The sequence below is a fragment of the Leuresthes tenuis genome, unplaced genomic scaffold (genome assembly GCF_036924035.1).
Source record: "Leuresthes tenuis unplaced genomic scaffold, fLeuTen1.0.hap1 SCAF_20, whole genome shotgun sequence".
In the NCBI taxonomy this organism is placed as follows: Eukaryota; Metazoa; Chordata; class Actinopteri; order Atheriniformes; family Atherinopsidae; genus Leuresthes; species Leuresthes tenuis.
The window spans coordinates 20,081,917-20,226,095 of NW_027325374.1; the positions used below are offsets into that span (position 1 = coordinate 20,081,917).

The 144,179-nt window shown below is 40.8% G+C and overlaps 5 protein-coding genes and 3 non-coding genes across 12 annotated transcripts; 6 read left to right on the forward strand and 2 right to left on the reverse strand.

Annotated features, from left to right (window-relative positions):
• Positions 1 to 4,053: 4,053 nt before the first annotated feature.
• LOC140278566 (cerebellar degeneration-related protein 2-like) lies at positions 4,054 to 21,779 on the forward strand. The gene is made up of 6 exons (XM_072373604.1): positions 4,054 to 4,502; positions 13,522 to 13,634; positions 15,215 to 15,363; positions 15,453 to 15,617; positions 15,720 to 15,927; positions 16,497 to 21,779. Exons 1-6 carry the CDS (start codon positions 4,424 to 4,426, stop codon positions 17,259 to 17,261), a joined length of 1,479 nt encoding a protein of 492 aa, XP_072229705.1. The 5' UTR covers positions 4,054 to 4,423; the 3' UTR covers positions 17,262 to 21,779.
• An 836-nt stretch (positions 21,780 to 22,615) lies between these two features.
• trnar-ucg (transfer RNA arginine (anticodon UCG)) lies at positions 22,616 to 22,688 on the forward strand. Its single transcript has one exon. It is a non-coding gene; the product is annotated as a tRNA-Arg (tRNA).
• Positions 22,689 to 23,157: 469 nt separating this feature from the next.
• trnam-cau (transfer RNA methionine (anticodon CAU)) lies at positions 23,158 to 23,229 on the forward strand. Its single transcript has one exon. It is a non-coding gene; the product is annotated as a tRNA-Met (tRNA).
• A 386-nt stretch (positions 23,230 to 23,615) lies between these two features.
• On the reverse strand, positions 23,616 to 28,949 carry mrpl58 (mitochondrial ribosomal protein L58). The gene is made up of 6 exons (XM_072373121.1): positions 28,780 to 28,949; positions 28,654 to 28,678; positions 28,484 to 28,543; positions 24,184 to 24,266; positions 23,878 to 24,047; positions 23,616 to 23,798 (listed from the first exon to the last, which is right to left on the reverse strand). The coding sequence occupies exons 1-6, from the start codon at positions 28,933 to 28,935 to the stop codon at positions 23,714 to 23,716; spliced, it is 579 nt and encodes a 192-aa protein (XP_072229222.1). The 5' UTR covers positions 28,936 to 28,949; the 3' UTR covers positions 23,616 to 23,713.
• A 129-nt stretch (positions 28,950 to 29,078) lies between these two features.
• trnaq-cug (transfer RNA glutamine (anticodon CUG)) lies at positions 29,079 to 29,150 on the reverse strand. Its single transcript has one exon. It is a non-coding gene; the product is annotated as a tRNA-Gln (tRNA).
• A 277-nt stretch (positions 29,151 to 29,427) lies between these two features.
• daglb (diacylglycerol lipase, beta) lies at positions 29,428 to 39,663 on the forward strand. Its single transcript, XM_072373059.1, has 15 exons — positions 29,428 to 30,160; positions 30,266 to 30,417; positions 31,744 to 31,918; positions 32,003 to 32,270; positions 32,362 to 32,484; positions 32,575 to 32,702; positions 32,822 to 32,948; positions 33,039 to 33,122; positions 33,545 to 33,622; positions 33,710 to 33,790; positions 34,032 to 34,159; positions 34,438 to 34,506; positions 34,824 to 34,896; positions 34,987 to 35,240; positions 38,534 to 39,663. The coding sequence occupies exons 1-15, from the start codon at positions 30,066 to 30,068 to the stop codon at positions 38,727 to 38,729; spliced, it is 2,031 nt and encodes a 676-aa protein (XP_072229160.1). The 5' UTR covers positions 29,428 to 30,065; the 3' UTR covers positions 38,730 to 39,663.
• Positions 39,664 to 40,330: 667 nt separating this feature from the next.
• Positions 40,331 to 71,466, forward strand: spag9b (sperm associated antigen 9b). Of its 5 annotated transcripts, none has more exons than XM_072374198.1 (30): positions 40,331 to 40,987; positions 49,023 to 49,143; positions 50,917 to 50,987; positions 52,316 to 52,413; positions 56,990 to 57,137; positions 58,514 to 58,594; positions 59,335 to 59,746; positions 59,856 to 59,949; positions 60,248 to 60,372; positions 60,867 to 60,924; positions 61,444 to 61,596; positions 61,689 to 61,746; positions 61,881 to 62,011; positions 62,235 to 62,291; positions 63,292 to 63,471; positions 64,151 to 64,277; positions 64,421 to 64,510; positions 64,668 to 64,829; positions 64,945 to 65,116; positions 65,209 to 65,400; positions 65,496 to 65,652; positions 66,085 to 66,213; positions 66,296 to 66,376; positions 66,462 to 66,529; positions 66,628 to 66,776; positions 66,880 to 67,051; positions 67,195 to 67,308; positions 67,598 to 67,777; positions 67,924 to 68,055; positions 68,128 to 71,466. In XM_072374198.1, the coding sequence occupies exons 1-30, from the start codon at positions 40,688 to 40,690 to the stop codon at positions 68,241 to 68,243; spliced, it is 4,128 nt and encodes a 1,375-aa protein (XP_072230299.1). In that variant the 5' UTR covers positions 40,331 to 40,687; the 3' UTR covers positions 68,244 to 71,466. The 5 variants fall into 5 exon arrangements, with proteins under 5 accessions (XP_072230299.1, XP_072230300.1, XP_072230301.1 ...); XM_072374199.1 differs by having other exon boundaries at positions 63,298 to 63,471; XM_072374200.1 differs by lacking the exon at positions 58,514 to 58,594 and having other exon boundaries at positions 40,332 to 40,987.
• A 69,249-nt stretch (positions 71,467 to 140,715) lies between these two features.
• Positions 140,716 to 144,116, forward strand: tob1b (transducer of ERBB2, 1b). Its single transcript, XM_072373007.1, has 2 exons — positions 140,716 to 140,954; positions 141,976 to 144,116. The coding sequence occupies exon 2, from the start codon at positions 142,130 to 142,132 to the stop codon at positions 143,126 to 143,128; it is 999 nt and encodes a 332-aa protein (XP_072229108.1). The 5' UTR covers positions 140,716 to 140,954; positions 141,976 to 142,129; the 3' UTR covers positions 143,129 to 144,116.
• The last annotated feature ends 63 nt before the right edge of the window (positions 144,117 to 144,179 follow it).

Below are 144,179 nucleotides of genomic sequence, written 5' to 3' on the forward strand. Positions count from 1 at the left end.
TTTTCTAATATCAATGTTCTGAGCTGGACAGTTGGTCAATGGTTGCTTTTTGTGTTTGTTATGCTCTTTATGTTCTGGTTTGTAGTGGTCTAAATCCACCCATGTCTCTCATCTTATCGGTGTTGTTTATGTTTACTGCACTCATCCTTCACCACAGCTTGGCCATTAGCAGAGAAAGACTCATCCATTTACTCGTGCAGTCAGGCTGATGATATTTAAGCATTGGGGTAAACGGCACGCACTGATTTCACAATACAAAACATCCTATATGAAGCAAAGCTGGTCATTTCCCCTCTGCTTTCAACGACCACAAAGCTGCTCAGAATGTAGAGGAGATGCCTGTTTGAAATCACCTCTGCATCTTTTCCAGTCCCTCTAACCAAACTTTTTCCATTAAATGTAACCAGAGCTTGATGACTGTTCATGCGTGCGTGTAGATGATGATGACACCTCCATAAAATCTGACGTGTTGTCATAGCAGAGTAGTGGCTGCAGGTCAGATCGCCCCCGGCTGTACCCTCAAAATGTCTCATTACTAATCACAACAACAGCTGATCTAGATAAGCCAATAATTTTAGCATGTGTACATGAGAACTGCTTTGTCAAGCAAGTTATTAAACCGGAACATGTTTGCCAACGCTCATCAGTCCTTCCAGCTCAGCAAGCTGTCATCCTATCAGAAAGAGTAAAAACAGCTCCTCTGACTGGATCTCTTGTCTGAGTCTGTCACCATCTGTTGCTTCAGTAACTCATCAAGGCTGTGTACAGTATATCATTATGTGAGTTTAAAAAAGATAACTAAATTGCTCTGAACACTTTTGGGGCAGCACATGCCACATACATCCAAGTGTATGTCCTTTTATTATTTCTGAAACAAGCATAGGTTCCTGTATTACTGGCCCGGAGGCTGTATGGCTCCTTCTCAGTCCTCCCTGGAGACTTTAGAATTCACCAAATAAACTATTTAATGCATTCGTGAAAAGAACTAGTGAGCTCAGCAGCATCTGAAATCCTAGGAGATCTGCACAGAACACTAATAAAATGGATTTTAGATCTAAGTACTGCTTGTGATACAACTGCCTCAAACAGCTTATTCAACTTATCATCAGGATCACGGGTACTTTTTTAGTCTGGTTTAAGTCATATTTATCTGGTAGAATTTAGTTTGTATGGTGTTCCACATGGTTCTATTCTTGGACTTGACGTCTGTCAATCTGTAGTTTTTCTTTGGTCACAGTTTTTTTCATCAGGTAAGTAGATGCAACAAGGCACACAGTAAGTTGGGAGGGCGGAAGAAACAAGGATCGGACAGGTTAGAGGGAGTTCAGGGCTGCTGCCACAAAATAAAATCTCATGCCTGGGACGTTTAAATGTGGTGACAAGTGGAAAACAGTTGCAGGAGAAAATGAACAACTGCAGAGTTTTGATGAGAGGATAAAGCTCAAAATGGAATTTTCAGCCTTAGCAGGAACATGATGAAGGTACTTTATGGACACTGGTCCATAGTTTTAGCCGAAGAGTGGAAAGAATAGAATAAGACTTGGCTCACTCTGATAATGTTACTCAGAGTTTCTTCACTTTTCTCCAGGTCACCACGTGTTAGAATGCTGCTCGTCATTCACACTGAAACAACCTGTAAGTCAGCTGCAGAACCTGTACTCGAGAGGAAGGTGACAAAGTTTGCTACAAGGCAAGAGGATTAGAAATCAGGGACTACAGTGACAGGACAGGACAGGACTCTGGAACGTACAGACAGATTTACAACTGAAAGGTTTGTGATTAGAGTCTGCAGCACAAGAGGGAAAATAATATGTAGTTAGGGCTCTAGAGTGGAGCCCTGACTACACCTGCGACCTAATTTCTCAACGGTGCGACTAAAAAAAAAAATAGATCAGCAGGTCAACAGGTGCGACCAGCCGTTCAAGGGAAAACAAAGTCTTGTGACTCTGAGGGCCTCCCTTTGGTTCAACAACATTAGGCCCATATCATGGTCTAAACCAATCAGAGATAGTCAGAGATAGTCAAGGACGGGACCCCCCTCTGATTGGCCATGGTCCAGACAATGATAATAATAATAATAATATAATGCTCGGGCCCTAATAATAATATTCATGCGACCCGTCCAACTGGCCAGCCCAACGAGGAGGGGGGTGTTGTTGATTTTTTCATTCAATTTATCTTGAGATGTTTTAAGTTTAAATTTCATCTCAGTGAAGCACTTTAAGCACCAACACTTTTCAGTTAGTTCCGTGTGCTTCAAATAAAGAACTTTATGTTGACCATATTGTTAGTTAATCATTTACCAGTCAATATTGCCTAAAAAAAAACAGGTAGCTAATTTTTTAAAAAAGAGTGAACCTGTGAAACTGTGGTGTTGAATGCGATGCGGTCGAAAATTTGGGTGCTCCTAACTTAAGAAAAAAAAGTTGGGCGCACCAGTACAACCAGTGCAGAAAGTTATTCTTGAGAGCCGTGTAGCCAGGTACAGTGTTGTTGTTATCATAGAGAATTTACTTTTGATGAAATACTGGAAGAAGCATGCCTTTGGGAGTGACTTCTCGTCTAAATGACTGCAGTTTGGAGGAAAAGCTCTCCCTCTAGTGGTACAAAATGTTCAGCACTTCTTGTGACAGACTTAATGGTGATCAGCAGCAATCACTCACTTGGAGATGGACATTAGACCTCTATTTTTGTACCAGCCAAAATGAATTCGGATCACAGAAACAAACAGATAATCTGCTCTTTAGTTTCAATGCCACAGGTTTTCAGAACACCCAAAATCAGCAGACAGCACATCAAGTGGTAGACAGAAAGACTCATTAATGCAGACTGTAAGGAACCTGTAATGAGTTGAAGTGCATAAAAAATCCACCCAGTAAAAGTTAGCTGTGTTGCACCATGATCCCTCGCTCCCTTCCCACTCATAAATACTGCCTCCTGAAAGGGCTAAGTAAGTGTGACCTTTTTACACCAAAACCTACACATATATTAAGAGTTTTCAAATGCAAGTAAACAAGACGACAGCCGATTTTCGCATTGTCAAGAGCTGTGATTGCTTCTATTGACGATCTCATAGACTAATACAATAGATAAGTGTGGCATTTGACCCTTCTTTAGGCTATGATGGACCGCAACTGATGCACATGATTTTCTGAGAAAATTTGTTTTTTCATCTTTTCCACAGGTTCTCCAGTCAGTTTTAGTGTAATGCTCAGAGAAACTGTGAAAAACCCAAGAGCTACATGTCAAACTCCACAGGCCTCGGTTAGCATGTTAAATGTTAAAGTGCATGAGAGTACAATCAGAGAAAGACTGAACAAGAATGACTTGTTTGGAAGGGTTGTAGGAAAAAAGAGCATAGCTTCGGTTTGCACAGTTGCATCTGAACAAATCACAAGACTTCTGGAACAATGTCCTTTGGACAGACGAGACCAAAGTGGAGATGTTTGGTCATAATGCACAGCAGCACGTTTGGAGGAAACCAAACACAGCATATCAGCACAAACACCTCATACCAGCTGTCAAGCACGGTGGTGGAGGGATGATGATTTGTGCTGGTTCTGCAGCCACAGGACCTGGACACCTTGCAGTCATTGAGTCCGTCATGAACTCCTTTGTGTACCAAAGTATCCTAAAGTCAGATGTGAGGCCATCTGTCCGACAGATAAAGCTTAGCTGAAACTGGGCCATCAACAGGACAATGATCCCAAACACAGCAGCAGATCTACAGAATGTCTGAAAAAGAAAAGAATCAAGGTGTGGCAATGGTCCAGTTAAAGTTCAGACCTGAACCTGATTGAAATGCTGTGGTTGGGCCTTAATAGAGCTGTTGGTAAATTAATGTCCACAAACTCGAAAGAATGTTTAGGAAGCAACGTTGCAAAGTTTCGCCACAAGACGTGAGACTAATAACATCACATATAAAATGATTATTCCAAATGATTGCTGCTAAAAGTGCTTCAACAGGCTACTGAATCACGGAGTGTAGTTAGAGCTTCACTCATTTACACAGTTGACCATAAGCGGCGACAAAATCAAAGCTTACGAGCCGCACATGAAGGCATCGCGAGTGTGCGGCTGAAAACCGCAGAAAGGAAGTGCTGTTATTGCAACATCGCTGCCACGTCTGTCTGTCGTGTGCAGCTGCAGCAGCGGCTGGTCGGAGCACCGGGATGGGTTGGTGCCGGGTGATGGTGGGGGGATGAGAGGGAGAGGCTGAGGAAACCCGGAGCGGAAGGAGAGAGGAAACACGTAGCGCCACACGGCACATCACAACACTCGAAGGGCCAGAGCGCAGCTCCCACTTTAAGGAGCGACCGCTGCTTTCTGGAGGATCCTGCCTGCTGGAGGTCTTTTGTTCAGACTGAGGCGTCGGAGGGTGTACTCCTGTCGTTTTCCTGGGTTCAGACGGTGGGGGACACCCATGCTAAGCTCAGCGAGAATGGAGGAATTCGTAACCGAAGAGGAAGAGCCGTGGTACGACCAGCAGGACCTGGAGCAGGGTAAGATAAGGCACCATCCTCCCTGGCCGTGCCCGCAGCATCCCCTCTGTCAGCTGCTGGCACCGGCCGGTCAGCTGGCCCTCTGAACAAAGGCTCTCTGTGGTGGTGGGAGACGTCATTCGGAGTTTTTAATGCTCACTTCTACTGATTTCACTCCATAAACTGATAAATGAAGGAGTTGGTTAGGAGCAGATCGTGTTTCTTTTAAAACAATACATTGAAAGCATGCCAAGGCCTTTGCATCGTTGGAAACTGTCAACATGAAAACTGTGATTCGTTGTCGATGGAAGATGTAACGCTTCTTCCTTTAGGTAAAGGCATAGTACCATCACTGATTGGTTGATTTTATTGGAAAAAAATCTCTCTTGTATTATTGTATGAAATTACTTTTTTCTTTTTTTATATATAGGATACATTAATTGGCAGAGGCTCCTGTGCACTTCATTCAGTATTCCTGGAGGCTTTTGCCAATCATTTTAGGCTAACCCAAATCTCCAATATATTATGATAATTATTGGTGAAACAGTGCAACAACGTAATGATTTGATTTTGGAAAAGGAAGTACTGCTGCTTCTTTGAACAAACAAGGTTAATGATCCATAGAAACTTCAATATCATATCTTGGTATAAGCAGAAGAAAGATGCTTTTATAATGTGGTCACTAAAATTGTAAGACTAGTTTACATATTGGAATAATGTGTGTTGAAACCATCAGGCTGTGGAGCTGCACCTTACTGTACTTTAAGGGTAGCGACATGAGCTGATGATTAATCTACATGATCTCATAGGTCTAATATGAATGAAAATTTGGCAATTAAGGCAAGATGTAAGCAATCTATATGCCTTTTTGAAATTCCTGTTCCACCTATGGGGCCTTTAAAAGACGAGATAACAAAATTTTCAACCTTGTCTGGGTCTGTTTACGTGGGTGATCCAATCGCCAACAAGTGGACAGTGTAGAATACTGGTGTGAAAATCAGACTCAGCTGCTGGCTAAATGATGCAACAGCTTTAAAACTATTTTTTTGTTCTAGAAGTTTTATTGGAGTGGATTCTTGTGACCCCTGTCAATGAAAAATGATTGATTTAGTGGATTATCAGGCAGCTTTATAGGTGATATTCCCTGATCATTCAACTGTTGTTTTGATTGATTGTACCCTCTGTGTTCCCTGTATTTTAAAAGAATCTTATCTTTTCAGAGTTCTAAAGGATGTGAACCTACTTATACACAGCACTCGTGCACAAAATAAAGTTATCTCGAAAATAACATGAATGATAACATGAAGTCTAGTAAAGCACCTGTCAGACCAGAACTGTAAAAGAGGCTTTATAGCTGGAATGTGATGAAAATTAAGCAAATATGTTGCTTACTTTCCATGTCAATTTTTTTTTTGAAAATGGTTGAGGGGAAAGTGAAAGTTTGAGGCTTTTCTTCAATCAGAAGTCGTTTTCTTGTGCTTAAATTGGATTGGAGCAGAGTGCAGGGGCCTGAGGATTGAGGGCCGTAGGGCTGCGGTTGGATCACGTTGATTTAGGCCATCTGCTTTACACGTTGACATAATAACTGAATCTATCCCAGCTGCACAAGAGAAGTTATTTGATCTACGTTATCATGGTCTTTTTAGTTTCATATTGATAACATTGTTTGAAAGGTTTTAAGTATGAACAGAACATGTAAAAAGCCTTTAGAAGGTTCGCATATGTATGTCAGTGCTGATCCTATATGCAATTTATGTGATGACAGACAGATTAAATAAGATAGTTTCCATGTAGACGAGAAGAGGATTTTCCGTTCTAGTTCTTGGGAGCAATTATTTTGTGGATATTGCTGTGGATTAAACATATCAAAGGCATTCATCAGCCAGTTTATAATCAAATTTAACCCTCATTCATCTTAAAGTATGTGCAATATGGCCTATAATCCAAAGTTCTATCATATCTTCTGCCTAAATGACTGCCTCCTCCAGGCAGTTTTACATTGTAGAAGTGAATCATGAGTCATCGTGTTCTCTGCACCATTCACTTCATTTCCTGTTTCCCTTCATCTCTCAATCACCTGCTCTCGGGACAGCTAATTGCATTTCCTCCAACTGGGGTGAAATGGTGCTGATGCTGTGATTTGACTTGACTGGAAACACACACGATTGCCATCACGATGTGGATTTCTGAAGCCCACTTGTTTCTTGTGCACAAAGCACATGAGTAAAAATAGCTGTTCATTCGTCTTTGTTTTGGGAGGCGGTGAAGAAGAAAGATGGAGTCGAATAGAGCCGCAGCAAAAGAGAAGGCTGAAAATTAAGATGACAGTAAAAATGGCTGGTCTCAGAAAAATGCAAGCTGTGTCTACATGCGTGCTTCCATGCGACTCTGCAACACTGTTTGATGGAGCAGAGAGGATGTCAGAGCTCACAGAGCAGCGCTGGGCTTCAAAGTGCTGACTGCCCGAGCTGGTCTTTTGTCGGATGACATTTCTCGATGCTATGAAGCCATCAGACAGGGGCACCGTTGACATTGTATTACCTTGTTGTCATGCAGGTATTGCGGGGAAGCTATTGTTCTTTAGAACAAGTCTGATCAAGGTTTGTGTTCTTTTTGTGTTCAGGCTTCCATAGTAGGAGACAGTTTTGGACTAACGACGATATTGTTACTCAAAAGGCCGTATATCATCAAGCTTTGGAATAAAGATGCTCAAATTATATTAAAAGATCATCAAACTCATGTATCAATGGTCTATCAGACCCCTTGCATATCAGCTGTCATATAAAACCTTTAAACAGACAAAATAAGTTGGAAAACCAACTTTTAATTCTAAGAAAGAAATCCATAAAACTTCTCCATTTAGAAAATATATAAGAAACAGCTACTCAGTAATACTAATTAAAAAAAGTAAATCTGAGTACTCAAAACTTTAAAAAAAAGTATAGAAGTTGCCGATCCAGCTACAACATAAGTACATATTAAATTCAAGTATATCTGGATCTCCAAGAGATCTTTTAGGATTTGAGGACATCATTGAAGCTAATAGCCATCATTATCAATGAAGCTAATAGGCAACAGCTTTTTTACGTGTCCTTGTTAAGCTTGTCTTGGTTTTGTGGTTATTTGCATTTGTTTTCATGTTCTGTAGCCTTGTTTTTCTCAGTAAGTCTTGCTTTCTGGCCCCCCCACACACCTGGTCCTAGTTTAGTAACAACCGCACCTGCGTTGTGTCAGTCGTTATCCTCCATCAGTATGTATTTCCAGGCTCTCCTTTGTTCTGTGCGTGCTCACTGTGTTTCACATTGTGAGATTGTGTTCTTATGCCAGGCTAGTATTTCCTTGCCATCCTCTGCCTTGTGTTTTGTGACCTTTTGTGTTCTGGATTTCCTGCCATTGTTACAGTTTTAGTTTTGCTCATAAATTTTTATTTATTTCCTCAACCTGTCTGCCCTTAGGGTTCAGGTCAGAATTTGGATCTTTACCACAACTGCTACACACAACTGCATCATTAATCCATCAAACTCCTCACTTTCTTACACGTACAGTAGCTGAGATTGGGTCGATAGCATCAGGCTAACTGGATTATTTCATTTGTCCCTTTCCCCCCTGCTACATTTTTCGTCTCTTTTTGGGGAATCTGAGTCATCCTTGGCCATATATGGTCCATCCTGCAGGTTCTATTTTTCACCTACAAAGGAAGGTGCCTAGGAGACCAAACCAATTATGTTCTTGTGCATTAAGTTATAAACAGGAACCTAAATTAGTTATTCTATTTTTCTCCCAGGAGTATTGTCGAGATCCTGGAAAGCATTTATCTTATATTGAGATAAATATAGTTGTATTGTATCGTCATATCATCAGATTGCTCTGCTTTACCATTAAAGAAAGCCAAGCAAATTGTGTTCCTCAATTCCTCGTCTAGTCAGTTAAATGTCTATTTATAGTGTATACAGCACAGCAGCCCTTTTTCCCTATTTAGACTGATAAGGTGAACAGCAATCACACATCACTTTGTTAAAGTACCTGTATCTAGTGTTAAGGTAAAACAATCTAATCATTGGGACTGTATTACTTTTAAAAATTAGGAATTTAGATCAAAAGATATCATTAGTGCCCATCCCTGCTGCTCTGCCATGTTACTACCGTGGCCCAGAAGGGACAAACCAAACACTGGGTCTAAAACAGGCATTTTGTGTTATTTGCAGAGTTTGGTATGTCTTTTGCAATTCATAGTGCTAGATATCACTATGTCCTAGTGCCCCACATCCGGTCCTCGAGGGCCACTGTCCTGCAGGTTTTCGACGTTTCCCTGCTTCAACACGCCTGATTCAGATCAATGCATCATGAGCAATCTTTTGAAGATATAAGATAGAAATCTAAATGCTGGCTATGATGCAGGTCACATGTCAAGCCTTAAAAGCAGAAAAAAACAGGAGGAATGCCGACATATGATTAAGATTTTTGTTTGAGCCTGTTGTGTGTTAGCCAGAGCCTCTCCTGGCTCAGGAGCAAGAGGTCCATATGGGGCTGTGTTAGCTGAGAGAACAGAACTGGTTGACTTTGCTTCCTTCCTGAACTATGTCAATTCTCCTGTTATTTCTTGACTATCGTAAGTATTAAAGAAATAGAGTCTGAGGGTGGATCCCAAAAATCTTTCGAGATATTGCGTATTTGGACTATATAGGCCAGTGAGTTTTTCTAGAGCCTTTCATGTAAAGTGTGTGCAGTGGAGGAAAAAAAGGAAATGGAGAAGTCTTATTAGTTTCCACATTCCAGTGAATCTCATGGGTTATCTGCACCTACCAAAACAAAACAGCTGTGGAAGACATCACCACACTCTTTTCTCATTGCAGCTGGTTGAAAATACCAGTCGCCAGATTATGTGTATGAGATAAACTTATAGGTCACGTCCTGAGCAAACAGACAGCTGTCGATCGAGTCTTGACATGCAAAGTCGTTTTCTTGTGGAGTGAGTTCTATCGATTGACTCTCTTGTCCTTTAATTCTATTGTTTTCCTTTCCCTCTTCTTCCCTCCCCCTCCTCCCCCTCTTTCTCCTCTTCTTGCTCTGTTATTCTCATGTCACTGTGGCTGTGTTGTGTTCACTGGGCAGCTAAAGAGAATTAAATATTTGACAGTGGCGCTCAAACAGTATTTGATTTGTTTTACTTGGTGGTTTTTGAACTTTGGTTTCAAACAGCTGTAGCTACCAGTTCAGTTTTGGGTTTTGGGAATGAATGCTGGTTCAGGCTAGCATTACAGTGACTGTAAAAAAATTGCATAATTTATTTATTTTAGAAACAAGGTTTAGAAACAAGGTACTCGGAATAATTTTATTGCGTTCAGCTGTTGAATTATTGCTGCTAATACAAACTACCCAGTTCATCTCAGCTCAAGCAAATGATTTTGTGTGTGCCAAAAGTTTTTGGAATTGATGAAACCTTTCAGCAAATAAAAATCTTATACCTGTTTTTCAGCCACTTGTGAACAGAGTACGAATAGTTAATGCTGACATCATATGAATATAGTTTATATAGCTAACATGTTAGCAAACCACACCGAGTAGCATTAGCTTTCATTTCGTGTCGATCTCTGAAAGAGTGAACATGGAATGTTTTTTTGAAAGACCAACGCTATGGAGATATCACCAAATTGCATATGCACTTTCTGGTTACGATTTAAAAGAAGCTTTCTAATTTAGTTCGTAATACCTTAAAGAAACATTGCGTACAATATGTTTTGATCAGTCCATCTTATTCACTGCATGTGTGCCAGAGCTAGCAGTTACTCAAATCTTAAAATTCGAGAAGAATACATTTTCACTGTTCTTTGGCTCTACCAACAAAACGTGGACATTTGAATGAACGTTAAAGTTCCTTCTTGATTTTGGAAAAGAATTGGAGGCTTTAGGTCCACTTACAAGACTGCACAGTGGTGTGCTGGTTAACACTGTCGCCCTACAGAAACAGGGTTTCTAGTTCGAGTTTTAGAGGTTTTTTTCAATATGAAGTCCCCACTTATGCAGGGGTACTCCGGCGTCTTCCCATCAAAAACTTGTATTGTAGCCTAATTGGTGATTCTAAATTGACCTTAGGAGTGAGAGCAAGTGTGCATGGTTATTTGTCTCGTTTTTCTCTGTGTTGGCCCTGCAACAGACTGGCAACCTATTCAGGGTTTTACCCTGGCAGCTGGGATAGGCACCAGCCCCTCATGACCCTCATTTGGATTAAGTGGGTATTAAAAATGTATGGATGATCAATTTACAAACTTTTACCCTGAGTCCAGTCTTTTCAACTGGACTGAGCTTGTCATCCAAACAAAATCTTATTGTATAATCTGAAATAGACAGGAAATAAAAAAACAGTTGAAAATCATTTCCATTTTTCTCCAGCACAACTTATACAGTAATGTAAACCAGAAAGTTTTCTGGTCTCGTCACCTGGTAACCCTGAATAAGGACATTTTCTAACTTTAATTATAAGTTGTGAGAGGGTGTATACTACAGCAAGCCATTTTGTTTGCTTAACCCTAACCAAGTGGTTGTTTTAACCTAAACAGTGAATGAAAGACAAAGTAAGCAGTGACTGAAAATAAAGTTAGAAACAAAAGGAAAATGGAGAAATTGTTGATACGAACGGGAAACTCCACGTCTTCCAGCCTGCAAGTATGCTTTTCTTTGCCTTTTAAAACAGGTAATCACTCTTTTTGTGTAGGTTTCATGTACCTGGATATTCCGTGGGCCGTATTATTGGTAGCTAAGAAAATTTGTTGTATGAAAGCTCTGACACATCTTCATACAGTGTAATTAAGAGGGTAATTTGTTCTCATATTATTACTATTATGGGCTGCTCAAGTTTCGCATAATAGATGTTAAATCCAACTTTTAAGTTGTGTTTCTAGTTACTCATGCTAACAAAAAGAGGCCTGGGTGGCCATCCACTCACTCGAGGAAGGATTCATTCAGTGGTACCTGAGCCGCTGAGGCCGGGGCCCCACAGGAATTCATTAAGCTATCAGCAGCGTGTGAATTGCTCCATGTGGAGCTGCTGGCATCAGCACGCTTTGCTTGCTGCTCATTATTTTAGCCGAACAAGGTGAGAAGAGGCGAAGGAGGAATGTGGTGCCAGAAAATGCTGTGTTGAAAATACAGCTGTCGAATTAAATGCCAGCTTTTCTAAATGATGATAGTAAAGAACAGGCCATTGATTGTAAATTAACCAAAATCTTTTGCATTTCTGTGCTGCAATTTCTTATTATTTAGCAACTGACATATTCTGCATGGTGCTAATGATAATAATGTATTATTGGATGTGACATGTGATATCATGAGTTATTAGTTTGACTACTGAAAAGTCTGTAATGTGTAGCCACTTCAAGAAAGCAGAAAAAAATCTTTTAGCAACAATAACTGTTAGCATATATGTATTTTTTTTATTAGGGATTCACGGATGTGTCGGTCTAACATCAGCATCAGTCGATACTCAGCTCATTGACTGCTATCAGCCTATCGGTAAATAGGAGAACATTAACCGATGGCAGTGGTTGATGCGTCTTTGGTGTGTCCTGGTTGTGTTTGCCCTGAAACTGACTGATTTATTTAAATTCAATTTTGTTAGACACACACAAAAAAAGAAAAAAAGTTTGATCGTGTTAGCACGGAGTAGTTTAAAAATTATTTTGACAGTTATTTTATTTGTTTTTTTACACAAAGAATCTTCTTATATGAAGGTCTCTGATAAAGGTTTTTGATACACTTCTGTTAATGAAGTTGTACTCATTCAAATATAGTGTGACAGGCTGAAATACTTTAACACTGTTCGGTATTTTATGATGTATATTTCATTGTTTCCCTGGTATTAAAGGGAAAATGAATGACTAAAACAATTGGTATCGGCTATCGGACAAATGATTACCTTTCATATCAGTAACAACCCAGAATTTCACACTGTGCTACTATTTATACGTTGATATTCTTTTGGAAATATGTATCTGCCCTTAAGCACACAGTAATTCTGCTTTTTGCTCTTCATTTGGTCTCCACCAACTGTACAGCAGGCTGGACTAAAACAGCCAATCAAAACAATGAGCTAAAAGGAACAAAAATACTTCATATAGCTTTGAGGAACTCCAGAGTATGACAACAATCATCTTTGAGTTCTGTTGATAATTAGCTAAAATAGAAAAATAAATCATTAAAGATAACAACAAGATCATTCAATTTGCTCCTTTGTAACGGGGCACTTGCAGCTCAGGATTAGTGTTGGCCTGGCATCTTTCCCACTGATCGCTATGCATTATTAAGGCAGGAGCCGGGACTGTGTGAGCTGCTGTTCAGCTTGCTCCACCTTTTCTCTGAGGTTGCGAGCCACATCTTGCTGACATGCAGCAGTGCAGGCCGTCGGTGCTGCTGAGTCAGAGCACAGCCAGAACTGAGAATGATGACGGTGACTCATCTTACTTTGATGGTGCATTAGCAGTGTGGAAACGCAAATAAGAACGGTGTTGCAGTGACTGCCAAAAGAGCACTTGTATTTGATACTTTAGATATGAATCTGCCAGCTTGCTTGGTAAAATATAGCCTGAATCTTAGTGGAAAGCTGTCTGTTCAAATAATTTTGGCATCAGTCTCTGACCTTTTAGTCAGCAGAGAGTGGAGGACCTGCAGGGGGACATGCTGCAGGGAGGAGTTCTGCCTCTCTGTCCTCCAGCTGTCCTCCTTCTATAATACAACTGGTGCAGACTGGGTGATGTGATGACCTATTTGATTATTCCAAACCCTATTATAACCTTGCTTGAAATAGAGCAATGTGCCCTATTAATGGTGACAGTAGTGTTATGAATTATGCAGCTGCAATTTCTTTTTTCCTTGAGACTAAATTCTTCCTTTTTTTTAAAGTCCCACCCCAATTTTTCATTCATTAGCATAAATCCGTAAATCTTCCTTTCCACATTTTCTTCATTTTCCATGCTCTTCCTTTTTTGTCCTATTTGAATCTAATTTGTCCTTTTAATATTTCTGTCTGTATCCCTCTGATGTCTAGACCTCCACTTGGCAGCAGAGCTTGGGAAGACTCTGTTAGAGAGGAACAAAGAGCTGGAGGACTCTCTGCAGCAGATGTACATCACTAATGAGGAGCAAGTGCAAGAGATTGAGGTACGAAGCACAGAGCCCTGCCAAAGATGTCAAGATTCAGTTGAATTTTCTTTGGAATAGAGCCCCAAACATAAAAATGCCATCTTCCAAAAACAGCTTGCAGAGTGCTAATAGCTTGCACATATTTATGTCAGTGTTGCAAACTATTTCCAATGTAATGTAGTTAAATCTTCGAAGAAAAATATCAATAAATGTCACTAGATGACATCATCTGTTAATGAGCATTTCAGTGATGGCACCTTTTTTCCCCCTATAACCCTTTACATGTTTTTGCATCTCTCATTTTCTCTGTGCTCACATATATTATCAAATGTTAGTACTTAAAATTCCAAGTAAAGCTGTTGTGTTTCCAACTGAAGCCAAGACCCTCTTAGAAAGCTCAGTTTGCTCTGATTGGTCAGCTCCAGGTGCCCTGATCAGGCCCCTCCCACCATTCTACATCAGTTGAGCCATTATTTTTGATATTTGGAACTGAAATTCACTGGACTCCTGAGTACTAAGCAACTAATCACCATTTCTTTTTCCAGGACATGTCATGAAGAATACCTCCACAGCTTTTTTTATTATTATTTTTTATTTTTAGTTATTGTAGGGGTAGATACTGGTGTATAAGTGAGGTATATTGCAACACAAGTGGAAGCACAGGTAAAAGAATAGATATATTAATGCCTGTCGTACTTCCGACAGTAGCTGCAGGTTCATCAGCCGGGAGCCACCCTTCAGTGATGCTTTGCTCCTTTAATCCCAGAACATCTAACGGTGGTGGAGCAACAGTAGGGACCTCTCCCTACCGACCCCTGCAGCTAACACATATTGAATTAAATTATTTAGATGTCATATCTGATTTCATGGGCACTTTGGTACTTTACAGAATGATTCCAGAGTCTGTAAAGTGCCATTTTTGATTAAAGGAACTACACTCATTGGATTCTAATTAACTTGACGGATTCTATTTAATTTCTGTTAATGACAACATCTTTGAACACACAAAAAGCTCATCGTGGGATTCAGTGGCTGATTATGGTAGGACAGATACTTTTCTTGCGATACAGGCAATATTTTTCAGGGAACATTATCAGCCACCACTGTATAAATGTACATTGCCATACTGTATTTTGTCTTATATTACCATAGACCTCCTAACTACATAGTTTCTCTGTATGGCATCCAGTAATACAATGAGGAACTTTGGAATTACAATTGACCTGAATATGTTTTTTTTAACTCTCAAATAAAACAAGTCTCTCTGGCACCTCTCTGCTGTAAAGGTTAGTCCTAAAACATTTTTTAGATAAAGTTTTTTTAGTCTGTGTTTTCCTGGATGACCCAGACCCATTACTTTGGAATGTATTTGTAGGCTGAGGCTTCACTGAATTGAGTACAGGGCTATAGATCCATCACTTATGAAAAGAAAAGTTCTATTTGTGATCAGATTTGTTTGATAACTGGCAAGCTCCACCTGCAGATGAAGATCATGTGATATAAGTGCCAGAGCAGCAACAAAATCTCTCTCAGGATGTGACTGCTTTATTAGAAATTTTAGTGTCCCTACTAAACATATGTATGTGTTTGCGATTTAGTACCTAACAAAGCAACTGGAGGTTCTTCGGGACATGAACGAGCAGCATGCCAAAGTGTACGAGCAGCTGGACGGCACAGCCAGAGAACTGGAACGCACCAACCACACTCTGGTGACGGACAGCAAAGCCTCGCAGCAAAAGATCGAGAGGTGCGATGGACTGGGAGCTCTTTTTCTTCTGTTTTGTGCCTTCTTTTATTCTATCCATAAGCTTTGCCTTTTTGCTCTCTATACACCAGGTTGACAGGGACTATTGAGGCTTTGCAGAACCAGGTGGAGTCTCTGTCAGGGCAGGTGGAGCAGCTTCGCTCGATGGAGCAGCTCCGAGTCAAAAGGGAGAAGAGGGAGCGACGCAAGACCATCCACTCATTTCCATGCCTGAGGGAGCTTTGCACAGCACCCAGGTGAGTGTTATTTCCAGTGTGAAAGAGTTCAGAGGGATTTCACTCATTTGCATTTGTGAAAAACTTACAACGGAGCGAGCTAAGTACGTCTCTCTTTGTCAGGTATGAGGATGAGTTTGTGGTGGGCAGGGCCGAGAGCTTCACCGTGGATGCCAAGCGTCCGCCTTTTGAGGAAGAGAACCAGCACCTGAGGGAGGCGGTGTCGGCTCTGCGAGCGGCTGTCCGGACTGAGAGGGGGAGAAGGGAAGGAGTGGAGAGGGAGTGCAACCTCCTGATTGCAGAGTTCTCCCGGCTGCAGACACGGGTGCAGGTACCCTGCAAAACAGAAATACAGCAAAGACTTAGAATCTTGTGTTATTATCATTCCCAAATCATTGTGGATGAACTTAGTTCTACTCCTCTTTGCAGCTTTGCTTCAGTTCATTGCAATTTGGGGACATTTGTTTATGCACAGAACTCTTAAGAACCCCAAAGCATTTCCATGAGGTTATAACCCTTCCAGATTAATGGCAGCAACAACTGCTTCTCTAAGATAATAGCTGATGTCTTTCCTCCTTTGCATTTTATTAACACACCCCTTAATGCTCAATTTCTTCACGCACTACTTATGTTTATAAATAATGATGCGGCCTGATATGTCGCATGTTGCTTTCATATGAAGTTGTATTCATCTTATTTTAGGACATGATATGGAACAGAAGGCTTTTTCTTATGTCCTGAATTGTAAAACTAGAGAACTTAAGGAGGGTGTTCTTTCTTTTACTCATGACTGTAAGTGGAAGAAAGTTCTGTTCTTGTTTAAACTCATATTCTCTCAACACACCAACAGACCTTTGTAGATTTACTGTAAGTTAAAACTGAAGTTGCTTTCCCCCCCAGGATGCTGAGAGCTGCCAGGCGAGGGTCCGTGAATTGGAAGTGGAGCTGCAGGAGCTGCAGCAGCTACGTCGTGCTCGGACTTACCTGCTGAGCAGCGAGGATGACGGCGTGGCCCTTACCCAGACTGTCCTCAATATTACCCCCGAAACTGACACTTTCCTGGAGGAGGAGGTCGGAGAGACTGGAGGTGGCGTCAGGGAGGAGGCTGAGGGTGGAGGAGGTGTTGGAGGTGAGGCGTTACCTGAGTCCAGCCCTGTAAGGAAGAGCTGCAGTGACACGGCGCTCAATGCCATCGTGGCCCGCGATGCGTCCGGCCGCAGGAGAGGCAGCTACGCCCTGCACGCCAACAGCGTCCGGAAGAGAGGGATGTCCATCCTCAGGGAGGTGGACGAGCAGTACCACGCCTTACTGGAAAAATACGAGGAGTTGTTGGGAAAGTGCAGGCGCCATGAGGAGAGCTTGTGTCACGCCGGTGTCCAGACTTCCCGGCCCGTCTCCAGAGACCCATCCATGAAAGACTGCGCAATGGGCCCCACCTCGGCACCTCCCCCATCACCCACCCAGTCACCTTCCACCCCTGAAGCCATTGAGAGCATCAGCAAACAGGTGGAGGCGGTGGACAAGCGCCTGGGGCAGAACACTCCAGAGTACAAGGCACTTTTTAAGGAGATTTTCTCACGCATTCAGAAGACCAAGATGGACATCAAAACTACCAAAACCAAAACTAGCAAATCTGGCAAATCTGGCAAATCCAGTAAACACTAAATTTATACCAGTCGGCTCGACCGAAGATGAGTTTGTTGCTATTAAAGTGTTAAATGCTTCAGTTTGTGAACAGGTACCGGTGTTAACATTCTTATAGAGGGTGCTACTCTAAAAAAGAGCTAAGTTCAAGTTCAGATCAGGTAAAGTTGAGGTCAGATCAGACTGCGCGGTTTTCATCCAACTGTCAACCAGACAAACGGAATCTGATTTGCATGCATACAACATATTCTTAGATCCATCGTTCAGACTAAATATATACCGACTTCACTGCTTTACTTAGCTGACACACTACTATTACAATAACACAGCTGAAGCAGTATGCCTGCCATGAGCCTAAAAAATAAAGTAAAGATCCTAGTTTCACAAAAAAACTGAGAGGAAATTTCATCTTTGAGGCGTGGAAACCTAAATGTAATATCAACTAGAAGTATATCTGTTGTGTTCATAATAAAGGACTTTACTAACATTTGTATAATCACGATAAGACTAGATGATCTCTCACCTCTCACGCAACAGTGCTCTCTGCGTTTAAAATGACTTTGAGGTGCTAATAATTCTCCTCCCACATTTGGCCCTGACTCTTGCTTAATGAAGTTCATGAGATGTCACCCTCGGAGGGCTGTTTTCACAGTTTTTAGAAACGTGATAGTTTTATGAAAAGATCCATACCACTGTGGGTTGCTGGGTTCACACCTAGCAAGAGCTTACTCAGCTTATTCAGTTGACAAAGATTAAAATGAGTTGAATCATTCACAGTTTAAAGTTTTGAACAAGCAAACAACCATAAAAACGAACTACTGGTAGTTCAAATTTATTTCTCGCTTTCTTTTAAATGAGCTGCTGAGCTTGTTTCTTACAGCAGAGTCTAATTCTGTTCATCTATACAGCCCACAATCATTGTCCCATTTAGATGAATCACTGAATACTACCTGTAAAAGCCAAGAAAAAAACATGCCTTTACATATTTTACAATTGAAACCAAAATAGATAATTGCTTAAAGATTCAATTTACTTCAGAGCTTTTTAGTTGTCTCATGATCTTACCTTTTCCTAATGATTTCTTATCCTCACATACCCATATTCCCAAGACTGGGAATCACTGTGTCATTTCAAATGGTTGCAGATTTGGCTGATACTTTAACTTTTCTTCTTAAATCTTTTTCATTTGTAATGTGTACTGATTTAATGGTACAACTCCTTTAATATCAGCGGTGATGGTGAAGTTGCTCCGAGTCGCCACTTTCAGCCATACTGTAAATGGAGATTATTGTTTTGTGCATGTTATGGCTCCTCATTTGTGAGGACTGCTGTTGTTATGGGGTAAGGTGCTCAGAGAACAACATTCCTGTACAGGTCTCAGTTCACTGGATACTCTATCCACATTCATATCTCTGTTCCATTCCACAATGTACATGGACTGTACTCCCTGTCCTCTGTCCCCTTCTCAGGGAATGTCAGCTAAAGGAACTCCCCTTGATAAAATTCCTCTATGTGGAACACCCTCTAACATCACCAGCAGCACTCCTTCTATGCATTGCTCTGAGAGATTACACACATGCTTATTTACACGAGACACCTTTTACTGCAGCTGTAGTAATTTAGCATGGTTGGCTACTATTAGCTTGTTGTGAGCTAACTAAGCCAAATCAGCATTGGTTTACCTTGCTAGGTTGGTTCTTCACTTCACAGTAGATTGACTGTCAAGATTAATCTTGATATTCAATTACCCATCAAAGAGAGAACATGCTAAATGACAGGATACAATAACATTTTATTAATGCCCAAAAGGCATATCAAAGTTTAGATTATGATATGAAAATATACATTTATGAAGTTTGCACACCTATTGTTAATTAATGATGTCATTGTTGAAGTGATTTAAGAGGTTATGTGATATAAATAACAACCATTAAAACTAAAAACGAAATACTATTCGGGAAACAAGCCATAACTACTATTAAAACTGGCCTATTAACAAGCTAAGCTAACGTTTACTGGCTAGCATAGCTGTGTAACTTACAACAAGCTTAATGTTAAACATCTGTGCTAAAAAAAAAAAACACAAATAACAGACATTTGAGATTCTTGTATTAACAGAACAGTGAGTAGCGGGAGGGCTGCCTTCATTAGTTATAGAGTGTAGGTTGTTTCAAGTAGAAGATTTTTTTTTCAGGGAAGTTCCCTTAGCAGGAAGACTGGGTTTGTTTATGCTCCCTTTGCTCCTTGCTTTAACATGGCTGAATAGCCTGTGAAGTCCATTTCACAGGGAACAACGGGGCATTGGGAAAACACCAGACACCGGTCCACTGTGTACACTCCCTAATTATGTAGTTGCGTGAAGCCTTACTGGTGCACAGTTCATAGCTAGTAATATCGCTATTTGTCTACCATTACCGTAGTCATTTTTACTGCTTTATTTTAATTCAAAGGGGAGCGTGGCCATAATGGAAACCACCATCACATAACTACTAGCAGTGGTGAATTGTGATCGAAATTAAATTTTTCAAATACTGTCCTGCAGTGACTGCAGTCTATTCTGAAAAACTAGACCAGTTCTTTCATTAACCTTGCTTCTTATGTAAAGTACTGTGCAAAAATCTTGAGCAACCTCACATTTTGTATACATGTGTGTATATTTATATATATATATATACACAAGGAATATGTACACAAGGAAAAAAAAAGGCAATGCTGAGATATACTAAATTATCAACTGGTAGCTCTTTAGGAATCATCTCTTCGGTACAAAAATACGATTTTAAGCCTGTGAAACAGTATCCTCCGTGGCATTTTCTGTAAATGCAACTAAAGGATTGGGAGCAAATTATGTATCTTTGTGACAGGCTACAAATAATTAAGATCATAGAGATTAAAAAAAAAATTACATTCATGTCAAGTTTTTTTGTTATGTGTAGACACAACACTGGATTATCCCTTGAGTTGGATGCCTTTTTCAGCTTGATTGACTCACAGTTCAGTGTTAAGTGGCATAACAAACAAACAAAACAGATTATTCTGAATATGGTCGGGTCAGAGGACTGGGCTAAAAATGAAAGAGCAGCCAGTGTGCATGGAAAAGCTAACAATCTGTGGCTGTGGCGCCATATATAGCATTTAAACTGTAAAAGTATTACCCAAACAGTTTTCTCATCTCTTAAACCATCTTTTCATTTGCAGTGTGGATTGGAGATCAAGTGAAATGATCGTAGCTGTATAATGTTAGGAAATTAGCTCGATTTGGAAACTTGGTACTACTATTTCTCCACTTTGTTCCCATCACCTCGACTCCTGTGTGGAGTGCCGAAAAGCCTTTCCTGTGGATATTAGACATAAAGAGATTGTTCATTAAGTGGGATTGGTTTTGATTATGCTGATGATATGATTCCAGTAAATGCTATGAAGCTGCTGTCATAGAGAGCCGTTGCAAAGTACAATCTCTGCTGATAGCTGTTTTCGCAATTTCAAGGAATTATAAACACTCGTCATAAAGAATATGGTGTGAACACTCCTGTGTAAGCATGCAAAGTTGTTGAGGAGCCAACAGATCAACTGGAGGGGAAGAGCAAAATAAGAGACTTTACTGTCATTTTTTTTTTAAAAGGCCACTGAATGAAGACAGCTTGATTGCTTTTTAGACCCTTTTTAAGTATTCTGTAGAGCCTTTTTAAATAAGAGTTCTCTTTATTTATACAACATAACAGACACACTGTGTAGTCACTCTGTAACCAGTAGAAAGCTTCACCATATAGGGCTTTCTCTGACACCTATCAGTCTTGCCAAACTATAAAGCTAACTTGCAACATATTGCACCTTTTTCACAATCTACAATAACTATGCCTTTTTCTGGGTGATCTTCTACATGTAAAGCTTTGTTATACTGAATCGTAATACAGCTGATATTTTATACCCAATTCTTCCCTAATGCTGACGACATAACCGAGCCTGAAACCTCTCACTTGTGACACATTAGGGGTCATCTTAATGTTGAAGATAAATGAATAGATAAAAGGCTCCATTTACAGTTGCAGCAATCTAGTTATATGGGAGAACTGTGGCGTATTAAATGCATTTGAGGTAATAGCTTGTGTCTTTTTAAAATGGTTTGAGCGTAAGCAGAGGGAAAATATGAGTTGGCAAAGATAAACCAACATTAAACCAGAGCCTGTAATTATTTTCAAAAGGCTTGTGGGGTTTCTGTACTGTAAGGCCTTTTCTATTGCACTTGAAAGGTCTCATCTTTTGCATATTTAGCTCATCTAAAACTCTACCTGTGTATTTATGTGTGTGACTGTCTTACTTTATTTTGAACTTTTTCAGTGCCTAAATGTGAATGTCAATAACATATTGCCAGAATATTAGTATCTATTTTGCATTGCTTTTATTACTTTATTTTTTATTAAATGTGTGCATTATTAGTTCCTAGGTTATTACCATTAAGGTTTTGTCTGGTCTGTCATTTGTTCATACCATAACTGAACGAAACTTACTTTATCCTGCTAATAAAGCATTCAGACAGTATATTTTACATGTGGTATTTATTGTGTGTTAGTGTTTATTGAATATGGGAGAAATGCGGAATTAAGTTCCAGAGGAGAGTAGACAGTTCGCATGAGATAAAACCACAGAATGTAAAACTAGTCACAGCCAGTGAATAATACGAAAAACAATTGAAAATGTATATCAAAACGTATCATAACCTCTTTTTAACCGACATGAGCCCAGTGAGCTTGGGTGAGTTTGCATACACGGAGATTGTCATCAGAAGAGCGTCGTCACTGTAATTGCTAAACTCGTCGAAATGAAAGCGACAAACATTGTTTATTTTATCTGTTTAGTTTTGTGCTGAAAATAATGAAGATTTAACTAAATTTTGGATTAACTATAGCCCCGTAAGCGGCAGGTATATACTCTCGTTAAACTAAGCTAGCATTTTGAGCATTTTGTCAACGGTCAGCGAGAATTTACAACGTGTAAGCGTCAAAACCGAATCAAAATTCATACTTGTAACTTTAAAGTTTAGTTTAGTTTGTAACTAAACTTGTAATTTCAGGGTCACACTTGAAGGTGGGAAATTTGTGTGTTCATCGGATTTAGTTTTACACATGCACAAAACATTTCCACAGATACAAATATGTTTTACACATACAGATACACATTTTTACAACTTCAAAACTTTGTTACACATGCACAAATTATTTTTACATAAACATTTGTTCCACGTTGGTTGTTCCTATATTGGTAGGGGTATACACTGGGTTGCAACAGAAATTTAAATCAAAAATCAAAAATGTAAATACTACCCCCTACCTCCTACCTTTTATTTGTATTAGACACTGCCCGTCCATTAGTACTCAGACCGCGTGGCCTAATGGATAAGGCGTCTGACTTCGGATCAGAAGATTGAGGGTTCGAGTCCCTTCGTGGTCGCTTTTTTCCTTTTGTCTTTTACATTTAACTTGTGTTTTGGTAAGTTTTGTGATCAGGTAAAATCGTGCTTGACAACAAGCTGTTATTGTCAAATCACCTTCCAATAAATCGCTAAAAAAGAAGAAGAATAATAAAAAAAAACTCGCCCTCTAAGATTATGATCCCCTAACTATAAGTTACGTAGCTTGCTAGCTTGAGCAAAAAGTAGCTGCACGTATTTCATACGAAATACGATTTTTTCCTTTTAGAACTTAATTAAGGCTACCTTTAAGACAGACCGCAAGTTTCAGTTGTACACACACAAAACGGAGTAATTACAACAAACCGTTGAAGTTCAAGGATCACATTCTGGCATGAAAACGTATGGAACGAAAACCCAATACATAATCGACGTTACATAAATCGTAATTGTGGCCATCGTTATGTGATTTCATCTTGAAATTTCCAACAATGTTGAAATTACGATGTGAGCAGAGTGGCGCAGCGGAAGCGTGCTGGGCCCATAACCCAGAGGTCGATGGATCGAAACCATCCTCTGCTATTTTTTATTTTTCCTTCTCGCGAAATGTTCTTCCTCTTTTGGCTAATCTCACTGTTCAGAATTTAAAATAAGACACATTCGATTTTCGATATTTCTGTTTCACTATCTGTAGTTTTTGCTCTTCCTGTCAGCAATTCATGTTTAAAAGTAGCACTACCTGAAAAACACATGATGTTTTGTATGACAGTTGAAAGTGTGAACTGGTGGGGTTGGAGTAGTGCTTGAGGGATTGTAAAAGAGTGCAATGACTGGCACAGGATGAAATAACAGTGATGATTTCATCTTCTTCACTCCATAAAATACATGGCTTTGTTTCTTTTCATATTTATTGTTCATATAATACTTTTTTGTATGGTTCAACAGCATAAAAGGTGAGCTTCAAAATATGTTCTGCTTTATTTTATTCAACGGAGCATTAGAGGCAATAAATAAACAAGTCATGCGTCACCACAGATATGAAAATCATGAAACCTGGAAACATTTGTCAGTCAAAATCCACTCGTCTGCTGTGCTTGGTAGCTGAATGGATTTTCTTCTGTTTGAGTCGCTCCTTGTCCCTCTTCTCTAACCTGCACGACACATTTCACATTAGACTTACTCATGATACATAATGATCACGCTGGACCGATAAACGGCGTGTGCTTCTACCTGGCTTCCCTCAGAGCTATGTCTTCGGCTGTTGGCTCATGGGGCTTCTCACTGGCCTCGGCTATGATGGCAGAAATCTTCTGTATGCAGTCGGAGAGGTTTCGCTGCTGACTCCTGCTCATCTCTGAGGTCACCAGCAGCTCCCCGGCCTTATTGATGCGGGTTTTGTTCTGTGCCGTTTGTTTTATAGAGTACAGGGAAAAAAAGATGTACAAGCACATAACTAAAAAATGTTCTATCAACTGTGATGTGTGAGTTCAATTTTTATTTATTTATTTTAAATCGTCATCGACAAGTCAGACTGACCTTTTGAAGGATTTTTTGTCGAACATCCTCAGGGATCCAGTCTGCCGTGTGCAGATGGAATCGGACTTCTGCTTTTGTGCTAACTGTGGATGGAGAATCAGAGATTTAAGATGCAATTTCAGCAGATCGACAACCCCTGCCATAAAGATATTTAATCTTCACTCTCAGAAAATGGTTAGTCAGCTGTTTTAGTTTAGTTTTTTTTTTTAAATCACATGATGACTATTTTATTTAACAGCAGAACATGTCAGCTTTGTAAAACATACCGCAAGGAAATTAAATGCAGTTGAAGGTAATATGTGTTTGGGTCTAAAAGAAGTCTAAAAATGCAAATTAATGAGAGTGCTTGTAGACCTTGAGGAGCTGTTGCACCTGGAAACATGGTCCATGGTACTAAGAGAGCAGTCAATGGAAACAAGGGAGGGGACTATAAACCTCCTTCAAAATTAAATCAAATGAAAAAATACATTATTCACCCCAAAGGGGAATTACCGGTACATGTATCATATTTATTGAATCTGCAAAAACTGTGTCTAAAATTTGGAGCAAGTACAAACAAAATGGGAAGGTTGTAAAAGGGAGACATGCAGAAAGATTGAAATAGAGTTTACGAGCAAACTGTGAGAATTTACGTCCACAGCTAACACCTAAACAGGAGAAAACAAGGTCACAGTGGGCTGAAGAGAAGCTGTCACGGACTGAGGCGGACTGGACGGAAGCGACATTCAGAGATGAATCACCAATCTGCATCGAAGAGGGAGATTATGCTGGAACTTTAGTTTGGTGCAGGTCCAGTGAAACATGGAAAGATGACTGCCTGAAGAAAACTAGCACATTTCCACCATTGTTGACAATATGGGGTTGATGTCAGGTAAAGGACCAGCGGAGACGGCAGCCATGACCTCTGAAATAGATGTACAATAAAACTCTGGACACCTTAATCATTCAATCTATCAAAAGGTTTGTTGATGCTGAGGAAATACTTAAATCAAACTGAAAATTAAAAAACAAAGCGGTCTATGACAAGGCTCCATGCAAAACACCTCTTGTGTTTGTTGTTGTGTATCGTCCACCTGGCCGTTATTCTGAGTTTCTGTCTGAATTCTCAGAGTTTTTATCCCAGTTAGTGCTGAGTACAGATAAAGTCATTGTAGTGGGTGACTTTAATATTCATGTAGATGTTGAAAATGACAGCCTAAATATTAACTTTAATTCTATATTAGACTCTATTGGATTTTCTCAAAGTGTTCACAGACCTACTCACTGCCTTAATCATACCATTGCCCTTGCATTATGGCATTGAGAGTGAACAGTTAACAGTGTTCCCTCATAACCCTGTCTTGTCTGACCATTTTTTAATAACTTTTGAATTTACATTACTTGACTACACGGTTTCTGAGAAGAATTCTACATATAGAAGGTGTCTGTCAGAGAATGCTGTAACCAGATTTAAAGAGTTGATTTCATCATCCTTTTCTTCACTGCCATGTGCAGATATGACAGAGGACGGCAACCTAAATTTTACTCCTGTAGAACTTGACTCTCTTGTTGACAGCACTACAGCTTCAATGCATACAACACTGGACAATGTTGCCCCTCTGAAAAGGAAGGTAATCAGTCAGAAGAGGATGGCTCCTTGGTATAATTCACAGCTGCGTGCGTTAAAGCAGACTGCAAGAAAGCTGGAGAGACAGTGGCGTTCCTCTAATTTAGAAGAGTCTCAATTAGTCTGGAAAGATAGTTTAATAACGTATAAGAAAGCACTTCGTAAAGCTAGAATTGCTTATTATTCATTATTGATAGAACAGAATAAGAATAATCCCAGGTTTCTTTTCAGCACTGTTGCCAGGCTGACAAAGAGTCCGAGCTCTGTTGAGCCATGTATTCCTTTAACTCTCAGCAGTGATGATTTCATGAGATTCTTCATCAATAAAATTGTTTCTATCAGAGAGAAGATTAATGGAATCCTTCCCATTATTATGACTGATGTATCATCAAGTAGAGCAGCTTTAGAAGTATCTTTCGAACCTGAATTATATCTAGACAGCTTCTGTCCAGTTGATCTTTCTGAGCTAACAACAGCAATAGTCTCTTCTAAACCATCAACTTGTATGTTAGACCCAATCCCAACCAGACTGTTCAAGGAGGTTTTCCCCTTAATTGACACTTCCATATTGGATTTGATCAATCAGTCTTTGTTGATAGGATATGTACCTCAGACTTTTAAGGTTGCTGTAATTAAACCTTTACTTAAAAAACCTACTCTTGATTCAGAAGTGTTGGCTAATTATCGACCTATATCCAATCTCCCTTTTTTGTCCAAAGTTCTTGAAGAAATAGTTGCAGTTCAACTTTGTGATCATTTACATAGAAATAATCTGTTTGAAGAGTTTCAGTCAGGATTCAGAGTGCATCATAGCACAGAAACAGCACTGGTGAAAGTTACCAATGATCTCCTGTTAGCCTTTGATAGCGGACTTGTTTCTGTGCTTGTCCTGTTGGATCTCAGTGCTGCATTTGATACGATCGATCACAGCATTCTGTTACAGAGACTTGAACATGTTATTGGGATTAAAGGAACTGCATTAGGCTGGTTTAAGTCATATTTATCTGGTAGATTCCAGTTTGTTCTTGTAAATGAAGAATCTTCCTCACACGTTGAAGTAAGTCATGGAGTTCCTCAGGGTTCTGTGCTTGGACCGATTCTTTTTACTTTATACATGCTTCCATTAGGTAACATTATCAGACAGCATGGCATAAATTTCCATTGTTATGCTGATGATACTCAGCTGTACTTATCTATGAAACCAGATGAAACCAACAGGTTGGTCAGACTACAAGCCTGTCTTAAAGACATAAAGACCTGGATGACTCAGAACTGTCTGCTTTTAAATTCAGACAAAACTGAAGTTGTTCTCTTTGGACCTGAGCGCTTCAGGGAGAAATTGTCTAGTTATATAGTTACTCTAGATGGTATTTCCTTGGCTTCTAGTTCTACAGTGAAGAACCTTGGAGTTATTTTTGACCAGAATTTATCATTTGACGCACATATAAAACTGGTTTCTAGGACTGCCTTCTTTCACCTTCGTAATATTGCTAAAATCAGGAACATCCTGTCCCAGGGTGATGCAGAGAAACTAGTTCATGCATTTGTTACTTCAAGATTGGACAACTGTAATTCCTTATTATTGGGCTGTCCCACATATTCTCTGAAAAGCCTCCAGCTGATCCAAAATGCTGCAGCCAGAGTTCTGATGAGAACTAACAGGAGAGATCATGTTTCTCCAGTTTTAGCTTCTCTTCATTGGCTCCCTGTTAAATTCAGAATAGAATTTAAGATTCTTCTCCTCACATATAAAGCTCTTAATGACCGAGCTCCATCATATCTTAAAGATCTCATTGTAAGATATTTTCCTAACAGAGCACTTCGCTCCCAAACTGCAGGTTTACTTGTTGTTCCCAGAGTTTCTAAAAGTAGAATGGGAGGCAGAGCCTTCAGTTATCAGGCCCCTCTCTTGTGGAATAAGCTGCCAGTAAATGTCCGGGAAGCAGACACCCTTTCCACTTTTAAGATTAGGCTTAAAACTTTCCTTTTCGATAAAGCTTATAGTTAGGGATGGCTCAGGTAATCCTGAAACATCCCATAGTTAAGCTGCTATAGGCTTAGACTGCTGGGGGACGTCATCTGTCACACCTTTGCTCACTTTGCTCTCTTTTTCCCCCTGTTTAATTTCACAATTGATTTTATGTACATGTGACATTATTGTGGTTATTAACGTATGTTTCCCTGTTCCAACAGATATCCTTTGAATGGCGTTATGGTGTGTCCCCCCCCCCCCTTTCCCTCTTTTCTAGACAAGTTTCGGTGCAATCTGTTGGTTTCCTTAGCTAGGATATTAATTTTTTGAATTGGCTCTATATGAATTAATTGGTTTATGATTACAATGAATTGAATTCCAATTGGCTTGACTTGGACTATACTACTTAAGTGCCTTGAGATGACAATTGTTGTAATCTGGCGCTATATAAATAAAATTGAATTGAATTGAATTGAATTGAAAGCTGATCTGTCAACGATGATACAAAAAAAGAAGAAAAGAATGGAGAATGTTGATTTTCGTTAGCGAAGTCTGTTCCTGAAGAGATTAAAGTTGTCATAAAAATGCCATGTTAACTAAAAACTGTGTTGTGTCGCTCCTCCTAAATAAAACTGCTAAATTCACACCCTCCAAGGTTGACCTGATAGTCATTTTAAACAAAAATAGAGACCGAGGCAGTGACTGTACAACGATTTGATCACCTTTATTGACATGCTGACCACCGGGACCACTGCTTCTGCTATAGGACACCGTCAGACGGTCTACCACCCAAAAGAAAAAGATATTCATAATGAAATATTAAATGCCAAAAAGTATTTACTGAATCACCTTTTCAATATATATATATATATGTGTGTGTATGTGTGTTTACCTATTGGAATGTGCACCTGGGGGTCCTGTGAAAGTCAGGACAAACAACGTGTTTAATACAGTGCTGCTTGTAATTGAGTTTGGCTTTACATCGCATTTGCATTTGTTTGGCGTATATTTCACTGACCTGTGTGTCTGCTCTTCGGCTCCCAAAACAAGCCTTCGAGAAAGTGTTGTTAAATAATGGTAAAGAAACACTCCTGAGTTCACCAAGATGTGGAATCAGGTTTATCCCTGTTCTACCATAAAATAAACACGAACGTCGTGCGATGCGTGCCGCCATGTTGGATTGACGTCGCTATGACGAGTGAAGACACGTTCAGGGTCCAACTCCTGCAATTTCCATGCCGTTAATAAGGAAAAAGTATAGATTCGCGTGACGCATTAATTTACCATGCTTACAAAATTAAAAAAAATTAAAAATGCAGGTTCCACCGAGATTTGAACTCGGATCGCTGGATTCAGAGTCCAGAGTGCTAACCATTACACCATGGAACCGTATAAGCATCTCATTGTAACTATATGATAGATATTCTGCGACAAGCTACCAAAAAACGATTTTTTCCATTTTGCGGTGAATACAACATCATTCAATCCTATTCTATACGATTTTGAAGGAGACCAAGTTTTTTATTATTTCCCTAAGGAATAGTGAAAAGTGGTGAATAAAATTGTCTTTAAGCTATCTAAAGGGGGCACTGTGATGATATCATGGACATTAAAACTCGAGCAGGGGAGAAATGAAACCGGAACTCTTGTTTTATAGTCGTCGTTGCAGTGGGAAGAAATATAATAACGGAAACCTCAACTGCTCTGGAAAAACAAAACAGAAGCCTTACGTGTTTTTACATGTTATTTTGATCCGTGACATTACAAAGAAACGCGATGTTATTGGATGATGTGTTGATATATTAGTAGCTAAGTAGTATTCACGTTCATCACACGGAATTTGGAACAATTTTTCGAAAGATATTCTTTTAGCAAGACAGCTAAGGTTAGAAGCTAATCATTAACACAGCGGTACATGTTTTCTTCTAGCTGCCGTTATTCCCGTTATCAACACTATAAATCTTTGTACGAGCAGGTGGCTAACCTCAGTATTAATTTACATCACAATTATAGACTGGGGTTCCTCGCCTCACGTTACATTTGTCAACGATAGCTATCACGCCCATCGGTTGGAATATCCGCCCTTGGCTAGCGGAAATTATTTGAACTAATTACTGCAACAGAGGTAATATAATGTGACGATAACGGGTGAGGACCGTTGCCAGTTGGTGTAGGTGCTGCCTTGGCGGTGAAGTCATGTCTGACGTTATGCGTCTGTTGCTCAAGAGAATCCCACCCCATGTCACAGCCGGCTAAAAGGTTCAGTTACGGCCACTGAGGGATTTCGACGTACTTACCTGCAAAATGCCTGGAATGGTGGTGTTTGGACGGCGGTGGGGGATCGCCAGTGACGATCTCGTCTTCCCTGGCTCGTTTGAACTAATGCTCCGTGTACTTTGGTATGTTGTTTACTTCTTTGATTCTCAGAGAGCACCTTCATGACATCATCTTCACTGATTTGACATCGAAATGCAATTGTGATCTTGACTGCGATTTCTCTCCAGGTGGCTTGGCACCATGATCCTATTCACTTATCACAAGGGTCATTTTGATTGTAACGGAAAAGGAGTTCTACACAGTTACCTGGTCGGGCTTTTGGTTGTGCTCGCGCTCATCATCCTATCGCTGTGTGCCATCGTCTATGTCAGCGCTCAAGGTACCCGAGCTGTCTTGTGTTTGCTTTAAGTAGATAGTAGATGAGTAGATATGAACAACGCATATAAAGGTGGAAATGGCAAGATAATAGAGCTGCAGCGGTGGCAAAATAACAGGATATTGTGTAACGTGAAATGCAGGAAGAGTACATGACTGCTGCTCCACAACACAGATTTAAGAAGCGGGTGGGAAACTGTGCAAGTGTGCCGTTCTTTATGTGAAAACAGTTTTAAAGCTTTTTTTTCCGGTGGGCTCTTCATGTTACATATACCTTCTTTGTATAGTCCAGTGCCATTTGTGTACATTTTCTTTTGGCAATTCAATTTCCCCATCTAAGGGTGCTCTGATGAAACATTGGAATATTCTAGCCACAGGGCTACTACAGCAGCTTTTGTAACATTATTCCGCTGCAGTTTTGCAGCGGAATAATGTCAGCACGCTTATTACTTGTCTGCAGAAAAAATGTTGACATCTAAGTCATCCCACAGCTGGAATGTTAGGTCGTCGTGGGCAGTTGGACTTTTACCGACTGAATTTGTGTTTTCGTATCTCTTGTGGTTTCTGTTTATCTCGCTTTTTGTTTCCAGGGAATGTTCTCGTCTTGAGTGCAGTGATATCACTCGCAAAACGTTGACCTGTAAAATATTCTGAATACCTTTGTTAAAACTAATTTTATGATAGCAATTTCCCCTTTTCAGATTACTCAGTTTAGCCATTGAACTCAGGCCTTCTCTTGCACTTTCACCTTGTGTGACTGTTGTTGCGATAGACCTTAAGGTTTTCTCTCAAATCGCCCCAGAACCCAGAGCGCACCCATCCAAACTCCACTTCAGCTTCATTGTAGATTAATAAAACAAACAACTGTGAGTCCAGCACAAAATTCTGCCAGTGAAGGTTCAAGAATTCTTTCAATCTGACTCAGGTTTTGCTCTATTCCTTGTCTGCCGCTGTCTGATCAACAAAGCGGCGCTCTGTTCTACCCCTCCCACCCTGACTCTGTATAATCTCCCACCCTGAGTCGTCTCTTATTAGAACTCATCAAACAGGGGCACTAAATGAGGTGTTAAAGGGCCAGCAGGAAGAATCTGTCAGTCAGATTTTTTTAAATGTACCTTAGCTGTTTTGATTTAGACTTGTGAAAGAAAAGCGCATTTTCCGAAAATAAATTTCAGAACTTTTTGAGCTGTGTAGACCAAGTAGGAATCTCAACAGGCAGCAGCTGCAGTGGCACCCTTCAGAATTTCTTCATTTTCTTTTTACCTTCGTCTTTAACGCATCGTATTAAACCTGTACCCTGATTTCACAGACATCTATGATTTTCCCTCAGGTACCATTACAAACCCCGGCCCGCGGCGCTCTATGCCTGCACTGGTGTACCTCCGAGCTCTCCTCTACATCCCTGAGCTGGTGTGGGCCTGTCTGGGAGCCGTCTGGGTGTCTGATGACGGCAGAGGTTGCGATCCCGCCACAGTTGGTGCAGTCATTGCCGCAGTGGTCGCCAGGTAGCATTATTGTTACTGCTATTTTTTAAACGTATTTAATTGAATTCAGTAAAGTTTTTCTCACATCCACTCTGGTTACAACAGCTGGATCATCCTGCTGTTCACGGCGTTGGGGGTAGTTTTTGTCTTCGATCCGCTGGGCAGCCCCCGCTCTCAGTATGCCACGCTGGAGCCGCTGGGAGTGCGAGACATGGAGAGCAGTGAGGGCAGCCAGTTCCTGTCCACCGCTCGCTCCATGGCTGTGAACGTGTGGGAGAGCAGGCTGCGGCTCTGCTGCTGCTGTCTGCCGCAGGACGAAAGCCACCGAGCAGCTTTCTCCAGCATCGCACAGCTCTTCAGCAACTTCTTCTCTGTAATTGGCGAATTCTGCTTCTGTTAGATAGGGCATCAATCTGGTTTACCACTCTTACCACATCCTCTCCGTTATGATGCATATGCTGCAGGACACGGACCTGGTTCCCAGTGACATCGCAGCTGGCTTGGCTCTGCTGCACCAGGAGCAGGATAAGGTGGAGCAAAGCAGAGACCCAGACGTCATTGCTACTCATAGCCCTTCTTCTCCACTTGTAAGTCATCACTCACACAGAACAGCAGATCTCAGATTAGACAAGAAGGATGTCTTCTCATTTGCGTACACTGGCTTTTGCTATTTGAAGGGGCAAGATATGGAGACGGAGTTGGAGAAAGCGGCCCACTGCATGCAGTTTGCAGCAGCAGCTTACGGCTGGCCACTGTACATTTACTCCAACCCCTTTACCGGACCCTGCAAACTCAGCGGAGACTGGTAAGATGCTGTCTTTGGTTGGATGACTCATGTTAGGTTGAAGCCTGCCTGCAAGAAGAGTTAAAAGCTGCCCCATGTTGGCGTGACCTTAATCCAAACATGCATCTGCATGTTTTCAGCTGCAGGAGCCGCACTGCTGAGTATGACATTGTCGGGGGCGACCACCTCGACTGCCATTTCTCATCCATCCTGCAGAGCACTGGTTTGCAGTACAGAGACTTCATCTATGTCAGCTTCCACAACCAGGTAGGAGATTCAAAAGTTGGTCCCGTGTTCACACTTTGCCAGCCTTTGTGACTTAGTGATGATTATCTAATCAAACCTGGTGTGCTGCAGATCTTTGAGATCCCCTTTTTTGTGGCTCTGGATCATAAGAGAGAGGCTGTCCTGGTGGCTGTCAGAGGAACACTTTCACTGAAGGTGAGCTGGGAACCCAAACTTCAGCATCTCTAATGTTTGCGGGGAGTGACAGCTGATCTGTGCTGTCTGATCCGGTAGAGGAACTACTGTAGCTCAGATTGCTGGAGCTTACATGTTGGTACAGGTATAGGTGTCAGAACACACAGCGCATCACGGCTTGTTGCGTACGGTCCTGTGTAAACAGCAACCTGTCGAGATGACCATGCTGAACCATGTCCATGATGAAGGTTCCTTCAGTGGACAAGTGAGCAACTAAACAGGGCAGTGGAGCAATGGAAGAAGGTGGCCTGGACTCATGAATCCCATTTTGTTGTACATGGTGTGGATGGAACAGTCCTTTGTGTTGCTTAACTGTGGGAGGACTCATGGGTAATCCATTCCTGAGTTTTTTTTCTTCATCTCATGCGATGTGTATCCTGCAGGATGTCCTGACAGACCTGTCCGCGGAATGTGAGAACCTGCCTATAGAAGGAGTGTCTGGAGCCTGCTATGCTCACAAAGTGAGGCTCGCTAAACCCCGTCTGTGTCGAGGTTTGATCCAGACTCAAGTGTGTGTGTGTTTTTAACAGATAAAATGTGTCCCGCAGGGCATGTCCCAGGCAGCGGGCTACATCTACAAGAAGCTGATCAATGATGGCATCCTGAACCAGGCGTTCTCCATCGCACCGGTAGGGGGGGGGGTCTGTTTGCATTCATCCTGTGATTATAAAGAACCTCTGCTCTCTATAAACTGTGCTATAGTTTAGTTTCATAGCATGACTATATGAGGATCAAACAATTGATGATTGTTATTTTGCTGTTACTGTATGGAACAGCAAGTTTATTTGAGCTATACTGACTTCCCATAACTGACATATTGCTCCTAATCTCCTGAATATGCTGCGTGCGTGTGTCTTTCTGTGTTTGTAGGAGTATAAACTGGTCATCACTGGTCACAGTCTGGGTGCTGGCACCGCTGCACTCCTGGCTATCCTTTTGCGCAATTCCTTTCCCACCCTGCAGTGCTACTCGTTCTCGCCACCAGGGGGACTCCTGAGGTAAGGCAGAGAGTCAGAGGGCCAGAACCAAACTGTACAGAGGTCAGAGGTCGGGACTGATTTTAAACTAGTGTGGCAGTGACCAGAGAGGAGAGGCTTGCTGGTGGTTCTCTGGTTTAAAGTAAAATCAGCCAGTATGTGCAGCTTAGATAAACTAAGTTTCTGTTCTGTATTCGTCTGTTTTTCACTTCCTGACATTTGTTAATCCCTCATATGTATATCAACAGTGAAATGTTATTGTTGCCTTATTTTCTGTCCCTTACTTTCTGTGTGTGCAGTAAAGCCTTGGCTGAATACTCCAAGGACTTTGTAGTGTCAGTTGTTCTGGGAAAGGATCTGGTTCCGCGGTAAGAACGACAGAAAGCTCTTTAACTGTACATTCTGCTGTAGTCGCTCGCCTATTATCAGTGTTCACAGGGAGTCTTTAAAGGTAAATACATGTTAGTCTATTAGCAGCACTGCAGTCATGTTTTCAGAGGACAAGTACGGATGTGTTGTGGCAAACGGACTATTATAGACCACTGTGTGATGTGGACTCTATATTTGGCCCTTGCCTGTTATTTCAGGCACAGAGGAGACGACTTTAAGCGCAATCTACACACTCCTATTCTGTTCTGCTTTGCAATATTCTTTTAATCAGTCTGATTTCATTCTTGTCGCACAGATTGAGCATTCCTAACATGGAGGATCTGAAGAGAAAGATACTTAAAATAGTTTCAAACTGCAATAAACCCAAAGTAAGAACCCACTGGTGTTCACGTGTTTGTAAAGTGTCACACGTTGACGCGGTCTTGCAGTGATATTTATGTCATCCTTCTGCGTTGTAGTACCGTATCCTGCTGCAAGGGTGTTGGTACGAGCTGTTCGGAGGAGACCCGGACGATTTTCCCACCGAGATGGATAACCGGAGGGAGGAGCAGCTTAGCCAGCCACTCCTGGGGGAAGAGTCTCTGATGATTCGCCACTCATCGTCCTATCAGAGCCTGGCGTCAGATGACTCACCCGCCCACACAGCTGCGCACTTGCCTCTCTTCCTGCCTGGACGCATTCTGCACATCACAGAAGACGGGCCTTCAAGGAGGTCAGTCTGCTGATGTTTGATTTCTGATTTCACTTCAAAACAGAGTTTCTGTGATCAGGAAAACGGGGCCCACGTGGGCCCCCTAGTGGTGGTTTGAAGCAGGGTGTTTCTCATGCTTCAGTACTGGTGGAGAAAAGAAAAAGGAATGAAACAATCACGATCAAGAATTCAACATTTTGTAAATGATAAGTCAGTGAAGCACACAGATGGTGCGTAATGCTCACATTATACATTATATTATATTTATATTATTATATTTATCTTGTAATAAACTTTTAAAAAAAGGTAATTATTTAACGATGACCCTCTAATTACCTTAACACGATGAAGGCAAGCTCCTCCAAAAGCATGTCACATCCTATCAGCATCAGGATGAACGACTGAGACCAGATGACCAACAGACACTGCATCCCATCAATGCCACGACAACACACACACACACACACACACACACCAGTCTGTGCTTTCACAGTCTTAAATAATAAAAGGTTGAACCTATTAGGATATCATTAGAGATCATCTGGTCCTTACCAAGTCTTGAAATGAGGTAAATGCAACCTCAGACACAACAACACATGGCAAATGACACAATGCTACTATTGATGAAAGGAAGATTATGCCCGTGTACACTGTTTGAAGACCTAATAAGGACAAGGTGATTTTCAAAAGTTTTCTTTGAACGTCCAACTGAGAAAAATTTTGAATCGAAAGCGAACTAACCTTATTTATTGCTGCTGATCGGAAAAATCCTCGCTTTTATTCAGGAAAAAAAATGGAATGGGTCGGAGCAGGGACACGACCAACCCAGTGGCAACACGTGCAGCACTTAATGTACGCATCAGCTGACATTTCAAATGGCATCATTTTCTTCTCAGCTGACACCTCAGCTTTATCCTTCCCCCTCGATTAAATCTGCTCCGTCTAATGTGATTCGAACTGCTTTTTGGTGCCTGCGCTGAAGTCGACACTCAGTTCACGCACTTGAAATGCTCATTTGCCTCATCTGTAAACTCCAGATCCATTTGTCACCTAAGACACGGGCTGACGTCTCAGCTCTTGTAGTGCAGAAAAAGTAATGGCAGAGAGATTTCAATGGCTTACATCATAAAAGAAAAAAAAATACATCAAACATGCAGCATGTGTGTCAGTTCTCTCTGTGGCTATATGAACATGCACAGCAATATTCAGGCTACTGACTTTGATCTAAAGAAGACAATATTCGGATTATGACGTGTGCCTGAATGTTACAAAGCAAAGTCTGATTTATAAGCAATGGCCTCATTGCATCCCCATATGTCTATGTATTATCCACAAGTGCCCTCTGAGTGGCAAAAGATTCAATATGGCCGCCATGCTATATGACCTTAGATCAAAGGCTTTTGGTTTCCACTGGGATCTTTGCGATCCACTGAAGAATTCTGTCGGTATTTGTGAAAATGTTTTGGCTCAGCCACGAGAGTGAAAGACTCAATCTGAAAATATTTGGAGTCCTCTTTAAATGTTACTTCACTCTCTGTCACTTCAGAATGCAACGATGAGTGTTGCTCCGACATTGTCACGACTCGCTAACGTCCAACCCTCATCTGTAATGCCGAACCAAAGAAGCGTTGCACGTTATTCTTTTATTTTTTTCCTTTTTATCACACTTACATTGTTTGTAAAAGGAAATTGCTAAATAGCCTTTTTAGTTTAGTTGAAATTGATTGTTTTGACTGCAAAGTGAACATACCAGACTCGCACTGTTTACTCCAAATCCAAGTTTCCGAGCCTGAATTCCAGTATCCTTCATGAACAGCAGAAATCCATATTTTGTAAAAATAAAATCCGACTACCTTCTGAATCAGACGGTTCAGTCGAATGGGCGGCAACTCTTCGGTTTAACTCAGTTCAATTCAATCTTATTTATATAGCAGCAAATGTCAACTCAATGTCACTTCAAAGATACAGTCCAATTCAAGCCAATTAGAATCTAATTCATTGTAATATGATAATAATCCAGTCAAATCCAATTAATGAAATTCCAAATGGGTGCAATTCATACAGTCAGTTTTTTTATAAAGTAGCCTAACAAAGGAAACTCTTCGATCCAATCTCCCGTCCTGAGCGTGCACGAGGCGACTGTGGAAAGAAAAAACTCCCTTTTAACCGGAAGAAACCTCCATGAGAACCAGAGCCAGGAAGGGGGCCATCTGCTTCGACAAGCTGGGGGCCAAGAGGACATGAAAGAGGGGACAACAAGCACCAGGACACCAGGCCGGGGATACCTGCTGAGAAAGAGACAACAATAATGTCACATGTGCATGGAGAGGTGCATCATGGGAGGTCCTCCAGCAGTCTAGACCTAAAGCAGCATAACTATGGGATGTTTCAGGGTCACCTGAGCCATCCCTAACGATAAGCTTTATCAAAAAGGGAAGTTAGAGAGGGTGTCTGCTGACAATAACTATGTTATCAAAATCTGAAAATTGTTTTGGGTAAATTAATTACAATCAAATGGGGCGGCAGGAAACTTTCAACATTGTACAAAAACCATCTTCATTCAATTCCGTTTTGATTTTTTTTTTATTAGCTGACATCAAATCATGATCTTATGCGTTCATTTCGTTCTTTAAATATGATGATCGCTATGCCCAATGTATCACACCTCCCATCAGAAGGCGCCTCCTTGCTTTATTTATCGCTTACTCAGAATAGAATTTGACTTAAGGCCACAATAAAGGGCTGTCGACGTGACAGTGTGTTATTCAGAGTAAGGTCTGAGTATCGCTGCACGTGTTCAGTGCACGTCGCCAGTCACAAACCACAGTTAAGCAGAATTTGCAGCTTGTGGCAGAGTTAATCGTGGCTCCTAACTTTTGTTGAGGATCACCTCATTTATTTCTTTTAAATAGCATCTCATTAGTGCGACGGGTTTATTTTCAGACAGATTTGAAATGGTACACATGTGATATGGTAAGCAACGGCACAATATGAAGATTAGACTTCGTCTTCTTTTCCCTACAGAACCCTGTCAAGCACGTTTGACCCTAACCCTGAAAATCTGGTCGGTTAGTCTGATAAATTGTGTACTTTTGGTGATTTAAAAAAAACCCAAAACATTAAAGGGTCAATTCAAAGGCTACATCTTAAGACTTCCCTCTTCTTGCATTTTGTCTGCCACCTTAATAGTCGACGTTTTGTCAGGTGTTTCAGCAGCTAGCGCACCTTTTTTCAGGAAAGTGTCATAGAGCTGTGACATAGACTGAACACTCAGTTACTTCCTGCCTTTTTTATTTTTCTTTCTTTCCCCTCAGATCCTGTTTCTCTCAGGTCCGGTACCGTGTGGAATGGTCCAACGAAATGGCGTTCAGGAGTATTTTGATCAGCCCCAGGATGCTTTCGGATCACATGCCCGACGCCGTGCTCAGAGCGCTCAACAGTCTGACCAGCGACAGGCCCTTCTCACTCTGCCCCTCATCTTCAAACAACAGCCAGCACAATGTAATCTGAGATGTGCTGCAGAGACTCACTTCCTGCTCCCAGACTCCACGGAATATCGAGCCAGCTTCTGTTTGTGTCTGATCCGGGACAATTTCAACTACTTCGCTTGGCCTGTAATCCCAACCGTCCCTTCTACATTTTGGTCCCCACGCCTGACCGTTAGGCTTCTCAAGCATACAAACATTTGTACCTGATTGTAATACTGATGGAAGACACGAAACTGTGGAGGTTTGCCACTGTGATTGCCAAGAATGAGTCTGATTTGAGCGAGAAACACGCGGGGAGCGCTGGGGCTCATTTGTTCAGTTGCACTTTTAATTATTTCCTCCAAAAAAAAAAGACAAAGAGGTTTATTTAGCCTTTTAGTTACTCTATGAGCAACTTTATGCCATGATCTTTGAATGTGTTTCGCCGTGATGTCGGTGTTGGATGTTTTGTGCTGTGTGAGTGGTGTATGGTTGGTAAAGGCTGCCTCCCTCTGCAAGCTTGGGTTTTGTTTTGTTTTTTTTGAGAGTGAATTAAGAGCAGTCTGACTGACGGAAAGGATAAGTTTAACTTCAAAAAGGTGGTTGTGTAGTAATTGTAGTCACCGTGTCTTGTGTTTTATTGTCTTGAGTCAAGCAGGGTGAACAGTGCCTATGCATTTAGGTAGAGCGAGACGATGGCATTACCTTACAGAAAGGCGGTTCTGCCATTTGAATAGTGCATGGTGTTGTTATGGCACAAACATGACAGTCATGAGAGATGCGTGTACATAAATAATATAAAAAAAAAAGAGTGTTCTTATACATTTTGTGGTTATCTGTTTACATGCCATGGATAATCTTCTCCAGGTAATCTATAACGTTAAAATTTGAATCAACTGATGCCTGCTGGAAGTATTTCACACCCTCATATGAATGCATTTGACCCCTTGGTGCAAATAAAAGCATTTGTGAGCTACGTTCATCCCTCCCTTCCTTTAAGTCCTCTGAAATGACAATAACAGAAGTCCATTAGCTTAAAGGAAACGATGAGTCTGTTTACTGAACCTATATGAGTAACTGGGGGGTATAATTATGAAAGTGAGGTTAGTTTTCACCTCCATCCTGTCCGGTCTTTTTTAGCATGTGACGTCAGCGCAGCGGCCAGTCACCAGCACATGACAAATTCAAGTGATGCTCTTAATTCCTTTCCAAAACTCCTGACTTGTTCAATGGTAGTGCGGTTAGCTATGCGGTTCAAGTGTTGCCTCAAAAACACACGTAAACGCTTTTCCGTGAAATTTTAAAGAGATTGTAAGACCTGCATTACTAATTTGTGCCGCTGCAAAGTTTAATGCAGCGAATTAAATTTGAGCATAAACACATAAGCTTGAGCCAAACAGATAAAACTGCATCTGAATTTGTGGCATTTTCTTGAAACCACGGGTTTGTTTTGTTCGATTCTGTTTATTCTCCGCCCACGAAACGTCATCCAACTGTAACTATGCTATATATGTGAGCAAAAACAAGACTTTTTTTTTTTTTAGTTTAACAAGCGAAAGCTATGTTAGCTACTAATCTGTGGCAACACTACACAATCGAATACATGTACTTACAACGATAAAGGCGTTTGTTCTGCTCTGTACTACTTCGCCGAGTCTTGAACTGCGTCTATTGCCATTTTTCCGACAGTACATGAATGCGGCAGCAGAAGCTCATCTGTTGGATAGGGAAACTAATCAGGAGCAAAGTAAAGACTTTTCAATACTGCTAGCTACTAGGCTAGCACGGCTTTAAAGTCAGCCGTCCAAACGACACTGGAGTACAGACTTTGTTTATGAAGTGCAGCGTCTCATCTGTACAAAAAACTACATTCGAGCTATGTTTTGAGAGCGCAGTTTTGCCGTTGTGCTTAAACTATAAAGCGAACAGACTCCAGCCAGACGAGGCTTGTGGCTAGCTCATAACATTAGCTGGGAAAGAAGTGTAAGTGGAGGCAAGAAAATGGAACTGGACGACGTAGTCCTGTATCAGGACGACTCGGGAAACTCTACCATGATGTCCGACCGGGTCTCGGGTCTGGCCAGCTCAATATACCGCGAGTTTGAACGGCTCATCGAAAAGTACGACGAGGATGTGGTGAAGGAGCTGATGCCGCTGGTAGTCGCCGTGCTTGAGAACCTGGACTCGGTGTTCGCCGTTAACCAGGAGCACGAAGTGGAGCTGGAGCTGCTCAAGGAGGACAACGAGCAACTCGTCACCCAGTATGAACGGGAGAAATCTCTGAGAAAACACGTAGAGGAGGTGGGTCTCACTCTTATCACTGCCAAACTAATTTATGACCCGGATTAAAGATTAAAGGATGGAATTAAGTACTTTAGCATGAAAAGATTAAATTAAACTCGGTTGGAAAATCTGGCATTTTGCTCAACATAAGTACATATAAAATCTTATTGTGATTTCGAACTTTTTCTTAACTAAACCACTCATTGTTTATATCGTCATACATATAGAGTCCTCCAAAGACGACTTCTGAAGAGGAATTACACTTCTAAACTTGTTAGCGAAACTTTGCTCCTCTGTCGGCAAAATTTAGCGTAAAATTCAGTAAGTAACCGGTGAAATTAGGCTCTAATTGGATAGTGTTATTTAAACAATTCCAACTGCGTGGGCTGGATGTGTTCCCACATGACAAGTCTAGAGTTTCATTGACAATATGAAGTCCGTCCTGTTACAGGCGACTCTGGCATTCAAAGCCGAGGCTCGTAGTGAACTTATGCTGCGAGTTAAAGTCACCACGGCTGCATCTGTTCGACTCAATCCTCGGATTAGAGCAACCGTGTCCGAAATTCGTTTTCCAGGTGGCTGCCTCTGCATCCAACAACTGACTGATGACACTCTCACTTGTTGCTATGTTCTTCATCACCACAGATAGGTGTGTGCTGGCAACGGTGACATATTTAGCCATGTTTAGCTGCTGTTGCATCACCCGTTTCTCCTCACAAGTCGCCAGTGCACAGACTATACGATTGGCAGCAGATTCGCACATGAGTTTGGTTTAAAATAAAAAACTCATCTCTTAGTTGTGTTTTCTTAGTATGGAAGGAGTTGTAACTGTGTAACGATGATACCGGGTTACACAGATGCTTTGTGGGACAAGTCTGTCTGACACCTCAGACACAAACCAATGTGATATGTCTGTCAGAATGTGTTAAATCTTCTTTAGAAGTGTGCTTAAGCAGCACAACTCCAACTAAAATGTCTGCACCCGCCCAATAACCAGAGCAAATAATGCTCCAGTAACCAAGTGGTTAAGTTTTCAACCTGTAGCTTAAACTAGGTGAATGCAGGATGCTAAAATGTCAGATACGCTGATCGTTGATTTGAAGTCCTTCAGTCAGTAAATTCTGTAGCTCGCAGACAACTGTGGCAAATTACAGCACTGTGCAAAAGTCTTGAGCCACGTCTAATTTTTTATTATTTTGATTCCAAGCAGCCAGACTTTCTTTTAAAGTGGTCTTCAGCAATAGTTCTCCAGGCTTTTTTGAAGGTCCTTTTCAGTCCAGTCCCCGTACCTGACCCATTTTCAGAGAAATGTGGTTGTTTTTTATGTTGGATTGTTACGCCCCTAAACGCAGACCAAAGTATATAAGAGGCCCCCTAACAAACAATAAGGGTGAACCAATGTTGTGTCCACACATAGCAGACTCACTAACAAATAACCTATTTTAAATTGTATCTCAAAGATAACACAACATGACAGACAGGAAATAGTATCTTTGCACCAACAAGGTGCTGTTGGCTAAAAACTTGGCATGTCTCAGCATGGTGTGCAGTTAGTCCTTAAAAACTGAGGAAACTTAAATAAATGGAGGACAAAAGAAGAAGTGTCAGGCCTGAAGAAAGAGGAAAGAAATCCAGGAAAGACCTGACACAGGACCTGAGAGATGCATCTGGGCCTTCATTTGACCCGTGTCTATGAAAGGGTGGCTGTCAAGAAGCCATTCTTAAGGAAGGGGAATGGGGAGAAAAGGCTGACCTATGCCAAATGAGGGATGAATCCTCCTCAGAGCCTGGGCGTTGCACCTACTTCCCGTTTTCCTGGAATATATAAAGAAATAATGTTTGTCTCTGGACTTTTGTTCGGTACTGTTTTGCTCCTCTGTCACTCAGACAACAATGGGCTCAAGCACCTTTGATTAATAGAAAATGTACCCACATCCATCATTCTGTAGGGTTCTAATGCAGCTTATTTTTTAGTATAGCACTGCAAATGACTGCGGCCACAGTTAGTGAGTTAACTATTTAGTTTTTTTACTTCAGATGCTTTAAATCAGACGCTTATCCAAAGTAAATGTACATGTCAGGGACATGCTGGGAGGCGATGAGAGGTTTGGTGTCTCGCACAGGGATGTTCAACAGGTGAGATTGGGGAAGCCACTCGACCTCCTGAGTTACAGCCACCATTAAGACACAATTCTGATAGTCACTTTTTAATTTTTTGTAGCTCACTAAGATTAAAGTTTACATAAAAGAGATCCAGTGTTCCTTGTATGAAGCTAATTGCCCTGCAGGTGCAGTAAGGTCTGAATTCACTGTTTGTTCTTTTAAACCTTTTTTTCCCCTTGAATGACACATTAAATCTAAAATTAAACTTGTCATTTCCAAAAAAATAAGAAACATTGAAAGCTAAATGAAGGCAAACAGTTGAATGGTTTAAAGTTCAAACGCATCACTCCTCCTCCTAAGCCTTCCTCGTCCTCATATGTCGGCATCGTACACATAAGCAGTCCCTTGTTGAAACATTTTAAACAACACTGACCTCCTGCAGCAGTTTATCTTAATCTGCCTCATTGTTCTAGCCTGTTTGTTAATAATCTCAGATTACCAGACAATGGAAATGGCATTCAAATATGACATGTTCTCCCATTTTGAACAAAACCTCTTGCAGCGAGGGTTCGGAAATCGCTTCATCCTGCGTACATGTGCAGCTTTCTCCTCCTGGTTGACATTTGCCACGACGGTTGCATGTTGAATGACGAGCTCGACAGGTCACAGAGCAGCGTGTGAATAATTGATGTCATGTTGTAACGTGTTGCCACAGCTTTTAAATAGACCTGCGCACAACCGTTTTCCATCACATGGGATATAGTGTTCTCTCCAGCTGCTGTGTGAAACCCATCGTCTCGGATGAAAGTATCTCTTGGCTTGATGAGGAGGTTATGCCTTTTGTTTAATTTCTACCATATATGGACACCAAGCCAATCTGTTTTCAGTGTAATAGCTACTACTACAGCATCAAAATCATCCAGTAGTCAACATTCATGATGCACCTCGACATTTCGGTCAGATCTCTGTGTTGCTCTGTGATGTTGGCCAGGGAGGGGGATGTAGGGGAGTAACCATGGCCAGAGGCGGAGTATTCTGACCAAGCGGAAATCATGCAAATTCACCTTCTTGAGTGTTTTTGCATTATTTTGCAACCCTTCAGAAAGGATGGTCCCCGTCATAGATGCCACATTCATTTCCATTCATTTGTCACTGTTACATGATGGAGTTTTAAGACTTTAGATCTCCAAACTTTACATTTAATCAGATTTAGCCCACTTGAAAATGTGCTCAGACATTGTCAGAGTAGCGAGGCCTTACCAGGTATCATCAAGGTGACCGAGTGCCGGCAATTATTTACCTCAGCAAGTTGCTTTTAAATTCCAGCTGCTTGTTCTATGGTTGTACTTAAATATGTGATAGGATGTGTTTTTGCTAGGTTGCAAAATGTCAATTTTGGTTAATTTAAAATGTAGGTTACTTATAGTTTAATTTTCCTTTAACACATCATTAGATCGCTGCCTCTGTGCTCTTTATCAAACTGTTTGCTTGTGTTAATTCTCATATAACACTTGTATATGATATTTGGCATTAAAATGGATATTTATGACACATTTATCAAACCACTTTGCCTTTATTCTGAACACAAGATTGGGCGAATAATAAATGGTTTGCGTTCGAATTAATCAGTGATCACATGTCAGGCATTTGTACCCTCACGATATTGACCATTTCATTAATTTATTACTTGTCCTTTAACCTTATTGATAAAATGGTAGAGTGGTGTAAATCTCACTTTGTCTCCTGTTGAGCTGGCAGAGTTAGTAATGAGCCACAGTTGTTTCTTTTGGTTTTGTAAAAGGATTGTCAGAAGAAAAGATGGAATTTGTGAGGAACCTCACCTGAAGATACTATTTAAAATCGATTCTTTGCTAAATTGTCTGTTACTTAAGACCCAACACTTGTTAATCCCTTTTAGTTAGAGGAAGAAAAAAAAGGAAACCAATGTTTTTCTCTGAAAATGATGACCAAAGAAAACCTCTGAATGACCTTCAGAAATCCCAGGAAACACTTTCAAAGTCTAGAAGGTCTAACTCCTTGGAAGCAAAATATAAAGAAATGAGAAGCGGCTCATTACTTTTTTTGTTCATATTTACTGATACCATTATATCAGCGATAGTTCTGTATTAAAAGGCTTATATGTAGACTTGAACCCTATGATATCCTGATAGTTTTTGTAGGTAAACACTCTGCTGTAGAGGAAGGCTTTTGTTGTCGTGCTCAGCTCAGAAACCTCAACCTAATTCCTAACACGCTCCCTCTGTTTAACTGCAGCGTCCCCCCAAAACCAAAGCAACGGCCTGTTAAAAAGGAGGCTAATCAGTAGCATGGCATTCCGTTTCTAAGCTGCTCATTTGGGCAACAAGTCACCAGAAGCAGAATAATCCTGCCAAACAAACACGGCGTGCGAGCCAAGTCGCGCTTTTCTCTGCTCTGAGCCCAGATAAATACGGCTCTTTACTGGCTTGTCTCAGTAGAGGGGAGGAAAAGGCATGGCAGGAAATTCTTTGGGAAAAACAGAACTGCCCTCAGGTTTTTAGCTGGAGTCGTCTGCTGACCCTTGAAAGACCACAGCTTATACAGCAAATGCAGCTGCTCCACCTCAGTTGCCATTGTTTACTGTTGTTAACTGTGACCGGAAGAAAAAGCAAGGATTCGGCTATAACCCCTGAAACCACACAAACACACAGCCACACCCCCTCGCGGCATGGTGAATTGCAGAGCAACGCGTTCCCTTGACGCAGAACTTCGAATGCTCAATGACGACGTCACGTCGACGCCGGCAACTTTACGGAGAAGCATAAACTAGGCTTTACTTGGATGTGATGTCAGCTGATTGATCGCAACACATCAGTAACTCCTGCTCGGAGACACCAGAGAGGCTATCACAGCTCGTCTGGTTGCAGCCTGAAGATTTGGTGCCAACTCTCAGGGTTAATTGGATCACTTTTTCTAGAGTCATCATGAGTTCCGAATTGTATGGTCCCATTGTTGTTCATTCTGTTGTTGCTTCGGTACCGCTGCAGGCCTGCAGTAAGTGCAGCCTCACTGAGACCCGGGCGGCTATACCAGCCCAATCACTCACTTTTATTACCGGTAATAATCAATTCACTTTAATGTAATTCTTGTATCTGAGACCAATCACATTCTTCGTGCTTTGTTGGAAGTATTGCATGAAGATTTAATGAACGATCCTTAGATCATCTCATCGGTGGAGGAGCTTATCATTGCAGCCCTGACAGTTTTATTTTTGTTTTGACTTCTGGCAGAAACTGTAGATAATATGCAGCGTGTCTAACTAATTGCTTATTAAGACATTTAAGTGCTTTATTTTTTCAATTTGCGGGTGATTCATTGTGTTCTCACCAAATCTATTTACCGTAATCTCTGAAGCATTCAAATGGTTTACAAGATCTTACACATCTTCACTAAACGTGGATTAGAAAAATTCCTGGATCCATGTCGTGTTCAACATTGAAACTTAATCGTCTGATAATACAGTCCAATAACTTTTTGTTAAAAAAACAACAAAAACTGACTGAACAAACCACATGGCCTCCTCATCCCTGTTACTCTGCTGTAGGAGGTCCACAGTTAGTTCATCGCATCGGAGGCCAAGGCCTCCCACACCCCAACTATTCCAAATGTCCCAGCGGCAATCTGCAGCCAAAAACACTAAAAGGAGCTGATTTCACTCTGGCAATTGAGTGCCAATACAGTGGAGCCCTGTCTGTGCGGGAGTGTGCACACTTGTTCTAGAACCACATGTGTTTGTGTGCATCAGTGTATGTGTTTGGCACTTGGGGACAAAGAGATCATTATGTATGCAGTGACGGGGGAAGAGAGCATGTTCAAATGGAAGAACACTTATTCTCTGGAGCGTTGTCATATGCACAAGCCCCTTTCCTGAGTCATATGAGGAGCAGCACGGCGAGGCAGCAAAATGTGGGAGCTGTCGATGCAGTGGGTGGAGGTTTCAGTATGCGTCACACATAGATTAAGTTTGTGTTTCATGTTGTTTTCTCTCACCTGCTGAAGCTTTTTATAAAGGAATGGAATATTATTTTCACACTCGGAATCTGTCTTAACCTGCCAACCGCGTCTCTGTGTTGCAATTGTGTACATTTACAGATTAGGGCTCCACCTCATTTCCCAAGAACCCTCCTGTCTGTAGTCTAACCATGTGCTGTGTTGCTGCTCTTTGTAGGTTTACGAGGAGAATGTTGTGTTCCAAACAAGCATTCATAAGTTGCTCCCTGGGCTTTATAGAACCCTCTGCAGCCTGCGTACAGCTCTCAACCACAAGCTTTAAATGTTTGCTTATATGAGAGAAGCAGATGCTGACGCAGTCATACAAACTCACCAAAATGGAGAACATTCAAAGGTGATAAAAGGCATGAAAAGTGCCCCACTGTGAAATGGTTTGAGCCCTCAGGAAGAAAGCGACGTGTTTGTCCATGAATGGATGAAGTGAACTGTTTTTAGAAAGGTTCCTGAAGGCATCTTAATAAGACACCTTTGTGAGCAGCTTCCGGTCTCAATGTGACGCGTACATAAAGAAGGAGCAGTTTCTAATCTGATGCCCAGGTGACCCTCATCTCTCTGCAGATAACTGCAGCACAGCCCGCCGGGCCTCTCCTCCACAGAGAGAGGACATCACAAGATGGCTTGTTTACAGGCATGGCCTCAGACACCTGACTCAGCCGATCAGCTGAAGCATCAACACAAACAAAGGAGGCAACTGTAACCCAGACAATGCCACTTACTGAAATTGAAGACTGTAGCTCTCACGTTTACAGGTCAAAATATCAGGAATGCAGGTAACTGGTATTTCTTAGATTTATTTGCCCACTGGAACATCAAATTTCCTGTTTTTTATAGATCAATCAATCCATGAACAAAATTTCATTATACCTGCATAGTGACAACAAAGATTCTTGATCTTTTTTTGTAAAGATGGATTGATTCACTGGTTCAGTGTCGGTGCTGATGCTGACCTTTTACTCATCATGTTGGGTGATCAATCTGCTTTAGTTAGTTTTCTCAGCGTCATCATGAAGTGAAGTGTGTCTGCTCCGAGCTGCATTCATTCAGTGACGGTCTCGCAGTTGGCCGCGTGTCACAGTTGTCACAGGAATGCCTCGAGCCACGCGCTCATACACGTACGCACAATGAATGCAATGAAAGCTTTGAAACCATTTGCTCCGGTAATTTAGGTGTAAAATGTTTCACACCGCTCTTTACACGTAGATGGAAAAATAATTGTAATGTACGACGCAACGGTAGAACAGCAGCAGAATAGGTAATACATTTCTATAACATTCATCTAGTCATCCAGCAGCATGTGAACTGTCCTGTAACCCAAACAAAACTGTTGGATTGATGCACTTTGATACTCTTAAGACAAAATCACAGCATGACTTCACGGAGGCTATAAAATCTTTTTAATCCAGCTTAGATGAACTTCTTCACTGTATGAAATATGAATTTTGGACAGGAATCGGATAAGTGCTTGGAGTCTGTTAAACTGCACCACAGCCCACCTGCAGAAATCCCCAGCTGATGAGCATTATTATGAAGTTAAAATGCAGCAGAAGTCGGGCGATTACCTTTAGTCCGCTTCATTTCATACTTTCATATTCATTGAGATAGAACAGCCTTGACACCGATGCTGTCTCTGTCCATTTCTCTCTCTCACGTCTCGCATGGTTTTTATTGCGAGCTCATTTAGAGCAAAAGTCTAAGAAGAACCGATGGCTCACACGCGTGTTTGACTCTTCTGCCTCCTCTTCTGCCTCCTCTTCTGCCTCCTCTTCTGCCTCCTCTTCTGCCTCCTCTTCTGCCTCCTCATGCACTAATCAGCAGCCTGACAGTAGAAGTTCACACGTTACTCCTGTTTGTGTCAGTGACTTGATGATATACGTCTGTCTTTCTTTGTATTTCTCTACAGAGGTACATTGCCTTGGAAGATTCCCAGGATGGTGAGAAGAAGGATCTCCAGTGTCGACTGGTGACTTTGGAGTCCCACGCACGTCAGCTGGAGCTGAAGAGTAAAAACTACGCAGACCAGAGTAAGTCCACGGCATTCTACATCGTTTCTTTTCTTTTTTTTAATGTAATTGCTCTATTATTGGAACGCCGTGCACAGCCAACCAGGCCACATCCCGTGTGAGCAGCATTGATAGTTTGTAGGTCTTGTGACTGTGATGTGCCAGAGGCTCGATGGACTCCCATGTCCCTGCTGAATAAAGGCCACAGTAACATACTATGAACGTTCGCCTGCCAAGTCCGTTTAACAAGCTGTAATTGAATTGATTAAACGTGTTCCAGCCAGACACAGGACGGTTTTACCTTGGTTTAACCTTAACCTGCCTTTCTTTCTTTTTTTGAATTGATCTGATGTGAATAGTGAAAGCAGCCATTTCCCTGAAGGCTCCACGTACAGTTAGTGGGCAGCGACCTTTTACATCCACCTCTGAAGTGTGAAATGATAAGACTTAAATGTAAAGGCCTGCCTCAGTGTCTCAGGCTGAGGTTGTGTTTCCAGGGCATTACAAGAGAAAACCCTCCTGATGCCTGCATGACCCTCCTCATGCTGTTATTATGCTGAGGGGAAATTTGACAGTTCTCAGCAAATTTCTTTTTATTTCCACTGATGTGACACTTCTCCTTTTTTTCTGTTTGTGTGATTGTTTTCTCCCTTTGATCGGCGGCAGTGTTATGTCAGTGAGACTGCCGCTGTTAGTTCCTATCACTGGAGAGTCACTTTGATGACTGCTTACTCACTCTGATTTATTTCCAGTCACTTATTTTTGTTTTTTATTTATTGATTTATTTTTTATTGCCATTATAATTCAGAAACCGTCACGATCTGTTGTGTATAACTAATGACCCAACCCACGACGGACAGACTCAGAAACTGTCATGCTGTTGTCTCACTGATTCATCACTTAACAAAAACTTTGTGCTAGATTAGAACATGGTCGTGCTTCCACAACCAATGCACACCTGATATCTATTCTTAAGAAGATAGCTGGCGATCAGATGTGTCCTTTCAGCTGGAAATATTCAGGCTTTGCATGTGGGACTTTCCTTCAAGATCACTTCGTCTTTCTCTGCACACATCTATCTGAGACCTTAGTTGTTTCTGCTCTACTTTTTAACCTCTACTTCCTCAAAACTGCACCAACTCACAGTTTTTATCACTATTTGCGTATATGCGCTCTGTGAACCAAGAGCCTTGTTAAACATCTGCTGTTTCAGGCCTTAAACCTGTGCTGCAGAGCCTGAGGCATTCAGGACAGAAGGTGCTGGGAATAAACCTTCACTGCGGCTCAGAGGAGGGTTTTAATGTTCTGCTCTCAGTGCACTTTCGTGGCTTGAAGCTAAATAACATCTGTAACAGCTGCTTTGCTGTTTTTCCTACAAACAAACAACCACCTGAGAGCCTTGAAACCTGGAATCAGTAAGTTGTAGCTGGATATAACTGAGATTTTTGTATTTATTGCATTCTTCTTTGCTGTGTGATTGGGAGTTTTAGGATGAAGACCTTATTGAAAATGAGCTAAAACTTATTCGGAGCTCTACAACAACAAAACTGATGAGCTGAAATGGTTTTCAATGACAATTTAAGCATGTGTTAAAACTGCAATGATGATGAAAGGACCTGATCTCATGACTCACTTAAAGCAAGTTTACAAATGTTGTTGTTCACCTGTTAAGTGGAGAGTTCTGGTGATGCATTGTGGCCCTCTGCTGGCCTGAGATGGTATAACAGCAAGATACCTTTATCATTACAGTGAGCTACAGTGTGCTGTTGTTTTAACAGTTTCTTTCTGATTCAGTTGGCAGATTTGAGGAGAGAGAAGCAGAACTCAAGAAGGAATACAATGCTCTTCACCAGAGACACACTGAGGTATGCCGGTCTGGGTTATAACAATATCCTTTTCACACTTATATCACTGTCAATAAAACATGAATGTGACACAATGAAATGTATTGTGTAGCCTTTTTATTTGCTCAGCATGTGGCTGAATTATTTATGGAGTAACTTGTGTACACAGTGAGTGCTCACATAAAGGCCGTGTCAACATGGTGCTTCTCTAATACACTAGCTTCACCTCTTCATTGTATATGTATTCTTTAACACATTTCTTCCACCATAAGCACAAAATGGAGGACATTTGCCATCATATTGTCAACAGATGTGCTTGTCACAACGATACAGAGTTGTGTAGGTTAAGCTGATGTATGACTTGGTCTGTTAGAGACTGCGGTGCAGCAATAAGATGCTTTTTAGGTCTCTTATAGGTTGAACAAGAGGCACCTTTACATAGAACTCCTGTCAGAGGGTTCAGGGACACTTCTGTGTGATCTGCTGTCACTGTGGGTCATTCACTTTAACAGACTGTTTGAGCTTCACAGTATTAATATTATTAGCATCAATGTTTTGTGTCACAGACATAGAGGGAACAAGTTAATCCTCAGTTCTCTGGTTATCGGACACATTTTGACTCCCAAGTGTTTTAAGTGGCTACGCACAAAAGGAGGAGCCCTCCTAAAAACAGGCTGGGAGCAGTTCGCTCTGTAACCATAAACAAGTGATCAATCAAATTACCTGTGACCGTGCAGTGTTCTCGATGCACTTTTCAAATGCATGGGATGTAGAGGAAAGAGTGAGCAATTAATTAATTAATTAAATCAGAAACGGTTGATGGAACATTCCAAACTATGTATTTTTCAATCAAGAGCTTGAGGAATATTTTTGTAGTTTCAGTCCTGGTTGATTTAAACTAGTTAACAACAAAATGTTTAGGACATGAGAGTTAGTTACACATAGAAAACAATGGCCTACGAAATGAACAGAGCTGCTGCCGAGCCTTTGGTCCGTCTCTGTCACTCGTCCATTATTTATCATTAACAGATGTCTCGGTGTCCAAACACACCTCTCAGCCATCACCAACATGCTGCTGGTACATCGACATCGTTTTTGTGAGTCTGGCTTTCACAGCTGTGCCTGAAAGCAGTGCGTTTGATATGCGAGCAGCCATACTGGTGAAAGTTTTAAATGGCAGGGGTACTTTAGACCATTTAAACCATACATCTGGTTTTAATCTTCAGAATTTCATTGGTGCAGAGTTGCAACACCTTTCTGTCATCTTGTTTGCAGAATACAGATGATTTACATCCACACGGTTCTCTCAGTTGAGCTAACCCCATTTGTCTCTGTTATGTGGCTTTCAGATGATCCACAGCTACATGGAGCACCTGGAGAGGACGAAACACCAACATGCAACCACACCGGCAGAACCCTCGGACACGGGCACATCAGCCAGAACACGGTTAGACGTGACGCTGTGTTTTCAGAAAATCGAACTCCGCTTACTGAAAGTACAGCCGTCCCATGCAGTCATTAGCCTCTCCCTTTCATTAGAGTTCCAAAAGCTCAGTGTGGATTGGATGTCAAACTCAAGATGAGTGTTCACTGTGTTTTATTTATTCATTAGTGTGAGTATGTGAGTGACGCTGAAGGCTCTTCTCCCACACAGACAGATCCTCCCTACAGCCAAAGGCAGGAATGAGGTCAGAGAACTTCTCTCCACAGCAGAAAAACTGCACAAAATGAAGATATTGGTTGAACATGGCAATTAATTTCAGATTATTTTTGACACACTGTGTGAAAGAGGAGTGCGTATGACAGCAGGATGTCTGGCCCGACGCTGGACAGATTGAGGATGCTGTGTAATTCCAGGAAGTAGTTTGTCCGTTGCTAAAGTAATCTGCTCCAACGGGCCGATGAGCTCTGAGGTCCACTGCTCATTTAGCAGAGCAGATTGTGGCTGCACACAGGGAGCCGGAAGGTCAGAGGAGCTTGTGTTTAATACGCACATCACTTCGTCGTTGTTTTGATATAATTTGAACTCATTTGCTAACAGTGTCACCCTGTCCAGTCAGAGTTTTCTCAGTGTCCCGCTGACTGCAGAGAAGCGTCCTTATCCAAAGGTAGTCGCCACACTTCATAATGGTCTGATTGGTACATTCCAACTGCAGTGTGGTAGTCGGAGGACTCTGTTTCACCCTTGGCATGTGATGTGTGGGTTTTTTTTCTTCCACTTCTCACAGTTTATAGGCCCTGTTGTTCATCCAGTGTCCTCAGGCTTAGTTGGGGCCTGCTTCATTTTTGTCTTTTACTAAATGAGACCTTCTACAAATCTACATCTGATAGTGTTCAATAAAAGGTCACTGAGGTTGGCAGGGACTGTTGGTCCTTTGTCTGCCAGCTGCTTCAAACCAGAATGACATGTTTCAGACCGAACCGAAACAAGGGGTTTCCCTTAGGGGTTCCAGAGGCTGCATAGATCAGCTCTGTGATATTCTACAGCACCTCTTTACCCATAGCATGAACCAGGAGACAGTTCCATGGCTGTGGAAGACATCCTACCTAGTTCTGGTAGTCCAACCATCTCCAGAAATACTCAGATGACTCTGTAGTTGTGGGGTTTATCAGTGATATCTGGGAAATAGTCCAACACTTTGTGGCTCGGTGTGGGAGCAATCGCCTCAACACTCAACACACTCAACTGGAAATGCAACTCACAAGCTCATTCCAGAATGGAGCGAAGAGACCATACTTCTTGAGTAAATTTCGGTCATTCAACATTTATAACATGTTTCATATCTGTAGGTCTGTGGTGGAGTGTGCAGTGACACTCTGTGCCAGGAGAGGGCGCTGCTCAGAGGAAGAGTGCTGAACGCAGTTCACAATGCTCACTGACCTCTCATACTGAGCTTAGAGCAACATTTACCTCGTATGGTTTTAATCCAGTTCTCATGTTGTACTTTACAAATTAAAACACTGTATTCTTTCTTTTAATCTAGTTATTTTTTTGTGACTTCTTGCTTCAAAAGGCCCCCAATGTGGAAAGTTGCCTTTTCTTTCACTTTATGTCAGCACGTGTCATTGGATCCACTGTGAAACATAAAAAGTCTACGAGGTATGCGTACACTGTAACATTTGACGTTTAAATGTATCTTCTACAGTCCGCTGCACAATGCCCTCACACAGGGACACACAGTTTTAATCAGGCCTCCTGTTTTGCAGCCAGTAAGCTGCAGCCTCAGAGGAGGCATATGGAACAAGCTGCCTCAGCATCCAAAAGAGAGAGGGAGAGACGGAGAGGGAGGGGTGGTGGTGGGTGCTATGACAGCGAAAGGGGGAGAGCTTCGGAGTGTTCTAGACTGCACAGCAGCATCTCGGCAGATGAAAGGAAGAGTAAAGCGGGAAGGAAAGTCGAATCAGCTGCCAGTGGAGTACAGAGGAGGAGAGCTGCTGCTGCTACCAGCCTCTCCCGGCTCTCTGTGGATGATCCGCTGCTCTGCCCTGCTCTAGTCAATCCATGCTGCTGAATCCATCAGGATTACTGCTGTTGTGACTGCTGCTGACACATTGTTCCGCCTCTGACCTGCTCCCACTCTGCCTGTCTCAGCACTGAGCTGCAGCATCCAGAGCCCACTGCTCTGTGCTCGCTGTTGGCTCTCAGCAACAGGAATATACCATCTCTTACCTCTGCTGTGAATGTAGCTGAAGCAGTGCAACCAAAACAGCTACAGTGACTCCCACCCGGCTGTGCCCGACGGTGCCCTCCAACCTCCCAGTCTGTGGTGAGGCACTGGGCCATGATCTGGGGGGGCCATGAGCCCCGGGTGTATGCTGCTGTTTGTTTTTGGCTTTGTAGGGGGAGCAGTGGTCATCAACTCTGCTGTGCTGGTCTCTCTGTCTGTGCTGCTGCTGGTTCACTACTCTGTTTCTACCGGAGGCTTACCTGCCCTGCCTTCCTTACCCTCCTTACCCAGACAAAGCAGGTACAGGCTGTATGTGTGTGTTGTTTCATTGGACAAGTGTGTGTCCCAGTTGAGCTTTGCCTCTGTTTTTGTAGCCAAAGCCAGGTTGTAGCCTTGCAGTCTCCTTGTTGCTGCCATGTGGGTGTGTTACAGTCAGACATCATGACGCTGCACACTGAAAGTAGGTCAAGAGAGGTACAAATAGAATGAGTCATTTCTTGACTACATCCCCTTTAGATGTTTACATTAATACAGAATTTATCACTATGACTTTGGATTGTTCTGATTTTGAAAATACATATTCACATTAAAACTGGAATTGGTGTAGTTTTATTTTTGTTCTTATCTCTGTTGCTGATCACCAAAAATGACCTTGATTAGACCCGTTCCTCTCAACATGGTGGTGTGCCCATTGTTTTTGGGCTTCTGCTCGTCATCCCTGTTTGCCGGCTGCTGTGTTCACCATGGCAGCCATTGTTCTGCTCACTCTGCTCAACAGTTGCTCATGTGTGTGTGATTAATATGTAACAGGATATCATTGTTCTTTCAGAGATTAGAGTTGTTAAGTCCATCTTCCCACCATATAGTCTGCTAGAAAAAGATTTATATTACCGTCTAGCTGTTGTGGAGTTTATGAGACAGCCACCTTTATTTCTCCTTCCACTATTTCAGCACCATGGGAGTCACCTCAGTCTTGTCCCAGGCAGGTTGTTTTTTCTGTTTCACTATGCCAACCTGCTGGAAAATCTAGTCTCATGCCAATTTAATTTAGCTGAAGCAGAGTAAACAATTTATTATGTGAGAAAAATCAAGCGTAGTTACACAAAACTTCATTATTTTGAATGAATTTTGAATCTTTTTTTGACCTATGGTTGCATTCTCTGTGGGACCTCTTACAGAAACAGCCTAATGAAAACATGTCAAACGTGATTTATGGAGCATCCCTTTCACCATGCTCTCGTTTTATTGCACACTATAAATTGCATGTCTTTGCACTATGCCCTTTAGTGACCAAATTACTGTTTAGTTAGAATAACAGCAGTGAAAATATCTCAAACTTTCTTATTCCCTTTATCGCCGCCAGCAGGGCACAGCAGTCTGCAAATAGCTGTTTTATTCTCATTCATTGTTCTCAGAGGAAGTATCAGAGAAGGACGACTTGGGTGATGACACAACTTTTCTTCTTTAAAATGTCAATTTACACCCCCAATTCCAAGGCGATATGCTGTGTAACATAAAAATAGGAAGCAGGGATTTTTAAATCTCATAAATCAATGTGTTATTTCACAATAAGCATAGAAAACATATCAAATGCTGAATGTGAGACAGTTTACTACTTCCTGAGTTTGATGACGACAGTCTTAAAGAGTTGGGATGGGACAGCAGAAGTCTGGAGGGGTAAGTCAGATGGAGCAACATCTCGCAGCCAATTATGTTGATTGACTACAGGTCGGTAACATGATGGGTTTTTTTTATTTAAAAAGCACCTTAGAGAGGCAGAGTCTCTCTGAAGTAAGGACTGGCTGAGGTTCAGCAATTTGTTAAAAAACTGCGTGTGCAAATTGCAGAGCTATTTCAGAATAAAGTTGCTCAACACAAAATTGGAAACCCTTTTATTATTCTGTCATCTACAGTACATAAGATCAGCAAAAGAGTCTGGAAATCAGAAGGCACGTCCGTGCTCAAGGGACACAAGCCAAAATCAGTGTTGCATGCTTGTAATCTTCAGGCCCTCAGGCGGCGCTGCATTAAACACAGGCAGGATTCACGGCCATAAGGCCATATGGTTAATGCAGTTTGTAAATCATCAGATTGTTTTTTACATTACACACAGCGTCTAGGCTTTGATACAGTCAGGGTTGTATGTGGTTTATGTAAAACAAGCCGACACCTGGTGAACTAATTTAGTAAGTATTTCAGCATATGGACACTTAGATCTGCCGGTTTTTGGTGTTGGTCTTTTACTTTTTATCTTCTTTCTTCAAGTGTAGCTTCCATGAAAACTTGTTTGTAGTTCCTTTCTTTTAAACATGTCACTCTTGAGTCACTCTTGCTTTGGATTGTCCCTGTCTCCAGGAAGGAGCGCCCCATCTCCATGGGCATATTCCAGCTTCCTGGGACTGATGGTTTGACCCCTGACTTCCACAGGGAGCCCGTTGACACCCCATCTGAACCATGGAGATTCAACAATCTCAGCCACCCACGCTCCAACACTAGCTTAAAGGTATGATTCTCCTGAGAGTTCTTCATTCAAAATCAAACACTTGTCTTGATATCAGCAGGTATAAAGTGTAAAGTCACTGAGCTTCCCACGGATCCAGGAGGTGACATCATCCCCCTGTTCACTAAAGAGGTTGTGGAAACAAAATGCAAAGCGTCAATGCCAGCAAAACACCAAAGAAAGAGTACATTTCTATTCAGAGAGAAAGGATTGCTCAGTGTGTCCAGAATTTTTAGCAGCTTGTGAGCTTGTGTGTGTGTGTGTGTGTGTGTGAGATGTGGTGGCTCAGAGCCCAGGAAGCAGGGGAAGTGGTACCATTCTGGGGCCTGCCTTTCACCTCAAGGGAGGGTGGAAAGGACAAAGTGTCTTCACATTGTTGCTGTTGGAGACCATCCGTCCAACAAGGCTTCTTCATGAATATTAATGAACTTCTAATAAGTATTCATTTGTAGTATTTACACTAGTACAGGGTCACATGGACACCGTAAGGTTTGGGAAAATGAGGAGACTTTTGGAACCTGTTTAGTGCTGCAGTATGATAGAGGTGTTGAGCTCTCCTCCTCTACACACAGACACACCTTTGTGCCGTTATGATTTGGCTGTTACTTGACATCTTCCAAAGATTCACCTTTACTGAGCCCTTCCTTCTCACCATGTTCAGTGTCATGTGTGTGCAAGTGTGTGTGTTCATGTGGGAATGTTTTATGTGGGGGAAGAGCCGAGGTAGGCAGAGTAACAGCGCTCCACTCCAGTTGGCCTCCCAGTGCTACTATAACAACAACAGAGTGTGACGCCAGCATGTGGTGTAGAAGGCAACACTCCCTGAAGAGAGCAGAACACGTTGAGAGAAGGACAAGTTTGAGAAATCATCACAGAAGAGAAAAAAATGAATTTGGTAAGCGTTTCACAAAGCTGTGAAGTGCGCTCCATCCAGTGTGTTTTTCAAGGTGACAGAGGGATCCAAACAGATGCTTTGCTTTTGTCCTGATTGATTCTTTTCCATCAGCACTTTGCTATTTATAGATCAGAGGTGATGGGTATTAACAGGAAATAAAGGAGGCAGGGTTGGAATCTCTGGATGCCGCAGTGGACGCAGAGAGCCCCACAGTGTTAGATTGATACTGTAAATACCAGTTCACCTTTTCACCAAGCAGCTCGCATTCTGTACCTTATAAAGAGCGCCACAAATAGATTTCCTCACTGCAGTTTTTTAACAGAGTTTAGGCTTTTCTCATAAAAATCTCGTAACGCTCTGAAATTAAGTAACAATACAATATTTTACCCCAAGAAGTTACTGTTTGTTGAGCTTTTAAGGTTTCTGTGATTGATTTGACTTCTTTTGTCCTCTGATTAATGAGCACGGTCTTCAATATCCTCAGTTTGCGGAACTGTTTTCCCCAGTCAGAGTGGGCTGTGGAAGCTCACAGGAGAATTTCCCCAGTCAGCAGGCTGAGCCGCAGGTAGACCCGTGTTTCATGGAGAGACATCAGTAGCCACCAGACTAACCATGTCCTGCTGTAGCTGAGCTGAAGAATGTGCTGCGTGTGTAGTTCACATCAGATTATGCTCACGATACCCTGCTCTGGTTTGTTAAGTGCATGATGCTCACCTGTCACCCGGTTTAAGATTTGTCAGTATAATATTTGGTAAACATATAGATTTTCTTTTCACATTTATCCATGGTCGTGCTGTTGGACCTTTTGAGTGGGTCAAACCAAGTTGTTTCACAACCAAGTTGGCATGTCGTGTTCCGATTTGTGTCGTGTTTTGCATGTAATGTTGCGTTATTTCCCCTGGAATTGTTCTCAGGCCTGGTCAAATGCACCGACAAAACAGGTGAGTAAGATGGTCTTTGGTCTGCAGGAGGTTTGTCATTTATAGATTTGCTTGGGTTGCTTTGCTAGGCTCCCAAACATGTCCCTGAAAATTGTTATTTGCCATTCATTTTTTTTTTCCCAAGAAAAAAATGGGACTTCCAGGCCTAAACAATTTGAGGGGAAAACACTGCCATGTTTCATGTTGGATTTATTGATGATGTGAGGATAATGTATAAGCTTTGCTGGATCATAGCTGCTTATTAGTGTTTGCTTAACTTTGAGACTGCACATAACCTACTTTTACAGCTGAAAATGAATGAAGTTGCATTAATTAAACACAGAGGAGTGTGTCCTGACCCTCACCTCTTTCCCTCCACCATCAGGATGAACTGGCCCACGTGAACCGTGGAAGCTCCAAGTCCAGCACACCAACCAATCAGGGAAGTGTTTCCAAAAGCGGAAACGACGGAAGGTCTAAAGCCAACACCCCCTTGTCCTCTCAGGATGGTACCTCCAAATCAAACACGCCTACAACGCACAGCAGCAATTCTCAGCCCGCGACGCCACTGTCTCCTCATGGTATGTCCAGTCTTGGAGAAGGGCCTGTCTCTTCTTCATCGCCATTAACTGCTGGCTCCGATGTTGCCATGGAGTCCCGTCTACAGGGACAGGAAGCTTCAGATGGGCTCACCAAGAATCTGGACAGGAAGAGTGGCAAACCAGAGGGTAGTAAGAACATATCAGCAGTGCAGGAAGGACAGCAGGAGTTTGCCACTACACCTCTGAAAAGTGACGGTCAGTACTGCAGTTACATCCCCCGTCTGTTGCCTCTGTATTACTGAAATTATCCCCAGCTGGGCCAGTGTCGTAAAAGCCTAAACTGTCTCTCTGCGGGCTGTTCTAGATGGAACAGATGATGCAGAGAAGACTGAGGTGCAGGCTATCATAGAGTCTACTCCAGAACTGGACATGGACCTCGATGGCTGCAGAGGAACAAGGTACAGGACTGACGTTGGATGTCAGCAAGAGAGAAAAGTGAACTCAACCACAACTGTAATTTTGGGGGTTGAAAGGCCAAGTAGTGCATTCATTTGATTAATCTTAGGTGGATTTCTCCACATCCACATCAACACATAACTTTCTACTGTTTGCTGTCGTTTTGTTCAGATCCCAGCTGGTATGAATCAGTTTGAAAGAGTAAAAGCAAATGCAAAGTATTGTAATATGCCTCGGGCTAATCATCCTTTTCACTCTCCTGTTTCCCACATCCTCCCTGTGCCTCTCCTCGCCGTGCAGCACACCAACTAAAGGTGGTGTAGAGAATCTAGCGTTTGACCGCAACACCGACTCTCTGTTTGAGGAGCTGTCGTCTGCAGGAAACGACCTCATTGGAGACGTGGATGATGGAGCCGACCTGCTGGGTAAGAATCTGTCATGACTTATGGTTTGGTCTTTGCTTCTTTTTCTTTTTTTACACAAAGAATTTCTCTCCTCTCTTGAATTCTCTGAATTGTCTTGCCTTTGGCTGTCGGGCTCAATGGTCCTCACAGATGAGTTTTCTGGTGTGTATCAGCATTATTGACCAGCTCGGTGTTGTCTTCACGTCGGTCCCCTCCATTGTAGCTTTTGTTATGGGTGCCTAGAATACATTACTGTTACCACAGTGCTGTAAAAGACAGTGAAACTGTAGATTAGGAATGTTCAAATGAGACAATTTAACCAACAGTTTCATAAACTTCTCTGATCATTCTTTGCATGACCCAGACTACAACTGTTTAGGTAAGACAGAGAGTGTTGTGCAGCTGTTTAGGACAGTTTGAAACATGTAATGTTTGAATTGATGCATTTTCTCATTTGATAATGAAGCATAGGATGGGATCACAAAGCTTTTTCTTTTATTCATGATCATTTTTAGGTATGGGTCGGGAAGTTGAACACCTCATCCAAGAGAACACCCAGCTGCTGGAGACCAAGTTAGTGTTCTTCAGAACTTTTCTCATTTTTGTCAGTAGCCAAAGCCTAACAGGAAAGAAGAACCTTAACAGGAAAGAAGAACCTTAACAGAAAATAAACGATATCCTCACCATCGACTGAGTGCAAAACACCAGCGTTCATCTCTTTTACTCGTGTTGATGTTCTCTGTTTCTGGAAATTCTTGTTGAATTAGTTTCAAAAGACTGTATCTATCTCTGTTATCTAAGCACACACAGCAGTATCCACAAGCCTAATTTAAACACAGCTACCACAGTTTCACCAAAGTTACTGATGAGTCCTGCTGCAGAGTCGGATTACATCCGTTCTGGCCTGCCGGACTGGACTGTGGAACAAGATTATTCAATCAAAGGACAGGAGTAATGATAGCACGACATGTTTAATTTTAAAACTAAAACTCTTTCCAATATTAAGAAACAGGACACTGCCGCCATCTTGTGTTTAATGTAGGCGCTGCGTGAACACGTTCATCTGCAGTAAGCATGTGTATCTGTTTCCAGAAACGCTCTGAATGTGGTGAAGAACGACCTGATTGCTCAAGTGGACGAGTTGTCGTGTGAGAAGGAGGTTCTGCGAGGAGAGCTGGATGCTGTCAGTCAGGCCAAGACCAAACTGGAGGAGAGGAACAAAGAATTAGAAGAGGAGCTCAAGAAGTGAGTTGGTCTCAAAATCGCTGCTCATCAATAGACAAATTGCATCTCGACATACACTGTGTTAAAAGGCTTGGTTGGGTGCTCTGTTGCAGGGTTAAAGCAGAACTGGACGATGCCAGACACAAGGTCAGGAACGACAACGAGGATGACGTGAGTCCATGCTTTAGATATTCCTCTTGGAATTGGAGTTTTAAGAAGCTTCAAGTGTGAGCAGCTACAAGTGAAAGTTCTTAAAATGTGTTGAGCCATAGAATCATTGGTCTCACGTGGCGTTTCACCTGCAGAGTGACGTGCCTACAGCCCAGAGGAAGCGCTTCACCAGGGTGGAGATGGCCAGAGTCCTGATGGAGAGGAACCAGTATAAGGAGAGGCTGATGGAGCTGCAGGAAGCTGTCAGATGGACAGAGATGATCCGGTGATTTAGCAGAAACAATGTTGACACAGTTTTTAACCTGCGAACCAGACATTTGTTAACATTGGTTACATGGTTCTCAGAATTCGTATTGAACCGTGCCAACACGCATGAAATATACACACACAGGAGATTAAAGAATGCTAAAACACAGCTGGGCAGTCAGAGGGTTTACGTAGGAATGCAGGTGCCATAAAATTAGATTTAGTCTCTTTTCCTTTTTCAGGGCTTCGAAGGAGAATCCATCTCTTCCAGAGAAGAAGAAATCCAGCCTCTGGCAATTGTAAGTTCTTCTTTTCTTTTCTTTTGAGCTCTGAAATATCAACTTCTTTTGTTATTTAAGTATTTTTTGTGTTGCTTTTCTTTTGTTGTGCGGTTCTTTTCTCCAGGATGTAGGTAAAGTTTGTTTGAAATGGAATGTTTTCATGCCAATAACAAACTCTGAACAGAGGAGACCCGTTGTCTCTGATCTCTACTGTCAGATGAGTCTTTGAATATTCGGCTAAAAAAAATGAAGGAAGCTGTAAACATCCAACTTGGCAGAGGCCTCTTTATCCATGCTCTCCTTTGTTGAGTTTTCTAAGGAATGAGTTTGGTTTGGTTTGGTTTGAAGTTACTTGAGGCAGGACAAAGAGGAGCACATCTGATAAAACTCTACCATCTCTGCCCTGTTTGTGTGTGTGTGTCCCTCAATATTCTGCCTGATGCTGTGATGTCTGCAGGAGGTGTGTTGGGAGGGTTTCTGTGGGGATGGGAGGGAACGCAGGAGTATGAGGGGTTTTTGTTCTTAACAGGGCTTCTTTTGTGTTTGTAAAGAACACACTTGTAGTACCAGCTACAAAGTTTCGATAGCGAAACAATAGCTGCTGTATGTAGAAGGTTAAAATACCTACACTTACTGTAGAAAGATGGGGGATGTACGTTTCTTCCAGTCAAGCCTGGTCTGCTCTGTGTTGCTTACTAACGTCCTAGTCAGTGCATATAATTAACCTGTAATCCCTGCTCTCTGAGTGGACAGCCACTCAAAGTTTAATAAGGTCAGGGCAGGTTAATGGGAACATGTGTCTCAGTATATTCAGCATAAGAACCTGTATGAAAGCTAGCAGCTAGCATGGTGTGTTGGCATGGGACAGGAACCCTTTTATCCTTAAATGTCTCTGCCGCTGGAGCTACTGCTTGTGTCCACTCCTCTATATGTTTGTCTGTGTGCTTTCCCCCCCTTTCCCTCCTTTTTTTTCTTTTTTTTTTTTTCCTTTTCGACCTCCCTGCCCTTACACCTCCAGTTTCAGCCGTTTGTTTAGCTCGTCGGGTGGAGCAGGCAAGAAGCCGGCGGTGGATGCTCCAGTCAACGTCAAGTACAACGCACCCACCTCTCAGATTCAGCCATCCGTCAAGAAGAAGAGCAGCACCCTGCAGCAGCTGCCCAGTGACAAGAGCAAAGCATTTGATTTCCTCAATGAGGAGTAAGTCTGGATGTATGCCGAAGGGGCTTCGCCACGTTGGCTCAGGTCACTTTTTGGTCTGTTGACTGAAACGAAAAAAAGTCAGGTTATGTAAGAGTTTTCTTTAAAGCGTGTGGTAAGTTTATTTTTAACTGGATATCACTGACTTCTGTTTAAGTCTAGTTGAGCTGCAAAAAGCTGTCATTTCTGTACATTCTTTAATTTTATTTTACTCTTATATAATTACCTGTTTGCAGGATCCTGCAGGTGAGCTTTGCAGAAACAAACCAATCATATCATGTAGCATATAGTTGTATGCCTGTTTGCATTTCCAGGAGAAATGAATTATACTGTAATTCAGGCTATGAATGATGTATGAACACATCTCTCTGTAAAATGTTGAGAGTATAGGATAGGGGGAATTATTCCTGGCTCAGAGTGTGGAGGTGGAAAAAGCTTTGCAAAGACTGTGAAGATTACATCCATTTGAGCTGAAACACACCATTTAATTATGAAAAATCAACATGAAACCTTCACAGCTCATTCGTACATGGTGGCATTACTAAAATTTGCAAATGGATAGATTTGCTTTACTATTCGGTAGAGTAGAATGTGTATTATGGAAAATGTTCCCTCTTTTTTTTCATTGTTTCCTCAATCTTAGAGGTGATTGTGAGTGAGCTGTTGCTTTGTCCCACAGACAGCCAGCCGAACACGTGTCCAGGCGCAAGCAGAAGAGGGCTCAGTACCAGCAGGTCAAAGCCCACGTTCAGAAGGAGGATGGCAGAGTGCAGGCGTACGGCTGGAGTTTGCCTAAGAAACACAAAGTAGGGCGACGGGCACCAAAATGTCTTCGACAGCACTTTCTGTGTACCCACTGTGTTGTTGTGTTTGAAGTGGAATTACTCTGCATGTAAGCTTCAGCAGGAGTGAGCCATAACACAGTCCTGCTGCATCTTGGACTTTTCAGGCCAATGGTGGTCAGACAGAGAGCAAGGTGAAGAATCTCCCCGTTCCCGTCTTCCTCAGACCAGTGGATGAGAAAGATGCTTCTATGAAGGTGTTTCCTGAGCTCATTTTTCACGTTGCTTGTTTCTTTTTAGTCAGTGTGACTGATGTTGACCAGATGTCACAGTCAAAAACTACCGTCTGTCTTCTACTAATACAGATGGTGTGTTATCGTGCTTGGCTGATGTATCCGTGTGCCCTTGTTTCAGCTGTGGTGTGCTGCTGGTGTGAACTTATCTGGTGGGAAAACCAGAGATGGAGGTTCAATAGTGGGAGCCAGTGTGTTTTACAGCGACGTGTCAGGCCCAGAGAGCCCTAAAAGGAAGATGGGATCTCAGAGTAGCCTGGAAAAACTCGATCAAGAGCTTAAGGTACACACGCACAACTTTGCCTGTGGTGATATAAATCAACACCCAAATGGCAGAGAAGGAATAAAAATTCAGCTTTGGTGATTTTTTTTTTTTTTATTATTTTTTTTCTGTGCAGGAGCAGCAGAAGGAGCTGCAGCACCAGGACGAGCTGTCATCACTGGTGTGGATTTGCACCAGCACCCAGTCCACATCTAAAGTTGTCGTCATTGACGCCAATCAGCCTGGAAACATCCTGGAGAGCTTCTTCATTTGTGACTCACATGTTCTTTGCATCTCTAGTGTTCCAGGTCAGTGAATGAGTATGAATACATCCAAATATCTCGTCCCGAGTTCAGTGGATCTCTCTGTTAATTCCCTTATGTGTGATGTTAATATTCAGGGGCGAGAGAGACAGACTACCCAGCCGGAGAGGAAGTATGTCCAGACTCTGAGGCAGGACCAGTGGGAGATGGCAGCCTGACAGCTGACAGTAGCAGCTCAGCAGGCGGCGACAGCGTTCTCGGAGGCATCACAGTGTTGGGCTGCGAAGCTGAGGGAGCAACAGCTGTTCCTCAGACAGCAGAGCGTCCAGGTAAAAAACACAAAGAGAGCTGTCAGGATCACAGATGATCAGCCTCTGCTAACTGACCCATTTATCTGCTACATTTATGATGATCCTCTCAGCAGAATCCAGACCAGCAGAGGAAGCCACAGAGGCAACAGAGACCAGTGCAGGACCCGCTGACCACAGAGAAAGCCTGAGAGGAGTCTACACGGAACACGTCTTCACAGATCCGCTAGGAGCCAAGCAGACAGGAGAGACTCCAGCTAATTACAATCAGAGGTAGCACAATGCTATTGTAAAGTCTCAGCATATCATTAAAGTATATATCACAAAGTGCAGAGGTCCCATATTCAGTTACAGTAAAACCATTTACTGTTTGATAAACCATGACAATGCATGCGAGCCATTGCTGTGTGGTCGGATGCAAGCGGACCTTCAAATTGAATCCCAATTTTTAGTTCCCAGGGAGAGACACATGAGAGCAGTGTCTCTAAATATAGAAATGACTGTGAAGCAGTGCCCACCACATCCTCTGTGAAAGCAGCTTTACTCTGAGGAGGAGGTGGAGAATTTGTTGTCATATCTGTAAAAAATACAATAAAACAATCTGCAGTCGGTAAAACAGTGATTTTATAAACCAAACTTTAGACCGATGCATGAAAAGACATGCAAACAGTAACACTTTGTATTTCAATGGTTTCCTATGAGCAGGGAGAGTGATCTGCTGAAAGATGGAGTGAGTTCAAACCCCAACGCCGAGGATCAGGACCTGATGATAGAGGAGGCTCAGAAAATGAGCAGCGTGCTGCCCACTATGTGGCTGGGGGCGCAGAACGGACAGTGAGTCACCCCACATCCACATTCATATGACCGCACTTCTGGAACTCCTCTGTTCGATCATTAATTACACGTTTGATCCTAGTGTGTACGTCCACTCCTCTGTGGCTCATTGGAAGAGGTGTCTCCATTCCATAAAGCTGAAGGAGTCTGTGCTCGGCATTGTGTGAGTTCATTTAAACACACGGCTGCTGTGGTTGGTCTACGTTACACTTGTGTTGCAAGCTTGTTTAAACACATCTCTCCCACAGACACGTTAAAGGACGTGTACTGGTTAGTCTGTCCGATGGCACGTTAGCCATTTTCCACAGAGGAGTAGGTGAGGTAGCCCCCCTCCTGTTAAACTCTATACACACTATCCAGCTGATGAAGTTCAGTCATTGTGAGCATGCTTGTTCTTTTTTTCCCCCTCATCAGATGGACAGTGGGACCTGACTAACTACCATCTGTTAGACTTGGGGAGGGCGCACCACTCCATTCGCTGCATGACTGTAGTCCACGATAAAGTGTGGTGTGGCTACAGGAACAAGATCTATGTGGTGCAGCCTAAAGCCATGAAGATAGAGGTAAAGAAAGATTGAGCATCGCCATGGTTTATTGGCGATGGCTGGTGACATTGAGGTGTTTCCTTTATTTTTCTGAAGCTTTTTGCGTTTCTGTCCTCTGCAGAAATCTTTTGATGCCCACCCCCGGAAGGACAGTCAGGTGCGTCAGCTGGCCTGGCACGGTGATGGGATCTGGGTGTCCATTAGGCTGGACTCCACTCTCAGGCTGTTCCACGCTCACACCTACCAGCACCTCCAGGACGTTGACATCGAGCCTTACGTCAGCAAGATGCTCGGTCAGTTCACTCTCACTCAGGCATCTACAGCGAGAAGTGTGTGTTTTTTTTTCAAGATGAAAAGCTTTAGTTTAACAGGGTTTGACAGACTTTTACCACAGTATCGTATATTGTTTGGAATGTCATGTATGACTTCCCAACAGGCACGGGCAAACTGGGCTTTTCGTTTGTGAGGATCACAGCTCTCATGGTGTCATGTAACCGCCTGTGGATTGGGACTGGTAACGGAGTCATCATCTCCATCCCTCTGACAGACAGTAAGAACTAGAGTCATTTCTTCTTATGTCTATTTATCTCTGTTTGTTCAGAATGAAGTGAGCTGTGTTGGTGTAGCCTGCTCTGGGTTCAGTTATGAGCTGTGAATGTAAACAGAATATTAGCTGCCTTTTTATGTTAAACATTGTTAAATTCAGGTGTATTAAAGATGGCAAATTAAACAGAAAATAATGGTTGTTTGAATAGGGTGCATTGTGTCATTTTAAAGGTGTATTCATCACAGTGAGCGTTTTGATGTGTCACATTCACACTCCTGCACTGTTTTATTAGCAGCCAACAAGGTAACCAAGGCAACAGGTAACCTTCCTGGAGGTGTGGTTCGTGTGTACGGGGACGACAGCAGTGACAAAGTTACAGCCGGGACGTTTGTTCCGTACTGCTCCATGGCTCACGCTCAGCTCTGTTTCCACGGTCACCGGGATGCAGTCAAGTTCTTCACCGCAGTTCCAGGTAAGTGAACTTAGGTTACTTTTGGAGGCAGCTGGAGTCTTGCAAGATCCCGATAGAGTCTGAACCATTCTGCTACCTGCACTGGCAGCTTGTGGATGGATCATCCGATCACCTACCAAGAAATAATTTAATTTCTTTGCTTTCAGGTCATGCAGTTCCGTCTGCATCCAGCGGAGGAGAGGCAGCTGGAGACAGGACCACAGATCCCACATCTCAGGAGGGAAGCAAGTCTATGTTGGTCATGAGCGGAGGAGAAGGCTACATTGACTTCAGAATGGGTGAGTTTACTTCAACTGATGGAAACAGAAGAGTAATGAAGGACAGCATGTGACAGCTGTGCATGTCTGCAGGCGATGAGGACGGCGAGGCGGAGGAGACAGAGGACGTCCCCATGAAACTGCACCCCCTCCTGGCTAAAGCTGAGCGCAGCCACCTCATCGTCTGGCAGGTCCTCAATGAGGACTGAACACAGATATTTTGAGGTCTGATTTGCCTTTTTTCTCAAACAGTTGCCACGGAGGAGGCGTTGAGGGCGACGCCCCTCTTCAGGCACAAGTTTAATCAGCACTTATTTTTGCTTCCTCAGTCCTGAACAATAAGCAAAAACTGCTCTGACGTTTACTCAGCGATAACCTTGGATGCATGTTTTTTTTGTTGTTTTTTTTTTTCTATGAATTTGAAACAATCTGGTGTAATGCCTCATAATATTTTAACTTGATTTGAGGTGAAGCTGTCCTTGGGGACAGGACCTTTGTCTTCTTTGCTCAGCGAAAATACACGTAATTTTCCTCCTGACATTTGCAGGCTCCCTACGCTTGAATCAGCTCTCGTGTTGCCCTTTAAGAATGTAAGATGGACCGACTTCCAGGAGCCAATCACGTGGGAGTCCATGTCAGTATCAGATCCTTTTCTCTGTTTATGGTTTTTCATCCTTTCAGAACTTTGAATTTGAAAGTCAAGCAGTTCAATCAGTTCTATGCCTCATATCGGTCCAGTTAGCATCTGTTCAAGCAGAGGGTTTTTCATTTAAAAACAATGTAGTAGTGACAGCCCATTTTGTGCCTCTAAGATTAGCTTTACGTTAAAGTCACAGATCTACGTGCAGTTTTCCCAAAAATGTCACACAAAAGAAATGCCTGTACTTTAAAAAAGGAAAATCAACTTTCATCGATCACCTGCAACAGGTTACGTTTTACCTACCCTGTGAAATATCTCAACATCCAGTTGATAAGACCTTTAAATTGAAATCTGAAAACAATAATAGACCCAACTGACTGCTTTGTTGACAGAGATTTAAACAGACCTAATTTACATTGGTTTACATTTTTCAGAAAATCCCATCTCTAATACTTTAACTGACTTTAATGGGACGCATAAGAGGTACAAACTGGAGCTTTAGTATAATCACTGCACTGCCAACCTTCTTAAAGCTGGGGTAGGCAGTCAGGCTGCTCCTGTTGTTTAGTTTCCAGGTCCAAAAGTAAAAAAAAGCTTAAAAAATGGTGTCTAATGGAATCAGCGAGGTTAATGGTTCGCAGCAGCTGTGTGTAAATAATGTCATGTGTGTTAGCAGGTGGCTAACTGTAGCAGTGCTAACACCAGCAGCACTCTTTCCTTGCAGGTTTAGGTCCACTTGCCTGCACATTATTGTCCGTTTATCTTGCTGCAGCCTACATGCAACTCAGTTTTAGTTTGGTTGATCGAAGCAGCCAAACGAGACGAGATGTCACCTGTTGCACTTCCCCTTTGGCGAAAAGGAGGTCATTTTTAAGGTTTGTGATTGAAGTGGTCTGGGAGGAAATCCGACCTCTGCCACCTCCTGTTGGCTCTGTTTTCAGGCTTTAGAAAATCTGGCCAACACGTTGGCCACTGTCGGTTTTTTTTTAGCGAGCTACTTATCCACAAATGCTAATGTTTGTGCATGGTCCCTCAGAAGGTGGAAAGTTCTGACGGAAGAATTCATATTGCAGTATTATGAATTTGCAGTATAAAACCCTGCCGGCAAATCTAATTTAATAATGACTCTCAATAACGAATAGAAATCGAGCTAGCTGCACACCATCGTCCTTCAAACTGTAGAAGTGCTGTTTGGTTTGGTTAGATCGTGCGGGTAGCTTTACCACCATGTTGCTCATAGTTGAACCCGTCTGTAGCGTTTTGCAGTGTTTGATATCTCCTGTGTTCCTCTGGTGGCAGACTGCAGCTGTAAGATTGGGGCTGCAGTTTCAAATCTGTCTGAATGTTTTGCCTTTTCCACGTATCTGCTCACCACCACTTTAACTCCATGACAGGCAAATTGTTAATAATGAAACACAAAGCAGCTCCTGCTGTATTGATTCTTTAAAGTCTTCTTTAAGTTTATAGACCACAGACTTGTGTTTTATGAGCATATGTTCTCCCCTCTACTCCCACCATCTCCACCCAGTAGACACTTTAAGAAATGCCTTGGGTATCAAGGTCCGAAAGGTCTAAGGTAAAGGCTTTTCAAGCGCGATAGAGTATTTATTTTTTCTCTAAAGAATGTTCCATTTGCTACCAAAGGTTAAAGAGAGATAGTTAGCCACTGGCAGGAATAATATTTTTGTTTGCCTCCGTGTGCAGCTTTTTGTAAGACAAATCCGACTTTACTGATGAGATATATTTTTAGACTTTCATATTTGGAAAATTGAAATATTTTCAAGGTGTGAGAGAAGCGAACGTGTTGGAGCAGTTACCATAAGGATGATGGAACAAGCAGCCTTACTGCAGGTTACATAAACAGCCGTCTCTTTCTAATCATTATCTTGACAGTTTAAGGTCAAAAATCGGACACTGACATGTTTGACGCTGCTCCGCTCCCTTTGTACAAGCCTGTGGATGTTATCTGACAAAACCCCTCCTGATGGCAAACTGAGAGAAAGTTTTGCTATTTTTATGAGCTTTTATGCATAATATCTATTTTTTAGATTGTCCTCACAGAGTATAGTGCAAAATAAATGTTGTTCTGGGTGTAATTGGGACGTTTGTTTCTGGGCTGTGTAGTACACTGCACTCATGTTTTTTTTGTTTTCGCCTTGTTTTTGGTTTTTTTGTATTGAACAGTATCAGAAGGCCTGTCCTCATCGTGCAAGAGTGTGTGTTCAAGTGTGTGTGCCTTCTCTCCAGGAGAGAAGAGAAATATTATTGCAGTTTAGCCATTTCAGTATTTATTTACAACGATTGAGCCTTTGCAATTGAGAATGTATCTTTGTATATTGAATATATCTGATTATATATGTATGAAACATGAAGATGGTGTTGGGTTTATTGTCTTTATAACAGTTGTTCCCGTAGGAACGATGCTTTGGATTTGCAGAGGGGAACCTTACTCAGCTATGCACCACGTGTCTGAGGAGAGGAGGGAATGTGGGGTTTATATATGTAGAGATCCTGCTGCCTGTCCACATGCAGTCGGCTTCATTTGCAGTGTGAGAAATAAAGTCTAAACAAACTCCAGGCTGTGACTTGGCAGCTTCCATCCTATCATAGCACAGTCTCAGACTCCTCCTCAGACCTCTACCACACGCTCTGTAGTCTGCATTATGCTTTTTGATAACTTGGCAAGAGCCCCCACCACCACCTTCTGCAGTACACACACCATCTTGTACGTCTGCAGCATCTCTGGCCTTACTCATTTATAACAATCAATTAAAGCGACTTTTGTGGGCAAATCTTTTGGCTGCTTGTTATATTTCTGAAATGTGTGTTTTTACTAATGCGTGTAGGTTTTGCTCAGCTTCAGTCGAGTAACATAAGCTGCAGAATTTCATCCCACTGGTTCAGCGACTTTTGGAAAGCTGCGTGATTTATTTCACTCTCCAGTCGGGGAGCCAGCAGGAAGTCGACTTCAGTCGCAGGGGGATTCTAACGCACATGCACAGTAGCATTTGGATGAAATATGGGAGGCATTATTTGACATGTACATCACTGTGCCTTTAAAGTTAGTATCTTATTCTTAAAACATCCAGGTGCCAGGATCCTTGAACCAAATGGAGAGAAGTGGCTAAAGGCACACACATCAGCTGAGGATGCATACACTTCCCTCTGCAAACACTAGATGGCGGGCTTGGCTTCGAGTCATTGTTTTCCCTGTGACTTTATCAGGATGGAGGCACCCCTCCCCTGTCTGTGATTGGCCCACCACTGTTCTATTCAGGGCCCTGGTTTCAGCATGTTGAATGGACTGAGCGTGTGCTCAGCAAGCTAAAGGACAGTGAGGCTTTAATCTCTTCCCAAGTTCTTAAGTGAATGCACGGCTGTCATGGATCACAGTCAGTGGAGTAAGAGGTTAAGTAATATATGTACACAGGTGTTTTGTTTTTTCTTAAAACACTGCCTTGATATATATATTTTTATTTAACAGCTCATCGGACCACAAGCATCAACAACTTTTGTATGAAAGATTAAACATTCAATTAACTGTTTAACATTTTGGGAAATAAGCCCATTGTGCAACAATGTTGAATGAACAAGTTAAAAACACAGGGAAAAGAGCTTCCTGCCACTGAATAGAGCTCCCCAAACGTCATTGGACTAAGGAGTGCTGCCATTTTATCCACAATGTGATTACTATAAAGAACAAGATACAAAGTTGGATACATTATTCTTTAATGATATTCACAATTCAGAACAAATTCAGATTAATATGTGTGTGTTTGTTTTTTGTGACCACATTTCAGGTTGGAAGTTAGTGTAATGAACACTAATGTCGGGCTAAAATAACTGAAATGATGTTTGCAGACAGCAGGTATTATACAACAAGGTATTGTCCAGAAATAAAAATGTCTGCCATCTTGTATTTTCCTTTCCTTTTCACCTCTTTAGTTCCTGTAAAACCACAAGTTGCGGATATTTCTGTATGTGTGGGACTCAAAGGTGGCCAACTGACCTAGGCTAGGCTAAGCTAATCGCCTAGCCTGCTGTATCATATTTAGCTTGTGATCAAGAGAGGCCTAATCAATTTGATCTTCATTACAGAAATGCATACCTTTTGTTGTTGAAATATTCATTTAACTTAAAGTCTTCTTATTAGTTTTTTTTTCTGGATCTTTTGGCCACATCTCATGGTCCTCAACAGAGAATGGAGCTGAACCAGCAGCTAATGTTGGCATTTTTCTTTTTTGCTAACATTAGCAAATTTGAAGCGGATACTTCTGTGTTATTTATGATAAAGAAATTATTTTGTTTGAGCTCTTTCCATATGATAATTTTACTGAATTTTTCATCCATTTGGAAAAAACTGATTTCTAATATTAAAGTGCTGTCACATTTAACCTGAGCATTCAATATAAAAAATGGGGTAAAAAGGCTCCCTTTGTGTCTGCCCATTCATATTAACAGTGAATATATTCTAATTTTACTGATATATTTGTTTGAATTGCTGCAATTAATCCAAATGAATTTGAAATATTCAACCCAGAATGCACATGAAGTGAAGTTAATGATAGTATTAACTGTAGCAAATAATGAAAGCTTCAGGGAATGGTTACAATATTGAAAAGTGATGGGTTAAATTAGGCACTGCATGACTTAAGCTAAGGGACGTAAAATGCAGAAATCAGGGTTGACAAACATGTTCTAAAAAAATTGAAAAGGAACTCAGGCTGCTAAAGGTGTTTATGTTAATCGTAGTTTTATCTTTGTCGTAAATTGTAATTCCAGTGTCCTAATTGACATTTAATATCCTCGATGGACCATAAACAACCATTTGTTTAGCATGTATTTCTACCCATGGCAATAAATTGACTGTAAACTGATTTTATTATCAACCAGTGAGTGTAATAGTATTGTCAGAGGTGTATTTTACTGCTCAATCACTCTGTTCCATTAACAAGAGTTTGAAAGATGTTATTATTAAAGCTGAAAAGTCAAAGTCTTATTCTATTCTCCAGGATAAAAGCTGTCATACCATTGTGGCCAAACTGTCAACATAATACAAGTCATGGTTGTAACTTACCCTCTGAATTACTTGAAATAGTAGAAATATAATTTTTGATTATTTTATTAATTTATTTTTTTTTTAGAATAAAGGTTACAATCATTTTCATACCAGTCCAGATAACACGAGAAAGACTGTTCTGCCAGTTTGAATGATCGAACAGTGGTATTTTACAATCTTAGTGGCTATGCGAGTTAGCCAGATGGTGGCTGCGGATTGTAAGGTCATGTTATCCAGGTCCCATCACCACCATAACCTCTTAGTCCTCTTGAGGTAACTGCAGCCGTGGTTGTTCCAGATCAACTGATCTATAAATACCACTGTAAATGTCTGTTTACAGTAACACAGAATTGCTCTAAGATTAAAATCCTGCCAGGAACATGCAGGTTTGAGGTGTTTTCCTGTTCATCTAGTTTAGCATGTTTCAGAAAAGGTCATATGGGTATAATGTCACAGCCCTGGTCTGCTCTGTCATCTCAGCTGGCTTGATGCAGCCTTTTCAAGTGCGGGATAAACACACAGCTGGAGCCCCCTCTGATTTACACATACACACCATTCATTTCAGTCCTCAGTGTGTCTCATCATTCTTTTCACACTGCAATACCCCCTTCCCCTCGTCTTTATTTTTTAAAATATGATGTAAAGACTCCTTTTCCGTGATGATGCTGTCATCAGTGGGTTTTTTCCCTTTGTGTATGAGGCTTTTAAGTCATTTTTAAACGAGTTGATAGTGGACTCTGTGTGAGGCTGTCAAGAATCCTCCAGCTTCACACTTCTTTGTTGTCCCTGCTCACTGGTCCCAGTCACCATGGCACTTTAATCTGCTTCGTCAGTGCTACACATACTAAGCACACACATTCAGCTTGTACAAATACACAGTCAGTGACTTTACACATCCATCTCTTTTTTAACAGCCAAAAGTCAAAGACGAATTAAGAAAATCTGTCTGGCGTGGCATTTTGCTGCCTTCACTTTGGTTTAGGCTTTGAACACAAGTTGTTGGATTTCCGTATTGTCTTTTACTGTCACATACAGCATTGCATACTTGCGAATAGGCAACTTGAAGCGTTTGCAAAGTGTTGGGACACCATCTGTCTCTGGACTACATTCTCCGGAATGGTCCTTGGCATTGATTCTGAAGATCTCTGGATATCTACTTGGGGGACAAAAAACTGTACACAGGTATTGGTCAAAAACATACCTGGGAAGGATGACTTCCTTTTCCACATCTCTGCAGACCAGTTCAACGCTTTTATGGTAAACTCTCAATCAACTTTGTAATGAGAGGCTCACCAGAACTCTTTCTGTGTAATTGTCTATGAACTGCTATAAACTTGAATGACCAGCCAGCATCTTCTTAAAAATAACATTGAAGTAATTCCTGAAGAAGAAATACCTCCATTTTCCTCTAGTAGATGTTCACCGCAGTTGTTGTTTTTCCTCCTCCAGGTTTGTTTCCAATTAGAACAACTACTTCTTCTACTGACTTACAACCACAAGTAATGTAACTTATACTACCACCCTCTGGCAACATCATGCAGCCAAGTTATTTACAAGTTATTTACTTCAAACCAGTTAATAAAGTTAATAATTTATTTTTTTCTCCTTTTTGAATGATAGCTTCACATTTGCTTCAATATCAAATGGCACTCCGACTACTGCACTTATTGAAACGCAATCTAGTTGAAAAGTCTTTATGATTACAACTTCTGCCATCAATGCCCTAATAATGAACTTAATATTTTTTGCTAGACTATCTTGATGTAAAATCCAATATACAAGGACTGTTCAACATTTTCATTCAAGCCACAGTGCTTTATTGAATATTAAAGGGATTTTTTTTTTCATAACGCACTTAGGAGTAGTCCATGTCTTACCTGCAGTAGGTCAGGGCGCTTTTATTTCAGAGAAGCAGAAGGTTTCCTGACAGCAGCACTAAAGCGAAAAGCCACTAAGAACAAGGCAACCACAAGCGAGAATTTTTCACCAATGAAACTACTTTTTGCACGTTGGATCTTGTGACCAAAGTATGCTTGTTAAGGCAGATAAACAACACACAGGTGAGAATTACCTAAACAACCCACACACTGCTCAGGTGGTTCAAGGCCTTTCAACTACTCAACAAGCCGATACTCCCCACCTAGTTTAGAAGTAGTTTAGTTCTAGTTTAGAACTGAAGAAGCCTTTCGGGTGAGGGGTGAAACATCTTCCAGACCCAAGAAAAAAAAAGTCCAGTTAGCCTTTATCATGTTCTTAGGATTACCATGACCTGCATGACTGAGAATCCACACATTAATGCCACTTCTGGATCAGACAGTTATTTGTTTTGTCACTAAACTTTCTTAACCACAGAGCATCAGTGTAGCAATACTGTTGAACACAGTATGTTTAGAAACCATCTGGTATGAAACTCAGTGTCTTAACATGGACTGTGTTATCCCAACCCAACAAAAGTGATGCTGTATGATAATCCACACAACAGCATTCACTGGAGCCACCATGAAACTTATGAGGTTTGTGTTTAAGGTGGCAGAAAACGTGCTTTTCTGGTGGGCCTGTCCTAAAAAGCCTTGAGCTTTAGCTCGTCCGTCGGAAAATCATCTGATTCTCCAAACTGAGAGAGCTCTAACTGCTGTATACTGCAGATAAGACACTGACTACTCATTAGCACTACACATGACCCCACTTCAAAGAAACCAAAAATATCCCTTAAATTGCTTTGTGGACCTGCCTTTGTTGTGTTCTTCCTCTCATTCATACAGGTGTTTCCTGTCATTTTCCACCCTTCTGTATGTCAATTTTACCTATAAAGCAATTTCACAACAAGCATGAATTGCATCTAAGTGCTGGACAGTAAAATACAACAGGTGAAATCAACAGAATTAATAGAAGAGACTGAAAGTAGTATAAAACATTCTATAAATAAGGTGACCTAGGGTGACTTGAAAGGCACCTCCAAATAAAATGTATTATTATTATTATTATTATTATTATTATTATAAAAAACCCGATCAAGGTGTCACACTCAATTCAGTTGAACTCATAAGAGGTAGTATGTCATTTACTGTGTTCTTAAGTTCCTTGCAGTTCTTATGTGAATTGTTCTACAGATTAGGAGCAGCCAAAGGCATGGTTTATGGAAATCTAGGGGTATCTGGTTGGTTGACTTCAGTGTTCTTGATGAAGTATAACAATGTAAAAGTTCTTCTAAATTTGGCTGAGGCCAGACCATTAAAAGCCTTCAAAACCAGTAGTTAAAATCTTAAAATAAATCCTATAACAAACAGGATGCCAGTGGCGTAAGGCCAACATGGATGTTATATAATCACACATTCTTGTTCCTGTTAGAGCAACACCAAAGAATTTTGTGAACCATAAACTATGTGCTTCTGAGTCGTTATGAAATTCGGTGACCTTTGTTATGCTCTTTCTCATGCCTGAGATACCGCAGTTCACTACTTTGGTTTCCAGCCCTGCACCACTTTGCTTTACAGTCGCTTGACATTTTTATGGGCTTTTGGTGGCGTCTTTCGAGCCTCTTCAGCATTACAACAAATTAAAATGTATAGCTGTCCATTTGCAAGGCTCACATGGAAATTTGTTTTTTATTACAGTGATGTTACATCCCACAACTGCAGGAGCAAAGAGCAAAATAATTGCCATATTCTCTTATGTTACTTTTAGCAATGGGGACGATTCCAGTACGTTAAACACGTCATTCTCTAAAAACGACCAATTCTTCTCATGTCAGCTTAATAAGATGAGACAACTATCTTATACAAAGCTTCCGCTTCATAGTGATTCTACAAGTATGAAAATGAAATCTATACACTCGTGTACCTCTTGTCAAGAAAGGATAAAAAGCACAAACCTATAATCTTTGCGTAAGTCAGGGATCGCACAATTATTTGTGGACTATAATTTAAAGATAATGACAAACCCATAAGCCTACTGGCAAATTTATATTGCAGTCTGTTTCCCGAGGTTCTCACTGCTGCTGAGCATGAAGGTCTTGAGTTGTAAATGTTACTAAGCTGTCAATAAATGGATTTTGGGCTGAATGCCCTGCAGCTCTTTTCCACTAGATAAATAGTCAAGCTGTCCAATTGAAGAGTCATCTTTATGAATAAAATAGCTGGGAAAGAACTATAACTAAAACTTACCATTACCATCTCTTATCATTTAGTTTTCCAGCAGAGGACCGAGCAGCATCTGATCAACTCTTTCACAGTATGCCTCATTAGAAGTGTCATTCATTATTTTCAGAGCTCATTTGCTAGTCATTTTCATTGTTCATTAACTCAAAAGAAAGATCTTTGGTGAGCATACATACATACATATGTTTTATTCCAGACAATAAAAAGAGCATAACATGAGCATAGAACTTACTATCAAGATTGCATTATATCTGACGTCGCTGAGGGTATTCTGGAGTCATTTTACTGCCACTGCACAAATTGGCCACATAATTTCCCAAGAAACCAACAAGTGAAGTCATTAGCCAACAGAAAATTAACTGCCAACAAGTTTGATAAGGGACTGATCATTTGATAATTTGCAGTTGCGACCGTTGCACAGACAAAACCAGAAATCTGAATACGTTGATTTGAATCTGGACAGCATAATAATGGACATTTTTTCATTAACTTCTGACATTTTTTATCAAACTTGTCATTAATTATTAAGTAATCAGTCATCAAAACAATTATCAAAGAAAACAATTCTCAGATGTGGTCATAATGAAAATCATGGTTGGTTGCAAAGTAACTCTAGGAGATGGGGGGACTTGTCATGGCTGACAAACCGACCCTGTGTTTTCACAACCAACATACGGTCTGATAGGAGGTCACATCAATCACATTTTGTGAAAACACAAGCATTGGTGGATGCTGGGTGTTTATAGTCTTAATATTATCTCAATGTGATTGTGTCCACTTTGTTGAGATTCTTATATGACCTTTTTTTTGCCAAGTTCAGACTGTAGAATTTTGTTAAGAAAATAGTTCAACTCGTCCAAAAGGACAGTGTCAATTGACAGTTTTATCATGTGTTATGTATCATTATCATGTGTTATGTGTCATCATAAGCAATATGAAACGATGAAAAAAAGACTGTTCTGTTAGGATCGCTTTTGTTTTACAACTTCCACAACCCGTGTATGACATTCACCAAGAGTCAAAGAACTTTTCTGCATATTTCCCCCTCCACTAAAAATCAAGTTTTTAAAGTTGTCCAGACGATGTTGTATAAGATGTGTAAAAAGACGAATTCATGGACGAAATCAGCCAATATAGAACACAGTAGGAACTAAACCAGACAACTTGCGGTTTGAGACTGATTAAATGAGAGGCACTGATGAAATGAGAAGCTAGTAAACCATGAGGAAAAGTTACCTCAGGGCTAGTAGCTGCTTAACGTGGCTATGTGAGCAGGCGCTAGCTGCTAGTCTGCTAGTCTTAGGCATGCTATTTCAGGACCATGACTGTTCTCTCTCTTTTTATACTTAAAACTTTGAAATATGCAATTTGGCGAAACACAAATATGTTTCTAGTTTTTTTTTTGTTCTTCTGATGAGCCAGTTTGATCCATGCCACCTCATTCTCAACGCTATCACACAGGTCATGTAGGAGGGGCAAGCAAGGATTGATCTGTGCTCAGTGTTAAACCACATCACAAAAAGCGCATTCACTTAATCCTGCAACATCTTGGTAAATACAAATATGTACTCTGATCTCTGCATTGTATGCGCTAACAGAGATCTTGTCCATCTGTCCACAGGCCTCATGGGGATCTTTTATGCTGGTGCTAAGTTTTTGCTTCCAGGAAATATCCAGCTATTGTGTGGAACAGTGCAAATAATTTAGAGTTAGATTTAAGAGTTAGCTTAGTATAAAGACTGATACTTATTTGTCATCACACTGTTATTTGTTTAAGACGCGCTTGAACACATACTAATGATAATTAATTCATTATTGCTTCACACGACTAGCCTCAGAACTGGGCAGATAAACAATGTTGCTATCTTAATAGCACATTTGGTCTGTCAGTATAGCTGCCTGCACAGAGAAATTGCAGCTGATCTGAGTTGGTGGTCTGGTCTTTCCTTTTCCCTGTCTTTTTGTTTCCCTGACTAGTCCCGTGAACACTGTCAGGATGAATGAGCCTTTAGCATTTGCTCCGTTCTCTGGCCTCGCTGTTGCTCGTCTATCAGTCTGTCTGCCTGTCTCTCTCAGTTTTCATCATCCCCCCCTCCTCTTTCCTCCTTCAAAAACTGGAGATACATTCTTAAAAATGCCAGCTGGACAGATGAGTTGAAATGGTGGTTAAGGTCACAGTGAAGTTTGTTGATGAGATATGAAAACAAACAGACAGGGGGTGGGGGGTATGTATTTTTGGAAGTGTAGCCATAGGGTCAGATTAGTCACCCTACCAAAGCTATGGGGCTCAATGGGGTCTTACACAGCCTACAGACACAAACACATACATTCAACCTCTCCCACACGCTGTCCTTGCCCTCGTTCTGTGCTCGACACTCTAACTTTCATCTATGCATGGGTTCACACACTCAAACATACGAGAGCTGCACTCAACCTGTCAGCTGCACAAAGTGCTATTGTGGTGCTCACTTTGAGTTTTCACTCACAGCGTGACTGAATGTAATCTAATGATGCGCCACATCACCACGAAGCACAAAATATTGAATCTTTGCCTTTGATCAGCAACAATGGGCCTCTCCCGATCGTCTAATCTTCAGGGAGAATTTTTGGCTGTAAGTTATGTAACACACAGACAGAGGGCATGTATTATCATCCCTTCATTTTTGCATAAATCTCCCAGAGACAGTAACGTCACATCACATGCACAGCTGCGTGTACAACGGGGAGCCCATTGTGTCACAGGGATAGATGTACTGAGCTCTTAGCACAGAGTCACTAATGTGTGCACTCTTTTAAACCCTAGATGCTGTCACCATGGTGAGCTGTTCTCTGACCCATCCTACAACTCAGCATAGTGTGTACACACATACACACACACTGAAAACAGCAGACTGACTAGTGGCAGTGGAAAAAATTGGCTTCTTCACTTTTTGAGGGTGTCAATTTTGTTGTTTTTATTTTCACATAAAAGTATGACTGTGTACTGTATTGTACATGAATGTCCTAAAAGACTGCAGTCCTTAAATGTGCTATATTGTTGGGGATTGTATCCAGTGAATTCAGGGAAAAAGGTTTCCCATTTTCATATGTTCGTGATTATAACACACCTACACTATGTGCTTACCTTGCGAGGCAGCGAGAGGCTCACAAGAGACCTTACCTGGCCATGCTCCAAGATATCTATTTGTTGATAAAACACAAAAGTTTGGACCAATGAGTTTCCTGTACTGGCAGCTATCGCAGGGTTCTAAATGTGATGACAGTCAACAAAGTCAGCTGACTCCTTCTATAGGTGGTGCTTCACTGATCCGATTGGTTAAGATTCGCTTAAGATAGGTGGGGATACGGACAGATGGTTCATCCAGTAACCTGCTAAATATTATATAATTGTGGAACACAGTTGTGGCAGGGTCTGTGATCCTAGTTTAAAGCTGTGAGCTTTTGAGACAGCACTTGTGAAGTGTGTACTTGCACCACACAGATTGTGGCCTGCAGGGAGCACTGCTGTGCTGGAAGTTGGGGTAAAAGAGAAGAAAAGAAGACTCTTTACCTAATCCCTGCAGATCATGGAGATCCACAACTCCCAGCCTGTGTGTGTGGGGGGAAATGTGTTTGTGTGTGTGTGTGTCTGTCCGTGCACTTCGCCTTCCTGTCTGGCCATTTGCCCTCCATTCTCCTGCCTACTGCTTCAATTTCCTATGTCCTTGTTGAGCCACATTTGGTGGATCAGATAATATTTGTCCGAATTTGGATGAGTTGCCCAGAAGATAAAAACAAACTGCTCAACGCTACTGAAAATCAAGTGACCAATCATATTCAAACATCTTCCAACTGTTGAAGGCACTGTGAGCTTGGATGTGATGTGAGCATATTAAGAAAGATATTCTTTAATTAAAAGGTTTAGAGGTCACGTCATTCAATCTTTTTTATTTTTTTTCCCCCCAGTACAAAAGTGCACTTAGATTTTCCTTAGAGAGTTCCTTCCAACAGTGAAGCTCACAAAGTTAAAGTTTAACAGCAACAAACGAAATGACTCATATATTCGCAATGCAAGGCACATATGATTTATTATAAAAAGTTTGTTCAACCGATCAATGAAGCATCAAGGCAAATGCAGTCCTTCAGAAAGCTCAGATAATTAGGAGTGTTTATTTAGGATACAGTGGTCATAATAATAAAAAACCTCTACATTTTAGTTTCAAACACCATATAAAGGATTTGCAAAAAATGAGATGGAGGGGCCGCTTTCAACCAACAATGTAACATTAGCCTAATTAGCAAACTAGCTCCAGCTAAGAGAAGATGCTTGCAGCGACCAACATGTTACATGCTTTTGTCTTCCTTCTTAAAATCAGTCATGCACTTTATGTCTGACTAGATTGACAATTTCATTGTCGTACATATTAGAGTCTCATTATTGTCGCTAAATGTCACAAGCCTATTACAATATAACGCCTAACTTAACCAAGTAGTTACATAAGACAAAGCAGGACTGAAATCACAAGGAAACAGCTGAATTCTAAAATTCATTGTAAACTAACTTCAGTAGACCAGATGGGAGTCACACTCGGTCGTTCAACTTGACAGTAGTGTGTTTGTAGCTCCAACTCCTCTGGCCTCTAAATGCAGACATCGTTGCCTCTTAAATGAGATTCAACAGTCAGCAGGACAATTTATCGTATGCGTGGACATTGTGTTACTATGAGTCATATTTGAGTCCAGTAACACCAAAAAACATGTAAAAAATCCTGTCTGAAAAGACGCAAATCAATAGATGGAGTCTTCGAAACTAATTTGAAGTTTTGCAGTGAGATTGGTTTGGTATCACCTGCTGCGGGACCTTTAGCAGGACTGCTAAACAAAGTGCTGTTACCTTTCAAATGAGGCTCTGTGGGACCAGAATAACTATAACACTGTTTCCATTTTTCTTTTTTTCCATTTTCTGCAGTCTCAAGGTAGAAAAAAAAGTGTGCTGTTTCGAACTTTGGGGATAAATCCTCTGCATGTGCCATCAGAGGAAGAGATTCCAAAGGTTGCCTGATGTAACCTTCTACTTGCTCTCTGTCTGTGTAGATAAATGTCAACCATACAGTATGCATCTCCTGTGAAAACTGTATTTCATTGTGGAGGCCTCAGTTCAGAACTGTGTAGAAAATGTGCTGCTTTTCACACACATCGACAGCGGGATTAATCCATAACAGTGAAAGCTTCAGATTTTCGTAAAACTCACTCTTATGATAGATACTGTAAATAACCATGGAGAGAGGAGCCTTGCTGTTACAAGCTTATGCATGTGGATTTTAAACAATAGACAGTAATTTCAGATTGTTCAGTTATTTGTTTACCTGCTGAGTCACTGATGTATCACTTAACTGATTAGCCAATATTAAAAAGAGGCAAGTCAACTTGGGCCCCAGTGTACACACAGCGACCCCTTGAAAGCATTTTACACACATGTGCTCAGGCTTGCGTCCATTAAATTGTAAAATATGTTGGAGACGTGTTTTCACATTTTGCCATATGGTTTGAAAAAGATGTAATTTCTCACATCGTGAGCACATTGCTGTTTAGACAATCAAATAGCTATCCCAGCATGCATTGAGCAGCCCATTTGTCATCTTGGAAAGAAGCACGACTTCAGCTGAACACTTATGTTGCTCTGTGCCTGCTGTGTGCACACATTAAGCAGAAAACAACCATTTAGCATGTTCACAGTGACTTCATGTGAAGTTCTTCTGGCATCAGAACTGGCTGAACTGTGGATATCATTCTAGTGCATCTAATGTCTCAAATTGTGCTACTCAAGGGATTAATGACGCCATAAGATTGCAACTATAATGTGATGACACGTTTTAGAGGAGAAAGTATTGTGATAGCAGTTCTGGAGTAGTTTTAAAAAGCAACCAGTAACTGTAGCTTCGGGCCAGTCAAGTGTAAGTTTTGGCTCTTAAAATCCATTACTATTAGAGCATACCCAGCCAAGAGCAAAAGCTTTGCGAAACTCTGACCCACATAAACATGCTGATCTCAAATCAGCACTTTGAACCACAACGCAATCACTTCCCAACAGTTAGAATAGTGCGTTATTGACTGGGGTCCAAAACTTATCATTTACCAACTGCTCTAAGTGAGGGCTGTTTGTTGGGCGCAGCTCTGCTGACGGTGAAGGCACTCTAGGCCAAACTTTGACGTTTGAATCCTATTCAAGGCCTCGAGGTCCTGACTCTAGAGGTAACGTAACCAGAGCTCAAGGCCTCAGGTTCACCATGACCCAATTCTGTCCTCCTATTGCCTCGACAGTTGTGGCGGAGAGGAGATGGACATGTGACACAGGAGACTGACTGTGGAGAAAGGATATTTAATTAAGACATTGCATATTGGACATATATTCTCAACAAACCTGTTAGAACAGTGTAAGAAAAATAAATCAATGATTATCTTTTTCAAAGGCAATTATCCAGCCAGGGGCACCGCTGTGTTACACCTCCTTTATCAAAGTGCTGATATGCTTTTCAAATGAGAACAGTTTCCTCTGCTGACAGCATTCAAGAAGCAAACATGTACATGTACATTGCATGTAGCAAAGGGCCTGAGCTGGGACTTGAACCTTGGCTGGCTGCATGGAGGAGCTTTAGTCTTTGTGCAAGGTGTGCCCAATTCACCAGTTGAGCGACACTCAAAGGCACCTCTTGCACCTGTAAATGAAGAGAGTAGACATGCCTCATCTAAACACACTTAACGTGAAACAATGACACAAGAAAAAAAGCTTTTAAAATGCATATAAACATATTTCTCCAGGTGAAAATTGTACAAAATCAAGCTTGTTATAACTAACACACTCAGGCCATGCAGTTGGGGATCAATTCACTCCCAGATGTAAACACTCTACTAGACTCAAATGGACCTAGACTCTCTGTAAATGCTCCAAAAATCCATCTATTTGGCTCTTTTTGTAAACAGTTACTGTAAATCGTAAGTGTAGATACAGCCAAATAAAGTTGCTTTCATTCACACATTTATCTGTTAGTTTTCATGATATTTAATCATTTCTGAGTAATGACAGCAGCTGCAGCAAAATAGAAAAGGCTTTATACATCAGGCAGAAATTTCTCTCAGGTCTACAAAAGGTCCTCCAGTCAAAATGAGCAAATAGATCGTCCCTTATCTATTTCTACACCTTTAGATGTTGTTTCCTCGTTGTGTTAAGGAAATAACATCACATGCTTAGGGCTAGAAATTTAAATGTGTTTGGTTAGGGTTAGAAAATTATCCTGATTAATACTAAAACACCTTCTTTTTTCAAAGCCACCATCACCTTAAGGCATGCCATTTTTCTGGTTGCCTTGGTGACACGTCAACACGTGTTATGACAAGACTTTGTGACCCCCTCATTGGTTTTAAGCAATAAAAATCACTTATTTATTGTAAGAAAAAAAAACTCTTTGGTTAGAGTAAAATACATTCTTTGTACTTTGCCACTGTCACCTTAATGCAGTGTTTCTCAATTCCGGTCCTCATGACCCACTGCCCTGCATGCTTTCGATGTTTCCCTCCTCCACCACACCTGATTCAAATGATCAGCTCGTCATCAAGCTCTGCAGTGTTCTGATAAGGAGACATTCATTTGAATCAGGTGTGGTGGAGGAGGGAAACACAGAAAACATGCAGGGCAGTGGGTCACGAGGACCGGAATTGAGAAACACTGCCTTAATGGATGCCTTTTTGACACTTCACGTCTCAAGAGTGTGTACACTTTTTTCGTACATGTGACCAACAATCGTTTTCTTTGGATACACTGGTGTGCCTAACATTTTGCTGCTGTTCTTTTACCATATAACTATTTGTGTGTGTGTGTGTGCGCGCTTTCTCCCAAATATTAGAAGAATATTAAGGTCAGAGCCAGTCAAAGGCAGAGAAAGGTTGGTTCTTCACCTCTGACTTGCCGTGCCCTGAGATTCTTTAAGAATGATGAGTGCTTTTGAAACTGTGACCTGTCGATGACTCTACAAAAGCTACAGGCGGTAGCAGCTGGTTAAACAAAAACAAATGCTAGCCACTGGTAACTCAGGATGAAAAGGGGTATAGTTTATTCATTCTGGACAATGCCGTACTTCCTGTTATGCATATCCCTGACTCGAGCCTAGACCTTGAACCCCTTACACCATCAGCAGAGGTAACCATTAAACCATCTGTCTCCCCTGACCCTGGTAAGATGGCCATCCTGGCTGAAGATTAGAGCTAGCATCAGACTCAGTGACTGAGCTTCCTGAAAATAAAAGGAATATAATACATGCCTTTTGGAAAGATTAGTTAACCCACTTCCCAGTGTGATGCACTGCATTCATTTTGAAGAAACCAAAGCATGTCCAGTATCAATGCTTTTTGTTGTTGAAGCGTCAATATTTAGGATTAAAACGCTGAAAAGAATGTGTCAAAGAAATACATAATCTGTGACAATTGTATGACTAACAAAGCGCCCTCTTCTCCCCGCAGCATTTCATTGTTGGGGAGGAGCAAACCGAAGCTGTGAGGAGTCAGAGATGACTATAACGTTCAATGTTGCATATAATGTATAATGTTCTTTTTTTTATTGGATCCAAGATGCAAATCATCCCTCTGAAAATTCATTGGGGTAACACTTTGAAAACAAAGAAAAAAAGATGAAAATTCCATGTACATGTCCTTCATGACTGATGGAGAGTCAGACTAAATGGTAACCCTAAAAATCGGTTATTGTAGCAGTAAAGACAGAGAAAAACATTTGAAAGTACCTAAAAGAAAACGTAAGGTGCAGCAGTGCAACCAATGCGGGACGTTACTCTGGAGCCCTGTAATTCAAATGATTTGCTGTTTTCAATCACATGGGTTCATTCCATGCAGCTGGTCAGCTTTTCTGTCAACCTGCAGAGCATTGAGTCTGTATCCCTGCTTCATTTGCATACTAATAGAGAAATGCATGATGTCCTAAGATTGTTGTTGTGACAACGCAGAGGAGACATATGGCTGTTTCAGAGAATCCTCAGGGTGTCAGAAAAGGTGGAAGCTCTCACTGAGTGTGTGTGCAAGGTTGGAAGGGAAGGCAGTACAGAAATGAAACTTAAGAGCACACATTGGAAATGTTTTTATGTGCGTAAACAGACGCAGCCACCAGCCACCAGCCACCACCACCCCCATCTATATCCTCAGCTGATCTGTAAAGGCAAACAACCAACCCAGGAATTTATGATCAAGGTTACTGCACTGTGAACAGAGTCCATCAGTCGAGGAAGAATGTGTTGGAAAATGAAATGGCTGTGCACAGAAACACAGTCAGGGTGATTTGTGTGGGAGGGAACAATGCCCACACTTCATTTGTTAAAAATTTGTTAGATAACTGAGGCGCTGTTGTTTGCTGCATTTGGACACAAAACAAGACTTTCCTCCAGTTTACATCTAAAATAGCATCGCCTGCCTCATCCTATTCCACTTCAAGAAACCCCCTTTTTTTCTTCTATTTTTCTCTCTCTCTCTTTTTTTTTTGCACATTTTGATGTTATTTTTCAAGGTCTACTGAGGGCGAAAACAACATAGGAACTGTATTCGTGAGCAAGAACACGTGCTGCCCTCAGACTTAGAGAGCAGCTGGCAGTACCATCAAACATTCATGAGAGAGATGGAAAGACAGTGTGGAGCCAGGGCTATGGGAGGACAGGCAGAGATGGAGAGTGTGAACTTGCAAAGGTTAATGGGACTTGTCTGCATCACTTTTGAGATGATGTTGTTATTGTGGGCCATTGTTTTGTTTGTAACATGTAGGTCAAGGTGAGCTGAAATCGAGTTTCTGTTAACTGTAATTCTTCTCCTTTGTCCTGTCTGCAGCATTTGTTAAATTCAGTACAACTAAGGTGGCCAATACTCATCAGTACCCCAGCAGCATGTTTTGATACCTTGAACAAGGCATTCAGGACTCCAAATACCCAAATAAAAAGCACCTATTGGTGTCCTCGTTGTGTTTGTAGTGTTAGAAAAAAAATTAATAGATGACCTGACTTGACCTGACATGAGCTGAAAAGGCAAACATAGCTACTCAGTGGGTGTGGTTGTAACTTGAGAAGAAAACAAAACCCACTTTCTTGATAATTTAGTTGCCATGTTATCAGTTATTTTGATAGCTTGATCAAGGCTATGTGACTATCCCTAATAAGCAGAGATCATGCTGTACTGGCACCGATTTTCTTTTCGCAAGAAAATATTGAGCAGGATTAAGAGCAGAGATGGCTTTGAGGTGTTTTTAAAAAAAAAAAAACTATTTTGCCAAAACATTTTATATATTAATGTGAACTGAATGTCAAACACTCTAAGAAATGAGAGTGAATGTCTCAGAAAACTGCAGAGCTATGCAAAAACCTCTGAGACTGATTGAAGAATTTCAAACTGAGTGAGTCCAGAGAGCTGATGTTACTCTGGTTCAAGATTCATGTTGATAACAAGTAATATTTGCCAAAAAAAACAACCTTACAGTCCCACTTTAATTTATTAGAATAAAACTACTATATTCTAGATTGTGACACATGGTTAGAATCATGGACTGATATTACTGAAATCTTGTAGCATTGTAAAGCTAACTGCGCAATTAAAAAACCAATAAGCCTTTTTGTGGTGCAATTAGCTAAACTATTCTTATTTGACAAGTTAAGGCCCCTCCAGTACTACACAGAAAACCACCAGCATTCTAATTGTTTTGCTTACCCTTATCTTAAAATTCCAAGAACAAAAGTCAAACAAAAAGCTGGATGGCAAGCATTAGGATAGCAGTGCACTGATATCACCTAAAACATTATAGTTAGTGTTGCCATTTGTTTTATTTTCTTATCATTTCTAGCTAACCACAGACACATGTGTCAGTAATTTAGCCAACAACCCTAGGTTTTTCTGACAAATAAACTATATTAGCAACCTTCCACCAAATGTAATTTTATGTGTTGTGGTGCTCCCGCACCAGATTTTGTCACACAGCTGCTGGACTGTTTTCTTTGATTGTTACAGTTAGTCATTTGATGTTCAAAGCATTTAGCTGTTTCTGGTTGTTTTGAAGTTGCATCCTTTCACCTACTGCTTAAGTTACCTTAAGTGATGTTAAGTGTTCTGTGGGAATGCAGCTTGGTCATTAAGAGCTTTATGTATGAGGAGAAGAATTTCAAATCCTATTCTGGATTTAACAGGGAGCTAATGAAGGGAAGCTAAAACTGGAGAAATATTATCTTTCTAGCTAGTTTTTTTTTTTAAATCAGAAATCTAGCTTCAGCATTTTAGATTTACAGTTACAATAATCCAATGTTGAAGTAACAAATGCATGAACCAGTTTTTCTGTATCACTAATTTTGGCAATATTACAAAGGTAAAAGAAGGCAGTTATAGAAACCTGTTTTATATGGGAGTCAAAGGATAGATTCTGGTAAAAAAAATCTCTATGGTTCTTCACTGTAGTACTAGAAGCCAAGAAAATACCATCTAGAGTAACTATATTGCTAGACAGTTTCTTTTTTAAGTGCTCAGGTCCAAAGATAACAACTTCACTTTTATCTGAATTTAGAAGCCATCTAGCTCTTTATGTCTTTGAGATATACTTGTAGTTTCACCAACTGATTGGTTTCATCTGGTTTCATACATAAGTACAGTTGAGTATCATCAGCATAGCAATGGAAATTTATGCCATGCTGTTTGATAAGATTACCTAATGGAAGCATATATAAAGTGAAAATTATCAGTCCGAGCGCAGAACCCTGTGGAACTCCATAGTTTACTCTGCTGTGTGAGTGAGATTATTTGTTTACGTGAACAAAGTGGAATCTATCAGATAAATATGTTTTAAACCAGCCATCACAATAACATGTTATAGTCTCTGTAATAGAATGCTGTGATCGATTGTATCAAATCCAGCCTCTTCTGACCAATTAACTTCTTTTTCAGAGGGCAACTTTGTCTATCGTTGTACTCATTGAAATTATAGTGTTGTCAACAAGACAATCAAATTAGGAAGGTTTTTTTTATACAAAATTAGAAAGGAAGGTTAAACAAATATGCAACTGCCATGGATTAAAAATTCATACTCGAAAGTGGAAACATCAGTCTGTAGTCAAAGGTGTCCTATCAACGTGTTAATTTTATTGTGGTGGTATTTGAAAAAATGCTTTTTGAGGCACAGAAGATTTTTCACTTGTGGCTACTGGACAAGTTGAGACAACAAAAGTGAGAGGCTGCAGTTAGAGCTAAGTCTGACCAAAACAAATGCCAGTCTTTTATGTATGAACAGACATATAAGAAGTGCCTATAGATTTTAAGCTTGATTTTGTAAGATAATCAAAATACTCGAACTGTATTATAAGAAGCACTATATGAGTGGTAGTGTGAATGAGACACAAAAAAGTATTTTGTTGAACCTTGACAAAGTGCTTTATAAGTGCGGACCATTTATAATTGATCTGCCTCTAAACGGAGTAAACTTGACTTCTCTGTTTACATCTACTGTAGTATAGATGATTCAATCTTCAAGACAATATTTGTTATGTTCATCTTTGAACATGTTATCAATATTTTAATTAAAGATGCTTATTTTAATCAGTCACTGAATACAGTATTATACAGTCACTTTAATCTTACTTAAGCTTATTACACAAAATAACTAAAGCTTCACCATGACTCTTACATGACCCTTATATCCAATACCCACTTATTCTAATGAAAAAGATTAATAATCTCCTGTTTTTTTTATTTTAATTGATGCCATCTTTGTATTTTTATTGACTGAGTTAAGATTACACATTTTCCAACAGCCTTCCCTTTTTTGAATTTGGATCGAAAAGCACATTGTAAACATTTCATATCTGTATTTTGCCAAAGATAAAAAACATCCCAAGGGGAATGGCAACTATTTTGCAGCATCTCACTCAGTTCCTCACAGTATTCCTCTTCACTGCAGAGTCTTCTCACATCAGTGTGCTTCCTTTGTCCCAATCCTGCCAAAGATATGAGGGAACAAGGCAATAGGCGTCACAGTATACCAAGAGGGTGATAGCTGTGGTGTGTTGGTTCAGCTTTGCTCAAGAGAGCCTTGAAACAAAACCTGCGCCCTTAGATCCACAGGCCTGGGGAAGGGGGAGGATTGAGGTCAGCTTGTATATTTGTTTGTGCGTGTGTGTGTGTGTGTGTGTGTGTTCTTGTCCGCAGCAGTGAGAAGAACATCTTAGAAAGTTAGGGAGATTAGCCGAGTTAGTGTCTGTGCTAATACTGGCCCATATCTGCCATTGATCCTCATCCGCTCATATGTTCTCAGAAAGGGAAGCACCAAAGCAGTTATGTGCGCTGACCAGGTTAAAGCTGTGTGTATTTACAGCATCGCGCTGCTATTTACAGTAAGGACACTACTTTATCTATTTCTGTATTGCACTGTACAGTAACAGGCTTAATACTACTATAACAGACCGTGTTTTGTGGAGTGTTCAGCAGCATATGTCCTGTACTTTCTTTACCAGGTATTCATGCTGTTGGTTCTGTGCCACAAACACCTCTAATGATGGTGTTAAGAGGTAATAAAAAAGATAAATGTCCTTACAAATCAGCTGTGACTGGGAACAGGGTGTAACATGGCCTGTGTTATGACAAAAATAAAGTGTGTGTTTGTGTGCATAAGACTTGCTTTGCATTAGTACAGATGGTCAAGAAAGGCCTTGTTGAGCCCCTTCTGTTATAGCTGACTGTGAAGCAGAGAGGTTCTCTGTCTCTCATCCATCTGCTCGTGCTCAGTGGAGTATCCAACTCTCTGCGGTAGTGGGGCAGTCATTAGCCGGCTGGGTCTCTGGGACGACAATAATTAAGAAATGAGATGGACTGGTGCTGTCCTCTAGGAGTCGGCAGACTGCTGCAGCACCCCCCCTCCCACACACACACACCAGGGAGCTGCCTCAACTCCAATAACCATTGTGTTTATATAACAGGATGAAAGAAGCAGGGCAAAATAAACTGAAGAAGCCACATTTTCCTTCAATGTCAACCAGAGCACACAAGTCCATTAACTTAATTATTTTTTTTCTTCTGTGATTTTAGTTAAGTCAAATTGCTAATGATACATTAGTCTGTGATAAACATAAGAATCTGTTCTTTAACTGAACTTTTTCATAAGTGAACTTGCACTATACTTCAGTAAGCACAGAATATAAAAAACCTTCAGAGATTAATGCTAATAAAAACACTTTAGTCTCATCAGAATATCTTTAATATCTTTAATAATGCTTTAATAAAACAGTGCCAAACAGAAATTCATGTGAGAAACATTGGTTCAGGTTGTGGAGAAAAAACACCATGTAAGAGTTCCATGTAACCATGTAATCTACAGAGTTTCAGCCTGTTCCACACATTACTCCCCAAAAAGAGTGGGCCTCCATGAGCAATAGGCCGAGGAGGACACCACTAATGAAAGAAAGATTCTAAACAGCAAGACTGATTCTCCTGAATTCTATGAAAACCTCTACAAAATATCATTAATAAGCCACAGTCTATCTAGCTTAGAATGATACTATCCTTCCATCCGTTTTCTATACCCGCTTAATCCATTTAAATTATTCTAGAAAAGAACAAATGTCTCAGTCCGATCAAAATCATAAGATATTGAACCTCTCAAAACCAAAAAATACACCCAGGCAAATGCAGTTGGAGGATCCAATCACTCCTGTACGTATGTGCTCAGTTAGACTCAAATGGACCTAGGCACTCTGTACCTGCTCCAAAGTTTCATCTTTTTGCATCTTTATGTAAAAACAGTGAAGTGTAAGTATATATTAGAACAGCGGAATTCCAGCAGAACACCACTCAAAGTCTCAGAAAGGCAAGGTAAGACAGATCCAAGCGATCTGGACTACTTGCAGGATGAAGCTTTACATGTTATTTTCATGAGCTTTGTGGAACAGATGGAATAAGAAACTATTGAGCTGAAAAAGTGCAAAAAATCCAAGACCTACATGTCATACTCTACAGGCCTCATGTTTGCTTGTTAGATGTTAAAGTTCATAATTTAGTAAGTATGTAAGTATGGCTTGTTTGGAAGGGTTGCAGGAGAAAGCCTCTTCTCTCTAAATCTAAATCTCTCTAGATCTTAGGTTTGTAAAGCTACATCTGAACAAATCACAAGACTTCTGGAACAATATAGAGATGTTTGGTCATAATGCACAGCAGCACGTTTGGAGAAAACCAAACAGCATATCAGCACAAACACCTCATACCAACTGTCAAGCACGGTGAACATGAACTCCTCTGTATACCAAAGTATTCTAGAGTCAAATGTGAGGCCATCTGTTTGACAGCTAAAGCTTGGCTAAAACTGGGTCATCAACAGGACAATCATCCCAAACACAGCAGTACATCTACAACAGAATATCTGAAAAAGAAAAGAATCAAGCTGTTGCAATGGTCCAGTCAAAGTCCAGACCTCAACTTGACTGAAATGCTGCGGTGGGACTTTAAGAGAGCTGTGTATATATTAATGCACACAAACCTCAATGAACTGACACAACATTGTAAATAAGAGTGGGCCAAAATTCCTCCACAACCATGTGAGAGACTGATAACATCGTACAGATAATGATTACTTCAATTTTCAGACACTGCTTCTGCATTTTGGCTCGTTAAATAAATAATGACAGTGTGATATGCCATGTTCATCTAATAGAGAATAGTCAAGGATTTGCTTTCTCTTTCACATGACTGTATATAAAAGTTGAAAAAGGAAAGATGTACTGGTCAGCATTCAGTCCATGTACATGCCACGAATAAATTGATCTGAAATCTGCAATTGCAAAAAAAACTCCTACAAACTCACATGAGCATGAATGGCAAGTACTGGAAGTGTAACAGAAACTACCAGCAAAGAGCTGCAAGGACCTTCTACATGTTTGCAATGTTTTAAGGGCTATCATTTTTGTTAAGAGATTGAAAGCCAAAAACAGGGTGGTTTGTGTTTTTACTTCACAATCTCAAAGCTTTGGTTCTTGTTGTTATTTTCATTTCATGTAAATATTCTGATCATACAAGATTGGTTCATTTACTTCTAAAAAATATGAAAAAAATGCCAGTGATTTTGATCTGCAACGTTTTGGTCATTTAACTACCGTGATATTTCTTATCTGTGATACAAAGCCACAGATTATATCCAGGTTCTTTTGCTGTGGTTTACCACTGCACACAGTATTAAAAAAACAAATTCAGAGTCGAGGTAATGCAGCGTAATAATGACACTGTATCCAGCCCACCTTAAGGTCTCACATCCTGCGGAGTTGCAAACGTTTAAGGTATTTTCAACACAGATTATATATTTTTTATTTCCACAGTTATGTAATTCTAGGCATTACTTTCACAATACCCAACTAAAAGCCACATGCTGCAATGGCACCTTATTAACTGACTCTTGTGCAGACCCAGTTGCGTAAACAGCAAGCTGTTTCAACCAAACAGATTTGACCATTCTGAAGGTAGCATCCGAGCGAAACTTTAAAGTAGACTGAATTCCATGATTGAAAGCTCTATAAGAGCCATTCCCATGAGAAACGCCATGAAAAAAACCCAAAGTATTTGAAGAGAAAAGGTGAAGGAGATTAAAGTTTGATTGAAAAAGTGGTGTGAGAAGAGAGGAGTCATTTTTCTGTGAGAAGAAGGCAACGTGAAGCATTTCTTGAACAGGTCCTCAGCCACATGACAGAGCCACTGTAGCACGTGAAAGGTGTATGCAGTAAATCAGAGACAGTGGTATAGAAAGTCTTACATTGCAGTGATTACTTTCTCATATAGCAGAGTTTTAGGCTATTTATCCTCCTGCTTGGGGCTGGGTTTTCCTTAATTTAAGCATCTGAGCTGGCTCGCTGAATAAACAACACGGTGTCTCTGATAGTCGGATACAGACAGACAGAAAATCCCATTAAGTCATGCTTCAGCTTGGTCAAACACAGAGAGGAGAGAAGAAGAGCAGCTACCAGTGAATAGACAAGCAGACATAAAGCATTGTGAAGAGGTGCAGGACAGAAGCTGAAATCTGCTTTCAGCTCAGAGTCCCGTTTTTCTTTGCTTAGTTTATTATCATGCTTAGACCACTGACACCAATAACTGCAGAAGGAAAGATATTCTAAGGCATAACCATCTGCCCGTGTGTGTCACCCCTCTGATGCTTGTTTATGACGCACAGCTGCAGAGTACATGTTAGCATGTGTTTGCGTATGAGGCTGTCTTGCAGTCAGGGCTTCTCTTGTATCTTTGACCTTTCTGTCGCAGCCCCACCTGACTTCCCTTCTCATTTCCTTTCCTAATTTGAGCCGCCTCATATGAGGAAACTCCACATTCCAGAAGCCACGATGCTTGGTGTGACGACAACTAATCCTAGTGTGTGTGTGTGTGTACGTGTGCACATGCAAGCTTGCAAATGGATTTGCGTAAGAGGCTCAGAGCATCACTAGGCTGCTGTGCTAAGTGGCGTGTAAGCTGCCACCCGTCCCCCACACTCCTTCCCCAGCAAACACACGGATGGATAGAGAAAAACATTTGAAAGTTAAAATGACTGTTGAACAGAGTCAAAACCAGCCGATGCTAATGGGATAAGCCTCAACTGAGAAAGTACACCAAAATATATTTAATATATAAAAAGAAAAGGAAGAAGGATGGTGTGATGTTAGATTTTAATAAAATATTAAAATCTTGTCTGCAGCAGTAATAAAATATAACACTTAAACTCATAACTAAAGCTACTCTGCAGTAAAGTTAGATTCAACGCTAGCAGATCTATTCATGCCTTTGGTTCGTCTCATTAGTCATCTACCTGCTGTAATCAGTGTCAGGTGTTGAAACTTGAACGCAAATTAGACCGCTATCAACACACTTGAGTCAGAAAATGAACTGGGTCCCAAAATGATAATAAGTCCAGTACTTAGCTGGCTTCAACCACAGTGCTGGAATCATCAAATGAAGCCGAGAGGAAAGTTATTGCAGGTCTTTACGCAGGCTAATCTTGCTGAGTCTTTCAGAGAGACTCAAGTTGAAACTAAAGTTAGGTTGTTAATTGTTGTTGTTTTTTCTGCATTTTCATTTTCTTATTCTTCCTTTTGTTTTTCTTTGGTTTCTGACCCAGTCTATTTTGCTTGGGAAGGCTCATAACTGAGGTTATGCCAAAGTATTTGAGTAGTAGCCATGATTATGCTAGCAGGCCACATATGTGATAAAGCCTCCGTGTAACGGTGTGATAAGATATTGGGTATCAGTATCATCATCACTGGAAGGTGCATCCAATGCACGTTTTGCAGGATATTTATTATTTATAACAGCTTCTAGGTGTGTTACTGCCACCACGCCACCACCTTTTCCCCATGTTGATGTTTGCTGACGATTGTAAGTTAGTATAATGTTAAGTTTTGTTTTACTCTGGTTGCATGTCTGATCACTCTTCTTTGCAGACTTTTGAGCACTCCCATATTTTTGAAAGTCTTGAGGCCAATACTTATTTTTAGCTTACTTTATCCAATCGTAATTAAACTTTCATGACTGTTGATGATGATATTGTTGTTGCAGCAGCTTCAAGTTCATGGTCAGTCAGCCTCTTGTTGGTTTGCTCGTGAGCATCCAAATCAATTTCCTATCAGCGTAGTTGACAGTTTGGGTCTTTTTCAAGACTTTGGCTGTGTGGTCACAACTATCCATGTGTTTTGCACTGTTTAGAGAGATTATCTTTTAATATCTACTTGTTTTTAGGTGGCCTGAGCAATTTGGGGCAGCCACCCCCTGCAGCACAACGGTTGGCCTTGCAAAAATCCATTTCAGGATCTGGAGCCAATCCCAGCTGCCATTGGGCGTGAGGCGGGGTACACTCTGGTCAGGTTGCCAGTCTATCACAGGGGCACACAGAGATGAATAACCATGCATGCTCGCACTCACTCCTAGGGTCAATTTAGAATCCCCAATTAACCTAACATATATGTTTAGGATGGTGGGAGGAAGCCAAAGTACATGGAGAAAACCCATGTATATACAGAGAGAACATTCAAACTCCACATAGAAGAGCACCGTCCGGGGCTGTTTTACCCAGCTTTCATACTCCCCACATATCATTCTGATGGAATCTGATGAGAAGTAAGCCCAATCTACAAATACTCCACTCAACAACCCACAGAGGACAGGTATCCCAGTACCAAACACCTGAGGATGCCCTCAGTTTTTTAAATTTTTTTTACATACATCCTGACTGGTCAGAGCCCTTTTAGTAACATGGGGATGACCTGATCAAAAATAGACAGATGGTCATAATGTTATGGTTACACTTACTTTGTTCTGGTGCACTTCGAATCATGGTTATTAGGATCGCAAAGTCATTACTTCTCCTTGTTAGTCAGGTGGATCCTACATCCTACAGTTCAGCACATTGTCATCACATGTAAATACTTGGTGAAGAGCACTTCATGTTAGTTTTCAACATACAGAGCAGCCTGTCACTATCACTTTAAAGACATGGAACTTCTGTACTGTTGCAGTTGCCACTTATCCTTCAGTAAATGCAACAAGAAAATGTCATTTAATAGTGCTGACTTATTAATATGTAATGTGGACTAGGTAAGGAGGCCAGTGGGGAGGTGTGGGACAGACATTGCACGTATCCATAAAAGCAGCAGAAAGGTCAGCTAAAAGGACAAACTTTCATAAGAGCGATCACTCGCACAGCAGCTATAAATGCTCCGAAATATTTGCTGGCAAGTTCATACATTGTCTCACCCACTGATGCACTCAAAATCTTACTTGGGGACCGGTTGGAAAATCTCCACAAGAAGTCCGGAGCAAATGTCACAGACATTTATGTTCTCACATTCTACCGCTCTGGAAAATCTCCAGAACATTTCAGGTCTCCAGTGTGTGTGTGTGTGTGTGTGAATGCGACTTACGTGACAAGTTGGGAGTAAGAACTCATTGGTGAGTTAATCTTACATCAGAAATGTAGTTTATTCTTGGGTAAGTTTATTGATTAGAGGAGCTTTAACATTTGGTTTGCTTCTGGACATTGTTCTGTTTTTCTCAGAACAAATGTTTTAGAGCAACAATCATTTATTATTTTATCATTAAAATATTTATTATTTGAATTTCTCCCAGTAGGGGATGAATAAAGTATTCTATTATATTCTATTTAGTTACCAGGTTCAACTTATTGGCTCTGTCTGAGAAAACAACTCTGAAATATTCCTTAGAAGTCCAGATACCTTTCCATACTCTTATGTAATTGGGGCTTGATAGCACTTTTAACTGGATAAGAAAATGTAACCAATAGTCCTTCTGAAATTAGATATTTATCACTATCTTAAAACACATTTATGGAATATACTGACATGATGAAATCCAACCATTTGTTGTTTGTCCATCAAACTCAACCAGCCTGTTGAGGACCAGTAACCTGAAGAACTGAAAAGGAAGAATTAGCCTTTGCTTAGTCTCTCTTTTTCTCTGATTTTGATTCAGGCCCTGCAAGCTAAAGTGTTCAGAGTGCACGTCCTGATGCAAAGATGCAGATAAATTAAATCCAAACTATTACTGTAGTGCTGTTTTGCACGAGGCAGCTATATGATTCTATCTCTATTTGACTGGGATTCTTGGATGCACATGCTACCAATCCTGTGTCTATTTGAGGTTTTTGTGTAGGTTGAAATGGTGATTGGTCATAATATAATAACCTCTCTCAGTGCCGCAGGTTCAGCACACTCAGCACACTCTGCACATGTAGGAGTGAGAGACAGTAATGGTGGGATGGTGTACAGTATGTCCATGCATCTCTTATATAACTTTTGATATAATATTTCTACTCGGCTAAAATCCTCCACGTTTCTGCATGTCCGTCTGTGCTTGGCAATCAGTGTGTGTCCACCCAAGGTTTAAATTCAGATTCCAGCAAGATTACACCCATTCCATTCCCCCACACACATACACAGATCATATCCACACTTATTCCAAATCCCCTTGAGGCCAATCAAAAAGTTCCAGGTTACAAAGTCATAACAATGGGGTGAGGACTGTATCAAAATTTCCCACTGGCTGAGGATTACACTGGCTGACAGGGAGGCCGCTTGTCTCTGCTGGGGACAGTTGGTAAGGGTCAGCTACGGCTGACTGAAATACTCTTTCATCCACAGAAACAGATGTACAGAACAAACACTCACATGCTGCCTTATTCTGCTCATCATTTAATTCAAGCATCTTTCTTTACAGGATATCTCTGATTTATTCAAATTTGTGCCTCGTTCGCTCACCAAAGCAGGCATAGGGCTAATTTCTGTTTGCTCATTAGGCTTGTTGTCTATCATTGATTTGTGTTTGTCTGTTTATAAGAATACACAAAACTACCCAGCCAAATTTCATGAAACCTTTTGTGCAGACCCTAATCACTTTCATTGAAGGTATGAAATTCAGCAGCAGTCAGTTGTCTGTTTCCATTCCCTTGCGAAGCAAATCTTAAATTATATTTTCAAAAGCGACATAAAAAAGGGGAATCAGACATGTTTCCATGACTGGACTGAAGTAAATAAAGTAGGTTGCTTAGTGTTGCCAAAAACAAAAAATGACAACATATAATGCGGTGGACATCCACATGAGGAAAATTGAGAGTCTTGTTTTTTCAGGAATTACTTTAATTTCTGGGAACACTTATTTTGGAAGTCAGTGATGCGAGTTCATTTTCAGCTCAGAACATTAAAGGCGACTTGTGAATGACATAATTTTAATGCTTGCCGGGTCAGATTTGATTCACAAAGTTGTTTTTATTCCCCTTAATGTCTATCAAGTCTTCTTTTAGACAGACAGAAACTATCTTAAGCAGGCATAGAACGTTTCTGTGAATAATTTTTTATCCATTAATGTAACTCTTTTTATACATTATATCTTGTAAATGCAAATCAAAAACTCCAATGGCAACCTAGCTTCTCAATGTTCTTGTCTTCCTGTTTTGGCCATCATTTTGGTTACAATAATGTTGTATGCACAAAATAAACACTAAGTCAAAAAGTCTTCTTATATCCCGTGGGTCCAGGCACAAAGGAGCAGGCAGGTACTGGTGTGACTCTGGTTCCTATACTAATTATCTTTAACCACAGTGATGGAGTCAACAGTTAAAGTTGAAAGTAAGATAAAAAACACATCTGAGTCTCACATCTGCACAATATTCTCTGCTGTAGACAAAAAGTGTTGCTGCACCTCATTGTTAATCTGTCAGCTCAATTATTTCAATTGAGATAGAAGATGTAAAAAGAAAATAATTCAATAGAATGTGGATAGCCTCACGGCAAGAGGGTTCCTGGTTCAGATCCTGGCCGGGGCCTTTCTGTGTGGAGTTTGCATGTTCTCCCCGTGTATGCATGGGTTTTCTATGGTTGCTCTGGCTTCCTCCCACCATGGAAAATAAAAATTAATGGATGGATGGAATGTGCATCATTGAAATCTACAGAAGCTAGTTGCAATGGTCAGGAATCCAGTGGGAGTGGATGGGAAGAGGATTGATTAAAAAAAGGTCTGCACATGGTTCTGGAAGGCAGCTAGAAAACCCTATTAAGAGAGCAGTGAACCAAAACATTAACAATGCATAAAGATGAACAATTTGCAGCAAATTAGTAGCATGTGGTCTCTCAGTGTACTGAGGGCTACAAGGAACACAGAGAAGTTAGAGTAGCTACATTCAGTAACTACCATAACTTCCCAGGAGACAAGCCTGTAAGCTACGACAAAAGACTTTTGAGATAACTAGAATAGTTTATCTTTGACTGGATGAAAGGAATCAGTGAGCTGCCAGCTGTCCCAGGGCCGTTTTATAACTTCACAGAGGTTTCTGTCTGTAGTGCTCTCAGTCTCTGCAAATGGATATTTTTCTTCTGTGCAGATGGACAGACGGTGCAGTCCTCCAAAAAGCTAACAGCACAGGTTCCAGCAACGACACTTTGTGTGGATCGAACACTGATTGGTTGGAAGTTAGCTAGCGCTGGTTTATGCCAGAAGGGGACAACAACAACTGATTTCACAACAAAGAGGATCAAACTCCAAAAACCATAAAAAGCAAAGAACCACAGGGGAAAAACAATGACCGCAGCTACATTGAACAGTCTGAATGATCTAACACTTAGTTTCCCTCCATTACAAAGCAGATCTTTGTCTACTTTGATTTCTATCTTTTCCGCAGCAGAACAATGCTAAAATGATAGCAGTCCACAACTCTGACACTAGCACAAGTGGTAGCAAAATGCTTTACTGTTTTTACATGTTTTTGTTCAGCTCTTAATAGACGGTAAAAATTAATTGCTCTCTTTTTGTACATAAGTTATTGCCGTAATTTTCAGAGCCTCCATGTGGAATGTTACTGTCATGAAACATGTGCCTCTGTCAAGAAAACATGAGTTGTGCCCACTCTTAGAGCCTTGAAAACTTTATGAGTTGTATTCCCATCAATGCTGATCAGAGCAGGAGTTGATAAACACCCACAACCACTGAATGGTGATTAAACACTGTCCCTCTGCAATCAGAAGCCAGAAGCGGGTTTTTTTTGTTCAGTACAAAAAGGACTTTAGAGAGCAATGGGAAACTGCAGTAGATAGGATGATTTTTTTCTTTATGCTCTTTCTTTATACTTTCTTTTTCCACTTGGATACAACAATGAATACATATCGTCACCTTTTGATTTTTGTATGTTTTGTATTGCTTGCACTTTGCTTTGTTTTTGGTCTATTCCATCTCTTGGGACAAGTATCTGGCCCCATTACAGTATATTCACTGACTAAATTATAACTATGGGCTGTTTTTGTACTCATCCAGTCATGCATAGTGAGTTCTTTGAGCTTTCTAACCTAAAATAACACTATTAGAGTAAGAGAGACTGAATGGAAGCAGGGAAATTGTTGGGCTGACAATAAACAGTGTGGTGCAGCAACACTTTTCAGGTTGTCACATTGTTTTCACATAAACCTTGAATAAATTCACCATGCTTTTTGATTCAGCTATGTTTAGGCATCTGAAACTACTTTATCGTTGCCTACTGCCTTTATCACTGTCGAAAGAAACCAAGTGTGACTGGAGGCACAAGACAGGATGCACACAGAGATGTCTGTGGTCAAAAGAAGACATGTTGTATACACAAACACTAACCTTGCCCTATTTTTACCTTTGCCTCCAACTGACAACAATCATTGTTCACATGACAAGAGAAAAGATTCACTCATGTGAAAAACAAGGTGCACTTGTTTATTTAATTCAATTACTCTTATTTGAAGAAAATAGTTTCTTCACGAGTAAGGGATTATTTTCTCTATGATATCATCAGTCTCACATTGTTTTAGAGAATTTTTGCTCACTCTTCTTTATGCTGTCAACAAGTCTCAAAAGAAGTGTATGGCTCAAAAAGAAAAATGGGCCAATGTATTAATGCATACATACTGAAGCTGAAAGATGATTACAGGCAAGGTAACAGCAGCTGAAGGAACCAACATTTACCACAGTACAGCAAATCAAATCATACAGGTTAGCAGACTGATGTACTGACCTTGCACCAGCGTCATTTTTCCAGACTCAGAGACTGAAAAAAAAATATATATATATATATATGTATGTAATATATATACAGGAATCCAATCAGACTATAGGTGGGAGTTGCATTCCTATAGAATATTTTTGCCTAACCCGTAACATGCAGTCTATTACGAGAGTTTTTTAAAACTTTTTTAATTTTTATGTGAGACATTACATAAACATTTTTGACTGCCTCTCAGCATCAGTAATGTATCCTACACTGTCAGACACAAACATACTGTTTGTCCCAAGCTTGGTTGGGTTGGAATGTGGTCACCCAATGACTGCAAGGTGCCCAGGTCCCGTGGCTTTAAAACAAGCCCAAATCATCAGTCTGACCTTGGGGTGAACTTGCTGTTCCCAAGTAAGGATGGACTCAGTTTTTTAAAAATGAATATGGACACAGTGGAGTAATGTTTTTTCTCTCTTTTTTAAATTTTTAAAATTTAAAATTTTTTATTGTCCCGATATGTGAAAACCTTAGAATTAGACAGGGTTTTATGTTCTTTTTAATGTGACTGTGAAAACAAACACTGGTTGTTTTTCAGTGTCTGCCCAAAGATCAGTATTGACTTTTAAATTCTATCAGGGTCAGAAAGAAGCGTGGGCTTAAACAAGCACAGTGTGGCCCACTTTAGTCACTGAATTTGGAGGTAAAAGCCAAAGTGCTTAAATGTGTAATATTTGCAACCATCCAATGTATGTACAGGAAAACTGGACAGCTCCCAAATGCAGCATGAGATTTTATTAAGTCAAGGACATTTGTCAGCTTCTATCTAATTTATTTTACAGCAGAATGGAAATCAGTGAATTAATGACAGCCAAAGTGAAAACAATAAAACCCTGAAAGTATCAAATCTTCATCTTTAAACCTTCTGTTGGGGCCCCTCCCACTTCTGTACAGTTGCAACTCCACAAACAGTGACTCCGCTAAATTGCTGATGGTAAGATTCAGAGCATAATTCTGCTTACTGACTCATGTGCCTCTTTCAGATGATTTATGTTCTCATTTACCATGCTCCCTCACCTCCCCAACCCCCTCATATATTTTCTCTTCTTCTACTCCCCCCCCCCCTTCATTCCCTTGAGCGCAGCGGGGCTGAGGCCGTAATGTTCTGAGCATTCGTGAGAACAAGAGCATAACAAATCATGCCCTTGCACAGCAATAGAGGAGCGTCACAAGAGCACAAACACCTGTGACGCAGGCTCGCCTCACTGAGGCTTGCCCTCTTCTGGTCTTACAGGAATAGCTTTCATTTTTTTCCCCCTGCCTTCATCCTGATTTCTTTCATCCTTTCATCTCACAAAGAAAAAGAGAACGGGAGCTCAGCCTTGAGTCTGAGGATGGAAAAGATAGTAGGAAGGGGACATGTTGAAAGCGTCAGGGGAGCTCTGATTCACCTGTTTTGATGCCCATTCATGTGCTAATGTGGACTTTTGTGAATATAATGCTACTTTGATGAAGCGTGCGGTCTTTATACAAACAGGATGTGTGTATGAGTGTGAGAGAGGCAGTAAAATTGTGACTGGAAAGCGTACCATGAACTGGTTGGGAAGTATTTACCATGCTTGAGAGCCATCTTCACTTTTCCACGATGCGCTTCATTCGACATCGTCTGGTCAATTTGCATGGTTTGCATTCTCAGGAGCCGACAAACAAACAAGAAGGGGTCACATGCCCGCCATTTTTGTGTGATCAAATGCGCACAAACAGAGCTCACATGGTGGTCAGCATTTGGGGTTTCTAATTTCATGTGGCTTAAAGAGGTCTGAGACGTGCACTTGAGGTTCAAAGGTCAGGAGAACATCTGTGACTCTAAAAATGACAATGACCTACATGCAGGTCCTTTTCAAAGACACTGCATCAGCACTCTGGAAAATTACTGGCTCAGTCTTTCCTAATTGAGGAAACTCAAATGTGTTTGACGTGTTCATTTGAAAAATACGTACACTTCTAAAGTCTTTCATCACTTATTAATGGCTTGTAAGAGTAAGTTTGTAACTGGATGCAATTATGGATCACTACAGGCGTCCACACCAGCCTTAAGTCTAATCAGAAATGGCAAAATAGGAACGTTTGTCCACTCATTGAATACTTTGTAGTTTCACAGTCCAAGCCTCAAAATAGAAAAATGAAAACATCTTCTGGGTTTTTTTTTAGCAATTGTTTTGTGCTAGGTAGCATCAAACGATGGAAATCGAAAACCTGTGAGTATGAAACTTTGTATTCTGTGAGAATGTACATTTTTATAACCCTAACTATGTCTTCTTTTAACATCTTAACCTAATCATGTACATTCAATCTAAAACCCTGACCATGTACAGTACATGTGACCATGTGCAGGTGCAAGTGAAGTAGAAAAGCAGGAAATCACAGAAGTAGAAAAGAGAACGGACTGACGGAAGGACTTTTCTTTCTAAACAACACTGGCAACTGTCAACATGACGTTACAAACGCCAATGTTTAGAAATAAGATCAGAGGCACGACTGGAGCTGTATCGCAGTACAGAACAGCAGAAGCAAAATTAGTTATTGTAAAATTAGTCTTTGTTGCAAAATTACTACGTATTTCTCCAAAGACCAAAGTACGTATTCTAGGACCATCAAAATGGTGTTGGGCACCTTTTTATATTCTTTTTTTCTTCAGGCTGTCTTTTAAATGAGTGTTTCTCCTATAACTGAGTTATAACAGCCCAAAAAGTCACTTTTAAATACTTCAGTTTTTGATCAAATATTGACCAAATGATGAAAATCCCATCATGAAATATTTGACTTATTTCTTTTTGTTCAGAAAAAACAACTATGAAGTACATACTGAATGCAATGCTATCATGAATGAAAGCTATCCCACAGACTATAACAACTATACTATAGTTGTTTTATACTTCAGTTATTTTGATACTCCAATTATTTGTTGTATTTATTGATTAATAATTTTAAGGGTTGGACAGATGGTAACAAAACAAGCATAGAAATTATGTAATTTAGATTAACCTTTTCTTTAATATATATATAAATAAACAAACAAACAAAATTGCTAGCAAAGTAGTTTGTATGAGAATAATCACTAATCACAACTTTATACTAGTCAGCTAAGAAAGAAAAATGGTGCTTATACATGAGTACATAAGTAAAAATGTTCAATTAAAGTTACCTTTGTTCATTATGAAGGGTTTTATTCTGGGCACAGACCGAGGTGATAATCAACAATTGCCATGTCTGCTATCACCACTATATCACCAGAAATCTTTGAGACGTTGAGTAATGTCGGAACCCGGAAAGTGAGACTTACAAGTTTAAATGGAACCCATCATAATTCAGTAGAAGAAATAGTTGCTCTAACCGACCCGAAGTAGAGCCAAACAACAACTGTGATGGACATCCGCAAGAAAAAAATCGAGAGAGCCATTCCTCAGGATTTACTTTTATCTCTGAAAATATCTGAAATATCACATTATATTACGGAAAACACCAGTCAGTCAGAGCTCGTTAGCCATCTTAGACTGGAAACAGCTGCTGAGTCACATAATTGCAATATTTGCCAGGCAAGTTTTTTCCCCTTGTTGTGCATTAGATCTTTTTTTTAAACCGCTCTAAAACATCCTCAAGCAAGGGTGTAAACTATTTTTCACCTTAATATATTTCAGAATTCTTTTTTACCCCTTCCGTTTACTTTTTTTTAAATTCACATCTTCTAAATGCAAGTCAAAAATGACAATGTAAAAGCCAACTTGTGGTATCAAGCTGTCATGTAATGGCAAAACTAAATACATAGGGGCCTACTTAAGGTTAAGGTTAGTCTGTTTGCTCAAAGGTCACATTAAATGTTTTGTCAGGCCAGCGCTGCCCCGAGGAGCCACTTGGGTGAGTAATGAGGCAGTTGAACACTCAAGTACCTTGCTGGAGTAACATCAGTAAAGGCTTCAAGTGCGGCAGGTGGCCATGACAGTACTGATAGAGCCTGTTTAAATAACAAGTTAAGAAAATAAAGCACGAATAAGGATAAAACTGTCTGGAGCAGCTGACTCATGTGCACAGTCCCGACCCCTGACTGTGCTCAGTGCAGCAACTGAAAGAGCTGGTTGTTTTACTTCACAACACTGGTAATATATTAACCATAAATGTTGTTTGCTGAACTTTGTTTAGGGTGCAGCCGTATGCAATGGGGCTTGATTGATTTGATAAGTTATTCGAGATGAGATTCTTTTAGATATCATTTTTATCACCTGCTGATTTCTGCATGTTATTTTTACAGGTGCTCAGCTTTTCTTAGAATCAGCTGCTGCCCATCTTATCAGTAAAGACCTGGCAGCGCTGGTGACAGGTTAAACTAACGCTTGCATGACAGCTCAGAAATACAAATCCAGATACAGAGGGTTAAGCCTGGAGCAAGACGAGGAATTAATAACTGAATTTAATGGCTCTTGGATACACACTTTGGTCTGAACCAAGTTGTCTAATATGAACCAGAAAGGAGAAAAACACTACACTCCTCACTCTGGCTTTATTCATATTCGCTTTGTAGATCACAGTATTTACATAAATACATAAAAAAGAGAGAAGCTGGTTTCATTCATTTTGACAGGTGGAGAGAGAACCTTTCACAAAAAATTCTCAAGCATGAAATAAGCCTTTGTTTCATGTCTGATGTCGACATGGAGTTAGAATTAGGCAACACCACTTTGAAGCTACCCTGCCAGATGGACGGTTTCTTCGATTGCTTGTCCACTTAGTGTTTGACCTTCACAAACAGACTGGGTTAAAAGGAATATTTATATTCTATCATATATTTATCCTTACAAGGCCTTGTGACACCTGTCATTCACTGTGTTGCTGCTGTGTTTTTCCCACCCTGACCACTTCTACAGAAGGCTGTCAGCCTGAATCAGACTGTTTGTGAGCCTCTGAGATGAGCCACAGCTCCACTCAAAGCCTCGAGGGAGCCCACTGTTGTTTTTGCTTATAAAACCATGGGCCAGCAGATATTTATTTCTGGTGCTTGAAGGTGGCACTGAGAGACTGACTAAATTTAATCACAAAAACTTTAGGGAAAGCATGTGGGGTTGGAAAGTGCTGCCATATCCTATACTTGGTAATATTCATATATTATATATAACGTTTCTAACTACTAACCTCCTGTGCTTTTTAATTCTGGCATCTTGTCATGATCAATAATCCCCTCCACTTATACAGCATTCTTATTAGACAAATTTGGTCAGTCAGATTGCATGTGGAATACATGAAATAAAAAGCTGAATCTGAGAATACTAATGATAAACCGACCTAATGTTACCTCAGCTACATGCTTCTTCATCCTCTCTGTCTGCCTCACTCAGTCTCCATACATTTTCAGAGCAAATGGATAAAACATGAACTTGAAAATTATTGATGAAAACAAGCCACTAGAGGCTACCTTCATCATCTTTGATGTATTCAGACATCCACCTCACAGCCTGTTCAAACGTCTCTGGCACAGCAGCTCTACACTTACTCTCCAGTTGACTCACAACAGGCAGAAATTGTGAAAAGTTTCACATTAAAACTAAAGAATCAGCTCTAAAAGTTGCTTTTTTCTTCATTTTTAAGCTGCTTTCTAATATTCTTCATTTCTGCAGTGACAAAATATAGAATAAGTTGAAATCTGCTATCTTTAATTAGAGACTTTCTGACCCCAGTGGACCAGAAAGTTGTTGCATAAACATGTAATGTGAAACTGCAGAGGGTGTAAGTACATCCTCTTTCAGTTCTAACAATGTCCTTTGGATAGACCAGACCAAAGTGGAGATTTTTGGTCAGAATGCACAGCAGCACGTTTGGAGAGAACCAAACACAGCATATCAGCACAAACACCTCATTCCAATTGACAAGCACGGTGGTGGAGGGCTGATGATCTGGGCTTGTTTTGCAGTCGCAGGTAGCTGGACACCTTGGAGTAATTGAGTTGACCATGAACTCCTGTGGATACCAAAGTAAAGAGTCATAGGTGATGCCATCTGTCTGACAGATAAAGTTTGGCTGAAATGTGGTCATGCACCAGGACAATGATCCCAAACACAGCCGCAAATCTACAGCAGAATGTCTGAAAAAGAAAACAATCGAAGTGTTGCAATGACTCAGTCAAAGCCTAGACTTCAACCTGATTAAAATTCTGAGGCAGGACCTTAAGAGCTGTGCAAAAATAAATGTAAAAAAAAACCTCAAAGAACTTTGAACGTTGTGAACAAAAGTGGGCCAAAATTCTTCCACAATGATGTGAGAGACTGATAACATCATACAGAAAATGATTACATCAAGTTATTTCTGTTAAAGATGGTTCAACAAGCTGTTTAATCGTGGAGTGGACTTTGTTTTTCACACACCGTTTCTGCATTTTTGCTCAGTTATTGTAATATGTCATGTTCTGTTCTTTATCTCACATTGTTTTACCTAATTCCAAGACCTTGTAAGGACCAAATTAACTTTATTATGTCCTTATATGTAAACCTTAGAATAAAAGAGGGTGTACTTTCTTTGTAACATAACTGTGGCCTTCTTGCACCTAATTGTAGGGTGATGTTATACAGATACCATTTTGATATAATGGCCAAAATGTGGACAGAAGGCAGGGCTCAGGGGTATAAGAGAAAAAAAAAGTCTTTTAATAGCTGACATCTAGGCACACTTAGCATTTTATCAACTTACTGGAAACCAAGAACCAGACAAAACAAAGATATTGTGGGTAAAATCTGCCTTGCAAAAATGACAATACAACTAAACCTGCACAGCCACAAGGAACATGACGAGTACAGCAATCAAACAAACTGATGAGATGCTATCAGGGCTGTGGATCGACATTCGGTCTTAAAGAATCCTTGGTCTCAACAGCAGCTGCAGACCTAGCAGCTGTTCTATATGCTCCCATCACAAAGTCATCTCACAGAAACAGCTATTCCTGCACTCTGCAGCCAAACTTAAAGCTGTCAGAGATGGTAGAAACTCTGTGCTTTGCAAAGATCTGCGGTGCCTCACTCGTATGTAACATATTGACGATACAGAGGATGTCTCAGAAAGAATTCAACATTCAACTTTTAAGATTACATTCTTGCTTTGTAGTCTCAAATGTGAACATAAAATCTTTCTCTTACGAAAGATTTTCGTTGTTTGTGAAGCTTGGGAGAGGAATTTAAGGCTTTGCCGCCTTTCTCCTCACACAAGTCTTTTCTGGGTGTTGTGGCCGTGATACTCCGTTTAGATTCTTGTCTTTTGTACAAAAACCCGTCACCCTTACTTAATCTGCTGTCACAAAGTTTGTGGCGACATGGTCTCAGAAAATGTTCAACGATCCAATAAGCACTTATGTTACACTTTGACTTTCGGATATCAAATGAGAGAATAAAATGCTAAACTTACACAAGGAACTATCGTAACACAAAAGTATCAATTAAAACCAAAAAACTTCCCTCTAAGAGACTTCACTCTTGAAAAAGTTGAAAAGGAAATTAATACCAACCAACTTCAAAAGCTGGAGGACTAATGAGCCTCCCGCCTGAGTACTCGGACTGTTTGATTGTGAGGGCTTTTAACAGAGACAACGGCGTATTGCATTAAACGTGTTAAATTTAGCACGACTGGGTACCATTAATTGAAAAGGCATAACACTAAAAGTGATATCCGGACTGCTCCTACATGGTTTTTCATTCATTCCAGCTCTTGCAGTTCTCATACAGCTGATAGAGTGTGCTTGCAAATATAAAGGCACAGTTTAAATAATACAAGGAGTGAAGTTATAGAAACCAGCTTTAACTGTTTTCAAAATTCTAAAGAAGACAAATACATTTTTGGTTGCATTATGCCGTGTGTGATTTGGATACTTTTACATCTGGCGTTTTGAGTAAAGGGATGGTATGTGAAGTGAGGGTTTGGAGCTGAAATGAAGCAGAGGAGATAGCGTTAAATCTGGGGCAGTATGAGATGTGGGGAGAGAATTCTTTTTTTGACAAACACGCCGTAGGGAAATGAGAAAAGGCACAGCGACTTTGAAGAGGAAGCGACAGAGGCAGGAGATGATTTCAGAAATGTTGGCATCATTGCAGTTTTGCAAAAATGTGTGAGTGGAAGTCAAACAAAGAATGCTGCTTTGTGTTTTGGGATCTGATTCTGTGCTTGTCGGATAAAGATTGCCCCCAGTCCTGTCTGGACCTTTACACAGGATGATTCCAGCACAGCACAGCACAGCACTCACAGCTTAGATCTTAAGCAAATAAACTGTAACTGAAGAGCAAAGAATAGGCTTGAAAGTTGTTTTTTTCTTCTCAGAGGTGCTCAGAGCTGTTGGCTATTATAACAATGAACCCAAATTGTGGGCTTGAGTCTGTGAGCTTAAAATCACAGTGAAACAGTAGTTAGAGCTCCTTTAGCCTCTGTGATGTGACCTCAGATGATTGTTCTAAAGGAAAGTCCAAAGTAAATTGTTACTCAAAACGAATGCTGCTTTGAATAATTTTACCTGCTGTGATTCAGACCTCCTGACATGATGCTGCTCTACTGGCTTCTACAATTGTGTCAAATGCAGTTTTAGTAGCCTAACCTTGCTTGACCGGTGAAGCCAGCTTCTGGTGGAAATGCTCCTTTATCAGCTGTACTGAGCAGCATGCGTCTTACATCTACCAGCCAAAGAGGATATAATAGCACAGTCTCCATCTACAATTGTTTAATGATGCTAATATATACAAAATGTAGAATGCAGTATTTAGTGGGACACATGCATTACTACGAGTTACACTGTATATATGGTCCTTTACTGTTGATAAAGCATTGTTTACTAGCATCTGCTGCTCACTTACAGCTACAATGCTAAACTATTTCCCTTGGTCTGCTGACCTCACCAGAGGGGCAGTTGCAAACTCCGTGTGAAGTTAGCCGACTGTAACAGAGAAAGGAGTAAATAAACTGCTCCAGGAGGGCGTGTGGATGAAGTGGTCCCAGTAGAGTGCCTGTGTAGAAATCCCTCCGATAGCTCTCCTGTAACTGCAAGTAGTCACATAACAGTAGCTATGAGCTAACAGAGCTATAGTACACGTTCGTTCATTCATTCTTCTTAAAGTATTGGTGAAATAAAGACAGATAATGCCTTATTTAGAGACCGCATCCTCCCTGCCCTGTTCACTCCGTTATATGGATTTATGCTGATCGCGAGTTTTCTAAATAGCTTCCGAAGGATGCCGACTTTCGCCAAACTGTTCTCGGTGAGTAGATAAACGTATTTCATGCCAGAGATAAGGTCTAGGTTTAAAAATACTGGAGTTCCCCTTTAATCTGCGACATCTTGCCACATGACAACATTTTGATTTAGACCCATAAAGAAGGGGAGGGGTGCAAGATGGGGCTAATTAGCTGACTCATGCAAGCGACCTAAGGATCGAAACTCATCCAACATAACACTTTTCCGTTGTCCTTTCACTTTTTTTTAACCTTGCTTTCACTCATGAATGGTTAGGGTGGGGACTTAAAAACACATGGCCACTCCTCTTTCTTTTTCTTTGGCCATTGGCCGCGTTTTCACTCATTTTCAGTCCAGTACTCGTACCTGACTATTTTCAGAGGAATTTTTGTTTGATGAAACACTAAACACTAACCTATGAATCATTAAAGTATTAAAAAAAGGCATCTAACTCGAGTGTTGAACCAGTGTTGCGCCTACACATAACTGACAACTTAATAGTAAACAAACAGTACAAAATCTTAGGTTCTTTTTTATTTGCAGCCTGTTGCAAAGAGCCATCATGTGTTCCCATTTCTACAGTTGCATCTATGAAAAATGCCAAAGTTAATACGGTTTGACAGACATAAATGTTATTTTTGCACCAAAGATTTGATTTCCAAAGACCTTATTGGCAAATTTATCACTGGCGGAGAACACAAATGCAGATGCCGACAGGAAGTCGGAGGAACTTGACTTGATTTATTTAAGAACTATTAAAAAAAAGCACAGCTGAGCAACAGAAAACTAAACTGATGAAACAAAACCTTAAGAAAAGACACCTGATTTGGAAACCATAAGGTGACAACAGCAAGCATCTCACTATGACTGAGAGCAACCAAGGTGAATATATACTGAGGTAAACTAATAAGGAAGTCACTGCAGCTGTGACTAATTGACTAGGTGACAGGTATGGCAGTGGGTTAAAGACCAGAACAGGGGGAAACTGTGGAGTAAAGAACAGAATCTAAACACACAAAACAGAGTGAAAACAATGAACCAGGGAAATAATATAACCATGAAAAAGGACCAGAAAACATGATCTTTTCTTTATGTTTTGTGACTTGTGTTAGTTGACTAAACACAGATTGAAGTTTTTATTGCATTTTAGAACATTTCCCAGATTTTCGAGAAATGTGATTTGTAAAACTAAATAGAATGCTCTGAATCATTTGGCCAAGTTGCAACCGATCTAATTGCCTGGCTTTTCTCAGCGATGCCTTATTATACCCATCAGAACAATTAGTGACTCCAAGTCATCATTAATACAACCATGAGACACCGTAGCCCCATGTAGTTCCACACGGGACTACAGCGATGCAAATGAAAAATGCCAAACACCAACTCATCTAATCCTTGCATTCCCCTTCCTTATCTTCTATTTTCATTTCAGGTAAGAGGTTTTCGCTGCAGAAAAACAGGAAAGGAGTTATCTTTGAAAGTCAGGTTTCCTCAGCCCACTTAATATTCGAACAACAGAAGGGCTGTAAGCCCAACAGCTTTCCGTTGGTGTATTTTTGCCATTGTGTGCCAGGAGACTCAGATGAAGAGAACACAGCAACTCTAAAATGCAAATGGATGATCAAACAATCCGAGTGGGCATCATGAAGATCGTCACCTGATATTACAGCTTGCACCCAGGTGACATACAGTCACATTGAGTCCTGTTTGTCAGATACAGCCAATGTGCTGAAAAAACTCTTCATCTCTCGCGGGCCTTCACTCTCCTGTTGTGTCTCTATAACAGCTGGCTACTGAAATCAGATCATTTAGTGCAACTGGAAACTGCTGCCAAATTTTCTATTAGATCAGTGCATGTCCAGATTATAGATATTCTCTGAGGACTTGTCCTCATCAAGCCAAGCGGCCCTCTAATCCACCTCCTGTCAGAAAGTGTAGCCTGTGGCAGATGAGCCAGATGTGGTGGGTGTGCGAGCAAATCTGTCCATGACAGTTTATCACTCAAATCCTCAAGTTTTGCCATGCAACATCAGATTATGCAACTATTAACTTCTCATAGCAGCCACTGCTCTGGCCATGCATTCTTTGATGGTAGAACTCAAGGAGCTCTACCTCAAGATCCACTTCCACCGAACCCTCTGGAGAATAGAAATCAGCTGTCATGGTCGACCTCTCAGGTAGTATTGATCCCGGCTGCTCCGTTGGTCTCTACCGGATAATTTGGAATCTCACCACTGCTTCATAACCTCTATAACTCCTGAAGACTGGCAAGATTAAGTTCCTGCTCTCAAATGATTAATCAATTTCAATTACTCCCCATGTGATCAATCATATTCTCATTTATGTCTGAAGTATGGCCCACAGCTGCAGAGGACCGATTACCAGCCAAGCTTCCAACTTTAACAGCTTTATTGCTCGAGGCTTGTAAACTATCTTTTACAGTCATGTCAGAAGCTCAAGCAGTCATTCTGGTTAAGAGTGATTCCATTTGATGTTTGCATGTCAGGGGTCAGTCGTTGGTGTTCTGTGGTGAAACTCAAGAGATCCCTGATGAGAATAGCATTCTGCTGATCATCAGGATCCCCCTTACGCCAAAGTGTAAGTTTAAAAAGAACGAAAGAAGATAAATAAAAGGAAAAACACTACCCTTGTGCTCTGAAGTGGGACATCCTTTTAATTTGTCAGTAGTTGGGTTTCTGCAGTTGAAGAACACAGGTTACAGTTAGTCACAGTGGAAAACAGCAGCATATTCTGTTACACACTCAGCTTATCACTGTGTCAAATGCTCCTGTGTGCGTATCAGTGAGTCACGTTTTCGGGGTCACTCCCTCCGTGAGTGATCAGTTTGACCACATCCTTGACCACTGAAAGTGGAACCTGACATATAGATGAACTACTTCTCTGTGGGTTTGACTTTGGTCCTTTTTGGCTCCTGACTGCAGGTTATTCAGGCCTGAGCAGGGCTGCATGACTTCATAAAGAGGCGAGGTGTGATGAGGCTTTCCTAGCTTTTTTCTAAATGTTATCTTGAACCCAGTGTTGCATTAGATACTAACCAGCAGGGTGGAACTTTGACCACAGCTACAAAGAATCATGTGCCACGGGGTTTAAAGAGCAGATGATTTTGAAAGTATCACAATTTACACATGAAGTGACCAGTGAGGAGTGAGGGTATTTAACACATGATATGATTGGAAATTGATCAGGATTATTTGCTTTTTTTATTAAGAAGATTTATAAAACTGACCACTTACTAGGAGGGACTGTACAGCTCTTTTGCATGTATTCGCATTTTGCATGTAGAAGTAGGGCGTTTTGCTGTAGTTAAGTAGATGTCAGTCTTCACATGTCCTTTTTATGGCTGTGATAGTGAAAAATCAGATTCTGTAAGCTTTCACCAAACAGATCATCTTATTTGGAAATTTCACTGTCTTCGTTTTTCGAGCAGCTACTTTGCAAATTTGACACAAAAATAGCTGTGCTTTGCCAAAAAACTGATGCTAAAGTTTGACATTGTTCCAGGCTTTTATCTGTCAGACACCACATGCGCGCACGTTCGACAACCTATAATTTGTTTTCCTTTTTTGTGTGTTTTCTCTCTGTCCTGCTCTCATTTAAAATATGTGCTGTCAAGTAGCGTCTTGGTACATGGCCGCAGCCTTGTGTATTCAAAAACCCAGAGCCCAGGTACCGTGGCCTGCGTTCAATGAACAGGCATGACTATCAATCTGTAAGTGTGTTTTCTCTCCAACACTCTGTACAGCTGTATGCTGAGAGGCCCAAGGCCAGCTGACTACCAGCAGCCTCGGCCTCAGTAAATAGTGTTGTTACATGTCTAATATTATTGAAAGCAACAGGAAGTGAACATGTTATCATTACGATACTTCCATATGCATGTGACCTTGCACAATTTAGGTTCTACTTCTTGAGTCTTTCTCTCTGGTTCAAACATGTAATGCTGAATTACTGCAGAAATAGAACTGGCCATTATGTACTGTAGCAGAGACATGGCAGTCTAGTCTCATCTGTCCTAGTGGATGAGTGAGGATATGGGTGGGGCCACATTAACATATTGATGTATCCATAGCTCTCCATTCACCAAATGAGAAAGAAATTAGGCCACCAGTGCTGGAAAATACCTTTTACAAAGAAAAATGTAAAGAAATTTACGTGCAAATGGCATCGAATATCTCACTTATTGTTTTCAACCAGCCTGATCACATGACTTCTGGTGTTAAGGCTTTTATACAACAAACCGACGTGAAGAACAAGCGGCGATGAGGGGCCTCCTGCTGGGTCTCCTACCAGTGTCTGAACAAACAAAATAGCACTTAAACACACTGCATTAACAACATCCCACTGCCAGGATGGACAATCTACATTACATTACACTTCATTATACAGTAAGGGAAATCAGAAGACAACACAGAATTAAAAAAGAAAGCAAAAAAAAAATCAAACGTGTGTCCAATGTTCAAAGGCTGTAGTTCCAGATGTTGGCGGCTTGGGTTCGAGTTGAAATAAAGGACACTAGCACCCCAAAAAAATGAATATGACAAATGAGAAGAGTGAGTCTAACATGTTAAGTTAGCCACTTGCTTTCTGTTGTCACTCATATCTCTGGCCTCATTCGTTGTGCTGAAAAGCAGATCAGAGTGAGCTCTCTCACCGACAGACACAATGTCGATTCAGTTGATGAAGTTCAATAATAGCGATGGTGCAGACACTTAAAAACACAACAGAGGCAGGCGTGCCTGACACCTGATTGTTGTATGAGGTCTGACTGTTGTATTAGTGCTGACTTATCGATATTACCACACTCCTATGAAACCAACCTAAATAAGATTATGGATCCTTTAATATATAAGTATTGGACTTTGCTTTAGTTTTGTCATACATCATTTGTCTGATTTGAATGTTGAAGCTGGTTGTATTTACCTCCTCTCCTACTTTGAAGTTGGTGATGCTCTGTTGGAAACAGATGACTTCAACATCTGATGAAGATCACTGTAAGGATGTTGGGATTTGTTTGCTTGTGATGCCTTTTAACTATCATTCAAACCACACCTAAACAATCCAGACAAAACATGAGTTTTTGAGAGTAAAACACCTTTATCAGTTGGAAAAGGGGTGTCTCCGTCCCACCTCCAAACTTTTTTTTTTCCAGCTTGTATTAAGAGCTAGTTCTGATCCACCATAACCAAGTCCTAAAGTTAGATGGGTTAAAAAAGTCTTTAGTAAGGGGTTTTACATGCTGTGAAACGATGGCCAGGCTGTAAAAATGTTCACTGCTGTTCACAGACATCCAGAAATCATTCGAATTTATAACAAACGCAGTCGTACAGTTGAATCAATAGCATTTCTAAAATGCATGTCATGTTTGGCATCTGAGAGGAGTGTGATCTCGATGGTGTCCAGCTAATCAATGGACAGATGGCTCCTCCACATCACTTCAGCTAAATTCAAATTCTGTGCCTCGTGTTTGATTAGTATTCAAAATGTTGTCTGATTGCAAAGTGGGTTGGTGCACCGCACCACTGCTCGATGTGTGTGTTATTTCTCAGAGTGGCTGCCTGCAGACGAGAGTCCCTTTGCCTCTGATTAAACCCTTGAAGCAAGGTCTTTATCCTGCCAAGAACTCATGTGGATTTGTGTGTGTGTGTGCGTGAAGAAAAAGAGCATGTCTGTGTGTAAGGCCAGGGAGAGGGGAGGGGAGACAGCGGCTCTGTCTGCACGTGTACGTAGGCCCATGTTATCTACTGTGGGGTGAAAAAGGGAAAGGAAGAGGTGGATGAGAGGGAGGGTGTTGGGGGGCACTGGCAATCTATTAACCCAAACTGGTGCCTGCTGAGAGAGATGAATTTGGCACGTGAAGAGGAAAGTGCAGGTGACTTGTGATGCTGGAAGGTTGTTGGTTACAGACAGCTAATGGCTAACTGCAACCTCTGGAAGACAATGAAGAAGGATTAAACAGCTCTATCTCCAGTCAGTGCAACCAAGGGTCTGATCTACTCAGACAGCTAATCTTGAGTAAATGTGTGTGAGTGTGTGAGAACAGAACAGAACAGAATAGACCTGCCAGGCTCTGAGATGATGAGCGCTGGCTGATGGTTTGCATGCTGCCTAATTTAATGGAAATGGAAAGAGGTTTTCTTTCAACACACTACAGAACACACACAGAAAAATCGAAAACATTCAGCTGCTCTCTGTCTGACCTTGAACGCCTCTCACAAACACACATGCACACACACACATACACAATCAGTCATGAAAACCTGGTTCTGGGAGTTCTGAGACGGCTGTGAAGGCTATTAAACTCCCAGGTTCTGTCTCTCAATAATGCATGATTAATTAGCCAACTCTGAAATAGAGTGAAACTGAGCACAGGATGGAAACTAGAGAGGAGCTCAGTAGGTTACCCACTGTCTTGCACAGTGCAACCCACAGACACACACACTTGCCCTCACATAAGAGTGTAGAGCATGCTTAATATGCAAACACTGTGTATTATTTTCTTCCTCTTTAAGTGAGGATTAGAAAAAATAAACGAAGACTAAATTTGCATTTACTAACTAACTAAAAGTAAGGAAAAAGTGAGGACAGATAAAAATGTAATGGGACATGGGTCCAAGTACCAAAGTTAAAAAAAATGTGGTGCTGGTGAAGACAGTCAAGCCTTTAGGAGCTACACAGCCAGAAACAGCATTTTCCTCAAGTGTTCACAGTGACCAAAACAGGGCCAGATCAGATGACCAAGAAGTACAAACATGCCTGTGTGTCTCTAAGTCTGCTGTGTGTGTAAATCAGCTATGGTTTATTTGGTAGAGTTGCCCAAAAAAGGATGAAAATTGTTTTCGCTGAGCTACATCAGCTGTGGCCTCGAGTAGCAATTACATGATTGAATATCCCTTCGTCTCCCGTGATCAGTTGATTGAAAACTAACATATGACAAAGAGCAACAGGAACAGCCCGATGTATCATAAAAAACTGTGTATTGAGTGGTAATGCTGGTAAGTGCCACTTATTAGCTCCCACCGCAAACCTTGATTAAAAAGGGGGGAAAAGTACTTTCTACATCATGTACTCTGCCATCTGAAAAGCTGTTCTCAGGACACATCAAACAAAATCAGTTATTCCTTTTTTTGACTGTGAATTGCTTAAATCAGTCATGTTTGATGTTCATAACATGGTCTCTGAGCTGGGACAGGGTATTTGTTTGCAAGTCATTTCTATTTAATTTCTTTATCTGAGAAGTCAACACCAGGAAATGAGTGACTAATCCTCATGTGCAGTGGGCTGCTCAACTCAAAAGTAATTTTTAGAAAACATTTTAGTGAAGGGTCTATCAGGACTGACCAGTCTCATGTGGCCATGGAATAGAATGTTATTAAATGTTCCACATTGTTATACATGAAGCGCCTTTTCACCTTGGCAACGTTCTACAAACCACTTTGAATTGTGCTGCTTATTCACCATTGCAGTCAAGCACTAACAACCACATAGATGGAAATGCCTCTGACACATGACAGTGCTGGAGATTTAGCCACCATTTTAATAAAGTATCTATTTATCACCAATCTTGTCATTTGTGCACAATCGCTCCATCATCTGAGCCATGAGCGCTCTACATTACATGTATTAGCCAAAGGCATTGCAGTGTGAATTTAAGCTAACGTTAGCTGAGGAATATCAACAAAATAAACAGAATATAACACCACAAAGACTCCTACGCAAAATCAATGTAAGCACAAAAACAAAGCCAGAAATAAATGAATTAATGAAAGTATGATAGTTTTATGTAATAACATCTGTCCTGCAAAGTGGGAATGTGACTAATGAAGGAAAACTAAGGCCAACTACTTAGGTCTAATGACAACATTTTGAATTTGAATTTTGAATCTTTATTTAGTTTGATTTAATTTGCGACCCATCTGCAAAGTATTCCAGTAGGATATGTGATTTATGTGTCCAGCATGTTTTGAGTGTTTAGCCAAGGGCTAAAGGCAGTCAGTAATCCAGGAAAAAGATATTCTGATGTGACAAGTCATGACAATGTCTGTTTTAATGCAAGTCTTCATGTTTTTATCACTGTATTCATGCATTTTTTCATTTATAACCTTCACCAAGTTGTAAAGTGTAAAGCAGCAACGAAGCAGAGCCAGACAGCAAAAATAACATTTCAAACATGGGAAGGAGAAGGGGTTGTGACATGCAGCAAAGTGCCATACAAGTCAGGTCTTGAACCTGGGCCTGCTGCTACAAGGACTTTAATCTACACACATGAAGCTTGCTGAGGCCATTTGAGCTACACAGCTCCCCCGAGTACTGTCACATAATGCATCAGTTCTCAGCGCAGCACTTGAACTTATCTCTTTAACTTGACAGTTGCATATGTAACTCAACCCTCTAACCCCTTTGACTTTTTAAATGTGATGATACAGTTGTGACTACTTGACAAACTGCAGTGACACTGTGTTCCCCTTTGTCGTTATGTTGGTGACAAGTAGCATGAAAAAGTTGCAATGATGTCTGTGGACACAAATCAATACATTACGTTCTTGACTGGATTGGGTCTACATACAATTTTTTCAGGGTCTGGAATGATCTCTTGCGCTTACCTTTGGTGTATCAGCATCAGTAGCAGTTTTTTGATAGTTGCAGTTTGGAGCTTGGAAATTTAAGTACTGGTAGATTTTCTGGATTTCCCAGTGATGGAGGAAACTTGGGCTGTGCCAGAAATCCCTCACTACTCACAATTTTGTAGTGCTGTCCAAATGAGTGAGATTTTATATTACCTACAAGATCAACACAAAGTATCAAACAATGCACTGTGAAAAGTAGAGTTGAATTAATGGTCACTAACCCATTAAATATATCCTATTATCCATTGCGTCATAGTAGAAAAGGCTGACAGTTAGATCTGTAACAAATTTAAAATCTGGCATCTCTGACATTTTTTTTTACTTATGTAAAGTAGGAATTAATATGTTTTGTTTTTTTCATTATATAAGATGCAACTTCATTTCAACTGCAGGCATGAGGCAAATACATAAGTAGCTGCATTACAATGTGTTGCATGTAATATGATTACTGTGAACAAAGCAGAATCACCATTAATTTATGTGTCCAAGAATATATGTATTTATTTTCATATTCTGAACTCTGAGCTTTTCTCTTATGTATGTCAGAGCACTCTGTCAGACTGAAGAGGTACTTATGGAAGTGAGGCCTTAAGCAGTTCTTATTAAAACGTAAAAATAAGCACTTAAGGGGACTGATACAGCAAACCGATGATCAGCTTGTCTGGATCATCGGTGAACGTCTGTCTCTATATTTTTCAGTTGATTCAATTTGTCGAATTGGTGTTGTGGCTGTCAATGAGACAGCTAACTTTTCAGGCTGGCAAATGGCTGAAGGGGAAGAGAGATGGTATTGAAGCCTGAATGGTAGCAAACAACTTAACATCTCACAAAATCCTCTCAATTATTTCTCCAAACGAGCAACACTTTGAAAAAACGTGACCATGAGGAGGAAACCTTTTACTCTCTGAGTCTTCCGTTTTCCTTTTCTGGATGATGTACAGAAGAATAAGAATGAATTTGTTCTTATGCTTCTGAAGAAAACTTTTTATATGTTAATGGGAGGTTATCTTATTTTCTTCCCTCAAAATTTACAGTTTTGAATTGTAGTTTGTTTGTAGTTACTGTGGCACCCAGTTACTGGAGCAATGAAAGACGTTATTTTAGAGAACTAATTTTTATTTAAGCTATTTCCTCTTTTTTTTTCTATGTCCTGTTTGAGCCAAGTCCTAATGAAAGCCCTGACAATTCTTGTGCAAGTGTTATAGTCCAGTATCCAAGTCAACGAATGCCAGCTGTTGCATGCTAGCACTCAGGAGTTTTCCACAAAGTTGCTCATAGCTCTGCCCTGGGCAACAGACAGTTAACATGTTACAGGGAGCAGAGAAAGAAAGGGATAGAGGGCTTCATCCATGAATAGGGAGTATTCAGTACTGCCTCTGCCTCATTCCCACAGAGACCAGGCCTGGGCTGAGTTTCACCCCGGTCTGGCCCGATGAAATCCAAACCTCTCAAATCACAGACTCTGATTCCCTCTAGAAACACATTATTGATTCCTCTCTGCGACCCCTCCATATTTTATTATTGCTAAGGTGAAAATGGATAACAGGAAAGCTCATATCAGCACGTAGCAGAACAATACGGCATTGTGGCAACTCAGCTCCACTCCACTTTGGAGGGCAAGTCCTCCTGAAATCGTTCACAGCACCAGTGGCTGCACACAATTATGATCCTGTGCTCAGTCTGCCCCGTGCCAATAATGAATACATGGATACACAAACACAAGATAGGATTGTGAATTAGCACCTGATAACAGCTGCTGTTGAAAGAGGAGCTGTGTTTGCATAAGCTGCCCACATTCTGCTGAGAAACTCTACGGCTGCATCAGGCCAGTTTCCTAAAGATAAATGTTAAAAGTAAGTGGATTTTTTACTCTGACTGCATAAAACTAGATATATCTCTTGATTTGGATTTTCTGAGGGGACAAAAGCCTCTTCTGTCAACTTGTGTTTGCCTCTGGGCTGACGTATGAGGGAATTGTGCCTCATAAAAAGTAACTTTAAGTATATTAGCATGAATGATAATCAAAATCTTGTGAGTGCGGACTGTCAAAGCTCTTCCTCTGGAGTCAGGGAGTTTGCTGTGATGACTCACTGTTATTGGAGGTGGTTTTAAGCAGCTTGAATGACATTCAAAAACAAATATCAATGAGAGACATCCATCCATTTTCTATACCTGCTTAATCCAACTCAGGGTCACGAAGGGACTGGAGCCTATCCCAGCCATCATTGGGTGAGAGGCAGGGTACACAGGGTATACACATCAGCCCCTGCCATTAGTTGATGTTATTCTATTTGCCGATTGGCTGCTTGCAGTCAGTAAGCTGAATGGATGTTAGTATGTCAGACCAATATACGTGTTCTTCTTTACTATACATAATTATTTTGACAAATGGATATTTTAGCTTTCAGCCCTTATTTAAGTCAAATCAAATTTTACATTGTAAGTTAGCTTTTACCACATAACATTATATGGCTTGCTACTAGTATAATAATTTGCTATCCTAGCAGGGACTGCATGTTAGGTTTGTTCTGATCCTGCTAATTTTCCACAGTGTTACATCACTCCACTGAGAGAGTAAAATCTGAGTTAAAATACAAATGGCTTAGCTTCATTTAGGTTTGCCTCAAAAAGTTGAAACTATAAAAGTCGAGACCACAAAGTGTCAAAGGACAGTAAAAAAAAGAAACCACTCACTGACCACAGACCATTTGCTCTAAGATCCCACATTATAAAAGTTCTGGAGAGACTGTTATTGGTTCACCTAAGTAAACAAGTGAACACATTTAAAGACCTTCTATAGTTAGCTTATCATCCTGGGGTAAGGGTTGAAGATGCCATCATCCACCTGCTCTCTCTCCCCTGGACAAAGCAGGCAGCACTGTGAGGATCCTGTTCTTTGATTTCTGCAGTGGAAGCGTGCATTCTGTTTTATGGCCATGTGTTGGGGCAGTAACCAGTGATTAAAACAAATTGAAAAAAACTGGGCTGGGCTGGGGACTGCCTTAGAGCTCCTGGAACTGATGATACAAAGAAGAATGTTGCAAAAGCTGCTCAACATAATGGACAATGCTGCACACCCTCTGCATAAGATAGTGATCAAACAACAAATTGTGTTCAGTCAGTCTTCTTAAGCGAATAAAGCAAATAAAGAACAACACAGGAGGTGATTCCTGCCCACAGCAATAACTCAACACAAATACTTTTTTTATTATTATGCCCAATGACTGATCATTAAAAAAATCCCTTTTTGGAATTAATGAAATAGTATCAAATTAATTCATTTAATTTCAATTCAATTCAACCCATGGACCAGTGACCATTCTCATTTCAGAGTACAGATGACAGTGAATTAGTGAATCAAGGAATGTGCAGTCATTCAGTGTCCTTACATTCAAACGCCAGTAGGAACCACTTGCTCCAGAGATCGGTTGGCTGCGGGTCTGACGGCTTTGCTTTGCGGTAAGACGTATTGCATCACTTCCTGTTGCTTTGTGTGTGCACTGTGACAGTTCTCGCTCTCCTTGAACTACTAATAATCACCTTATTTCTCCCTATAATTTACACATCTTGCATAGTTAACTCTATCCCATACTTGTTATATTCTAACGCTCACTCTTACAGATCTTTAGTTTTTATTTTTCACTTTTTAGCGGTGTGTCTGGTTCTCTAGCTTAGCATGGCTACCAGTTCTCTTCCTCTATCTCCTGCTTTCACCTGCTCCGTGTGTCAGATGTTTAGTTACTCCTCTGCCTCCTTTAGTGGTAATGGTACATGTAACAAATGTAGTCTTTTTGTAGTTTTGGAGGCAAGGCTTTCTGAATTGGAAACTCGGCTCTGCACTGTTGAAAACCACCCGATAGCGAGCCAGGCCCCTTTAGTCAGTGCGGAGCCACCTAGCGTAGCTTGCTCTGTTAGTCGTCCCCGAGCAGATCCCGAGCAGCCGGGACTTAAGAGTGGCTGGGTGACTGTCAGGAAGAGGAGTCATAGTCCTAAAGTCAAGCCCGTGGTTCACCATCAACCTGTCCACGTTTCTAATAGATTTTCCCCACTCAGCGACACACCCGCTGAGGAGAAAACCCTGGTAATTGGCAGCTCTATAGTCAGAAACGTGGCATTAGAGACACCAGCGACCATAGTCAAATGCATTCCAGGGGCCAGAGCGGGCGACATAGAATCCTATTTAAAACTGCTGGCTAAGGATAAACGTAAATACGGTAAAATAGTTATTCACGTCGGCGGTAATGACACCCGGTTACGCCAATCGGAGGTCACTAAAATTAATGTTGCATCGGTGTGTAATTTTGCCAAAACAATGTCGGACTCCGTAGTTTTCTCTGGACCCCTGCCAAATCTGACCAGTGATGACATGTTTAGCCGCATGTCCTCATTCAATCGCTGGTTGTCTAGATGGTGTCCAGCAAACAACGTGGGCTACATAGATAATTGGCAATCTTTCTGGAGAAAACCTGGTCTGATGAGGAGAGACGGCATCCATCCCACTTTGGAAGGAGCGGCTCTCATTTCTAGAAATATGGACGAATTTATTAGTCATCCAAAAACATGACATCCCAGGGTTGAGACCAGGATGCAGAGTTGTAGTCTTACACACTTCTCTGCGGCTTCCCACCTGATGCTGCCCCCCCCTCAATCAAAAAACACAAAAGGAGCAAATCCTCTTGTGCAAAAAAAATTTAAAACAAAAACTTTAACTGAACAAAAACATCAAACTATTAAATGTGGTTTGCTGAATATTAGATCTCTCCCTTTGAAGTCTCTGTTAGTGAATGATTTGATTTGTGATCATCATATTGATATATTTTGTCTTACAGAAACCTGGCTGCAGCAGGAGGATCATGTTAGCATTAATGAATCAACTCCCTCTGACTATTTAAATGTTCATGTTCCTAGAACCACAGGTAGAGGAGGAGGAGTGGCAGCTATCTTCAGATCAGGGTTACTAATCAGTCCTAGACCCAAGATTAGTTTTAGCTCTTTTGAATCTCTGATTCTCAGTTTTTCCCACCCAAAGTGGAAATCACAAAAACCTCTTGTGTTTGTTGTTGTGTATCGTCCACCTGGCCCTTATTCTGAGTTTCTGTCTGAATTCTCAGAGTTTTTATCCCAGTTAGTGCTGAGTACAGATAAAGTCATTGTAGTGGGTGACTTTAATATTCATGTAGATGTTGAAAATGACAGCCTAAATATTAACTTTAATTCTATATTAGACTCTATTGGATTTTCTCAAAGTGTTCACAGACCTACTCACTGCCTTAATCATACCATTGACCTTGTGCTGACTTATGGCATTGAGAGTGAACAGTTAACAGTGTTCCCTCATAACCCTGTCTTGTCTGACCATTTTTTAATAACTTTTGAATTTACATTACTTGACTACACGGTTTCTGAGAAGAATTCTACATATAGAAGGTGTCTGTCAGAGAATACTGTAACCAGATTTAAAGAGTTGATTTCATCATCCTTTTCTTCACTGCCATGTGCTGATATGACACAGGATGGCTACCTAAATTTTACTCCAGTAGAACTTGACTCTCTTGTTGACAGCACTACAGCTTCAATGCGTACAACACTGGACAATGTTGCCCCTCTGAAAAGGAAGGTAATCAGTCAGAAGAGGTTGGCTCCTTGGTATAATTCACAGCTGCGTGCGTTAAAGCAGACTGCAAGAAAGCTGGAGAGACAGTGGCGTTCCTCTAATTTAGAAGAGTCTCAATTAGTCTGGAAAGATAGTTTAATAACGTATAAGAAAGCACTTCGTAAAGCTAGAACTGCGTATTATTCATTATTGATAGAAGAGAATAAGAATAATCCCAGGTTTCTTTTCAGCACTGTTGCCAGACTGACAAAGACTCCGAGCTCTGTTGAGCCATGTATTCCTTTAACTCTCAGCAGTGATGATTTCATGAGATTCTTCATCAATAAAATTGTTTCTATCAGAGAGAAGATTAATGGAATCCTTCCCATTATTATCACTGATGTATCATCAAGTAGAGCAGCTTTAGAAGTATCTTTCGAACCTGAATTGTATTTAGACAGCTTCTGTCCAGTTGATCTTTCTGAGCTAACAACAGCAATAGTCTCTTCTAAACCATCAACTTGTATGTTAGACCCAATCCCAACCAGACTGTTCAAGGAGGTTTTCCCCTTAATTGACACTTCCATATTGGATTTGATCAATCGGTCTTTGTTGATAGGATATGTACCTCAGACTTTTAAGGTTGCTGTAATTAAACCTTTACTTAAAAAACCTACTCTTGATTCAGAAGTGTTGGCTAATTATCGACCTATATCCAATCTCCCTTTTTTGTCCAAAGTTCTTGAAAAAATAGTTGCAGTTCAACTTTGTGATCATTTACATAGAAATAATCTGTTTGAAGAGTTTCAGTCAGGATTCAGAGTGCATCATAGCACAGAAACGGCACTGGTGAAAGTTACCAATGATCTCCTGTTAGCTTCTGATAGCGGACTTGTTTCTGTGCTTGTCCTGTTGGATCTCAGTGCTGCATTTGATACGATCGATCACAGCATTCTGTTACAGAGACTTGAACATGTTATTGGGATTAAAGGAACTGCATTAGGCTGGTTTAAGTCATATTTATCTGATAGATTCCAGTTTGTTCTTGTAAATGAGGAATCTTCCTCACACGTTGGAGTAAGTCATGGAGTTCCTCAGGGTTCTGTGCTTGGACCGATTCTTTTTACTTTATACATGCTTCCATTAGGTAACATTATCAGACAGCATGGCATAAATTTCCATTGTTATGCTGATGATACTCAGCTGTACTTATCTATGAAACCAGATGAAACCTACAGGTTGGTCAGGCTACAAGCCTGTCTTAAAGACATAAAGACCTGGATGACTCAGAACTGTCTGCTTTTAAATTCAGACAAAACTGAAGTTGTTCTCTTTGGACCTGAGCGCTTCAGGGAGAAATTGTCTAGTTATATAGTTACTCTAGATGGTATTTCCTTGGCTTCTAGTTCTACAGTGAGGAACCTTGGAGTTATTTTTGACCAGAATTTATCATTTGACGCACATATAAAACTGGTTTCTAGGACTGCCTTCTTTCACCTTCGTAATATTGCCAAAATCAGGAACATCCTGTCTCAAGGTGATGCAGAGAAACTAGTTCATGCATTTGTTACTTCAAGATTGGACTACTGTAATTCCTTATTATTGGGCTGTCCCACATATTCTCTGAAAAGCCTCCAGCTGATCCAAAATGCTGCAGCCAGAGTTCTGATGAGAACTAACAGGAGAGATCATGTTTCTCCAGTTTTAGCTTCTCTTCATTGGCTCCCTGTTAAATTCAGAATAGAATTTAAGATTCTTCTCCTCACATATAAAGCTCTTACTGACCGAACTCCATCATATCTTAAAGATCTCATTGTACAATATTTTCCTAACAGAGCACTTCGCTCCCAAACTGCAGGTTTACTTGTTGTTCCCAGAGTTTCTAAAAGTAGAATGGGAGGTAGAGCCTTCAGTTATCAGGCCCCTCTCTTGTGGAATAAGCTGCCAGTAAATGTCCGGGAAGCAGACACCCTTTCCACTTTTAAGATTAGGCTTAAAACTTTTCTTTTCGATAAAGCTTATAGTTAGGGATGGCTCAGGTAATCCTGAAACATCCCATAGTTAAGCTGCTATAGGCTTAGACTGCTGGGGGACCTCATCTGTCACACCTTTCCTCACTTTGCTCTCTTTTTCCCCCTGTTTAATTTCAAAATTGATTTTATGTACATGTGACATTATTGTGGTTATTAACCTATGTTTCCCTGTTCCAACAGATATCCTTTGAATGGCGTTATGGTGTTTTTCCCCCCTCTTTTCCCTCTTTTCTGTCTTCTCAAACCCCAGCTGGTCGAGGCGGATGGCCACCCTTCCTGAGTCTGGTTCTGCCAGAGGTTTCTTCCTGTTAAAAGGGAGTCGTTCCTTTCCACAGTTGCCACAGGCACGCTCAGGACGGGAGATTGGACTGAAGACACATTTCGGTGCAATCTGTTGGTTTCCTTAGCTAGGATATTAATTTTTTTAATTAGCTCTATATGAATTAATTGGATTATGATTACAATGAATTGAATTCCAATTGGCTTGAATTGGACTATATTACTTAAGTGCCTTGAGATGACAATTGTTGTAATCTGGCGCTATATAAATAAAATTGAATTGAATTGAATTGAATTCCTATACAGTAGATATCATTTCTGTTTCAATGAGCAAATGAGCAGTAACATAAAACCTGGATGTAGTTTTATCTACTTTCCTGGGTTGGTTGGCCTGTATGTGTTATGGCCAGTCACAAATTAAATGGCCACAAATGTTAGATTAAATGAAATAGCAAGTATAATTTATGAAAAATCATCTATGAAATGTGTGCCATTCAGGTTTTGTGTGTTTTCCCTGATGCAGTTCCAGGAATTCTCAGGAGAGTAGCAAGACCCTATGGTTGACTTTATAGGATGGTGTTTACTTATGTTTATAAACTTGCTACATAGCCCCAGCTGGTAATAAAAGAATTTATCAATCCAAGCCAACAGCAATAAGGAATGTGCATACTTGTTAAAATGTGCCTATTCAAATCAAGCGACATGTTGACCTCGTATATACATAGCACTATGTCCTGGGTCTGGTCATGTGAGTGTACCAGACACACACATAGACACACACTCACTTACATGTGAGCTAGCAGGGGAGAAATGCTATTATGGACCCCGCTCTGAAAGCAGGTTTGTCCAAGCTGTTTGTACTGGCGTTGCTCCAGCCTGCAGCCACTTATACTCAGACTGAGAACGGAAAAAATACAGAACATTTTATCAGAAAAAAGTATTGATAAGAAGAACAGAGGAACCCTGAGAAAAAAATAGTTAAGTATAAAGAAGATAATGCTCACACAACAGAGCTAAGGTATAAGGAAAGAAAAGAGGTCAGAGGTGGGTGAGGGAGCCCATTGAGGCATGTTTGGGTTCAGCTTTTGGCCCCTCATTTGAATCGAGGAAAATCTTTGATTAATGGTTTTTCACAAGCACATGGAAGCATTCACCACTTCTCTGTAACATTCTTCCCAATCTGTTGGTTCCCTTCCAGGCTTGATCCCCAGTCAGGGCTGTGCATGTCTCTCCACCCACGCTGTTGGTCGTGGCAAACAGTAAACACTGCACTAAGTAAACACCTGACAGAACTCTGTTCAGAGGAAGAGGGTTAGCTGCACTGGGCTGTACAAGCTTACCATGTTTATAATATCTCTGTTTGTTGTGAGACACACCGAACACTGATCCAGTTGATACCTTTTCTGTAGGTTGGAATATAGGTAAATATACAGCTCTTTTCTCCTTTACACATGAATGAATTCATCAGAGACCGTGTGGAGCTCAGGATCTCACTCTAGGACACATCAGGGATCAAACCACATGCCTTCTGATTGGTTGATAAATCACTCCCGACTGAGCCACAGTTCAGTATTTTTGTGAAACAGTGACAAGCTGGACACCTGCGATCTTTGATCCCTCAGATAGCACTGCATCAAGAACTATCATACATCAGTAACTGATATGACCAGATGGGCAAGGGATTACTGTGGGAAACTTCTGTCAATCACTACTTAAAGCTTTAAGTGTGCAATTTTGAACAAGAAAAAACAAAAATTCTCATTCTGCAAAAATGACAAAGGCGTGGCTGAAGAAGAAGATGGTACAGTTACTGTACCGGCCTGCCTGCTGTCCTGACCTGTCCCCCAACAGAGAATATGTGGAGAATTTTGAAAGGAAAATGCAACTGTAACCTTGTGCCATCCCACACCTTATGACATGTTAGCAGGAAGAATAGGACCAAAAAAACAAACACCCATAACGCTACCTCACCAGATGCCAGAAAGTCTTGCAAGTATTGTAAGAAAGCTAACTGTTCCTTCTTTTGCTGAATTTGAATTTGTTGGAGGCCTGAAATGCAATGTGAAACATCTTAGGTCCATACGCTCTGCAGTGAAATAAAAGTGTATATAAATCCCTTTTCTATTATTATTTTTTTCCCATTTCTTCGGTCATCTCAGCTTTTTCTGAATTTGGGTGGCATGTTCTAGTAGATCAAAACCACTTACTGGCTCCTAACACTGAATTTTAAATCAATGTGTCACTACAGTTATTACAATTTAAGGATACACACGTGTGGACACATTTTTGTGACAATCCATCCAATAGATTTAAGATACTTCAAATAAAAACAAGACAAGACAAACACAATTCATCCTCTGGGTACCATGGCCATCATGAATCCCCATTAAAATCTATTATGTTGTTGTTGAGCTATTTCAATCTGGATCCATTGTAGTAATCTTACACACAAGCAGTGCCATGGCTTCAAAACAGAATTACCAAAGAGGGGACTGATTTCACAAGAAAAACGTGTTGAGTTACACCACTAATAATATGTGAATAACAACTTTGAATAGTGTGTCTTGCAAAGTACTACAAATCGTATTATACCAGCAACCAGGATATGAGAGTTTTTTTTCACAGTTTAAGTTGAGCTGTTGGTGTGGAGTCTTTGTATATTCTGGGCAGTGGCTATTTCGCAACATCGGCAGCTTTGTGGGATTGACATAGCTCAGCTGTATTATGGCACTGGAGTGGCCTTGTGTGGCCTTGTGTATTGTGCTCATTGGAGGTGGCGTAACAAGCAGACAAGTGACGTTGGTTTTAGATGGTGAAAGATAAATTGTGGGAGGAGCTGACCCACTAAGGTCAAATTTCAGCATATTTCGAGGCTTATCACAATCATTAATGGTGAGCAACGTGTCACAGACATGGAGGGTTTTTCTTTTTTCTATGGGAGTGTGTGCTCTGTAGATCTATTAATAGAAAATGTAGGATCAACACATTTTAAAAGCTGTTCTCAGGTTTAAAACTGTTATGACAAGACAAAGTCTGGGCATTGCAGCATTTTGAATCCCTCTTGGTTAAACTCCTACATGTAATAGAATTAATTTTGTGTGTGAAAAAAGATTATGGCTGGAAAAAAGATCATTAGAAGATTATCTTGTTCTCAGTAATCAATAGACAACAACTAAAAGGAATGTTGATGGTTGCATTTTCCTTTCCTTTCTTTTAAAAAAATGTTCTGATAGTTGCATAATTAATGCTAATATTATATATATCATATGCATATATAGTGCAAAAAAAAAAATGAAAAAAACAAACATGTCCTTACAAAAAGACAAATAAAATAATAAACTGCTCAGAATCAGAATCTGTTTGTCCAATTGACTAAAAAAAAGGCCATAATTACTCAGAGCCTAAACTGAATCAAACAAGGTAAAATGTATTGCAAACACAATCGCCAACTGAGGAAAAATAAGTCTTAAATCAAATCAGCTTGGCATTTCTCATCCAAATGACTTATGAATCACTTTCATTGGCTCTGGGCATGTCAGTCAAGCCAGGCACATCCCCAAACCAAACTTTAATGTTAAATATATGCTTACTTCTGAAACATTTTCAGGAGGACCGCCAACACACTGATCAGAATAAATTAAATTAGCCATAGACACTATAATGACCTATTGGGAGAACTTTATGACTCAGTATTTCATGAGAGTTGTTGATGCTTTTTGAATGGGAAAGAGTCTGTTGGAGCCAGAAAAGTTTGGGCACCTGCTCCTTAACAGCTATCAGTGGCACTGAACTTTAAGGCATTTTTGCATTGACTTAACTTTTGAAACCAGTGCTTACATATCTATATGAAGCCTATGGACACAACTCTGGAGCTGGTAAGCCAAGCTTAGTATCACAGCTAGAAATAGGGGAAACAGCTAACAGCTAGCTGTCGTTTTAAGCCATATCGCCCAGCCCTATCTACCTATGCAGATAGCTTCATTTTATGTCCTTTTGTTTTGTGGCATCCATCTCTGTCACCAGCACAGTACAGCCAAGGTGAATACCATTTTTCTGTGCTCACACACTGTCACCTTTTTTTAAAGGATTAGTTTGAAGGACTATATCTAACACAACAAAAAAACTTCCTCTCAAATCCAGTCAAATAAAACCAAAACTATCTGCAATGGTAGGTAAATACCAATGAATTAGGTAATATGTTCTCTTTTTTAGAAGAGTGTACTGGCTCTTAAGCAATATAACAAAAGGAACAGCTTGTAGCTCATTTACATGAACCAATGCATCAGATTAGTGTGACTCATTGCCCAATGTGTTCACAGTCTCAACAAAATCCGTCTATTAAATGTCTATATAACAAGCCTGGGACTATCTAGGCGGAACAATGAGTAGAAGTAGAAGGGCAGACCCTCTCAGGAGATCCCTTCTTATCATTCAGGTGTGTCGCAGTTAAGCGTTGCTCTTTCCATTCATCATCTGAACTCACTGAATTGACTGAATTGACTGTGTCGACTATTCACCCCAATGCTTTCTGATTACTGGGCTGAATTGCACTGTGTAGCAATTCCCAGCCAAAGAGCAATGTCACAATTACTTTCCCTCTCCCCTCCCCGGAGATTACAGCATTGAGCTGCTGATGCAGGTGTGCACAGTACAGCGGCCCCCGAAACACTTGTTTTTCTGCACCAAGGCTCTTTTTTGTGTTCTCGGGCTCTTTTTTTCCCAGCCTATCACCTTTCTGCGTTTTCTATCAAAAGACATCCATCAGCGAAATATTGCTCCACCTTCTCTTGTTACTCCAGCAGCACTGTGTCAGCTCTCTGAACCAGAGAGCACAGACTGCTGCTGCCGCTGGAGGTGCTGGGGAGATAAGGCCTAAGAACAATACACTTCAGCACAGCTCATATTTATACTCCATCAAAAAGTCTGGCTACTTTTCTTAATCAAGCCAATAAATATTCATTGCATGGACAAAATTCCTTGGCGAAACACACTGTGTATCTAAAGAAAGAGCGAGTGGCACTCATCATTGCCCTCTCTCCGTGTGAATGATCATGATTACGGCTTCATTATTCCCTCTCACTGTGGTCAGCTGTTTTCGAAGGCAGATCAAAGCAGTCACATTCATCTCTGCGGTTCGTCCAATATTCTTCCTGCTCAGCTTTTTAAACTCATGACAGTTTAAAAACGCCTCAGTGCCATTTAAAAGATGAGATCTGACATTTGTCAGAAAAATAGCACTTGAGTGCTATTCAAACTGTGTGAAGAGCATGGGGTAATGTGTAAGAATAGTTGCCATGACTACATTGACATCATTTCTGGCAAACAGAATTGAAGGCTTCTCAATAGAGGATCTGTTCAAATTCTGGCTCTGCACACACTGATGTGAAAAAAGCTATGTTTTGAGGTTGCCTTTAAGCTTGTACATGCACACGTCTCTGTCGATATCTTATCATGATGATGCATGACGTTCACATAATCTGACATCATCCGCTGCAATGCCTGCCCAGAGAAGTATCTCACCCCCACAGATGAGAGGAGAAGACAGAAATCTGTTTTAAGGAGTGTACAGCGGGTGCGGGGGAGAAGGTTACAGTCCAAATGGAAGACGAGCAGGGGAGGTGGGGGTAAAAATACAAATCACAGTGACGGGGACAGCCTGCCTACTGTAGCACAGTCCATTCAGTATTCATGGATATGTGGCACATTCCTACAGCAATAGATGGCCCTCGCTCGAAAACCATTCTCTCCACAAGCACTGACTGTTCATTTCAGAGCATAATTGAATTTCTCAAAAAGTCAATCTCACTGCAAGGGCACAGCTCTGCCATGTAGTGCACGGTGTGAGCCAGGACAGCGGCAAAAACACAGAGTGATCTTGTCTCTGTGAGACATGGCTGTGTTATTAAGCTTAATGCGACTGTGTTCTGTTCTGCTGCCTGATTCATGACACAGCAGCCGGCATGCTAAACTTAATCCTCTGACATGAAACCAAATAGCAGAGCAGAATGGTATTTAAATAGGAGGAGCACAGCTGATCCCCTATTGTGTAACCTTCCTTCCCCTCCAGATGGTTTGATATGAACCCTTTCAGGGGTTAAAACACTGTAACCTGGCTCAAATATGAATCCGCTGGGCGCAACATGGCATGAATATGTTCAGAATTCCACATAAAACATTATATTAAGCCTCTTTCATAGATGTTTAGTCCGCTCGGATGCAGACTCAAAGTGAAATGCGTATATTGGTCCATGCATGTAAGTATTAGTGTGTTAGATGGGGCAGAGGAGGGGGACAAATATTATGACTGCTTATATTAATGACATTCCTGGCACTGGTGTGAAAAAGAGCCCACTGACCTCCCCCTGCCCTCCACAGCATTTGTAAACAACTCAAAAGGAGGCAGGACGTAGCGCCCGGCCTCCGCACTCCACAGACCCAAGAAGGCTGAATGTACCACAGCTCATTTTCTAAACTTGGAAGAATTTTTCAGAATAAAAATGCAGATTAATTACTTTCAGAACACTTTCATCTTCACAGCTGAAGGTTTGAATATTATGATTTTTTAATATTTAGGAGAAGAATAAAGCTGGTGCTTGTTCATGTGTTCATGAAGCTATAAACTCCAGTGAGCAGTATAATCTTAGATTGCTATCACTGCAGAACAACTGAGAATACTAATTGAGCACCACCTCCTTTTCCACATTTTAATAATAAAGCACTAAAACTTGTGTTCCACTCAGATTCCCATTTATTTGACTGTTAAATGATACACAGTATATGCACAGAGAAGTCGTTTACACACACCTGCTGAAGGGAACCTTTTGTCTGCAGAGAGGATCGCCACAGCTTTATCTAAAGTGGCTGCCCTTTATCAATCACAATCCATTAAGTTTTTAGTATTATGTTGTTACACACTTGGAATGTTTTTATTTGAACATTTTGAGACACAAGGAACTCAGATCATCTAATAGATACTGCAGGGAACTTGTAAAATTGTAAGTCAGTACCCAGTAACTGATTAATACTAAGTTCCCCATTTTGCCACTTTGTGTTCTTAACACATTCAGTGTTTTAATTTTTTATTTTACCATATACATTTACCATATGTATAAGTCCTGCCACAAAATGCATGCTCAGGACGGGTTATTGAATTGAATCGAAGATTCAGTGCAATCTCTTGATATCCTTTTCCATGGAGCTTGTTTATGTGCTACGGCATTATATGAATGCAAATTTATGATCTGAACTGAATTGGATTGCAATTAACTTGACGGAACTTAACTTAACTTGACTGTATCAAATTGGACTTGCATCACAATTTTTCCCTTTTTCTTTAAATTGCCTTGAGATGACTTTTGTTTTGAATTGGCGCTACATAGATTAACTGAATTAAATTATTTTTGTCTTAGCCAGCTTGCTAGCTTTAAAGTGAGGTTCATGTATCTTTGAAAACATGAGGTAATTGCCCTTTAACAATGAAAGCTGAACTCATATGCATTAAAACACCACCATTTACTTCAATAAATGGTCTTCAATGTTTTGCTGTTACAGCTTTACTTGGATAGCTAGTGTTAGCTAATTTTGACAGACTTCAATCAGTGTCTTAGCTGTAGAAGACAGTGGTCAGAGCGCTCTCAGTTTGAAGACTCTGAGGAAACCTGACAGGGATGCTAAGCTAAGAGCTACCAAGAGCTAATATTTCTCACCATCTAAAACAAGTCAAACCTAAAAGAATTTCATAGCAGTTTGAGTTAAGTAGATTTTTACACTGTGTAACTTTTGCATAAGCAATTGGGTCTCCATGATGAGACATGATGCAGTGTGGCATAGTGTTGCAACCCAGACTGTATTGCATTGGACAATTAACATTTGTAGTCAAGAAACCTATCTATTGCGAATATACATGTAAACAAGCAGCCCCTGAAATGCAAAAGGAGAATACATTTGCCAAAACACAATCTCCAACTTGTTGGATATTGTCTGATGTAACATCTGATTTTACTTTTATAGCTTTTTAAGGTGAACTGCAGTCAAACAATGACAAGCACGCAGAACAAGAAGTCTTAAATATCTGATAATCATTATGAAAAAAAAAGCCTTCAGGTGACAGCTCATGGCTCCCTCAATAGTTTTTTTTTAGCTATGTTTTAATTGCAACTAAGGACAAAATGATGTTGCTCATTATTATAATTGCGTTGTTTGGTGATTAGCTCTGTTACCTGTCATGTCTAAGAAGTCACGTTAAGTTATGTTTAGCTTTTATTTTGTGTCTGTGTTGTCTCGTGGCTTCCTGCTTCCTGAGATTGGTTGATTGGCGCAGGCATAGAAAATGGATGTAATGATGTTGCTCTTTTGCTGCGCAATTCTTTGCTATTTTCATGAGATCGTATCTAACTTTTTTCTTTCAGATGGGCAGCATGCTAATGGGTAGTATAAAACATGACAACAAAACTCTGCCTGCTACTAGCAACAGAGAAATTTAACTGATAAGGAAAATAAACAGTCAGATGATAAATCTCATGAGAAAATGTTCAGACACACAGAAGTAAATTGTTAACACTGTAACAATGAAAAAAAATATTGATTACACTCCAATAACAAGAACAAACCATGCTCTGGTTGTTGTTAGTGTTTACAGTATACACACAGATTTATGGTGCTGCATTGTGCTAGAGGTTAGGTAATACTGGAATGAAAAAAACTGAGATTAAGTGAATCTGTCTTCAGAGGGGCACAGGGTTTAATAAAGAACTGCAGGAAAGCTGAGAACTGGTAGATAGCAACCTATTAATTTTTTGTCCTGTGTGTAAATGATATTTGTTCACCTTAAAAAAGAGTTACCTGAGCTGCCATAACCTGATATTAAAAAATGATAATGAAAAAAGTCGCAGCTTTTACCTCCAGGTGAAAATTCACGGACTCAAGACACAAAAGAGGTCAACGTGTAGGACTTCAGAGAGTGAAGTCATCTTCTTTAACACCTTTTGGGCTTTGAAGTCTAGTGGTGAAAAAAGGAATCTTATAATTCTATCCGAGTTCTCTCTGTGTTTGATAAATAACCAAAAAGAAATGAAGGCAGCTCTGCAGGTTCACATGAACGGGGCTTTTGTGTCACTTCCATTAATCCATTGTGGTAGAAGCCAGTTTCTATAAAATGTAATTTCTTGGTACACAATCAAAGAGTGGCACATGTTGTCTGACGTCGGATTTCATTTCATCCTGACTACGTATTAAAATGCTCCAATCACATCTGGGAATTTGAGCTTTCGCGCAGTTACAAAGCCAGAGAAGAGAGAGAAGGATTTCACAGCTTTGTGAGGAGAGAGGTGAAAAATGCCAATGTGGACTGACTTCACGAAAACAATTTGCATGAATCATGTTAAAACATCTCACTTAATTAGCTGTGTTTACCCCCAGGTCACAGACAGACAGACTAACAACAACAGTAGGAAACTTTCACCATATACCAGAGCCATACTCTGGTGGAGAAAAACAAATAAGTCATTGTTAAGCACACTGTAGGACTGTTATTCCATCTCTTAACTGCCAAAACTAACACTTACTTACTGAGTATACACGGCTTAATGATTGTGAACATGCTTGTATTTCTTACAGCGTTGGTAAAGCGTATTTCTTGCTGAAGGGATGCAGCCTGGTGCAAAGTGAAATGTGTCTTAGCATTTGGTCATAGTCACACGTTTCCTGGGCTTTGAGTGGAAAAGAAAAGCCTGTCCTGTTCTGGTGGCCTTGGTGTGTCTCCAAGGCCCCCACAGTGTGTTTAGTTTCTGCTTGGGTCATCCATCACACGAGCTCCTCGTTGGGGGGGGGACTCATCTCTCACCCCTGCTGAGATTCAATCTGGAGGCTGAAAGAACTGTCCATTGTGCCTGCAGCATCCTGCAGCCCTCCAGCTATGATCTGACTGCATTTTATAGCACTTTGTTTATGGGATGGGAATCTGGTTCTTAACACTGATATACCAGAATTAAGACTCAAACACATACTGTATGGGTTAAAGCATACATTATTTATTTGAAGCAATTTAAAGTGACCGCTATGACTTCCATAAAGCTTAGAGTGCTGTACATGAGTCCTGAGCCACTCTTCTTTTCCTCATATTTTGCTTCCATGCTGTTAGACTTTCCTTTTCAATGGTCCTGAGCAGCAGCTCTTCAGGTTTTCTGACTGTCTCTCGAAATTTTTCTTTGGCTCTTTTTTCACTCATTTTTTTCAGCAGAATGTGCTTCTTTGTTTGTTAAACAACTTAACACTGACCTATGAATCATTCAAGAATAAGAAAGACAAGTACCTCAAAGATGAATCAGCCTTGTGTCTACATATAACAGACAACATAGCAAAGAATATTTTTTGAAACTTTATCTCTAGGCACTTTGTAACTAGCAGCCTGTTGCAAAGAGACACAATTTGTTCCCTTTTCTTGATATAAAACAGTTTGATAGACACAAAATATTACTTTTGCACCTTCAAGGAGCTTTTGGATAAAATGTTATCATATCTCAGCTCAGTGTGCAGTGTGTCCTTAAAATAATTTGAGGAAACTGGACAAGTGGAGGTAAAAAGAAGAAGTATCAGACCTAAAAAAAAAACTATCTACAGCAGATAAACAGTGTCTGAGAGTGATGTCCTTAAGAACGCATGACAAACACTTGATACAGGACCTGAGAGATGCTGAAGCCTCATCAGAAATGGTCTCCATGGAAGGGTGGCTGTCAAGAAGCCATTCTTAAGGAAGGGAAACAGGGAGAGAAGGCTGAGCTATGCCAAATGACACAAGAAGTGGACTGAAAATCAGTGGCAACAGGTCTTATGGAGGGATGAATCCTCCCCAGAGCCCAAACCTCAACATCATTGAAGCAGTGTGGGATCATCTGACAGAGAACGGAACAAAAGGCAGCCAACATCCAAAGAAGAGCTTTGGGATGTCCTTCAAGAAGCCTGGAGAACTATTCCTGAAGACTGCTTAAAGAAATGACAGAAAGCTTCTCTAAGAGGGTTCAGACTGTGTTGAAGAATAAAGGGGCTCAGACCAAATATTGACTTTCAAACTTGTTTGAACTGTTTTTATTTTAAATACTTTATATCTAATTATGTTTGCACACGTTTCAATAAATCACTGCACCATTTTTCCCTGACAATATATGAAGAAATGAGGGGTAGTTCAAGACTTTTGCACAGCAAAATGACCACCAATTCTCTGCCTCTGATTGTATTTCATACATAGTTTATTTTTCTCATTGTCAGTGGTTGGCTGTACATAGATGTTTGGGTGTTTGCAAGAGGAATTAAAATTTTGTGCTTTTTTATGATAATTTGAACTGGGCAGAGAAAGGGAATGTGTCCAGTTTCCATCTCTGCAATCACATTTTAGTGAGCAGGAGAAGTCTTAAAACAGACTATCTAAATTAATTATTATTGATTCAGATCAATCATATACGCCTCTGAAATTATATTGACTCCTCAGCTGTTCCCTCTCGGGAGCCTGTGAGTAGCTGGCAGCTCTCCTATAAATCAGCTCACATCTAACATTCAAAGATATGGCATACAACATTGAGAGGGGGTATGAGTCTGGGGATACTGTCTCAACTCCCCTCCTGCTTCAAAAGGACAGTCTGCCTTCTTTCCTCCTCCTCTCCTGCCCTGCCTCATCATTCACATCTGTATAATTCATGTGGCTTTGTGTTTATTGTGCAAACAGGCAGTGGGAGCCCATGTTAGGTAAGAGAACAAGCTGTGGTGTCCAACACCTTGAGTCTGATGGGGGAGAGCTTATACCCCATGCACTGCACGACTGCTAAAAACAAGTAGGTAGCCTTTAGGTACCAGAGAGCTGCCTGGATCCAATTTTACAATCCACAGATCTAAAATAAACAATGTCACAAGTAAACAGCAATAGGTTTATAGTGATTGTAATTTTGATATGTGTTGTTCACAAAATCCTGTAAATTGTGCTGTATCACAGAACACCACAGAAGGTTTAGAAACAAAGATACAGCTGGCTCCTAGAACATCAAAATGTCATTGGTAGGAGCAAGGAACACAACCACTGACAGGTGTATCCCTCCGCAATGGAAGACGTCTTGCTCTGTTTAACCGTGTAGTGGAAAGAGTGGGGCAAAATTTGGTTTGATTTCAGGACATTTCCCTAGCTGATAACTATAATCATACCGATTACTAAAGCTGTGCTCATCTCAGTAAAGTCCTTGTTCGGCTATTGTTGTGGCGCACAACTGAGCACTAACTCTACACACACTAAGAACGTAGTCTATAACACATGAAAGGCAAACCACTACCGTAAATAGAAACCTACCGGTGATTGAGCACACAATAGTCCAATCACAGCTGTAGCTTTGGTGGTAGTTGGTGACGTAGCCGCGTCTGGCCAATAAGAGCACGTTTCTGGGTGTTGACCTCTGTGAGCCACATCACCACCTCCTCGGTGTCCGTGGCGGAGGACTACTATAAAAACAAAGCAACTCAAGTTTTAAAGGGCAGAGTTGTAAAAACTCCCAGGCTGTGGGGAATAATTTTGAAAACCTACGATTCGGACACACAATACCCCACAGACGTGAAATCGCCTGGATCAGCAGCGTCATCGACAGCAACATTATTTTCTGTCACCTTTAGAAAGCAACATTTGGAGCTGTACAAGTTAGACGTTTCCTGGAGTGGACTCTGGCTGGGCAAGAAGGACCTGCTGTGAATTCCCATGTAAGTAAATAATAATGTAACGTCGTCAAACTGAAGTTGTCGTGGGTTGTTTACGCTGTTTTTCAGTCTTTTCCAACGGTAACATTGAAGAACTACAGGATTTATCGTCCAGTATTTAATTTGTAATCCACCTAGATAATTAAAATGCTACGTAACTTGCTATCGATTAATGTGGCTGTCAGTGCAGATAAAAGCCTTTTTTTTTCTTCCGTTGCCGTTGACAGTGACTTAAGCTATCTTAAAATGAGCTGTTGGTATATGTATCCTTTAGTCATTTTACGCACTGTCAGTGCTAGGAGCACTGATAACCAGCTGATCGAGCTAAACATTAACAGTGTCTGGCGTCTAGATGGCTAGCTTGCTACGTTTCTGCTCCCACCCTTCATTAAATTGGCCAGCAAATGCTAGCAGGTCAGCACTGAAAAAGAGGGTTATGGCGAAGGCTGAAGTTGTTTTGTATATTCTTTTATCTTTACAGTGTCGTCGTGTAACGAACAGAGTGTCTTAGTGGTCGTGGTTGGACTTTGAATGATTATGTAATTGCAATTCTCGTCGCAAGCTAGTACGTGCCGCTCTGCCTGCTGTAACAGACGCACGGGAAGGCACTAGAATAGCCCGGTCGGTTCATTTTGAAAAAGACATTTTTCCCTCGATTCGCGAGCCAGGAGTTTTGTCTGAACATGTCAGTATATGAAGCAGTCGCAAGTCTGACTATTGACACCTGCCATTAGCCCCACCGCCCTCGCAGAGGTCAGGGTTAGGAGCGTTTATCTGTCAGACGAGCCCGCTGGGGAACACGCACTGCTGACACCATCTGAGTCAGTGGACTGTTTATTTATAGCTGTTGCTATTGTACTGGCCAGAGGTGCAGTGATTACACTGTCCTTTCTTTTATGAGTAAATGCAGATAATGTCATTAATCACATGTCATTTATTGGCCAAAACGGCTTAATGGGTTTGAATAATAACACTTCCCCCTTTTTTATTTTTTTTATTTTCATTTACCCCTCCCCCATTCCAGGATCTTGAACCCAACTCTGCAGGGAGGATATTAATTTTGTCAACAAGCACTCAAGGTTTCTCATCACACTGGTCATTGCTGCCTTGGAGGTTTTTGCTATTCGGAGAACAGCGACTCTGTCGGTAGAAGGAACCACCTCGTCACTGAAGCAGCTATGCAGCTTGAAATTCAAGTAGCACTCAACTTTATTATTTCATATTTATACAACAAACTCCCCAGACGACGAGTGAATATCTTTGGCGAAGAGCTCGAGAGACAACTGAAGAAAAAATACGAAGGCCATTGGTATCCGGATAAGCCATACAAAGGTTCAGGGTTCAGGTGCATCCATGTAGGGGAGAAGGTGGATCCTGTGGTGGAGCAGGCAGCCAAAGAGAGCGGGCTGGACATTGAAGATGTCCGGAATAATCTCCCTCAGGACCTTAGCGTGTGGATTGACCCGTTTGAGGTTTCCTACCAGATTGGGGAGAAAGGACCAGTCAAGGTGTTATATGTGGATGATAACAATGAAAACGGGTCAGAGTTGGACAAGGAGATCAAGAACAGCTTTAATCCCGAGGCCCAGGTCTTCATGCCAATCAGCGACCCTGTCGGTGCTTCCTCTGAGTCCAGCTCCCCCTCCCCTCCTTTCGGGCAATCTGCTGCCGTGAGCCCATCCTTCATGCCACGCTCCACCCAGCCCTTAACCTTCACTACTGCCACCTTCGCTGCCACCAAATTCGGCTCCACTAAGATGAAGAGCAGTGGCCGCGGTAACAATGGCAACAACGGCAGTAGCAGCAAGGTGGCCCGCACCTCCCCTACCAATAACCTGGGTCTGAATGTCAACACTCTACTGAAGCAGAAAGCCATGTCCACCTCCATGCACTCACTGTACGGGTTGGGCCTGGGTCAGCAGCAGCAGAAGGCCTCTGCTCTGTCCCCCAACGCCAAGGAGTTTGTGTTCCCCAGCCTCCAGGGCCAGTCCAGCCCTGGAGCCGTGTTCCCCGCGGAGGGCTCCCTGGGTCTCGGCCCACTGCAGTACAACAATGCCTTTGACATGTTTGCAGCCTACGGAAGCCTCAACGACAAGTCCCTTATGGATGGTCTCAACTTCAGTCTGAACAACATGCAGTATTCTAACCAGCAATTCCAGCCAGTCATGGCTAACTAAACTTATCAACATGCTATTTATGAATGACGGTGGCTCAAAGAGAAGGAAAAACAAAAACGCACACTTAGAAACTGGACTGAAGGATTTAGTGTTGAATCAGTGAAGCGCATGTGCCCAAGGGTGTTTTTACTGTGCCCCCTTGAGTTTGTTTCTACTAAAAGCTTGTTGTACAAACACATCCAAGCTTGGTTACTTCAATTCAACATGCATCATTGTTTTTCTTTTTCCTTTTTGCCAACCAAGCACAAAATTTTTTACTTTAACAAACGACTCCAAAAGAAACAGTAAAATACAAGCTTCAAGTTTTGGCCTCTTACAGTATTTTACAGGTGGTAAGACGAGGCTGATTTTTATGAATTGGCACTACTAAGTGGGGTTACTTGGTCTTTTTCTAATTGTATAATTTAATTTAGTACAGAGTTTGTAAGATATCAGAGTATATATTGTTTCTATGACATGGTGTTGCATTTATATCTTTTTACTACTCCAGTGATCTGTGATGGCTGCAGCAGCTTTTTTCTTTTTTTTTTTTTTCTTCTTTTTTTTTTTTTAAGATAATTGTTAAATAAATCCATCTTTGAAAGGAGAAAAAAAACAAACAACAAAAAGACAAACTACATCAAATATTCTGAAGATTGTGTACAGAGTATACCTTAGTGGTGGAATTCAAATGTAGGAATATTTGCTTTTTTTCCAGAAAGATGAATTGTATTTTCTGTTAAGAGGTTAAAAAAAGATTTTGCTATGGACAAAATGTAATCGTATGAATATTAATTTTGTACCTACATTGTGCAATACTTGATAAAGAAAAAAAATACGGTATAACAAAGTATTTTGAGTCAGTGTCTTACATGTCAAGAGGGACTGAAATAGTTTATATTGTTAAGTTTGTATTAAATGCTTAAAAATTATATGCTTGTCTTTATTTTTTTTAATTTCATATTTGCACCCTGGTCTTTTTAATAAAATAAACTACAGTTGAACATGATCTGTTGGAAGTGGACTTATTTATTAGCTCTGAAATGCTGACATCACCATTAATATTTAACCA

What these genes read in the sequence shown, in the direction of transcription:
- daglb (XM_072373059.1), top strand. Translation starts at nt 30,066, where the DNA reads ATGCCTGGAATGGTGGTGTTTGGACGGCGGTGGGGGATCGCCAGTGAC. An exon ending in CAAACTGCAATAAACCCAAA is followed by an intron (nt 34,897 to 34,986) that starts GTAAGAACCCAC and finishes TCTGCGTTGTAG; the next exon opens with TACCGTATCCTGCTGCAAGG. An exon ending in GAAGACGGGCCTTCAAGGAG is followed by an intron (nt 35,241 to 38,533) that starts GTCAGTCTGCTG and finishes CTTTCCCCTCAG; the next exon opens with ATCCTGTTTCTCTCAGGTCC.
- mrpl58 (XM_072373121.1), bottom strand. Translation starts at nt 28,935, where the DNA reads ATGGCGGCACGCATCGCACGACGTTCGTGTTTATTTTATGGTAGAACA. An exon ending in CCAGGTGCACATTCCAATAG is followed by an intron (nt 28,544 to 28,653) that starts GTAAACACACAT and finishes TTTGGGTGGTAG; the next exon opens with ACCGTCTGACGGTGTCCTAT. An exon ending in GACAAAAAATCCTTCAAAAG is followed by an intron (nt 24,048 to 24,183) that starts GTCAGTCTGACT and finishes CAAACGGCACAG; the next exon opens with AACAAAACCCGCATCAATAA.
- tob1b (XM_072373007.1), top strand. Translation starts at nt 142,130, where the DNA reads ATGCAGCTTGAAATTCAAGTAGCACTCAACTTTATTATTTCATATTTA.
- LOC140278566 (XM_072373604.1), top strand. Translation starts at nt 4,424, where the DNA reads ATGCTAAGCTCAGCGAGAATGGAGGAATTCGTAACCGAAGAGGAAGAG. An exon ending in AGCAAGTGCAAGAGATTGAG is followed by an intron (nt 13,635 to 15,214) that starts GTACGAAGCACA and finishes TTTGCGATTTAG; the next exon opens with TACCTAACAAAGCAACTGGA. An exon ending in GGCTGCAGACACGGGTGCAG is followed by an intron (nt 15,928 to 16,496) that starts GTACCCTGCAAA and finishes TTTCCCCCCCAG; the next exon opens with GATGCTGAGAGCTGCCAGGC.
- spag9b (XM_072374198.1), top strand. Translation starts at nt 40,688, where the DNA reads ATGGAACTGGACGACGTAGTCCTGTATCAGGACGACTCGGGAAACTCT. An exon ending in AAATCCAGCCTCTGGCAATT is followed by an intron (nt 62,292 to 63,291) that starts GTAAGTTCTTCT and finishes TTACACCTCCAG; the next exon opens with TTTCAGCCGTTTGTTTAGCT. An exon ending in GTTCTTCACCGCAGTTCCAG is followed by an intron (nt 67,778 to 67,923) that starts GTAAGTGAACTT and finishes CTTTGCTTTCAG; the next exon opens with GTCATGCAGTTCCGTCTGCA.